Source organism: Macrotis lagotis, chromosome 5, assembly GCF_037893015.1.
Source record: "Macrotis lagotis isolate mMagLag1 chromosome 5, bilby.v1.9.chrom.fasta, whole genome shotgun sequence".
NCBI classification, from domain to species: domain Eukaryota; kingdom Metazoa; phylum Chordata; class Mammalia; order Peramelemorphia; family Peramelidae; genus Macrotis; species Macrotis lagotis.
This window is the reverse complement of record NC_133662.1, coordinates 120,551,907-120,670,537: the sequence shown is the minus strand read 5'-3', so window position 1 is coordinate 120,670,537 and position 118,631 is coordinate 120,551,907. Positions and strand designations below refer to the sequence as shown.

The window sequence follows — 118,631 nt, the reverse complement described above, 5'->3', positions numbered from 1 at the left end:
AAACAAATGATAGCTCCAAGAGCAATTGAAATCCATTCAGATAGCTAGGGGTTATTAAAGGAGATATTATTATAGAATTTATGTTTCAAGCAATACATTATACTTAGATATTTTATAAATATAAGATTTTCTGTTGTGAATTGCCAGTTGTCCTACTTTTTGTGACTCTATTTGGAATTTTCTTAGCAAAAATATATTGGAGTGATTTGCCATTTCCTTCTCCAGTTCATTTTACAGATGAGAAAACTGAGGCAAAAAGAGTTAAGTAACTTGCCTTGGGACACACAGCTAATAGACTGAATATAAACTCAGGTCTTCCTGACTTTCAAGCCCAATGCTCCATCTGCTACACCACCTGGCTAATCCTATTAGAAACATAGAGAGGTTGAATAAAGATTGTGACTGAACTTGTGATTCTATTGATATAAGGAACTTCATGATGAGGAAATATCATCTATCAGTGCAGAATGGTACCTTACCTTATCTGACATTATAACGTAATAGATTTTCTAAGAGTATGGAGAGTCTAAGTAACTTCTTTAAGGCCATGCTGCTAGTAGGTCACAGGAAGGACAGGAGGGACTCAGGGTTTCCTAGTTGAGGTCAGATCTCTATTCACCAGGCTCTACTACTTTTTTTTTTTGTTTTGTTTTGTTTTGCAAGGCAATGGGGGGTGGGTTAAGTGATTTGCCTAACGTTACATAGCTAGGTAATTATTAAGTGTCTGCTGACTCCATGGCTGGTGCTCTATCTACTGAGCCATCTAGCTGCCCCCTCTACTACTTTTTAAAGATATTTAATATATGCTTTTAAACACCTTTAATATTGGATATGATGTTTATCCTTAAAGTTGGTAAATTTTTCTCTTCAATAACTCTCCATCCTTACCTCCAACTAACCACAATAAAATTGTTCAATATTAACTAAAGAGAACAGATACTTTAGGATTATAAGCCTAGAGATAGAAGGAACTTTAATCATCCAGTCCAGCTCACATCTTAAAGATAAGGAAACTGAATCCTAAAGATGTTAAGTAACTTAAGTCTTAAAAACTGTGTGGAAGAGACAGGATTCAATCTCAGGTCCTGTGACTCCTGGCAATTAGATAGTGGAGTGGATAGAGTACCCAATCTGATGTCAAGAAGACTTTCAATTTGGCCTCACATACTTATTAGCTGTTTATCTCTGGGCGATTCACTTTAGCCTGTTGCCTCAGTTTCCTCATTTGTGAAATGATCTGGAGAAGGGAATGGCAAACCACTCTAGTATCTTTGCTAAGAAAACACCAAATGGGGTCAGGAAGAGGTAAACATGACTGAACAACTACAGCCTGTGACTCCAAGTTTAGTGATCTTTCGACTGGATCACCAGTTTCTCATTTATAATCTCAAAGATAAATTTTCATTTTTTTAATATTTTATCTGTGTCTCATTTTGTAGGAAGAAAATTACTTTGTCTTTTACCTCCATCAGGCAAGAAGCTAGTATTTTATCACAAGGAAATGCAGCAAGGATCTCTTTGGGGGATCTATATTGAGGTTATAGAAAGTCTGGTATTGATCTGTTGAAACAAACTGACTCGTACAAACAAAACAGCAAATGTTATATGACTCGTAGAAGATACCAGAGCCTTCCCAGAGATAGAATAGGATATACATAAGGCTTTCCACATTTACATGATTTATATTTTAAAGTAAGATGGAAGATCTAGAGATAACTGTGACCAACTTCCAAATTGGGATCACTAGAATTATATTCAATAATCAGGAAGAAAAACCTTAAAAGAGATTCTTGTTGAAGTTAAAAGCAAACTCAGGAAAACTTTTGTCCACTGATGACCAACACAACAACTAGAAGGGCAGCAATAATTGATCTGCGATTTTTGATGAATGATCAAGAAGAAAATGTATAGTTCCCTTGTATTTATGCTCTCCTATCAACTTCTGGGATTCTTTTCTTCTTTCCTTGAGCATCAAAGTTGAAAAACAGATTCAGATTTTAGTGGAGAATTAATTTACTAAAAATTCACTTTATTTAAAGGGACCTAATGACTTTTTCTCTTTCCTTCTTTTCTGCTACTGTTTGTTTAAGAGAAGCTAAAAGAAATCTAAACAAACCAAATTGTGTCCTGTTTTGCTATATAGTCTTGTTGTAGTATTTTGTAAACTTGAGTCTCTTAATAAATAAATTCTTTCCCATTGGCTATGAGCATTTTATTACTTGAGATCCGAATGAGTCTGGAGAGACCCTATTGAGCAGAACCCTAAAACTTGAACTCATGAATACTGAGATTTTCCCTAGAAGAATAAGCTATGGCTCTATGGAAGGCCAGAGCTCAGATCCCTTGAACAGCCCCCAAGGCCTAATTCCGCCTAAAGGAAGGAAAGAAAGGAGAGTACAGATATTGTACTTGAAAGGAAAAGAGGACAGGGATTCATAGTTTCATATATAATCCCTCCCCTCATTGTATAATAATGCTCATTTTATCAGATTTTTTCCTTAGTTCAGAATAAAAGTAACTAAAATAAAAAATAAAGGGGTCTAAAAAATAGAGCCAACAAAAAGCACCCAAGTTAATTGGATATTTCCTCCCCCTTCCCCAAAATCCAATATTGTATTTAACTATTGTCAATCATGTCCTTTTCTGGTGGGGTTGAGGCAATAGGGTTAAGTTACTTGTTCAAAGTCACACAGCTAGTGAGTATCAAGTATTTGAGGCTAAATTTGGACTCAGGTCCTCCTGACTCCAGAGATGATACTCTATCCCTTGTACCAAGAAGTGGCTCCCAAATCAATTCTTTTAAAGAGTTATTTAACTTTAAAATAGCTCTGATGGACCATCTAATTTATAACAAAAAATAAGTGCTGTTGCTTGCTTAGAATGATCAAAAAAGTTTTTGAGTTATCTACCAGGATATATTTGATGTACCATGAATTTCAAATTACAAATTTTGGTAAAGCAAGCTAGATTATGAAGGCACAGAAACATCATTTTGAAACCATCAGACCAGAATCAAATTTCTAAAACCCTCGACCCCTCCCCCAAAGACAAACTCTCTAATGAGGGGTGCAACTCCCAAGTCACCACCTCTTTTCATGGACCCTGATGGGACATTTAAGGAGATTCTGAGGAAGCTCTGGCTCTTTCCTTTTCCACTTCTGCATTCATCTTGCTGCTGAACTGCTGGTTAATTAGCAAACCACTGGCCTTTTAATCTTTCTTAACTTTTCTATCACTTCTTTTTATAGAATCAACTTCTTAATAAATCTCTATTTTCTTTTTTACACCTGCATTCCTGGGTCAAATAGTGATTCTTCACAGGAAAACACCGAACCACTGCAACAATTGCATTATTAGAATAGCATCCTTGGTCAGTCCTTCATATCTCATTTTTGAATTGATTGTAAAATATTTTAAAAGTCTCAAATAGGGCAGCTAGGTGGCACAGTGGATAGGTCCTGGAGTCAGGAGTATCTGAGTTCAAATTTGACCTCAGACACTTAATAATTACCTAGCTGTGTGGCCTTGGGCAAGCCACTTAACCAAAAACCTAAAACAAAAAGTCCCAAATACCAAAGAGTTTAAAAGAACTAGAGGAGAGACAAAGTATAATCACCAATAAAGTCCAGCGCCAGCTATGAAATCAAAGTCTGCCCCAGTTCTTTAATTTGCTACACCTTCAAAGGGATTAGTGATCCCTGTAGCTTGACCTGAAATCTCTCTCTCTCTGTGTGAGAGCACGGAAACTTCCTGAGGGAAAGGAGAGCACAGGTTATAATTAAACAGCATTCTTACAAGGCAAACAGGCCTTTTTATTTGTAGCATTAAATTCTTAATAACATAGGCAATTTTTAATTGAGTATTTGTGGTTGCAGAATATTCTAGGAATAGTTCTGTTATTCTCCCATATGAATGTTTTTAGTCATCTGATCTGCTTATGAGCAAAATGACTAAATTTTATCTCATGAGGCTATAAAAGAAAGGTTATCTATAAAAGTCAAGTTTATCTCTCCAGTCTCTTCAGCTTTATATTTGTAGTGAATTTTGTTTACTATGAGATCATGGAAATTAAGGAAGGTATGGGAAACATGAAGCTAAAGATAAAATATAATAAACACAATTGGTGAGCTCAGTACTTTTGATATGTGATTGCATAATCAATAAAATATTATAGGGCTGAGTTAGCTTTTGTTTTGCTTTGGAGTCATTTTTTGTTTTTTACTTTTTTTTGTACAATCCACATATTGGAACATATTCCTATTATACAATATTTTGAATAATGTCAATTTGATGATCCTTCTGGGTAGCCATAGAAAGGAAAATGTTTTAAATAATTTTCATTTGTCACGAAGAATCTTAATAGAGTCACTATTTCTAAAATCTTAACCATTCTTTTTTTTCCCTTTTTCTAGAACTCCATTTTGTGTGTACTTCCAAGATGCAGACTTTGTTTATGTCTTGCTAATGCATTCTGAAGAGTTATTTCTCAGAAGAAAGTTGTTTCATATATTCCTATTCAGGACCGGAAATATAAGGAAAGAATGCACCCCAGGGTTTCCTCAGAAAGAATACCTGACACCAATCTGAAGCACACTGTTCCCTCCACCCCCCTTTTATATCTCCTTTGGTGAGGAGAGTATCTCTCTCTCTCTCTCTCTCTCTCTCTCTCTCTCTTTTAGTTTTTGCAAGGCAATGAGGTTAAGTGGCTTGCCCAAGGCCACACAGCTAGGTAATTATTAAATGTCTGAGGCCAGATTTGAACTCAGGTAGTCCTGACTCCAGGGCCCGTGCTCTATCCACTGCACCACCTATTCGCCCTGAGAGTAGATATATTTTGATAGTGTATTTGGGACTCTAGATCAGGTATAAGGGGGGAAGAAAGGCAAAATGTTAATGATTCTTATTCCTTCTTACCTTCTGCTCTCCACTCAATCTCAATCTCTATTTGCATAACCATATGCAACTAGAACATGCTTCTTTTCACTCATAATTTTCAGATTAACTGATGCAAAACCAACTTAACAATAGGTTTATGTCAGATATGCTTTCCTCAACAGTAATGTCCATATATAATAAAAAAAGGTTATTAATAGGTTATTTTTATTTTTTTATTTTTTAATTTTGTTTTATTTTTGCATTTAAGTGAAGCCAAGAGACAAAAATAATATAACAGAAAGAGCAGTAATTTGAGAATTATAACACTAGATACTTATCCTTGCTGTTGTCATTAGCTTGCAGTATAACTTTTGGACATTCATGCCACTTTCTGGATCCTAATTTTCTTAATTATGATGTGATGATGTTGGACTTGGATGTTATCTCATATTCTGTGACTTTTCATTGACATTTGATAGCTCTAACTTGGTAATATAATTAATTGTTCTCTAGGCTCAGCACATCTGCTCTATCCTAGGCCAGTTTATTCCCTTTGGGAGAGTTAACCACACCTGTAACACCACGGGAACTGTAGTAGGGAACATGGAAGTTAGAATCACATGAATGATAGGGGAAATAGCACTGTATCTAAGGAATTCTTAAAAAACCAAGTAACCCAACATCACCATTTAAGGCCCCCAAAGAAGTGTCTACACATACAAAGTAAAATGAAAAATTAAGGCATATAATTCAAGGAAATGGGTATCATTCTCTCCCCCAAATCAATTCTGTCATGACAAGCACATGACAACAGCACTGATTTGGAATCAAATTCTGGGTATGCTATATTATACCTATATGACTTTTGTCAATTCACTTAACTTCTGTGAACCTCAGTTTCCTCATCATAAAATGAGAGGATGGAATAAGTGATTTTCTGTAATCCTAAATCAACAAAACATCAAAGCATAAGAATTAAATCATAGCTGATTTTCTTTAGAATACTTGGTTTCATGTATATTTGATTTGTTTCTTATATATCTTAGATATCAGACTTTTATCAGAAAATCTGATTTTTCCCAACTAACTAGATTCCTTTTAATTTTAGTTGTATTCATTTTTTGTGTATAAACTTTTTAATTTTATGCAATCAAAATTGTCCATTTCGTCTTCTGTGATGCTATTACTTAGATTGTTATGAATTTATCCCCTAGCTATTTCTATACTTGAGGGTATTTCCTTTCTTGCTAATTTGTGCAATTTCTTCCTTCTAATATGTCTATGGTGTTCTTTTTTATACCTGTCACACCAGTCAATCAACAGACATTAAGTGTTTAAGAACTGGGAATGCAAAGTAAGGCAGAAGCATGGTTTCTACCTTCAAGGAATTCATACTCTAATAGGAAAGTAATGCCAAAAAAATTGTGCATACAACTACTCACCCTTTTTTTGATATTCTTTCCTCCTCCCTTTGCTTTCTTTTTTCAAAATCATTAAAATATTACAAAGAATTCCTAAACCCCTCTGTCTTATTGAACTTCTATGATCTCTGATGGTCTTAAGATTCTGATGGGACTCATATCATCTTCCTTCTTGATTGCAATCTAAATAGTACATCTTTATAATATTCTCTCTGATCGTCTTTTTATGTTTCTCTTGACTCCTGTGTTTATATTTCAGAGTTTCTATTAAATTTTCAGTTTCATCAGGATTGTGGAAAATCCCTTATTGGAGGTCCATCTCCTCACTGTAAGATTACACTCAGTTTTGCTGAGTAAGTTATTTTTGATTTTAGATCCCTCCCCACCTTTTGGATTATTGTTCTTCTTGTTCTTTATTTCTTTGTAGTGGTAGTTATTAAATCTTGTATGTTCTCCATTGTATTTCCTTGATAATTGCCCCATGAGGCTCCCAACATGTTTGCCTCCAAATTAGATTAAAAACTAATTGGGAAATACGAATTGTATATTCTTATGGTAACCAAAATCTTTTCATTGAGCTACTCAGATGCTGTTTTCTTATTTTTTTTATCTGAAATACATGAGAATGTACTTTCTATTTCCTTAGGAAAGCATAGCTGCTAAAAATGAATTAAATTAAAGCCTATTTTTTCCCTTCCTTTTTGGCTTGCAATATTCTTATGACTAAATAATATTGTTCTTATAGCCAAAATCTATATGAGGTTGCAGAATTAAATGATTATACCATGCATATTAAGTTTGCCTTAATTCTAGTTTCATTTAATTATATAAAACTCTGCTTATTATAAATATAAATATTTTCTAACAAAATATTAACTTTTCTTATTCATTTTTAAAAATTTATTTTTATTAAAGATATTATTTTTTATTTTTGTTTTTATTAACATTTATTTTTATATTTATATATTAATATTTATTTATATATTTATTTATATATATTTATTTATATTTTATTTATATTTTATTTTTATTAAAGATATTTTTATATTTATTTGAGGATCTTCCCCCCAATCTTCCTCCCCCCCCCCAGAAAGCACTCTGTCAGTCTTTACTTTGTTTCCATGTTGTACCTTGATCCAAATTGGGTGTGATGAGAGAGAAATCATATCCTTAAAGAGAAGAGAAGTCTAAGAGGTAACAAGATCAGACAATAAGCTATCTGTTTTTTTCCTAACTTAAAGGGAATAGTCCTTGCACTTTGTTCAAACTCCACAGCTCCTTATCTGGATACAGATGGTACTCTCCTTTGCAGACAGCCCAAAATTGTTCCTGATTGTTGCGCTGATGGAATGAGCAAGTCCTTCAAGGTTGAACTTCACTCCCATGTTGCTGTTAGGGTGTACAGTGTTTTTCTGGTTCTGCTCGTCTCACTTAGCATCAGTTCATGCAAATCCCTCCAAGTTTCCCTGAAATCCCATCCCTCCTGGTTTCTAATAGAACGATAGTGTTCCATGACATACATATACCACAGTTTGCTAAGCCATTCCCCAATTGAAGGACATTTACTGGATTTCCAATTCTTTGACACCACAAACAGGGCTGCTATAAATATTTTTGTACAAGTAATGTTTTTACCCTTTTTCATCATCTCTTCAGGGTATAGACCCAGTAGTGGTATTGCTGGGTCAAAGGGTATGCACATTTTTGTTGCCCTTTGAGCATAGTTCCAAATAGCTCTCCATAAGGGTTGGATGAGTTCACAGCTCCACCAACAGTGTAATAGTGTCCCAGATTTCCCACATCCCTTCCAACAATGATCATTATCCTTCCTGGTCATATTGGCCAATCTGAGAGGTGTGAGGTGGTACCTCAGAGAAGCTTTAATTTGCATTTCTCTAATAATGATTTAGAGCATTTTTTCATATGGCTATGGATTACTTTGATCTCCTCATCTGTAAATTGCCTTTGCATATCCTTTGACCATTTGTCAATTGGGGAATGGCTTTTTGTTTTAAAAATATGACTCAATTCTCTGTATATTTTAGAAATGAGTCCTTTGTCAGAATCATTAGTTGTAAAGATTGTTTCCCAATTTACTACATTTCTTTTGATCTTGGTTACATTGGTTTTATCTGTGCAAAAGCTTTTTTAATTTAATGTAATCAAAATCATCTAATTGATTTTTGGTGATGTTCTCCATCTCTTCCTTAGTCATAAACTGTTCCCCTTTCCTTAGATCTGACAGGTAGACTAGTCCTTGATCTTCTAATTTGCTTATAGTATTGTTTTTTTATGTCTATGTCCTGTAACCATTTGGATCTTATCTTGGTAAAGGGTGTGAGGTGTTGGTCTAATCTAAGTTTCTTCCATACTAACTTCCAATTATCCCAGCAATTTTTATCAAAGAGGGAGTTTTTATCCCAATGGCTGGACTCTTTGGGTTTATCAAACAGCAGATTACTATAATCATCTCCTGCTTTTACACCTAGTCTATTCCACTGGTCCACCACTCCATTTCTTAGCCAATACTAAACAGTTTTGATGACTGATGCTTTATAATATAATTTTAGATCGGGTAGGGCTAAGCCACCTTCTTTTGCACTTTTTTTCATTAAGCTCCTGGCAATTCTTGACTTTTTATTTCTCCATATGAATTTACTTACAATTTTTTCTAACTCGTTAAAGTAATTTTTTGGAATTTTGATTGGTAGGGCGCTAAACAGATAGTTTAGTTTTGGTAGAATTGTCATTTTTATTATATTAGCTCTACCTATCCATGAGCAGTTGATATTTGCCCAGCTATTTAAATCTGATTTAATTTGTGTGAGAAGTGTTTTATAATTGTTTTTGAAAAGATTCTGAGTCTATCTTGGCAAATAGACTCCCAAATATATTGTCTGAGGTTACTTTGAATGGGATTTCTCTTTCTAGCTCTTCCTGCTGTTTCTTGCTAGACATATATAGAAAAGTTGAGGATTTATGAGGGTTTATTTTATAACCTGCAACTTTGCTAAAATTGCTAATTGTTTCCAGTAGTTTTTTAGATGATTTCTTGGGATTCTCTAGGTAGACCATCATGTCATCTGCAAAGAGTGAGAGTTTTGTCTCTTCCTTCCCAATTCTAATTCCTTCAATTTCTTTTTCTTCTCTAATTGCTGATGCTAACATTTCTAATACGATATTGAATAGTAGTGGTGATAATGGGCACCCTTGTTTCACCCCTGATCTTATTGGGAATGCTTCTAGCCTCTCCCCATTGAATAGAATGCTTGTTGATGGTTTCAGATAGATACTGTTAATTATTTTAAGGAACAGTCCATTTATTCCTACACTCTCTAGTGTTTTTAATAGGAATGGATGCTGTATTTTGTCAAAAGCTTTTTCATCATCTATTGATATGATCATATGATTTCTGATAGGTTTGTTGTTGATATAATTGAGTATACTAACAGTTTTCCTAATATTGAACCAACCCTGCATTCCTGGAATAAATCCTACTTGATCATAATGTATTATCCTAGTGATGACTTGTTGTAATCGTTTTGCTAAGATTTTATTTAGGATTTTTGCATCTATATTCATCTGGGAAATAAGTCTATAATTTTCTTTCTCTATTTTAATTCTTTCTGGTTTAGGTAACAGTACCATATTGGTTTCATAGAAAGAGTTAGGCAGAGTTCCATCTTTCCCTATTTTTCCAAAGAGTTTATATAGGATTGGAACCAATTGTTCCTTAAATGTTTGGTAGAATTCACCTGTGAATCCATCAGGCCCTGGAGATTTTTTTTTAGGGAGTTCAATAATGGCTTGTTGAATTTCTTTTTCTGAGATAGGGTTGTTTAGGTATTTAATCTCTTCTTCATTTAACCTGGGCAACTTATATTTTTTAAATATTCATCCATTTCACTTAGATTATCAAATTTATTGGCATAGAGTTAGGCACAATAATTTTGAATTATTACTTTTATTTCCTCCTCATTGGTGGTGAGTTCACCTTTTTCATTTATGATACTAGCAATTTGGTTTTCTTTCTTTTTTTAATCAAATTGACCAGAGGTTTATCAATTTTATTGGTTTTTTCATAATACCAACTTTTGGTTTTATTTATTAATTCAATAGTTTTTTTGCTTTCAATTTTATTAATTTCTCCTCATATTCATTTTTAATATTATTTTTATAAACAGAAAATAAATGTTAAAATTGTGAACCAGTACTTTGTTCTCTTTCAAGTGAAAAGGGCATTCCAAATTTTAATTTTCATGAAAGAAAAGAAACAAATGTACCATCTCTTCAGAACCACATGATAGTAGGGTAAGGGAATGCAACTTGATGGTGTTCTGTCAATAGAAGTTCAGAGCAATTCTAGGCTTGCTGGTTGCCAGGAAAGAAATGGGAAATATTGGGTAGAGTCTCTTTAACATGTAGATCATCATTAATGCAAATATTTTCTGTATTTATTTACTGAAATCACCCACTTTTAAATTCTCTTTGTGAAAAAAATTATAAGAAGAAACTAAATTGTTAAATATTTATACCTACTTTGAATGATAATTCTCTAATCTTAACTGGTTCCTCACGGAAGAAGAGCAATCCTTTTTCGCATACCTAATAAATAAATTCTTTAGCCCACTTTCTTTGCAAACTGTTCCAAACTTTCTCTCCTCCTCTCTCATACTTCCCCACAGCCTCAGCTGAGGACTTCAACTCATGATTTTCCTGTGGGGAAAAACCCATTTATCATGAGCTCCTTTTTCTCTCCTCTGTATTTCAAAATTCAATGAAATTATCTGTCATTTATTCCAGTCTCTGATGAAAAGATGAAAAACTTCTCATCATCAAAGGCAATTCCTATACATATATACTTGATCTCATTCTCTCCCATCTACTCTAGCAGATTGCCCATGAAACCATTACTCTCTAATTTTTAATCTTTTCCTGTCTATTGATTCTTCAATAATATCTTCAAATATACCCATGTCTCTTCCATTCTTTTTTTTAAGGTTTTTTTTGCATGGCAATGGGGTTAAACCCTTCCATTCTTTTAAAAACAACCACTAGACCTGACCATTCCTCCAAACGATCTTCCTGTATTTCTTCTTTTTAAAAACCAAATTCTTAGAAAAGAATGACTATACTGCTTGCCTTCATTCTCTCCTCATTCCCTTCTCAACCCTTTGAAATCTCATTCCCAATCTCACACCAAAGATCTCTTTAATGCCAAATGAGTATCTTTTCTCAATCCTCATTTTCCTTGAAATTTTTGTAGCATTTGATAATGCTCACCATCTCTTCCTCTTGCACACTCTCGCATTTCAGAGTGTTCTGAAATCTACTTTTGCTTGATTGTCTTCTTACTTGATTTCCTACTCTTATTCAATTATTTTGGTTCATCATTCATATCATAGGCCTAAGGCTCTAACCTTAACTCTCTTCTCTCTCTCTCTCTCTCTCTCTCTCTCTCTCTCTCTCTCTCTCTCTCTCTCTCTCTCTCCCATCACTTAATATACTCCTTAGTTTCTACAGTTTTAATTACCATCTCTATTACTCCTAAAGCTATGTATCCAACCCTACTCTCTCTCATGAGTTCTTTTTTCATATCTCTAATTGCTTATTGGATGTTTCAAGCTGGATATGCTGTAGTCATCTTAAACTGAATATATCCCAAACAGAACTCATAATTTCCCCCTTCTTCTGAACTTCTCTCTTGCAATTGAGGTGGCATACTGGAGAGAGCACTGATCTTGAATTCAGGAGGACAAGACTTTGAATCCAGCCTCACATACTCAACTCTTACTAGCTGTGTGACCTTGGTCAAGTCACTTAACTCTGACTGCCTCACATCCAGGACCATATCCAGTCATCCTGATTTATATCTGGTCACTGGACCCAGATAGCTCTGGAGGCAAAAGTGAGGCTGGTGACTTAGCATAGCAGCCCCTCACTCAAATCCAATTCACAAGCTTGTAATTGCTTCACTTCCTTGATGTCATGATCTTCTAAAGGAAGTACAAACATTAAGAGGGGACTGTGATCGTTAGTCACCCAAGTTTCATCTGCCTTATATTCAATTCCTTACACTTGTATCACATGATCAGTTATCAAATCTTATCATTACCACTTCTACCACATCTCTCACATTCATCCCATTCACTCTCTCTCTTCACACAGCTACCATCCTAGTTCAGAGCTCCATCATCTTTCACCTTAATTATTGCAATGGCCTCCTAATAGTTCTCTCTGTGTCATCTTTCTCTCCCCACCATGCCTCATCCATCCTCACAGGTGTCAAGATGATTTTCCTAAGGTGTAGATCTAACTGTGACTCTCTGTTCAATAAACTGAGTCCCCCCCCCCATATCAAATGCAGACTCCCCTTCATAACTTAGCCTTAACCTATGTTTCCAGTTGTGTTAAAAATGACTCCCTTTTGCATACTCTGAAATCCAATCATACTGGCCTTCTTGCTATTCCTCACACATGACACTTCTTTAAGCTCTGTATCTTTCAAGTGTTTGTCCCCTATGTCTATAATGGACTCTTTCCTCACCTTTGTCTCCTACAATCCCTTCTTTCTGTCAAAACTGAGTTCACAAGAACTTTTAAAATAAAGGGCATTCCAAATTTTGAATTTTTTTTTAGATTTTTCAAGGCAATGGGGTTAAGTGGCTTGCCCAAGGCTACACAGCTAGGTAATTATTAAGTGTCTGAGGCTAGATTTGAACTCAGGTACTCCTGACTCCAGGGCTGGTGCCCTATCCACTGCACCATCTAGCTGTCCCTTATTTTATTTTTTCAATTATATGCAAAGGCAGTTTTCAACATTCATCTTTTTTAAACTTTTGAGTTCATATTTTTCTACCTTCTTTACTTCCTTCCTCCTTCCCTGTGATAGTGAGCAATTTGATATAGATTATATTGTGCAATTATGTTGTAAAAGAAGAAGAATCAGAAAGGGGAAAAACATGTTAAAAAGAAAAAAAATCATAAAACAAGTTTAAAAAAGTGAAAATAGTATGTTTTGGTCTGCATTCATACTCCGATGCTTTTTCTTTTATGTGGATGGCATTTTCCATCACAAGACTTTTAGAATTCTCCTTGATTGTTGAAGAGGAGCTACAGCCATAATAGTTGATCATCACACAATTTTGCTGTTAATGTGTACAATGTTCTGTCTTGGTTCATTTCACTCAACATCAAACTTCTAGGAAAAAGAAGTCAAGAAAATATGTTTAATCAGCCAACTACTGAATTAGTTATTCTGAAAATTATTCTGAGGAGTTTTTTCTCTCTGCTTACTTGAGTTCCCAAATTTAATTCTCAAGGAGGATGTGAAAATAGCAGCGAAGACAAATACTAAGGAATGTTGTTTTTGTCCTTTCTTCGGGAAGAAGACTACAACATCAGGGAGGTGATAACATGACAAGTACACGAATTGGATTTGAATGAGGGGGTGCTGTGCTGAGTCACCAGCCTCACTTTCTCTTCCAATCATTTGAATCTAGTGGCCAGATATGAATCAGGATGACTGGAGATGGCCCTAGGTAGGAGGCAATCAGGGTTAAATGACTTGCCCAAGGTCACACAACTATTAAGTGTCAAGCGCCTGAATTTGAACTCCCATCATTTTGACTTCAAGGCCAGAACTCTATTTACTGAGCCATCTAGCTGTCCACTTAGGAATAGGAATCTCCTTCTATCATGTTAATCCAAAGTGTGTGTGTGTGTGTGTGTGTGTGTGTGTGTGTGTGTGTGCGCATATATATATATATATATATATATATATATATATATATATATACATATATGTACACTGAAGTACCCTTCAATTCCCCTAATTGTTGTTAAGTGTTGTTTGCTTCCTGTGGAAGTTAGGTAATGGACAGATATGTCCCTATGCCAAGCATTTGATGTGGCAGCCAAAAATCTTTTGTAGCAAAATATATAGTATTATTGATACTGAAATGATTATAATTAGACTTCATAATTAAAGCTCCATTAAGTACAAAGAAGGAAAATGTCTGTCCTTCATTATACATATTTTATCTAATTGGATGCAAAATAAGAGAAAGAAAATTTTGTGGGTCAACATATAGAAAACTTCTTTAAAATGAGAGATGCTCCAAGGAAGAATAGGTTACTTTTTAAAGCATTCTTCTCCTCAATAACTTTTTGAACTGTTTTATCCATTTGACCTAAGCTGGTTTTTTAGCATGCTATTTTCTTCAGCATTTTTTTTTGTATTTCCTTGACTAAGCTACTGACTTCATTTTCATGTTTTTCCTGCATATCTCTCCTTTCTTTTCCCAGTTTTTCTTCTAACTCCTTTATTTGATTTTCAAAGTCCTTTTTGAGCTCTGTCATAGCCTGAGCCCAATTTCTGTTTTTTTTGGAGTCTTTAGATGCAGGAGCTTGTGCTTCCTCATCTTCAGACTGAGTATTTTGATCCTCCTTGGGCTCATATGCAAAATATTTCTCATTGATGTTCCTCTTATTTCTCTGCTTGCTCATTTTCCCAGCCTGAGCCTGGTTTTGGGGTGCTTCCTGAGCTTTTGGGGGACACTCCCACAAGGGTCTCCATGTGAGAGGGTCTGTCCTCCCTCCTGGTCTGTGAATGACCATATACACCCCCCTCTGCCACGGGGCTGAGGTGGAGGGGGCCCTGCTGTTCTATTGGGGGGCCTAGACTGTGATCAGGATCTGAATGTGGTCAGAGCCCCAGAGTCCTCTTCCAGGGGCAGAGCTAGGCAGTCTCTCTCTTCACTCCCCTTCTTAGCTTCAATGGGCTCATGCCCTGGGGGCTCCTGCTTACCTGCTCCGCCTGCTTCTGTTCCTGGATCTGAGCTGCCTAAAGACCACCTTGCTTGCTGTGTGCCCTGAGGGCTGGGCTTCATGTGCCCACTCTGGCAGAGGTCACCCGCTGTTCCCCCACTTTGTGCTGGTGCTTCCCAGGGTGTAGCTCAGGAGACTCCCCCCGCTACTGTGAGCCACGGCTCCCAGCGCCCTGGGGCTGCCTCCAGGAGGCTGAAGTTCTTTCGCTCTGGTGGGCCACCCCTTTGGTGGGCTGCCCCTCTAACCCCAGGGAGCAGAGCCCTTCTGCTCTTTTCCAGGTTACCTTGAGTAGGAGAACTATTTCATTGGGTCTCTCTGTGGGTTCTGTCTCTTGAAAGTTTAGTTAGAATCCTTAGCTTATAAGTTTTATGAGAGAGCATCTAAGAGCTCTCTTGTCACCATCTGGAAAAAGAGATAAGAAAGCTCTCTGAGGAGAACAAATCCTTCAGACAAAGAATGGAACTCAGGGAGATTGATGAATTTATGAGAAACCAGGATTCATTACTTCAAAAAACCAAAAAAATGCAAAATTAGAAGAAAATGTGAAAACATCTCATTGAAAAAACAACTGATATGGAAAATAGACTTAGGAAAGATAATTTAAAAATTATTGGAATACCTGAAAGTCATGATCAGGAAAAGAGCCTTGACATCATTTTTAAAGAATTACTATAGGAAAATTGCCCTGATATTCTAGAAGCAGAGGGCAAAATAGAAATGGAGAGAATCCACCGATCCCCCCGAGAAAGAGATCCCAAAAAAAACAACCCCTAGGAATATTTTCTAGGTTCCTAGTTCCAGAACTCCCAAGTCAAAGAGAAAATATTACAAGCAGCCAAAAGGACACAGTTCAAATATCATGTAGCTGCAGTCGGGATCACCACACGGGACTTAGCAGCAACTACACCGGAAGTTTGTAGGGCTTGGAATATAATATACCGGAAGGCAAAGGAGCTTAGAATGCAACCAAGAATCAACTACCCAGCAAGGCTGAATGTCCTCTTCCAGGGAAAAAGATGGACTTTTAATGAACCAGGGGAATTTCAAATGTTCCTGTTGGAATGGCCAGAGCTGAACAGAAGGTTTGATCTTCAGATACAGGACTCAGATGAAGCATAGAGAGTGGAGGAGAAGGGGAAAATATGTGGGACTCAATGATGATGAACTACATGTATTCCCATATAGAAAAATGATACTGATAATACTCATATGAACCTTCTCATTTAATAGAGCAGGTAGAAGGAGCTTTTATAGTTGAAGCACAGGAGAAAGCTGAATTCAAAGATAAAATATGGTGTAAAAATGGAGTCAATAGAAAAAAAGAGAAATGTAATGGGAGAAAGAAAAAGGAGAGGGGGAATAGGTCAAGATATCTCATATAATAAGTTTTTTCTTTATTACAATGAGCTATTGCAATGATATGGAAGGGGGGAAGGCAAGGGGGAATGAGGGAATCTTCGCTCTCATCAGAGGTGGCTAGGAAAAGAAACAGCATATATACTCAATGGGGTATAGGCATCTGGAGTAAGATGGAGGGGGGGGGACAGGGGGAAGAGGTGGGGATGTGAATGAAGGAGAGGAAGGACCATGGGGGGAGAGTGGTCAGATATAACACATTTTCCTTTTTACTTCTTGCAAGGATTAGATGGCCTGTCCAGGACCATAGGGCCAGGTGGATATTGGGCCTAAGGGGTGGTAGGGCGGCTCGGGGCCTCTTGGCCCCAGAACCAGGGATCTGTCTGCTGCACCACTTAGATACCCTACAGCAGAGTCATAGTGAAAGGAGAGAGAAAATATAGTTCATGGTAGTGGGGAAATACGAAAGGAGGGAGTTGCGATCAGCAATAGCAACAGTGGAAAAATATGGAAGTAACTTTTGCCATGGACTTATCATAAAGAATGTGATCCACCCACGACAGAGTTCTTGGTGTTGGAACAAAGACTGAAGCACATTTTTTATTATTATTATTTGGGGGAGGGGGTGCAGAGCAAATGAGACTGGGTGGCCTGCCTGGAGCTGCATATTAGGGTGATCTTTAGGTGTCTGAGACCCGGGTGCTCCTGGCTCAAGGGCCAATGCTCTGTCCACCACCCAGCCACCCCTACTATTATTACTATTTTATTTTATTTTGGGTCTTTTTTTAAAATTTTTTTGGTTTTTGCAGGGCAGTGGGGTTGGAGTGGCTTGCATGTCACACGGCTGGGTGATTGTTGGGTGTATGGAGCCAGATATGGCTCCTGGGCTGGGGCTCTGTCCATTGTGCCACCTGGCTGTACCTACAATTATTACTATTATTTTTTTTTAATTTTAACTTTTTTCTCTCCCCTTTATCGCTCAAGCGAGTCTATATTTTGTTGGGGGAGGGGGTATTTTGTTTACTCTTAAACAAGAATATTTTATTAATGTATAAAAAATTATTTGTACAAAAAGAGAATAAATAAATATTAAAAAAATAGGTTACTTAATGAGATGGTAGTTAGAGCTCTATAATTAGAGGTATCCATGCAGAATCTGGATAAGTGTTGTAAAGAGAATTTGTCCATTGTTCAAAGAATCAGACTAGATGGCTTTCAAGACTCATTCCAAGTCTAATTTCCCAGTCTTTCTCAAAAGATATTTTGTCAATCTTTTCAAGTGAAACAATGCAATAAAAATCTCAAGGAAAATGTTTTGTTCTGTTTTTTAGCATAGTTCAATTTATTCCTTGTTCATAAAAAACATCAATGACTGCCATAGTATCTGCCTGGGTCCTCTGGACAGACACACCAAGGTGAATCTTCACAAAATAATCGATGAATAAGAACAGTCTCCTTCCACAGGTCTTGGGTTAGTTTGTGTATGTTTTAGAGATAGCATAAATGGTAGCTTTAGCAAAATATACGAGCATAGCTCCTTGTAGAAGTAGAACAGTAATAAGTCCCAGCAAAGTAATTGAGATGATGCTGGTACCTCTAGGGGTGGGGACCAGCCACACCAGAACCAATCCAATGTGACTTTGTAGGGCACTCTCTGAGGTTTGCCATTCTTGTTCCCTCAGTAGCCACATCTCACAGGAATGATGGAAAATTGGCCAGGATGATAGCACAATGAATAACTGTGGCCACTTCCTTGGGACACTTGATACCTAGACCAACACGGCCATTGTAGTTGCCTATGACCATAAAAGCCTTGAATTTGATATGTCCAGCTCTAATTTATTTCTAAATAGTCATGATCTTCAGAACCTTTTCTTTCAATGAAGATCCTAGGAAGAAATCTAGCACTTCAGATTGCTTGATAGGAACTGAGAAAAGACAGATCTCTTCCAAAGACTTGATCTTCATGTCCTTGACTGGGTAGCCCAACTTAGAGACAGGAACCCACTCCTTTTTTTCCCTTTTCTCTCTTGGGTCTGCGACCACGTCCACTGCCTCAACCATGACCCTGGCCTTCACCTTGATCCCCACTATCAAAGTCACTACAGAAGCCAACTTGACCCCTCATTCCCAGGCCTCTGGGGTCCTCTTGTTCTTCCGGCAGTACCAGAGTCATCCACTATTTGTTGTTCACTGGAAGGAGAAGCAGGAATTTTTATTTTTGACTTTCAAGTTGATATTTCCCATTTTTGCTGAAGAACAGTGAAGAAAACTTTATATTCCTTGCATAAGAAATTGAGAGACACTTTTTCAAAGTTATTGCAACTACATTTTCATGAAAGCAATTTGAGAAAGTTACATCTCAAGTGTTAAAGATTTATAGTTTCACAAGTGCTGGGCATTGCTTCCATGGCACTGTGAAGAGCACTGGCTTTAGAGTCAGAGAGCTGGATTCATTCTAGTGATCATTACCTGTGTGCTCTTGGGCAAGATATTTTACTTCATGAGTCTTAATTTTCTCATCTATAAGATGAAGGGGTAGAAATAATTGGAACCTCGGAGATTCCTGGCAGCTCTAAATCTATGAACCCATGACCTGCTGACCTAAAGCATGTGACACATATATGCTTTAATGTAGCAATTTAATCAATTACTGTGACCAAAATACCTCATTATTTGGGGGTAAGTCTCACTAAATTTAGCTAGCTTTTTTTTTTCAGAAGACATACACAAGGCTACTGCTAGATTTTCCAGTTGGGCAGTACCTGCCAAAGTTTGTGATCTTATGGCATAGCTTTTAAGTACCCAGGGTTACCTCTCTGCCTTTGGAGTCAGACTTTATTAGAGAATTGGAGGGTTATGACATCGTAAATTACCTGGATCAGTCTATAAAGAGTGTGCCCCTGCTTTAAAGGAGTTTGATGTGGAAAAAGCTTCCAGAAGCGACTGAAAATGTTTCCTGGTGTTAGGGTGTGAATAGCTATTAGGCATATTTTTGATGATGTAATACTTTGAACTTGTTTCATTCATTGATTTTGCTGTTACTCATTTAGGAGATTCTTTGCAGTAGCATTTTCCCCTGAATGTCAACTCTAAGTGTATGGTTGGTTGGTTGGTTGGTTGGTTGTTGCTTGCTTGTTGATTTTTGGTATACCATGCCACCTACTAACCACATTAAATAAATGCTTTATCTTCTCTAAATTTCAATTTCTATTTGATATCTTGAGGGACAGAAAAGACAAGACATATAAAACAATCATGCATGAAAAAAATGTGTAATTTAACCCATTGCTACCCACAACTGATCAAAATTTTCACCAATATTATCACCTGAAATAGCTGACTAAGATTAACTGTAGAAGATGCCACATCATATTTTACACTTTTCAGTACCACTGGCCAATTGTCAAATATAGAGACTAGGGAGAAGAGGAGATCAAGCAAATTTATCATTGATATAGTTGATATAGTCAAGTATGTCAAGTAAGACATAGTCAGGCACTAATGTCAGAATACAATAGGAGGGGCAGCTCATTGGTGAAGTGGATAGAGCACTGGCCCTGGAGTCAGTAAGGACTCTGACCTCAGACACTTAATAATTGCCTAGCTGTGTGACCTTGGGCAAGTCACTCCTAACTCTATTGTCTTAAATAAAATAAAATTTAAATGAAAGAAAAAAGAAGACAATAGGACAAGCCAAAAAAACATCAGATACCAGAAGTTACAGATGATAAGACTAGGCAAAGGAGAAGTCAGGCAAAGGCACATCCTCTTTAGTTGTTGTGGGAAGCAGGAAGCAAGTGAGAAAATCAGAGCAAAAGTTTTATGGAGTGAGGGAGCTTGGTAAACTCTTCCTTGAATAAGATATCCTAACATACAGGTGCCACACTAATCAAACTTAACAATAATGATGGATGATGAAATGTATCCTTTCTCTGGAGAAGCAGTATGACTCAGTTTCCTGTATGAGTTTTTCTTAGTCTAAATAGGGTTGACTGTTCTGGTTCTTGAGGGATGGTTCAAGTACAATTAATTCAATGTATAGGAATAGGAATGATATAATTTCCTCTCTTTGTATAGAACTTTACAGTTTACAAAATACTTTCCTCACAATGACCCTGTGTTGTGGGCAGATTAAACATTATTATTCCCATTTACAGACAAAGGAACAGAAATTCATGGATCTGAAATGACCTGTCACTGGTTGGTTAAGTAAACTAAGTAAGCATCCAAGCCAGGTCTTGAAAATAGGTCTTCAGAATCCAAGCCCAGATTTCTTTCCATGGATTCAGCTGTGGAATAAAGTTTGGAAAAACAGGAAGAGAAAACAACTATGGGGACAGGTAATGGGCTTGGGCATCAAGGGGGTATGAAAGAGGGAAGATAGGACAAGAAATTAAAGAAATAGTAGTTAGTGCCTTCTTTAAGATTTTCTTCCATCAGGGGCAACTAGGTGGTGCAGTGGATAAAGCACCAGCCCTGAGTCAGGAGTACCTGGGTTCAAATCTGGTCTCAGACACTTAACAATTATCTAGCTGTGTGGCCTTGGGCAAGTCACTTTACCCCATTGCCTTGCAAAAACATAAAAAAAAATTCTCTTCCATCTACTCTATATATATCTTGTATATATATACACCCCCCCACATAGGTGTACATGTCTTCCATTATTAGTATGAAAGTTCCTTGAAGATAGAGTTTTTTTCTTTTCTTTTTATTCCTAGCATTTATCACAGTGTCTGGCACAAAGTAAGATAAGAAGGAAATGAAAAATTAGAATATATATAGAAAATGGTGGTAGAAGGGGCTTGAATATGAACGAAAAGTTTAAGTATACAGTATTGAGTAAGAAATTAGAGAATATAGGAGATAGTGGTGAAGAAAGTTTGAATGAAAGAAATGTTTTAAAAAGGATATTGAAGGTGAGGATGATCTGTGAGGAAGTTTGGAAAGAGTAGTGATTTTTTGTGTAATAATCACTTAAATCAAGTTTGACAGCGCCACTTGGGATAGACTTATATGAGTAATCTCACATAAGGGGGAAAGCAATGAAGAGGTTGAATTACTTTTATCATCATCAATTCTTTATTAGCCCAGCATCATGGAAGATGCTTTAGTCAGGATGTCAGTTCAATAGCTTCTGATTTTCCTTCCTCAAAATTCACATCTAATCTCTCCCCAAGGAAATTGTAACGACCTTGCTGATTATCGGTAATGCACACAAGACTAGGTCTTGAAATGTCCTTCCAGTCCTGGCAAGAAGGAATCCGAATTTGTCTGACATCTTCACTTCCAGGAACAAAACCAAATAATTCCTTGATGCGTTGCGTGATGAGGATCCTGGAGTGCTGTTCAGCAGCCTGTTCAAACAGTTGCCTTTCATTTCGGGTGTGAGTTGTCCAGTAGTAATGCTGCAGGGAGGTGAGTGGGGAACAGCATCTTGTGAGACAGTAGGAAAGGAAGGCCACTAGAGTTGCCACTGCAATTAAAGTCCAGCCCAACATCTGCAAACCATTTAAAAGAAGATAAGGAAGTTAATGAAATGTTGATCAGTATGGAATAAAATTGATCATATATCTCAGATTGAAAATTCTACAAGTTTGGGAAATGGCAAAATCAGTTTCAAAAATGGAGGCTAATATCAATAAAGCTTCATGAATTTCATTATGTTATATGGGGCATTAGTCTAATGAGAAGTTGAAGGCTCTAGGCATTTCACTTTGGTCTTTGGTTAATGAAGTTTAGCTACAGGTAATCTGGAACAGGTTCAAATTATTAGACATGAAATGAGAGATGTAACTACCAATTATTATTACTTAAAATATTGTGTGATAGTTTCTTGGCTTTTTACTTTTAGGATATTGGTATCAGTATGATACCATGAACCTATTGGTACTTAATCAATATTTGATTATGGTAGTGTTCCTGACACATAATTGTCTCCAATAATACACTGACCAATAAGAATTAGGGCAACAACTGTTAGTGACTCTTATCTTTTATTTATGTACTTATTAATTTTTGACTAGTACAAGAAACCTTTTTAAATAAAATATTAGGTTACTGAATGACTTTTGTTGAGAACAGTAGCCTTGTTCTGTTCCTGGAGTAATATACTGAATCCTTTTTGCAAACAAATTAATTCACTAGGATATTTTATGACATGTATAAAACATACTTCAAAAGGACCATGAAGTGATTTTAATGCGGACGAAGTCTGTGATGTTTTCATTAATATGTATGAGGATAAAGGGGAAATAAGGTTATTTTCTTATTATCTTGCTTTTGCAGGCTTTTAAAAAAGTGATTGCTATTATTATTATATGGGGTAAGGAGACAAATTGCTTAAAAGTAATGAAGGTCTACTTTTCACCCAGAGAGTGATTCAGTGGGTGAAAATTGGCAAATTTTTTAACAACTGCTTATAGATCTATATATAACTGACTTGCTAAGGCATTTCAATAACACTGGGGGGGGGGGGATATTTTATCATTACACACTCCAAGGGCCCTGTGAAAGACAGGTGTTAAGATCACCTCAGCCCTTCAAAATGGGACTGAAAGAAGAATGGAGACCTTTCTCTCCAACTCTGCTGGGGTTCTTAGGATACCTAAAATACTTAGGGGGAGAAATCATCTCCATATGGGATTTCAAGTATTGAAGAGGTACCCACATTGACACCCTCAGTGGTTTTTTCCAGGCTCACTATATCTTTTACAATGAAGTATTGATTATGTTGTGTATAAATGGATTTGAGTTAATTATCATCTTGGTAATTTTGATAATTTCATTTTGTTAATTTTTGATTCTAGTATATTCTACTTTTCTTTGACCTCTGTGATTTTAATCCACATTTATTTTTAATTTTAAAGTTTTAAGTGATTATTTCTTTATAATCTTCCAGACTGACTCACATATCAAGACATAACATTGAAAGTAATAGTTATTTATTTTAAATTCTAGATATTAGTGAGACCCATCTAAACAAAATCTAGCCCGATTTGAGTAGGTGACATTCTATTCTCTCAGTAATTAGAGTCTTATAGAAGGTTGGCATTGGATTTTTATTGGATTTTTCTCTTTAAAACATCTCCATGTAATTCTAATTTTGGTCAAGATCAGTCTAGAATTATAATTTCTTAATAATTGCCATCTACTAGACTTCAGAAAAGCCTGGAAAGACTTGCATGAACTGATGCTGAGTGAAGTGAGCAGATCAGAATATTGTACACATTAACAACAACATGGTAGGTTGATCAGTTATGACGAACTTGCTCTTCTTAGCAGAATAATAATCAAGAGACCATTCTAAAGAACTTATGATGGAAATTATCATCCATACCAGAGAAGGAACTATGGTGTCTGAATGCAGACCAAAGCATACTATTTTTAATTTTTAAAAATTTGTTTTATATAGTTTTTCCTTTTTGTTCTGATTCTTCTTTTACAACATGATTAATATGGAAATGTGTTTAACATAGTAATCCATTTATGACATATTAGATTACTCTCTGTCCAGGGGTGGGTAGAGGGAAAGGAGGGAAGGAGAAAAACATGAAACTCAAAACCTTACCCAAAAAATAATTGTTGAAAACTAACTTTACATGTAGTTGGAAAAATAAATAAATTTATTTTGAAAAATTGCCATCTCATATGAAACTGAATTTTTTTTTGGCAAATTTCAATAATTTTCAAAGCTATCTAGACTTTTATGGGAAAATAAGAGTAGAGAAGAAGGAGCATGGAGGAATCAGTGAAGAATCAATTATTTTGAGTAACCTCTTTAAAATATTTTGAATGAATTGCTAAATTATGTGACATTGTGCCTTTTTGATATTTACCATCTCTCCTTTAATTCTAATGTTTAACAATTATAAGTCCATCTTAGAATCATAATTCATAGATTACTTAGAGATATTTAGAGATAGAAGGAAGCTCAGACATCATTAAGTCCAAATCTCCTCACTTTGTAGATGTGGAGATACTAAGGTACAGAGAACTTAAGTGACTTACCCAGGATCACACAGTTCATCATTTCCAAGGTGGGATTTAGTTATCAGGTTTCAAAACTCCAAGCCAAGCATACTATCTATTATGCTACAGTTCTTCTTCTTCTTCAGGACAAACTCTGACTAAACTAAATATTTTATTTTATTCTTTTATTTTTTCAATTGACATTTTATTTTATTTTTCCAATTACATTTTAGGAAAGTTTTTCAACATTCATCCATATGCATATACATATTTTTAAGTTACATAATTTCCTTTCACCTTCCCTTCCCATCCCCTTCCCCTCAGTGGCAAACAGTCAGGTGAATATTGTACATACACATTTGTGTTTAGTATGTTTACAGTATTTTTGGTATAAGGAATTAGGATTAAGGGGAAAGAAAGAAAACCATAATATAGGAAATAAATATGTAAGAGAAATTTTTAAAAAATGAATATACTGAATATTTTAAAATTAAAGCTTTTTTTTTCCTTTGGGAAAGGGTAGAATTACCTTATATGGCACTAGATTGTATTCTGCATTAAAGATCATATTAAAAAAGAAAAGAGAAATCTTCCTGGGGTTTCCTATGACATGGTTGGTTTGACAGGAAAAATGGACACAAAACTCACCTGTGACTGATATCTAAGTTGAAGAGCCACTTCATTTCTCACCACAAGCATGTCAGGAGTTATTTGTTCGAAGCATGGAAATTCAGCCAGGATCTCTTGGCGTTCAGGGACACTGAAATTGTTAAACATATCATATTGTTCCACTGAGGCAAATTCACTTGCAGCACACTCATAGTGGGTACCTGTCAGCAGAGTTACTGCCAGCCATGTCAGTGGAGCTACCAGAGCCCTTCCTGTGATGCTAAAAAACTGGAGGCATGCAAGCTTGCGCTGTAGGGAATTCACAGAGCGCAGATGTGGAGAAGAGCTGCAACAGGTTTCCTTGTTTATCATCCATGTTTGACTTCTCAGAGCATAGCCAATAATCAGGAGGACCACAGCTGGAATAATGAGAAAAGCCGTGCCATAATAGAAGTTGTTTCCAGGCTGACAGGGGCAGCTAAATGCGAAAGAAGAGAAAAGTTGTTGTCCACATATTGTTAGAGCTGCAATCAAGGTATTGATACAGGTTCCACTCTTTTGAAGAGAACACAGAATGTTGTTGATGCTTGTATCCATCATTCTTCTTACAGCAGTGATCTTTTAGTCCTTACTATTTGTTTCACTCCATCATCTGTAAGCATTTTTATAGGACCCTACTGGTTTAACTGGTTGTGTTGTTACTCAGCATCTTTTCCTCTTTAAAGGACTGTAACATCTTCTCCTATGTACTCTATGAATACTAAGCTAGTAAAACATCTTAATTAAGAGGAGAAAGAAAAACAGGGAGGTGCCAGGAAGGAGCTTCAGGGTATCTTCTCATTGAAAAGTGACGAAGTTTTACTTATAGGGAAATAATCAGCTCTACAAACATTTTTTAGGTACCTAGTCTATATAAAGTCCTACTCTAGACACTTGGGAAGGTACAAAGATGAATGACAGAAAGACCTCAAATTGTTTACAACTTCACATTAATCCACCATTTTTCTTTGTTCATAAATGAAAGCTCAAATGATGGGAAGCTTCAGGAAAGGTAATAGAAGCAAAAAAAGGAGATTGTTATTTATGTGGTCCTGGAATACCCGAATACCCTGCACAATTCAGGTTTTATCATTCAAAAAAAAAAACTCCATGGAATCAAGCTCCCTAAGATAATAAAATGTAGGAGTGGAGATATTTGCCAGATCCAATTATTTACTAGACCTATAGGGTACCTCCTAAAGCTTATCATTAGGGACTGACCCTGTGATTTCATTCATAAAGGAAGCTCCCTGACATGAAAGCTACTATTGGAGATTGGCACCTTCTTTGCAACTTGCAACCATTTTTGTAGCATGATTCACTATAGGCAATGTGGTGAAATCTATACACTCTTTTTAAGAATAACTTTATCCATAGATCTCCACCTAACCCCTTAGGTCTAAGAATCTAAGAGAGTTGTTTAAAGCACTGGGGAATATAATGATTTACCTAGGGTCACATAGAGTCAGAAACAGGACCTGGACCCATGCCTTTATGGTTCCAAGGCTAGTTAGCTATCCTCTATATTCCAATGCATCCTTAAAGTTTGCAGCAGATAAATTTAGGGGAAAACTCCCCACAAAATGAAGTACTACCCTTCCCCCTCCCCCCACCCCCAGCCTTGACATCAAGTAGATTAGAATGGTCCAGTTGACTAAATAATTAATTAATGGAACTCATTGACTCCATTCTCCCACAGCCCTCAATCCCAGACCATGAATACGTTGGGTTTTTGAATTCCTACTGATAACTAAAAACCCAATTCAAATGTCATGGCCCCCACCAAGACAACCATAATAATTTTTCTCATATCTTTGTAAAAACCCCTATTTTCATAAAATACTATTTTATACTTCTGTGATGTACTGTTCTATTTTGTTTAGCATAGTTATTTGTACATATACTATGGAGATCAAATGCTGCTTGAAGGAAAGGACTGTGTCTTATTTATATTTTATCTACTGATTTTCTGAAGAGACTAGTGAGTTAATTAATGATTGTTGAAAGGAGGAAGGAAACAAGCTTTTATTAAGCACTTATTATGTGCCAAGCATTGGACTGAGTGCTTTACAAATATTTCATTTGATTCTCATAACAACTTTGGGAGGTGGGTGCTAGTATATTCATTTTATAGTTGAGGAAACTGAGGGAGGCAGAAGTGATGTGAATTGCCCAGGGTCATATATAGTCTGAGGCTGGATTCAAAATAAGATTTCTTTACTTCAGATTCAGCACTATCCACTGCTCCAAATAACCACTGAATTGAATTGGTAGAATAGGGAAACATTGTCAAAGTGCAAAAGTTGCATTCTTAGGAGATTAGGGACCAGAAGCAAATCACATTATGTGATTTTTCCATATAGTTTTCTAAAGGTGAAATTAGGTTTACATAAACAGTGAGAGAAATGATTATTAAAAAACCAATTATTAGGGACATACAGAGTTATTTCTTTTTTGAGGAAATCTTTGTCCGGCCCTAAACTAGACCATTTTATCTAGGTGGAGTTGTAGCCCCACCCAATTAGAGAACCTTAAAAAAGAATTTAATTTAAGGTGAATTCTGGCCCATAGTATTCTACCCCAGCTTGGATGACCTGGATACTCTGTCTAGATTTCTCTATTCTGGTGGTGGTCTGGAAGTAAAGTCACATTCAAAGCCACATTCCTTCAGCCCCTCATTTGAATAAGTCCATCTTTTATTATAATATTAATTCCTTACATTGTTAACTAGTCAGAGTTGATTGCTGTCTGCAGGGAATGCCCACTTTTCCAAGGGCACATAAACAACAAGAAGTAGTCATGATTTTTTTTTTGTTTACTGAGTAACAAATGAATCCCCAATTTTTTGACTATTTGCTAGTGATAGTTAATAAAAATCAATTGCAATTTACCCCAAAACTCTATCTCTTGGAAATTTTCACTTGCCACAAGGGAGGTCTTTGAAGGGAACAGCAACTATGGCTCCAAGGGATGCTTATTGGCATGGAAAAAAATTTGACTCTATAGTCAGAGCCTAGTAAAAACTGATTCATACTATCTGTGTGATCTTGAGTAAGTCACTAAACTTCTTTATACTTGTTTCCTTATCTGTAAATGAGAAGATTGGATTAAATGACCTCTGACATCCCTTCCAATTCTAACTTATGATACATAGTCACAAGGGGGTTCTATCCTCTGAGGGAATGGAGAGGGAAGAAAGAAGGGGATAGAATATGAAGAGGCAGTACTAAATCTTTCTCTTGATTTTGAGACACATTTCCAGCTACCTATTTGACTTCTAAAACTGGATGTCTCATAGACATCTTAAACTCAACATGTCCAAATCCATGTCTTTTGGATTTAAAGCAAAAATAACAAGTGTTAAGCTATTCCTTCTTCTCTTTTCCTTTATAAGAGACTTGGGGAGGTAAATGTAGTTGGGAGTTCCAAGCTCAGACTGTAGCATACATGAGAAAGATATGCTAGCAAATGAGACTGTGGATCAGATTGGGATTCTAAAGTTAATTTTTTCTGGGGGAAGATGTTTTTCCCAAACTCACAGTAATCATATTCATTCTTCTCCTCAGGTAACTGTTTATTGTTAAAGAGTAAGGAAAAGAAAGAAGGAATAAAGAGAAGAGACAGAGAGAAGACATCTGTGGCACTATGACACTAAAGTTGATGCCTTCATCTTGCATGAGATTATGGCCCTGAAAGTTTAGAGTACCCAAAGAGTCATCTTCACCTGCCTGAAAAATGTATGGCATGAGACTCTTGGCCCCTCTCTTCTCTCTGTACTGTTTTGCTTGGTGATCTCATCATCTCCCATGGATATAACTGTCATCTCCATGCAGATGATTTGTCTAGCACTAATCTTTCTCTTGATTTTGAGACACATATTTCCAGCTACCTATTTGACTTCTAGACCTGGATGTCTCATAGACATCTTAAACTCAACATGTCCAAAGCCAACTTAATCATCTTTTCTCCCAAATGCTCCTTACTTTTTATAACTATTGGGTACCGCCATACTCCCAGTCATCCAGGCTTGAAACCTACGGATTATCTTTGACTCTTCACTCTCATCTTCTATATCCATTTTATTGGCAAACTCTTTTAATTTTACCTTTATAGCATCTCTAGAATATATCCTCCTATTCTCTGACACTGCCATCACTGTAATACAGGTCTTCATTATCTCAGGCCTGGACCATTGCAATGGTCTTTTGGTTGGTTTCGAGTTCCTTCTCATTTCAGTTTATTCTCTACTTATTTGTCAAATCTTCTTAAAGTGCAGGTCCAGGACTATATTTAAACACCAAGACTCCCCTTGATCTCTAATATAAAATTATTAAATAAATCTTTTATTAAAAAAAAATCTGTTTGGCCTTTAAAGTCCTTAATAATCTGTCCTCTTTCTATCTTTCGAGAGTTCTTATACTTGATTCTCCTTCACATATTCTTTATTTAGGAATACTAGCTCACCTGTGGTTTCTCATGCAAGACATCTTGTGTCTCCCAAATCTGAAGCTTTTTCACTGACTTTCCCACACCTGGATCTCTCTTACTTCTCATCATCTCCTTCAAGCTTCTCAGCTAACTGCCGATTTTCTGAAAGAACCTTTTGCAGTCCTCTTCAATTTCTGAGATTATCTCCAATTTATGTGCTCGTTTGTCTGTGTGTGTGTGTGTGTGTGTGTGTGTGTGTGTATTATTTGTAAATAATAGCTTTTCCTGCTGTCTCACCAGTAGACATTGAACTCCTTTAGAGCAGGGACTTCATTTCTTTGTTTTAGTCTAGAATAGTTTCTGGCACATGGTAGATGCTTGCTTGTTTGAATATTTTTAAAATGCTATTGTTAGCTCAATTTATCCCAGGCTCTAGGCATGTAAAGACAAACTAACAAACAAGTAGTTGTTGCACTCAAGGAGCTTAATATATTGTATTGTCTTGAACACATTTCAATGACTATTAAGAGATTCTCTATTGACTTGGAGAAGTTTATATCAGTAACATCTAAATACCAAAAAAGTTCAATAAAAAATTAAAATAAACATCATAAACTAACAGATTATTGGAAGAGGTATTATTATGAAGGAAAAAATTTGTCATGCACAAGACAACATAAAGATGAAATTGGAATATACTGGGATAATTTTTCCTGTTAAGGCAGTGAGGTGGTAAAGTAGATAGAATACTAAGCCTGGCGTTAGGATGACTTGAGTTTAAATCCAGTCTCAAACAATATTAACTATGTGTCCCTGGGCAAATCACTAAACACTGCTTGCTTTCATCATCTGTAATTGAGCTGGAGAAGGGAATGGCACACCATTCAAGTGTTTTTTGCCAAGAAAACACCAAAAAGGGTATACAAAGAATCAGATGGGACTGGAAATGATTGATAAAACTCACCTTTCCACTTAAAGCTATCTTAAGGCAATGGACAAAGGTTCAGAAACCTCTGAGACATAGATGTTTTCAACAGTCTGCAAAAATATCTATTTCCCCAAAAATGTTCTGGAGGATTTTTCTTAAACTTTCAATGGACCTGGAAGTCTTGTCACAATTGAAGGAATAATAAACTCTGATGGATCTATTAAGATACTGAGAAGTAGAATTATCCTGGAATTACAAAAATTCTCAAATCAAGATGAAATACTGAAAAATAACTTTGCCATCCTACACATCATGTTAGATTAACAAATTTATCCAAGTCATTGACATAAAAATGCTTCAATGGTCTGGGGATTTATCTAATTAAATCGTCATTGAAAATCTGTGGACAGGGGCAGCTAGGTGGAGCAGTGGATAGAGCACCGGCCCTGGAGTCAGGAGGACTTGAGTTCAAATTTGGCCTCAGACATTTAATAAGTACCTAACTCTGTGACCTTGGACAAGTCACTTAACCCCACTGCCTTGTAAACCCCCCCCAAAAAAAGAAAATTTGTGGAATATAAGACCTGTATAAAAATCAAAAGTACCCTTGATATCCAATGTTCTAAGTATATTTTCGAATCAAAAAATATATCTTAAAATATTATTAGCTCAATGTCAAATCATTTAAAAATAAACAATTGCTGCCACAAGATATGTTGGAGAATATAAGTTGTTTAGAGATATAAAAAGGTATGAAGTTCACTGTATGTCAATAAATTTGATTATTTTATTTTACTTAATTCACTCAATAGTATACATTCTGTCACATTTCAACACTACTTTCTCTTTTGCTTTCAGGTTCCTGAAAATTTTACCAAACTGCCTAGTTTCCTTAGTATGGAAGTTGAGAGATGGGGGGAATTGGAGAGAGGTATAATAAGTGATCAAAGCAATAGGGTTGAGATCTTGCCAAACATACATGCACACTTAGTAAATAACTTCTCTATGACTTCTTAATCTTCCTATTTTTACACCCACACACAATCAATGAGTTCGGGTATCCCAAGTAATAGCACTTATCAAAAGAGAACTGGCATTTCTGGGTATACAAAGATGACTCTGCCCACCTATCATTTTGAGCCCTCTGCACTTTGTCATGCATGGCAACTACCTGGCCAAACTTAACCTCTGTGTATCTGTTTGATATAGTCATGGTTATATTTCTAAAATTAATAGAAAATAGGCAAGGGATGACAGAGATAACCCACATGAATCTTAGGCAAACATGAAACTGGATCTATATAGCTAAATTCAATGTCACATTCTTACCATACAGCATCACTTTTCTCCCCAGTTTCCTGATTATTTTTGCTATTGTCAAGGACCTCGTACAGAATGCAGAATTATTTCTAAACTGGGTGCAGGCTATGATATTAACTCATCTTGATTTCTGTTTTTTTATTTGCCTCCCAAGAATTATTGCTGCCTTTACGTTTTCCCTGGAGAGGTTCCTAACACTCACTCAAATTTATCTCACTGGGTCAGCAAATCTTCTGACACTATAGAAAGTGATGGTTATACATTAATTACTCTAAAATTCCATATGTTGCTGTCCTTTGACTTTTAAGTCTCATCTATAATGAAATCTCTGGTAATGGACCTTTGAAGTGGTCACTAATTTCTTACTTTAAAGTTAGATATTTGCCAAATTGAATAGGGCTAATGGACTTAAGCAATGAAATGTCTGGAGTTACTTTTAAACTGAGCTTTAGATTTCTATTTCTGGAAAAGCTTTGATCACACACACCTTAGAGATGTTGAGATAACAGGGTTTATTGTTAGAACTTTAAATGTTTGTAATGCTGCACAAAGAGTCTTTGATATCTGAGTATTTGGGGAAATATTAGAAGAAAGTCAAGAGTTTTTTGCCTCTCCATCAGTATCTTTATAGATGATTAAACTCCGGAGCATCCATTTGCCTATCAGACTGATAACTCAATGCCACTGAAGATCTACTAATAACATCAGGGACAATTTAATTTTTTTTCTCTTCTATGGGGGTCAGCCCAGTCATCACAGTCATCATCCAGGGAAGCAACTCCAGTAGAGTAAGTTAAAGCCATCTCCTCCAACTACCATCCAATTGCCACATGCAAAACAGGAAGCCAATCTAGTTGAAGCAGTAAGAGAAAGGAGGCTGAAGGTACCAAGCAATCTCTGCCCCCCCACAAGCATTCTTTCTCTCGAACTCTGATAGAAACAGCTTAGGATTCTAAACCCAGAAGTCTTGGGAAATCTCTTTTCTTTTTACACCTGCATTCCTGGGTCAAATAGTGATTCTTCACAGGAAAACACCGAACCACTGCAACAATTGCATTATTAGAATAGCATCCTTGGTCAGTCCTTCATATCTCATTTTTGAATTGATTGTAAAATATTTTGAAAGTCTCAAATAGGGCAGCTAGGTGGCACAGTGGATAGAGCACCAGCCCTAGAGTCAGGAGGACCTGAGTTCAAATCTGACCTCAGACACTTAATAATTGCCTAGCTGTGTGACCTTGGGCAAGACACAGCACCATTGCTTAAAAAAATAGCAGCATGTCCAAACTCCCAAATTTGCTTTCAATCCATCTGCTACAAGAGAGAAATTATTGTGCAGAGGAAGTCCTCCTTTCTTCTCACCATTATTAATGACTGCTAACCAAATGCTACCAAGAGGAATAAGAACTTCAGTAGGGGCAATGCTCCCCAGACCACCAAATTTGCTTTTAGTCTAACCATCATAGCTTTTATCTAGGAAAGAATATTCTAGGTAAAGGTTCCAGGTATACTAATTATCAAAAATCTGACACTCAAAGGGTGTGTAAACCAATCTAGCTGAAGTAACAAGGCAGCACAAGAGTGAGAGCAAGGCAAACAAGTGAACCACCACCACCATCTTGACCACCATTTCTCCTCAGATACTGATGGAGATAGCCCAGGTCTCTGAGTTTTAGGAATAGCAAAGCTTTCAGTCTAGTTCTCTCTGCCATCATTCTGGGAAGTAAATCCTATAGAGAAATAGTCTGGCTACTGCTCCTTGTAGCAGCTATGGCTGTAGTTGTTGAAGATGCTGGAAAAAAATCCTTGGCACTATTGAATCATTCATCATCTAAAAGTGATAATCATTTTATTAGTGAAAATGCCTTAAAGACAAGGTATTACCATCTACTTTACCTCTGTACCTTAAAGACAATGGGGCTTTTCCATTTGACTTGTAACCAAAAATCTTACATATTTGTTGTCTTCTCCTCCTTTAGAATTTGAACTGTTGGAGGTCAGGAACTCCCTTACTATTCTCATTGTGTCCCCACAGCACTTTGCATTTAGAAAAATGGTGATTAAATGCTAATTTTCAATGAAGGAATTAATTTATTCCTTCATAATGTGAAAAGCTCATATAAAAAATTTCCTTTTTTGAACGCACATTGAAGTCTTGGTGGATAAAGAACCAGCCCTGGAGTTGGGAGGACCTGAGTTCCAATCCAGCCTTAGATACTTACTAGCTGTGTGACCTGGACAAGATATTTATTCCTAACTACTTCCATCCCTAAATGAAAGCACATTGTATTTGTGAGCAGGGTAATTCATTATTTCTCATTCAACATCTTTCACAAGTCTGTATCTTTACTTATCAAACTCTTAAGGGCAGACCTTCTCTGTTATCTACCCTTTGGGTATTACTGGTAGTTTGGTTAGCATTGGTAAACAACTCATTCTTCCCTCTACCTGGGATAAGTATAGGAGAAGGTGAGAATCAGGAAGTTAAGAGAAAAAGATGTAAAATAATCTTATGTTATTAAAAACTTCATTTTTTTCAGTTTTAAAATCAAGACTTGGAACCTATAAATTGATGAGAGTGTCTATCTAATTTATAGAACGATCAATGCAAGGAGTTTATAAAGCCAACACTGAGATTTCTCTTAGACTGTGAAAATTTATTTGTTATTAAAAAAAAATCTTGGCATGAGAACAAAATACCACTCACATATTCCCTTAGGCAAAAGAATTCTCAGTATCTCTGAGCTGAGTTGTGCACTTGGTTCTAACTTCACACAGAGATATTCAGCTATTAAGTCTGTAGATCCATCCTTGTGGGTGGAGCAGTTATTTGATCTACATCAAGTTATTGGGGCTAGAAGGCAATTCTCCAGTCCACAAAATTTCACCTTCACAATTGAACACAGAGCAACAAGAGTCTGGAGAGTTTGAGAGCAGCCTGTTTTGAATGCTGAGTGAGGGAAGACTGAAAAGCCTTTGACGTTGTAGGCAAAAGGAAAGAAATTGATCATCCTAATCTTCAATCATACCATGTCTCGTCCAGGAAACCGAAGACCAGAATACCATAAAATAGTAAGATTTTTCTAAACATAAAATATGTTTAACAATGCATCTTTCCAACAATAGAACTCCATTTCAGTTTGCAGAGGTTATTATAATTTTTTTAAAAAATGTTCCTCGGAGTAGTAGTAATTGAAATTGTTCATCTTTCAACAGATAGTTTAGTGAAACCTGTATGTATAACACCTCTGGGGATATTTATAATTATGGTGAAACATTAAAAGTATTCCAAGAGAGTGATAGATCTCATAAAACATTTTGAGGATGTATCTTTTTTGTCTAATTAGAATCATCCTAGGAAGGACATGAAATCAACACTAAGACAAGTTTATTTACTTGTAAATATAATTATAATATGATTAATGAGTTGTTTGATAATGCTATATGAATTAGATAATAAATATGTATAGATAATAAATAGATAAATATATGTACATATATATATTCAGCTGTGCTAAATTCAGTTGGAGCTGGCATAAGAAAATGAGGCATTGAAGTCCATGTGTTAAGATTATTTCTTAATGTGCTTAAACTTAGCTATAATTTTTATGGTTCAGATACTGGTGGAATTTCCGGAAAATTGTTCTAAATTCAGTCACTTAAAAGAAAATCTTGGACTTTTTTTAGTGGGCTGTGATGGTAGTGGTGGTGGTAGTAGCAGAAGTATTACTTCATATTTCTTACTCTGGTACAGTAATTTTAGGCATAGAGAAACCAGAGATATGAAAATTCATTTTAGCTAATAATTCCCAAATTTACACTGCCAGGAACTGCTGGCCATTGAATCAGATGATAGCACTTGAATCAATTTTAACAGGTAGACCTTGATGATATCTATTAATTGAATGTAACTTAAAATAACTTTATTTTCTAAGATGTCTAAACCAGCTGAGAACCATCAATAATGATGATAAAATATTTTCTTTCATTTGTGAAGATAACTAGCATTTAGGCACCTATGTGGTTTACATACTGCTTCACAAATATTATTTGATTTTATCCTCACAACAGTCCTGAGAGGTAGGTCCTAATATTATCCCCATAAGAGACAGACAGTGGTTAAGTGATTTGCTCTAGGTCACACAACTAATGACTGAAGTTGGACCTAAATTCAGATTTTCCTGAATTTAGGTCCAACTCTCTTACCCACTATACCACATAACTACTGAAGATGAAGTTACTATTCATTGCGGCATGTGTTTTGATGTGTTTTCAAAAGAGTATAATTGAATTTTGTTTCTGATCAATCCACATTTCTCTCTTCTGGTCTTTGTTATGTACATCAGTGTTTGGTCATTTGTCAAAAAAGTCTATAACTCAGGGTGTGCTTTATGATCAAGGGATAAAATGAAAACCAACTAAATTTAGTTTAAACCTGCAATTTTGGCATCATTACTATAATTTTCTAATCAACTAATAATTTAAAACTGTTCATAAAATATGATTACATTCCCACATAAGACTGATCTAATTTATTGCAATTGTTCCTCATGGCTGATTTTTTTCCTTTTCAATTGCATTTAAAACAAAATTAGAATTACACAGTGCTGGAATCAGTCATTCATTCTCTATATGAAACATCTGCTAAATGGAAGCACTTTATCCCTGAACTCTGTCCATCACAAGTTAACATTCCAAGAATCGCTGCAATATTTTCTGCAATATTTTTTATAAGGAACTTCCTTTCTCCAATTCATTATTTCTTAAATACCTTTGAATATATATATATATATATATATATATGTGTGTGTGTGTGTGTGTGTGTGTGTGTGTGTGTGTGTATACACATACATATGGTGCTCAAGTCATGTGTGGGCTGCTTAGACAGAAGATATTCCTAGATGAATTATGGCTAAGTGAGAAAGGGTCACTTTATATAGTGATGCTACAGAGAATAGCCTAGAAGAAACCAGTATAACAGCAGTAGAATATGGAATCTGCCTATACTAAGGAATAAAAATATTCCTAAAGCTGGTACCTAAAAGAGGAAAAATTGGATTGAGGTGTAGTTAACTCACTTATTTAGTTCCATAAGCAGTCTCTTGCTTTGTTAGAAGTCTAAATTTATGTTTTTGCTTTTTTTTTAAAGGAATGGATATCTAAAAGGTTAAACTATTTATGTATGTATATATAGATGTAGAATGTGTATACATATATAACTTATATAAATATGTATATTCATATAATACTTATATAAACTATGTTCAGATTTTATGAATATATGTATATATATATATAATTATCCACAGGGTAAAACCCAAACTCTAATTATCAGTTAGAATTTGAGAAATTGCTTTAACTTGATATAAATGATAAATTAGCACAAAGCTAAAGTGAAGGCATGTAGTTACAAATTGAATGTTTGTTCATTCTTTTTTCTTACATATTGTCACACATTTTTTCCTTGGCTATTAGCAGCAACATAAAACTATGCAGTACTTGGTCATTTTTTACTTCCTTCACTTTTGCTTCTTTTTATGTTGTAGGATTGGCATTTACCAGCAATTTCATCCTCTGCTTCAGCATATTCCATGGTAGGCAGAATATTTTGTTTCCAGTTTCAAAGCATTTCTTGTCTTTTATGATGCAGGCCCCAGTGGCCAGAACCCACTCCCTGCTATTGACTTGGCAGAGGTCCAGGCTGTCCCATTTGTTTCAGTTGGAACTTTTTTGATTGTTACATCTTGATTTTGGCTTCTCTGCATTTTAAATATTTTAAGTATATTCATTGTACTGAATTGCCTCAATAGTGAGAAAGCAGAGTGTAGTGGCTAAAGAGCTGACTTGAAATCTGGGAAAGCTTGGGTTCATAGTCCTATCTCTGACATATACTGCCTGTTTGACCCTGGGTGAGTCGTTTAATCCCTAAAAGAAATGAGTAGCTCTTTAACACTGCTAGTTTCAGAGAAAGAGTAGATTTTCATTAGGAGAAGGAGGTTCCCTCACTTGGGAATTTTTGTTCAATCATATCTCTGTGTCATAAGGAAAAATAGCAATTCACATTTATTTAATGTTAGATGATTTACAAAGTACTATTCCTCACAACTAGGTAGGTAGTATAATTATTGGTAGTAGTATTCCTATTTTATAAATGAAGAAACTGAGACTCAGAGAGATTAGCTGGCTTATTCAGTGGCTAATCCAGATGACTTCAAATCAAGAGGTTTTTTCCCTATTAAATAAAGCCAACTACAGAATCAAAGCAGAGAAATGACTTTTGATAGTGGATTAAGTTTCCATTCTAAGCATATTTCTAGTAATAATAGCTCATATTTGGACAATACTTTGAGGTTTGCAGAATTCTTCCATCACAACAATTTTGTGAGGTCATTTTGTCAATACATTCAAAAATTTGCTTTTTTACCATAATGGGAATTCCTTCATCAATACTCATAGCAATTATTAGAATTTGTCTTAGGTTTTCCAAGGTTCAGAGAAATTAAGTGACTTGTCTGTAGACATGTTAACTATTTAGTGTCAGAGATGGAATTTGAAACCAGGTCTTCTTGACTGAAGAATTCTGACACCTGGGACAAATTCATTAGAAATGAGGGGGTTAGAACTATTACTGTGTATGTGAGGAAGTCAATTAGAAACAGAAGTTGTAGGAGATGAGAAAGTTGAGAGACTAGAAGATAATGGTATTTGAAAGCAAGTAGGAATTAGGGCAAAGAAAATAGTGAGTCAGTTACTGAACTTCAGAGGTGAGAATGAATTTGAGGTTCATAAATGACTGTAATGAGAATCTGAACAAAATGAAGTAAATGATGAAGTAAAGCAAAAGATATAAATTGTTGAATGATGGCAGCAAAGGAAAACTCTGAATGTAGTCATGAAAAGCAAGGAACATTCCAATTCCTTCTCCTGTTTGTTAAGGGTATGGGAGAAGCATGACTACCTCTGGAGAGATAACCAAATGATATGGCATCCTGAGGAGAAAGCTGAATTTTGATGAACAGTGGAAAATGGAAGACATCTAGGATGAATGGGAATTGATTCCAGAAGACATAGTGGAAAAGGAGGGAGAAAGAGGATTGGGTCTAAGAAGGTCAGTGTTGAATTTATGATAGGGAAGGAAGCAGTCAGCTTTGGGTTCTTGAATTAATCCTATACTAATATGGCATGAGTTCCTGGTCAGTCAACTCCTTAGGGATAGTCAGCTCTTATGGGAGAAGGACATGATGGTATAAGAAAGCCAGAAATTGCACAAGGTGAGAAATCCAACCTTCCAGATATCAGCTCCTGGGACAAAAGCCCTGACTACCTATGCTAGGTCTAGTTCTGCCTAGTTCCAAGTCTAGTACTCTATCTACTGTATCACATTACTCTGTGAATTAAATACTGAAATTCTTCCCATCTGAACTTCAAAATTTATATGACTTGTTCATAGCTAGGATCCCAGAATTAGAGATCTAGAACTGGAAAGGACATCCGAGATCCTTTAATCCAACCCTTTCATTTCACCAATAAGGAAACTGACTCCCAAAGATGTCATAAGATTTGCCCAAGGTTACCTGGCTTGTAATTGTAATTGAGGACAAGTGTATACAATGCCTGGTGTCAGCCCACATAAATGCTGAAGGGGGGCAGCTTTTGAAAATACTTGATAATATGTGATGGAGAATTTTGAAAACTATTTTTATGGGATCACATCTTTACTTTTGTAATGGAAATCTATGGTAAGATGTGTTTTGATTTACCTCTCCTACCCTGCTAAAAATTAGTTTTTTATTCTCTTAGGAAGGCTTGTTTTCCTATGTGTTCCCTCAATGATTACTCTTGGGGGGAGGGAAGGCAAATCAAAGCACATTTTACCATTGATTTCCAGGTTTTTGATAAGCATAGGGAACTGATGTGAGAAGTATTTCCACTAATCAGATCATAACCCATCTGTGACATAGTAGGGAGTTATCTGAGTTTCAGAGAAATGAAGTGACTTGTCCAGGTTACATGCTGACAAATGTCAGAAATTTGAATCCAAGTCTGCTTAACTCAGACTAATTCTCTGTGAGTTGCACCACATTGCTTCTGAAAATTAAACACTTTTGCACTAGTCAGTAGGCAGCAGGACAAATTTTAAAATATTTTGTTCTTAGTTTTTCACTATACCATGAATACTATTTCTTTTTCTGACAGAATAGAGATCTCTTTGTACTCACCTATGGAGCTCTGGTGGCCCAGTTGTGCAAAGACTATGAAAAGGATGAAGATGTGAATAACTACCTAGATAAAATGTAAGTAGAGGGCTCTCCTGCATTTATATTAATTATCAGTTTCTCTTGCCTTTTTAAAAAGATCAGATTTCCTGGTTCTTTTCTAAGACTTTCACCTTCTTAAAGTAGAAAAAGCAAGATTCCCCAAACCATCATTTATGTCATTAATGGGAGTCATTAATGGGAAGTAATTAATGGGAGATATCTGTTTACAGATTTTTTAAAAAACCCCACAAAGCACTTTCCTCCCCATTGATTATCATTGAGTTCTAGTTAAAATATGGTAGAACTGTTAAGGTTATAATAGAGATATATAGATTCACTCCCTCAAAACAAAGTTTTCTGTATATTTTCAGTTTTTTCTTATTTAAGAACCTGCTTTAATTATCCCAGATTGATTTTGTTCAACATAGTTTCTTGGATTGTGTCCTTAACTAGGCATGTAGAAGAAACAAAAAGTACAGTTAACAAGATTTGGGAAGGGAAGAGTAGGAAAGACCTATAATTGCATCAATTTATTGAGCTTCTAGCATGGAAACTCCCCCCATTGCAGTTTTGCAGTACAGTAATAGAGAATTGACTGGGAAGCTGAAAGTTAAACAAATTTGCCCATGATCACATAGTAGTAATATATAAGATGTAGGGTTTTTCCTGACTACAAAGCTGGTCCTCTGTTTTGGTGTTGAGATGTTAAGGGTTGAAAAATGGACATAATAAAAAATATACATTTTACTTATCTAGCTTTGTAATTAATAATTACATTATTTTTGCATTCTTTTATGGAATTAAAGGTATATATGAAATTGGTATTAGTAATAATGAAGGTTAGCATTGACAATTTGCAAAGAACATTACTTGTGATCTCATTAATTTAACAGAAATAACATTCTGAAGGATGAATACAAGTCAGTAGCGGAGTGAATAATACTGAATTTAGGTCTATTTTAAGTTTTTTTTCCTGATGAAGCCATACAATCATGCTTCAATGCCATAAAAAAGCTCTTGATATGCAGGATCTATCATGTGCTTTCTCAAACATAAACTTAACAATATCCTCAATGACCAGACTTTTGGGCTTTTTATATGCACTCATCTTTCCTTCATCTCATCCACAGGGGTTATGGTATAGGAATACGACTAGTGGAAGACTTTTTGGCTCGTTCTTGTGTGAAAAAATGCCATAGTTACTCAGAAATTGCTGACCTAATTGCTCAGGTAAATATTCTTCAGTTCTATCGCATCCATGTTCATAGTATTTAGATTGCATTTGGTAGCTTTGAAAAATCATATAAACTTTATTTGGAAGGGACCTTAGAAGTCATCTAGTCCAACTGGTACTTATTTACTGTGGGTACTCATTAATACTGAGATTAGCTCTATTTCAAAGCTTCCTGATGAATCCCTGCAATTATGCTTGAATGTCATAAAAATGTTCTTGATAGGGCAGCTAGGTTGTGCAGTAGATAGAGCACTCACTGGCCTTGGAGTCAGGATATGGGAGTTTGAATCTGGCCTCAAACACTTGCCACTTACTAGTTGTGTGACCTTGGGTAAATCACTTAACCCTGATTGCCTCCCATAGAGGGCCATCTCTGGAGGAGAAAGTGAGGTTGGTGACTTAGCACGGCATCCCCTCAGTCAAATCCAATTCACATACTTGTCATGGCATCACCTCCATGCTGTCAAGGTCTTCTTTGAAAATGAAGACAAACATTATTATTATTATTATTATTATTATTATTATTATTATTATTATTATTATATATCACATACTTTAAATAAACTTAATCCAGGAAAGGAGAAGCTAGGTGGTGCAATGGATAGAGCACTGGGCTTGGAATCAGGAAGGTATTCATGAGTTCAAATACATCCTCTTTAAACATGATTCTCCTATATAACATCCCCCACAAGTAGTCATTCTACTTTCATGTGAAAATTTCTATTAATGAATAATGACTCCTTTTTAGAAGCTGTCTTGTGAAAAATGAACTTATTGTAATTGTGTGCACTTAGAAAAATCTGTACTAATATGAAAGATTTCCTTATCTGAATTCCTTTTAAATCCAGCTCCTGATATAATCCTTCAAGTAGGGAATGTTTTTAAACAAGCCAAGAAATGATGGTTGCCCAAGAAGCCATGATACTGCATATCTTGGTTCTTGGCTATTGATCAGATAAATCAATTCATGTTGCAGATATAACACCTTTGCAACCCTATCTCATTATTATCTTGGTCTAAGATATTAGGGTCATATATATTTTGTATATGGTTGGAAAAAATAGAAGTTAACTGCATTCCTTTTCCTTAATATTTCTGTGCCTTAGTTAAAAAAAAACTAAGCAAATTGTTTCAGAAACAATAACTTAAACATTTATATATATTACAAAATAACAGAATATTCCAAGTCAGTGTCATTTTAATCTAGTAAAACATATATATAACTGATATTTATACAATATTTTAAAATTTGCAAAATGCTTTACATTTTATCAGTCTCACAATAACCCTCTGAGGAATGTTCTATGACTATTATTATCCCTATTTTACAGATAAGAAAAATGAATTTCAGATTAAGTAACTTTCACATTGTCACATAATTATCATCAAAAGCAAAATTTAAACCCAGGTGTTTTTGATTATAGTATTGAATGAATGCTTTATTCCAGAACTCTATGGTAGCACTGTAACCCTTGAATAAGATTCCCTCCCACCCAAGAGAAATTTAATATAATATAAGGAACCAGAAATTGCTGTGGCAATCATTTCCAAATTAACTGCCTGTATACTTTCAGTCTCTAGGTTTGCTAGAGAAATGATCAAAATCAAAACAGCCTTCAAAGAAAGGATATAAGTGAGAAGACCTTACAGCTGAGGTAATTCCAACCTAACCTCTTTAAACCAAGTGTTGATGAGAAAAAAAAAGAGAAATGCATAAAAGAATCAATTTTGATAGATTCCTGTCATTTTCTAAGGAGATCTAATCAATGTAAGTTAGTTGTTGCAACAGGGAGTCCAGAAACTGCCTCAGTAAACAAACATTTGATTTATACCTAGCAGGGAGGTATAGGTTGTCAGAGGAGTTTGTACTCTCACTGAGGATGTCCAATATAGAATTCAAGAGGAAAAGGAATTTCCTATAGATGAAGAGATATTCTGGTTGCTTTTGTTTGTGGATCACATTGGGCTTATTTTGACATGAAGAGAGACTATAATGATCCAAAAGAGTTCAACATATAAAATACAAAATAAAACAAAAAAGATGAAGAATGATTCTTGTCCAGACCATGATATTTTAGTTTATGAGACAACCCATAGTCCATCAGTATTTCTACTTTGAATAGATATTGAGAATGCATAACAAATAAGGAATCCAGTGGGCTGGATTGCATTAGGAAATTATGCAATGCTTTTAATGACCCCAAGCAAAGGTTGATCCTTTTAACAATAGTATTCTTCTTTTGCTACTATATAAACATTAGTCATAGAATACTACAATTTGTGAGGAAATATCTTTGCAGGTCACTCTAAGGGCAAATGGGTTGGCCATGGTTAGACTATGAGAGATTTACAAAAATGAATTGCCTCAGAAAAGTGATGTAAAGGATTTCAGAGAAATAAGTTAGGTGAGCAGATCAGGTGGTGAGAGTGAAGAATAACTGATGGATTTACTATATGCTACACTAGTGTGGTTTGATATTAAAACTAAAGGAAAGCCTCTGAAATGTTAGGTAGACCACCTATGGAGAATCTGTAGGAGGATATGTATAAGACTTACTCAGGATGAGAAGGTAAGGTTTGGAATCTCCATTCCTTGAGAAAGTACCCACATCAATGAAGAGAGCACAAATCCATAAAAATACAAGAGCATAGTGATCATAGCTCAGCAATTTTCAATGTAAATTGGATCCAGTAAATATGTTGGCTTTCAGATAGCATTATTGATAATATCCAGGATATCATTCTGGATCCAATTTGAATATCTAACCAGGATACCATTCTGGTTCATTCCATTTTCAAGTAGTACTCAGTGTGTTTGATTTATCACATAGACACTCACTGTTAATAGCAATAGCCACAAGTCACAGACACTTTCAGCTTAATGGCCGATCACTCAGTGATTGGCAAAAATTAACTTCAAATAATCCTGTTCATTGTCTTATTTATTGAGGCAGGTAATACTGATAGCTGGCATAGCATTAAATTAAAAATAATGCTACCAAAGGAAAAACTTGCAGGTCTTTGTGCCAGTGGAATCTTAAATTACAATGTATAGGTTCTTGGAATTTAGAACTAAAGGGGATTTTAGAGATCCTCTAGTACATTCCTTTCATTGTTTAAAGATCCAAGAAAGGGAAGTTACTTCTGAATTAAGTAGCAGAATGATTTTAATTTTTGCTCTTTTTTTAAGGTTTTTTTTTTCAGGCAAATGGGGTTAAGTGGCTTGCCCAAGGCCACAGAGCTAGGTAATTATTAAGTGTCTGAGACTGGATTTGAACCCAGGTACTCCTGACTCCAAGGCCAATGCTTTATCCACTACTCCACCTAGCCACCCCAATTTTTGCTATTTTAAACCTGAAAGACACTAATTGAACAATTCTGTATAAAAAAGAACAAAAAGAGGACTGCATATATGAAGCCATGAATCCCTTATTAAAAAGAACTTGCTTTTTAAAAAACATATTTCAAAGTTGTCTTGATTGACTAAACTTATTTCTATTCTTTTCTGTGTCCTTTTTTCAAATGATTTAATGATCTTTTTTCTTCTTTTGACATTCTAACAATCTCCCATGTACCAAAGTTGAAATTAAAAGGCAAAAACTAAGCATAAAATATTATGTGCATATATTTCCACAATATATGCAATGTATATATGTACCTTACTGCAGTCATACAACCTTGAAATTTAAAATTCCTTATGCAATCTAAAACTCTGGGGTCACAGTGAAATAGCTTTTCCTAGTAGCTTACTACACGAAGGTGGATTTTATTTTATTTTATTTTTTTTAGGCAACCAGCCTAAACAAGAAAAAGATAATGGTGGATTTAGAAATCCTTTACACGAAGAAATAATTTATAGAAAGTGATGAGAGATATTCTTTTTTCCACTGAGTGCAAGAGAAGTGTACTTCAATTTTCCTGATTGCATCCAATATGAAGGTTGCATATAAATTATACAACAATAGTTGCTAATTTGATGTATCCTGTTTCAACTAAATTTAACAACTTCTTATTAGACACCTACTATGTGGGTACATAGTAGTAGTATCTAGCTTCAAAGAGCATATATGTAACTGAGTGGAGGTGAGAATGTGGGGAATGGTACATAAAGGCACTTAAATTCTTATTTATTAATTGACTAATAGATAAACATTAATACTAGATGGATGCAAAGTAATTTTAGAGTGTGGAGGAAAATACTTTTGATTTTAGGAGAAGGGAATCAGGAAATTCTCTTGTAGGAGGTGATACTGGGTGAGAGCTAAGAATTCTAAAATAACACTTAGTATCTTCCTAGTATAGGGGACAGACTATATAGAGTCAGAATACAAATATGTTTTATGTCTATATTCATTAAGTATATTAGTCTGAAGCTTTACTTCTCCTCGTTTGGGAAACAGAGTGTTATTTTGTTTCCTGTGTTTATAAGTTCTTGGAAGTTTTCTTGTATTATTTCTTTTTCCTTTTTTTTGGCAAGACAATGGGATTAAGTGACATGTCCAAGGTCACACAGCTAGTAAGCATCAAATGTTTGAGGTCATTTTTGAAATCAGGTCCTCCTGACTCCAGGACTGGTGCTATGTCCTCTGGACCACATAGCTGCCCTTTTTGTATTATTTCTTGCATAATAATATTGACTATTTATATTGAATTGCTATGTTCTTCTGGGAGTCCTATGGTCTTTATGCTGTTTCTTTGCATCCTATCTTTGATATTTTATTTTTGCACTTATAAAGGAAATGCTTTCTTTCAGTATGATTGTTTTTTGTTTCTTTTTTTCCAGATGGCTCTTTGCTTCTGTATCTTTGTATTTCCAATTATCTATTCTCTCTTTCACATCTTTGTATATACTTAACACTGTGGATTCAAGCTCCTCCCCTCCCCTTCTATTCTGCTATCTCATTTCTGCTTATGCAGGTCTTAAATTTTGTTTTCATGATTTTTTCTTCCTTAAGTGATTAAAGAACATTGAGCTGCTGTTCCATGATTTTTTTTGGAATCCTGAGTGTCCTCATCTCTCTCTGCATCATTTGAGTAAATTTCTTTTGTCTCATAATATATATTTAGATATGCTCTGACTTATTTTAGATGTATTGCTGATCATCTTCCCTTGTTTTAATACCTTCCCTGTTGATTTATCTAATTGCATTTAAGATTTGTAACTGAATTTTCTTCCTCTGATATCTTTGACAAGTTCTTTTTTCCTTATTTCCCTATCAATTACTTTTTTTGTTCCTACTGCTCTGATAGTGGTTTTTCTAAGGGTTAGAACACAAAATTTTCCTTGTTGAGAAATTCACTTTTTACTGGCCCCAGGCCCTGTTCTAAGTGACTTCTGGAATGGGGTGGTGTTTGCGGGATGGGGGAACAGAATTGGCTCCAGTTAGATGCCAATCCATTTCCTTCAGACCTGGTATAGGCTTTTCCCCCTCCTCTCCTCCATCCTCTAGACGCATAGACACACACACACACACACACATACCCTGCCCTAGGTCTTTCAGTTCTTTAATTTTTCTGCATGAGTGCCACTGTACATCGAACCTTCCTGTACCTTCCTTCCTTCTACTTATCAACTTCTTTTTTCACTTAAAAAGGGGTTGGGCAGAGTTGTGGTCTACTGCTTAATACCACAGAGTATTCAGGTGATGGTAGAAGTAGAGTATGTTAAAGCTCTCCCTGTAGGCTGTAGCAATAGCAAAGAGATTGCTGAGTAGAATGTAGCTGAAACAAGTCCATGGTTTGGTTTGTACTATTCTGACAGAACCTAGTTTGTGGGAGAAGAGCTGTTGACTGAATTAGAGTTTAAGGATTAATTCATCCTAGGATTCTTGGTGACTTAGTCTGCAAACTCAATTCCAATTACTTAGTCTCTTCTGCCTAATTCTTATTTTGGGGAATTTCCTGAGTTTTGGAGAAAATATCTAGTCCTCTATCTTGCTTTTCATGCAACCCATAACAGAATTGCATTTGCACACTTCAGTGTACTGGTACATATATCCTCCATGGTCTGAAAGAGTTACTGCAATTTCCAAAAGTTCCTGAGTTCCAAATAATGCATAACTTTGATCCCATAGGAGTTGGATTCATTCAATGTGGAAGTAGAAATTATTTAATCTCTACTTTTTACATGTATCCAGATCTCAAAATTCTGATCTTTGGGAAGTTCTTCTCAATTGCTCATCTATAACCTTCCTGCTGTATCCATTCTTACTTCATAGTTACTAAAAAATAAAAAAATAAAAATAAAACAAATATGTAGAAACAACATGGAAAGGACTAACCTTAGAAATTCAAGTCTGACCCAGCTGTGTAGTCTTGAACAAATCATTTAATCTTTTTCAGACTTAAGATATATATATATATATATATATATATATATATATATATATTTATATACATGTACATGTTTTGTCCCCATGATAGACTGTAAGATCTTTGGGAATATAGACTGTTTAACTTTTGTGTTTGTATCCTCAGTGGTGAGTATTGTTCAAGGCACTTAATAAATGCTTGTTAAGTAATTTAATGACAGATCAGGAGTCTCTGTGTTCTCATAAGATCAGAGATTTAAAATTGGAAAAGACTTTGAAGGTCAGGATGTTTAACCTCACTACATTTTACAAGTGAAGAATTGATGACCTAGCCCAAGACCACAAAGTGTTGCAATCACAATTTGAACTCTGGTTCTCTGACTCCAATTTCAATGCACTTTCCACTGAGCTATACTGCCTCTGTAAAACAGGTATGATAACATCTACCCTACTTGCCCCATAGGGTGGTTATAATGAGAAAATGAAATAATGTTAAGACATGCTGTAAACTGTAAATCATTATATTAATGCAAATATAGCAATGGTTCTGAACTCATTATTCCAGATCAAGAATATAAATTTGAATATCTAATCTCTCCTTTTTATTGTTATTGTTGTTGTTTTTGTGGGGCAATGGAGAGAAGTGACTTGTCCATGTTCACACAGCTAACTACTATCAAGTTCACACAGCTAATTAGTATCAAGATTTGAACTCAGGTCCTCTTGACTCTTGAACTCCTATTCTTCTAGGAGTTCCTTCAAAGCAAAAATTTCCAACTCTTTGTAATCATTTTGCATTCTCATCCTCCAGCTGATGACACCTGATGCATAGATCCATCTTTTGGCACTGAAAAAAGGTTAGACTTTTTTACACACCCAATGACTAATACTTTTTTCTTAACAGAATGTTTAGCATCAAACTGCTGTGCCCAGCAGTATCTCATTAATCTTCATACTTCCCCTATGAAGTGGGCAGCTGCTTGTTTTACAGAAGGGTAAATCAAAGCCAGAGGAAGTTTTTTGGTGTCTAGAGTTGTATGCTATTAACAGAGTCATCAGCAACATCAAGAATAGAGTGACCACTGGACCCATGCTGCATCAGGTCATGCTGATATCAATTGTACTGCATAGAGTCACTAATTAGCTAAAATCTCCCCTTTTTCAGGAAGTCTTTCTTGATTCCCCTTAATTCTAACACCTTTCCTCTTGATTATCTTCTCCATTTTATCCGGTATTTAGTTTGTTGTACAACACTTGTTTGCATGTTCTCTCCCCTATTAGTTTGTGAGTTCCTTCAGAGCATGGACTGTCTTTTACCTTTCTTTGTATTCCCAACACAGTGACTGGCATAGAGTTTACACATTGAAAGATAGTCTCCCAAAATATTAAGTAACTTCCACATCCTCTGTGTTCCTAATGTACAAGGAACTAATTGAATGAAAGACAATTACTCAATGAGGCAAGAGATTTAAAATAATAATAATAATAATATTAATAATTAATATAAGGTATTATTCAATAGAATGGCTTCATGAGGTAATTCATACAAGAAGCAACTGGAGTTAAAAGAGATTGGGAATCAGATTGTGAAATTGCTGTTTAGTAGGCAATTCACCTAATCTTTCTGAATTCCAATTTTCTGATCTACAAAATGGTGATCATCATATCCATACTACCTACTTCATGGGCTGCAGAGAGGGAAATGCTTTGTAATCTTTAAAGTACTACATATATGAAAACAATTATTAATATCACAGAATTAAAGTATTGGAAAGAATTTAAAGATTATCTGGTCCAATATAGGCTGAAAAAGACTTCATTTCACAGATAAGGATGCTGAGGCTTGATCAGGGATTTAAGTATCACTATCCTGTAGCCAGTAAGTACCCAAGTTGGAATCAAAACCCAGGTGCTTTTGAGTCTGTATGTGTGTGTGTGTGTGTGTGTGTGTGTGTGTGTGTGTGCGTGTGTGTGTGTGTGTATATATATATATATATATATATATATATATATATACATACAATTTAAACTTTTTTTTTTAAAGTTTTGAGTTCCTAATTCTATCCGTCCTCTCTTTCCCCCTCATCTCTTCCCTGGGATGGTAAGAAGTCAGATATAGGCTATGTGTCCAACCATGGAAAACATTTCCATTTTAGTAATTTTGTACAAGAAGACTTGAATAAAAAAAGAATGGAAGAAATAAAGAAAAAAGGAAGGGGAAAATAGCATATTTTTAAACGTATTCAGTCAATATGAGTTCTTTCTCTGGAGATGCATACTATGCTTTATCATTAGTACTTTAGGATTGTCTTGGATCTTTGTGTTGCTGAGAATAGTAAGCCATTAGCAAGTCTTCATTATACAATATTGCTGTTATTATGTACAACATCCTCCTGGTTCTGCTCACTTCATCTTGCTTCTGTTCAGGTAAGACTTTCCAGATTTTTCTGAAATCATTGTGCTTGTTATTTTTTTTTTTTTAGATTTTTCAAGGCAATGGGGTTAAGTAGCTTGCCCAAGGCCACATGGCTAGGTAATTATTAAGTTTCTGAGGCCGGATTTGAACTCAGATACTCCTGACTCCAAGGCCAGTGCTCTATCCACTGTGCCACCTAGCCATCCTGCTTGTCATTTTTTATAGTACAATAATATTCCTTTGCAATCATATACTACACCTTATTTAGTCATTTCCCCAATTGATGCATATCTCTTTGATTTCCAATTCTTAACTACCACCTTAGAAAAAAGCTGCTATAAATATTTTTGTACAAATAGGTTCTTTCCCCATTTTTGATGTTGTTGGAATATAGGCCTAGCAATGGTATTGCTGGATCAAATGATATAAATAATTTTAAAACTCTTTGGACATACTTCCAAATTGCTCTCCAGAATGGTTGCATCAGTCACAACCCCACCTACAATGCATTGATCCTAGTTTTCTCATATTCTCTCCAATTTTTATCATTTTCTTTCTTTTTGGTCATATTAGTCAATCTGATAGATGTGAGTTGGAACCTCAAAGTTCTTTTAATTTGCATTTCTCTAGTCAATAATGATTGTGATCATTTTTCATATGATTATAAATAAGGTGCTCCTGATTCTTAAATATAGACTCTGCATTAGATGTGAGTACAATCTGGAGATCATCTAGGTCAACCCTTTTATTTCACAAAGGAAGAAATGATGCCCATGGAAATTAAGTGATGATATCAGAACTTGGTCTAGAAAACTTAGTTGCTTCTGTGAGACAAATCTGGAAATTCTGGTAATGTTATTGTTTATTCCTTCTTTTTTCTTTCCTTTCCTTCCTCATTGTTCCAATTTTGTAGGTGAGACATTCAGGAAATAGGAGAACAGATTGCCCTACACTTTTACAAAGGAAAAACAGCAGAGAAAACAATCCTATGCCCCTTCCACAGTTTGTGCCTACTACATAACTTTCTTAATATATATGACAATTTTTTGTGATTATTATTATTTAAGGGTACAAATTCAAACATTTAGTAAGTCACACAAGCCTATAAAATATTCAATAACATTATAATTTTGAAACATTTTAATTACATACTCTTTCTTTTGAAAGTTTGTAGTGCTTTATATCTATTATTTCATCTGTCCTGAAAAATAGAATAGAGAAGAGAAGGGAAACTATTATTATCTCCCTTTTTTACAAACAGGGAAACTGAGACCCAGAGGAGCTAAGTGCTGTACTGAAGGTCAAGGAGTCAGTTAGTTTTAGAGCTTATATAAAATTTTCCCATTCTATCTCCTCAAAATTATGCTCTATTAGAGTCTCCAATACTTCTTTATAATTGTTCATCTCATTGATATGGGTTTTTTTCTTCAATAATATAGATGACAAGCAAACTATCCATGACTCTTTTCTTCATTGTAGGCAGAAAACTTAGGTTCAAATTCTGTCTCTTTCATTTTCTACTTATTACCTTGGGTAAGTCACTTAATCTCCCTGAGTCTCAGTTTCTTCATATGTAAAACGAGTAGGTTGGACTAGATGACCTCTAAGGTCCTTTCTAAATTTATATTTCTGACACAGTCATAAGGAGGCATGTTTTATGCCTTCTATTAGTTGCTGAATAGTTATCAACTTTCTAATAGTCTAAGCAAAATGAAATAATGGACCTGTGGGATCAGATGAAGGATCATTAAATTTGATTCTTCTGTTTTGTTGGACTCTATCTCTATACCGGAGACAAGTAGAGATGAGTCTTTTAAGTTTTACTGCAAAGATACAGAGTAGGCACTTAATAAATCCTTCTTGATGGACTTACAGACATGACCCTTTTCTTGGAAAGTTAAAGATTCTGAAAAATACAAAACAGACTGATGATTTCAAGAAAAAATATCACTGGCATATATATTTCTTTATGTTGATAGTTAAAGGTAATATCTTTAAATTCTTTCTAAAGTGTACAAGATTTAGATTTCCTTTAAAAGCTTCATTTTGGGTGATTTAATTTATACTGCATCCTATAAACATTTACATTCAATTATATCATCGATTTTTACATCACTCAACAGAAAATCATTGTCTGCATTATTTAATTAAGGTAAAATTTCAACTTCAAATTCATCATAAGATTTAGAAAGCTTCCTTTTTTCCCTTTACAAATAAAGACATCCATGATCAACAGGTGCTGTATGTTAGATTCCAGTACTATACAGTAAAAGTCTGAGAGTTAGGCATCATTTGACTTCTTGTGCAGGCATTTTTCTTAATCTTTCCATTAATCCACTGGGAGTAACAATAATATACAATGCTTGCAGAAAAAGACAATCAGTCTCTGTCACTTTTGTCTAAGTAGTCCACAATCAATATTGATCTCATTCAGAAAAAACAAAAAAACTCATCCTGTTTTTATGTACTAGTTTATGCAAAGAAAACTGTCATAAATAAACTGTCAGTTAAAAGACAAGCTGTGCAGAGTAAAATGTTATAGTTTTACCTTCAAAACCTAAACATGCCTTTATTCCAAATCCTATTTCACATCATATTCACCAAAATTCATTAGAAATGTAGGATCCTTGTGAATAGGGTTTATTTCATTCTTTGCCTTTTAATTCTTAACATACCAATGCTTTGCACACAGTAGATTAATAAATCCTATAGTTGATTGAAACTCATGTAATTAAATTTTGATATGATTAAACAATGTCTAATATTCTAAATCAGTGACAATCTCTGGATAAAGTAAAGCAAATTTACATTTAGAAATGTTTCAAGCCAGGAGTGGGAGCACATGTCTATAATCTCTGCTGCTGGAGAGACAGAGCCTGGTGGATTACATGAATTTGGGAATTTTGAGCTATAGTAATGATAAGCTGTTCAAATGTCTGTGCTATATTTGGCACCATTGTGGTTAGTTCCATATTGCCTAAGGTGACATGAACTGGATCAGGTCAGAAATGAAATAAGTTAAAGCTCCTGTTTGGGTGTGGCAGCTGCAAATCTAGCTTAGGTGAGATAGGAAGATCCAGGGAAGGAATAAAGTGATATAGGAAGGAAGGAAATAAAGAAGGAAGAAAGGATGAAAGGAAGGAGAATAAGAAGGAAGGAAAGTAGGAAGGAAGGAAGGAAGGAAAGAAAGAAAAAGTTTTAATTTTCTGAATTTGAAACTATTTTCTCTTTTCCTAAGTAGTCTGGTATCTTCCCCACTCTTGACAGCCTGTGTCTTCCATTGATATAGACACAAATCAAAGGAAATTCAACAAAGGCCCCTATAAATCCTTCAGTGATTTACAGGAAGATATGGAACATAGGGTAAGATAATACACTTACAAAATCTTGGAAGTCAGTCTCCGTGGATTCACTGGGTACCTCATTGCATAGAAGTCACTATTATAAATAAAGGCAAATCTATTTTTTTTGACTTTTTCTTGGTTTAGACCTAAAATTTCATCTGTGAGATGATCTTCTTGCATAAATACACTGCTCCTTCCCTTTAAACAGATCAAGAATGCCTCTATATCTTATTTTAGGAAATTGCCTTGGGTACACTGAGAAATTAAGTGACTGTTCTTAGTTATCCAACTGGAATGTGTCAAAGGCAGGGCATGAACCCAAGTTCTTTTGACTCCAAAACTTATCCACTATCCATGATACCAAACTGTTTTTGGTTTTAGGCTAAAATTTTTCACTTTACTGCTTTTACTATTTGAAGAGACTAGAGCGAATTTATACTTCAACGTGTTTTAAGGCAGGAGTGGTAGCACATACTTGTAGTTTGCTCTGTTGGGAGGCTGAGACTAGTGAATTACATGAGCTTGGGAATTCTGAATTTCAGTCATGATAAGTTGATCAGATAGCTGCACTATATTTGGTACCATTGTGTTTAGCCCTTGAGACACAGGGTTACCATATTGCCTAATGTTGGGTGAACTGGACTAGTTCAGAAATGGAGTAGATCAAAGCTCTTGTGTTCGTCAAGTGTGGATCCCCTAAATGACAACTGTAAATCTATTAAATTAATCTTTCAGATTAACTCATTGATTACTAATCCCTAAATTTCGGTGATAGTTGTCTGGATATTTGCCAAAAGAGGCAGTTTTGTTTTTTTTTATGTTTGTATTCTAGATATGATTCACTTAAAATCAGGTTTCTTTATGTAAGAGATGATATTGAGTGCAGGACCTGAAATCAGGAAGACCTGAGTTCAAATCCTGTCACAGATAATTCCTAGCTATGTGACTCTTGACAATTCATTTAACTTTGTCTTAGTTCCTTTATGGGTTAAATAATAGCACAGAATTGTTGTGAAAACCAAATGAGACTATATTTGTAAAATGCTTGGCAAAACTTAAGGAGCTATACAAATGCCAGTAGTGGACTACAAGATCAGAGTCTCACCAGTCCAGGTATCAAAAAGGCAAGTACAGAGAAGAGGGAAGTGCAAACATGGCTCTCTGGGTACTTTTACAGACCTTTCTGTAATGGAATGAGATAGGAGTAACACTATTCTTAGCATTATTTTGCCCCCTCAGTCCTATATTTAGTTACTTTAAGAGCATTACTTCTGAAGATAGGTACTGGAGAAGTCAGTCTATTAATTCATCTATAATTCACAGGATCACAGATTAGAGTTGGAAGAGATCTCATAGGTCTTCTAGTCCAACTTCTCCCCTTCCCTCCATCTTATACTTGAGATCACTAATATCCAGAGAATCTAAGATACATGTTTAAGGTTATACAAACAAGAGGCAGTAAAGTTGAGATCCTCTAAGTAATTTCACTTTATCATGTTGCCTTTAATTTTATTTAACTTATCTAAGGTGGCACCACTCACCTTAAAACAATTCTTTGTCATGTATTCTTTCTTCCTGCCATGATTCTAGATGAATGAATGAATGCAACTTCCCTCTCCATTCAGGAGGGCATCTTTTTTAGTCTAAAAGGAAGAAATAGGGGGCAGCTGGGGGTGTAGCGAATAGAGCACCAGCCCTGGAGTCAGGAGGACCTGAATTCAAATCCAATTTCAGACCCTTAAGAATTACCTTCCTGTGTGATCTTGGGCAAGGCACTTAACCCTATTGCCGTGTCAAAAAAACCCAACAACCTAAAAAAAAAAAGAAGAATTAGACTTAAAAGCATGTTTTTATATGGATCACTTTTCCTCCTGGTACAATAGAAAGAATGCTAACCTTGAAATCATAGTCTGAAATCAATGCCTGCTCTGCTGCTTACCACCTATGATCTATATAAGTCCCTCTATCTATGTACCTTGGTTTCCTTATTTCTTTAATATGAAGGATTTAAACAAGATGACCTCAAATGGTCCTTTTAGTTCCAGTACTATGATCTTTTTTTTAAGAGGATGATTTTACCTATAAAAACTGATCCTACAAAGATGAGTTCTTTTTTTTCTCTTCTGTACTTGTGATTTTGTTGGCATAAGGAACACCTTGCTGTTGAAGTAATAACTCTTGCTACTCATACTGCTTGGAAATTGTTCTGCAATTTATTATTTATAACCTTGCCTGGGATACTGAAATGTTAGGTAATTTGTCCTGATACAAATATAATTAAAATATTGCTTATACTCTCATGAAGATTACAGGGTAGAAAGGAAGTTAGACTATAGCATACATTTCATATACTTCATCTATATTGCAGGTATTAGAAATATACAATAACTCATGCAGAATAGAAAATAGCATCATAGGAATAAAGCACAAGGTCATAGGAAGGAGGCTAGGAAAGAAAATTCTGGGTTTTAAATCTGAATTGACTTATAAAGACATTGACAGGGATGGAGTTAGGAAAGAAAGCTGGTTTGAGGTCAGAGAAGGGAAAATGTTATTTTATTTTAGAGATCACAACTTATATCCCAACTTAAACCATCAGCTCAGGCTAGACTAGCACCTTTTTTATTCTCATTCCACTCTCTAAATCTCTACTTATGTTGTTACTCCTCAAATTTCCCTTCCTGTTCATTTATTCAAATCCTAATCAGCCTTCAGAGATGATCTCATCTTCTCAATGAACCATTTTCCACAGTGCACCCCACAATGACTTCTCCTTGCTCTGATGTGTTCAATCACTTTAACATTTATGATAACCTCTTACTTTTGGGGGGTTTATTTATTTTATATAATTACAATAATCTTCCTATGAGAGTAAACATAACACCCCTCCCCCCTCCAAGAAGTTGAAAAACCTCAAGAATAGTGAAAGAAAAAAATGAACTCAGTCTGTGTTCAGATTTTAATGGCTCTGTCTCTGGGGTAAGTTGCCTTCTTTCACTTAAGTCCACCAAAGAAGTTGCTTCAATATTTTTCCCACAGTTGATATTACTAGCTGTACCTCCACTCTATTCCTCCCCACTCTCATTTATTCTATTCTCTCTCTCTCTCTCTCTCTCTCTCTCTCTCTCTCTCTCTCTCTCTCTCTCTCCTTTCACCTTGTCCCTATTTAAAAGTGTGTTGTATTTGAGTATCCTCTCCCATGATCTTCCTTCTCTCTCTCTTTTTTTTTTTTTAGCTTTTTCAAGGCAATGGGGTTAAGTGGCTTGCCCAAGGCCACACAGCTAGGTAATTATTAAGTGTCTGAGGCCGGATTTGAACCCAGGTACTCTTGACTCCAAGGCTGGTGCTCTATTCACTGTGCCACCTAGCCACCCCTCTTCCTTCTCTTCTATCACCTACTACTCTCCACTTCCCTCACCCCATTCCCCCTTATCCCATCCCTTTCTTCTTATTTTTCTCTGGGTTAAGATAGATTTCTATACCCTATTAAATGTGTATGTTATTTCCTCTCTGTGCCATTTGTGATGAGAATGTAGGCTCACTAATTCCCCCTCAACTTCGCCCATTCCACTCCACTCAAAAAGCTTTTTCTTGACTCTTATGTGAAATATCTTAGCCCTTCCTCCTCTCCTTTCTCTTCCTCCCAGTACTTTCCTTTATCACCCATTGACTCCATCTTTTTTACTATATTATACCATTATATTCAGCTCCTTCCTGGGCCTTGTCTATATGTGCTCCTTCTAACTGCTCTGATAAATGAGAAAGTTCATATAATGAGTTATCAGTATCTTCTTCCCATGCAGGAATACAAACAGTTCAACATCATTAAGTCCTCATAATTAGTCCTTCTCATCCATCTCCTCTGTGTTTCACCTGAGTCCTGTACTTGGACATCAAACTTTCTGTTCAGCTCTGATTGTTTCAATAGAAAAGTCTGAAAGTCCCCTCTTTTATTGAAAATCCATCTTTTTCCCCTGAAAGAGGCTATTCAGTTTTTCTGGGTAGTTGATTCTTGACTGTAAACCAAGATTTTGCCTTCCAGAATATCATATTCCAAGCTCTATGAGCCCTTAATGTAGATGCTGCCAGATCCTGTGTAATCCTGACTATAGAGACACAGTATCTGAATTGTTTCTGGCGGCTTTTAGTATTTTCTCTTTGATTGGAAGTTTGGGGATTTGGTTATAATATCCCTGGAAGTTTTTCCTTTTGGGATCTCTTTCAGGAGGTGATCAGTGAATTCCCTCAATTTTTATTTTTACCCTCTGCTTCTAGGATCTCAGGGCAATTTTGCTGTATTATTTCTTGAAAAATGAAGTCTAGGCTTTTATCCTGGTTGTGAATTTCAGGTAGCCCAATAATTTTTAAATTATCTTTTCTGGTTCTATTTTTGAGGTTGGTTGTTTTTCCAATAAGCTATTTCACATTTTCTTTTAATTTGGGATTTTTTGGGGGGATGCAACACACTTTGGGGTTTTTTGCAAGGCAATGGGGTTAAGTGACTTGCCTAAGGCCGCACAGCTAGGTAATTATTAAATGTCTGCAATAAGACTTGAACTCAGGTACTCCTGACTCCAAGGCCAGTGCTCTATCCACTGTGCAACCTAGCTGCCCCTAATAGTTTTATTTTCTCCTGATTTCTCATAAAGTCATCAGCTTCCTTTAGTTCCATTCTGCATTTGAAGAAGTTATTTTGTTCAGAGAGCTTTTTTATCTCCTTTTCCAGCTGGCCAATCCTGCTTTTTAAGGCACTTTTCTCCTCATTTGCCTTTTTGTGTTGCTTTTTCCATTTGGCCTAAACTGGTTTTTAACATTATTTTCTTCAGTATTTTTTTTTTTTTGTATTTATTTCACCAAGCTACTGATTTGATTTTCATGATTTATCTGCCTCTCTTCCCAATTTTTCCTCTACCTCCCTTAATTGCTTTACAAAATCTTTTTTGAACTCATCTATAACCTAAGCCCATTTTCTATTTCTCTTAGAAGCTTTGACTATAGAAGCTTCGATTTTGTCATCATCTGAATCTTCCATGGAACCAAAGTACTTTTCTATGGTTAGATTCTTCTTTTTCTTTTGTTTGCTCATTTCCTCAGTCTATGATTGATTTACCTCACTTCCAAGGCTTTGGTGGGGGGGGGGGTTGGGACACCTGACTGTGACTTTAATTTCTAAGGTCTTATGAGAGGCTTTGACAGCTTTCTTGTCTGTGCTCTTGTATGTGGATGACCACAGGAGCTGCCCTCTACCCTGGAGCTGTGAGGAGAGTCCCTGCTTGACTATGATGGTATGGGAACCCAAACTGCATCCTGAATTTGGGTGTGGGCAAACAGCTGAGTCCTGCCCCAGGGAGAGTAGAGACCTCTGCAGTCTCCCCTGATCCCCTTACCATCTGTGAGCTGCGCTCCGGAGGTGTAGGCTGGTTTCCCAAATTCTCATTGTGAGTTCTCACTCTAGGGCTGCTCTGAGGCTGGCTCTAGCTCTTCACTCACTCTGGTGCAGCAGAGTTCTCTCACTACCCCTTCAAGTTGTTCCTGGTCATCCCAGGTCCAGGACTCAGGAATCCCCAGGGATCTAGGTACTCAGCCTGGCTGCATTGCGCTGTTGCAACTATGGCTGTGGACTAGGAAATTGTATCAGTCTCTCTGTGGCTTCTGCCCCTATAAATTTCAGCTAGAGTCATAATTTGATGGCTTTTGGAGTTTTTTTTTGGGGGGGGGATGAGTTTCCTGGAATTCCTGCCTTCACACCGCCTCTTACTTTTTCTTATACACACTTCTTTCTTTCTAAGTATACTGTAAACTTCAGTAAAATATGGATTGTATTTTTTCTTATTTTTGGAAACATCTGTAGGGTCACAGAATCACAAAAATGGAAGGGCCCCTAGAAATCATGTAATCCAAACTCTTTCATTTAAAATTTTTTTTTTTTAATTTTTGTGAGGCAATGGGTTTAAGTGAGTTTCCCAAGTTCACATAGTAAATAACAAATTTGAACTCAGGTTCTCCTGAGTCCAGTACCACTGCCTCACCTAGCTGTCCCTACCTCATTCATTTTTACAGATGAGGAATCAGGCTCAGAGAAATAAGGGATTTGGAAAAAAGTCACACAGAAAATGATAGAGATGGAATCCAAATCCAAGTTCAAAATCCTTTCTCCTATCCCTTAATCCAGAAGACAGAGGAGGTGAAGGAACTCTTTCAAATGTGCTAGCTATATATAATAAGTGCTCAGTTTCCTTGTTGAATGAATGGAAGATTTTTTAAAACAAATTTATTGAAATATAAATTCTCTTAAAATTATAAAAAATATATTGATGTAGATCATGGAGCTAGGACATTCATTACATAAGGTTATAAATATCTTTTAAATAGGATCCTAGAAAATTTAAAATATTTAAATCCCACAGACAAATTCTCTATTTTTTTTCCCAAAAGAGTATTTGTATCATCTGAAATATTGATGGACATTCATGTTTCTCTTCAAAGCTCTCTCTAATTGTATTTCATTCTTTATTATATCAAAAAGAAATTATTTACTTGGGAATCTGATTTTGACAATTTTTTTAAACCTGTCTAGCTTCTGATTAACCTTAAGGATGGCTGCTAATGTCCCTTTTAAAAAATGAGAATGTCATAACTATATCCAGGGCCTGCAGATAGCAAAAGTAATATCCAAGAAGAGTTAGACCTGGAGCTGGGACCCCAGCAGGGCAACATGAACAGCAGGTAGGAGAATTTATTCTGAGTTGCCTAGATATACACTGAAAATTTGAAGCCATGAATACTGAATTCTGGAATTTTTCCCTCCTTTTTTGCATATCTAGTGTTTAACACAGTGGTTGACACATCAGCACTTAATAAATGCTCATTGATTGACTAGATCTTTCTTGTAACAGTCCAATTCAATTAAAGAAAAATTCTGCTTGAGATTCTAGATACCTCATATTTAATCTATGATGGAAGTTGAGTGGTTTTTTCCTGTTATCCAGTCAGATCCTTTATCACAGCTCTCAGTACATAGCATTAAAGGCCAATTTTACCAAAAAAAGGTCATCTGAATAACTAGCTAATTAATAATGCTTAACATCCAATCCAATCAAGGGGAGCAGGAATGTTTCAAACAAATCCCATCCTCATTGCCATTAGAAAGTTCAGGAGTTTTTAGCTTCAGACAATTCCTGCCAGGTCCATCAGTTGTAAGGCAGAAGCTCTGGAAGTTTCTCTTTTTCTCCTGGTTGCTTTTCAGTTTCTTTATTCAGTGATACCAAAGGAGTGCTGTGGAGGTTTGGCGAGATTTATGCTTTTTCATTGTACCACCTTGGTGGCAGGATGCTGCTATGCTAAATGCATAGCCCAAGTTTGCTTAGCAGTTCCTCAAGTTCCTGTCCCACTTCTCTCCCTTGTCCATTCATAGCAAGTCTGCTTACCTTCACTTCCATGGCTGCATTTTCACACAATTGTCCCACTGTCTGTATGGTCTGCTGTCCACCTGCTTGTCCCATTTGATCTGCCCCCTAGCCTGGACATTTATAGGGGCATAGAACAATGATCAGAGACTTACATAAGTATCACAAACAGTAAATAACAATTATATAACAGTAACTACATCTGAACCCAAATAAGGACTGTACATCTAGATTGATTATATAACCATTACAAAATGAGTATCCAAATATGAACCTCACATTCACTCAAACTGGATCACTGTAATTAAGGAAAATTCATATTCCTATGTGGACCAAGTAGCTTGCCTTTCAAATGCTCATGGGGTTAAAAAGAAGTAAGCATTAGAATGGCTTATAACATGAATCTGTGAAGTGATTTCTCCCAGAATTCTTCAAAGCCTACATCTTGCCACTGGAATATTTTTTACATTGCTCAGCTTAATCCTAACAATGGGGGAATAAGTTGCTACTTCTTTTTTGAATTAATCAATAGCTTGTCTCCAGAGAAGCTTCTGCCAGTGTCTTCCCCTTTCATAACAATCTGATCCCAGTAATTTTCCTACATGTTTCTGAACCAAGAACTCTTCCTTAAGCATTGATATATCTCATAGTGCACCTCAGAACAGACTCTATACTACAAATCAACTTGTTCTTCTTATGGCATGGGCAAATATTTATGATTCATTCTATCTCTCTCCTCTTCAGTAAAAATACCAGGATCAGCCTTTGAAAAAGGGAAAGCAATTACTGACTGATTCTTGTGTCAACAATCCTCCCTGTCCCTGAACTAACACAAACCCATGTTCTGTTTCAGTTTTTCAGCCCCTTTTTTGTACTATAATTTTAAGTGTGAGGTATAGTTTTTTGCAAGCTGAATTTATTCTTTTGTGTAAATGCTCTCTACCCATCACACAACCATCGGCTAATATTTGATATAGTTTAAAAATATTTTCATTCACAGTGGAGAAAACTCAGAATCTGGACTGAATATCTTGTTCATTATAGGAAAAAAAATTTAAGGATGAACACTTAATTAATTATAGTTAATTTAGTAATTTATTACACATCACACATGTATATATGTATGCCTGACCTTTGCTAGAGCTTTCTGAATTCAATTCACAGTTATACTCATTATCATTGATCTTAAAGTGAAATCATTTTGGTCCTCCTTGAGAACAAAGTACAACAGCCAACTAACATCTTTCTCTTTTTTCTCCCCTTTCTCTGCATACATATCTATACATACACATATATGCTTTATATGCATAATACATACATATATATATGCACTTGAGTTTCATTGATCCATTTAATTTCATATATATTATATAAATACATATTGGTACATACTTTAATATAATTTAGTTGGATATATTCTATATTTTTATAATTTAATATATTTCAACAAATATTGATTGACAGTTTTTCTCCTCAATAGGGCTGTCTTATGTGTTAGTTTTGCCTCTTCAGCAAGATGATAAATTCTTCAAGAACTATGCTATATATTTCTTGTCTAGCCTCCATAGTACTTGACATGTAAACATTCTAAAAATACCAGGTTAAGTGAGGAAAAAAAAATTGGTGAATGTTTTCACAAAGTATATTTCTTATTCCATCCATCAGAGGGCAGTAGCCCACATTCATTGATATGGGACACACCCTTAAACCAGTTTACAACTTCTTGAGAAAAATTAGACAACAATCCACTTATTTGAATCACTCAAGAAGCATTTATTTAGTGCCTGCTATGTACCAAACACTATGTTAAACTCTGTAAGTAGATTTAAAAAATAGTCAAAACAATGAAATTGTCTTGAATAATATAGTATGCCATTTTAGTAAAAAATTGTCCATTCCCCTTGAATACTTATCCCTTTGTTCCCAAGATGTTAATTTCTTCATCTGTAAAACATTGGATTCTATGACCTCTACATTTCCTTCCCTTCTAATTCTATGATCCTAACCTTTACTCTGGGCCACCCCCACCATCTAAACATTGTTTGCTTACCTGCTCCTACTCAGATCTTCCTCTCTGAGGTTAATTTCCATTTACACAGCTATATCATAGCTATCTGCATGTTTTTTCCATCTTTAGCATGTGAACAGTTTTATAACAGGAGTTTTAATTTTGCCTTTCTACATCCCCAGCATTTAGCCAAAGTACTTAGCAAATAGAGCTTATTAAGAGCTTGATGAATGACTACAGAAGGAAATCATGGAACTTTGTTGACTACACATTGTAGCTTTGAATACTTTACCATTGTACAGTATCTTTTCATTCATCAATGTTTGTATGTCAGTATTATTTCTTACAACTTTCTCCTGATTCCTCAAGTCTGTGTGCCACCCTCCCAGCTTTAACACTCAGTAGAAAATCTCACCTCTTAATTTACTGAGATTAAAGTCTTTTACCATATTTAATTTCAATTCTCCACACTTAAACATTCTTTTTATTTCTTTACTCAATCTTTCCTCCTTTGCACCTTAATTTCCCAAGATGTGCTCTAGCTATTTTACTTTTCTCCATATGCTATTATTCCTTCTTTTCCACTGACATCAAGTCATTGTATCTGAAACTGAATTTGACATTGCCTGACCTAGACCTGCCCCACTTCCTTCTTTCTTTTTTGATATCCTCACCCCAAGGCTTGAAAACTCAATCAAGCATTTTCCAACACAAATAGAAATCAGTTGCCCAAAGTCAGTCCTCAGTTCTAAATCCACAATAACTCTACTGTCTACTATCCCTTCCTCTCTAGTTACTCAACCACTACTCTGGTTCAGATTCTCATCACCTCTCACTTAGATTATTTCAATAACTTCCTAACTGGTATGCCCAAATCCCTCCATCTAATCTCCTGATGCCTTGTTTCCTCATCTGTAAAATAAGAATATTAAACTCAGTGGCCTATAAGGTCCCTTATAACTTGAAATCCATGATTCTGTGATCCTTCAAAACACTACAAAAATAATTACCAAAGCTATTTCATCTGTATTGCTTTTTTTCCCACTCCCTTACTCAAAAACTTTATTTGGTTATATATTATACTTGGAATAAAATGGAAAGTCCTTAGTTTAGTCTGATAATTAAGGTTCCTCACATTCTGACTCCAGTTCATATTTTTCAGCTTTATTTCATGCTGCTTTCTTGTACCCTACATTTCAAGTAAACTGAAGTACTGACTGCTCCCCATTCTCATTCAATGCTTTAATTACCATTTTGAATTTATAAAGTTTATAAGCTATTCTCTTTATTACTATCTTTGCTGAAATTCTCCTCTTCCTTCAAGGCTCAGTCCAGATGCTGCCCTTTCCACGAAGACTGACCTCATTTTCCTACCTGAAAGTGATCAGTCTTTTCATAATTTTTTTCTCTAGAGTATTTTTTCCTCCTATCATATTTTACCAATTGTTGATAACTAGCAATTATATAGATTTGCAAAACTCTTAGCAAATATTGTCTCATATTGTTGCTGATTATTAAAGATTGGGAGGTAGAAGACAGAAGATTTAAGGCCACTGAAGAGGCAAAAGGAATTCAAGCTTTCTCTGGGATGTTAAAACTGTTCAGGATTTTATTATAGTAAATTATTACAAATATACAGGTTAAAATGCCTAGAAAAGCAGTAACCACTTTAAGAATAAGATAGGTGAAGTTAGAGAGAGAGAGAGAGAGAGAGAGAGAGAGAGAGAGAGAGAGAGAGAGAGAGAGAGAGAAACAGTTCTGGCCATGTGCCATGGGGAGTCATGGTGAATCACCAGGGCCGAGCATGGGAGCACATGGACTAGGAAGGAAAGAGAGAGATGTAGACATCCTGTAGGACTGGAAGATAGAATCAAGAAGAAAAGCCCAGAAAGGGTGGCACTTCCTGTTAAATACCCTTCTGTGGTAGGTTAGGCAAGGGATGGTGCTTAGGGAGTGGTCTTACACCTTGGGGCAGGCATCCTTCGATGGCAGGCTATGTACAGGGCCCTTCCTATCCCAGGTGAGCAACCTCTAAGTTCTTTTTTTTTTAAAGATTTTATTTATTTTGAGTTTTACAATTTTTCCCCCTAATCTTGCTTCCCTCCTCCCACCCCACAGAAGGCAATTTGCCAGTCTTACATTGTTTCCATGGTATACATTAATCCAAATTGAATGTGATGAGAGAGAAATCATATCCTTAAGGAAGAAATATAAAGTATAAGAGATAGCAAGATCAGACAATAAGATATCAGTTTTTTTCCTAAATTAAAGTTAATAGTCCTTAGTCTTTGTTTAAACTCCACAGTTGTTTCTCTGGATACAGATAACCCCAATTTGTCCCTGATTGTTGCACTGATGGAATGAGTGAGTCCATCAAGGTTAATCATTGCCCCCATGTTGCTGCTAGGGTGTACATTGTTTTTCTGGTTCTGCTCATCTCACTCAGCATCAGTTCATAGAAATCCCTCCAGGCTTCCCTGAATTCCCATCCCTCCTGGTTTCTAATAGAACAGTAGTGTTCCATGACATACATATACCACAGTTTGCTAAGCCATTTCCCAATTGACAAATGGTCAAAGGATATGCAAAGGCAATTTACAGATGAGGAAATCAAAGCAATCCATAGTCATATGGAAAAAAAAATTGCTCTAAATCATTACTTATTAGAGAAATGCAAATTAAAGCTTCTCTGAGATACCACCTCACACCTCTCAGACTGGCCAATATGACCAGAAAGGATAATGATCATTGTTGGAAGGTTTGTGGACAGTATTACATTGCTGGTGGAGCTGTGAACTCATCCAACCTTTCTGGAGAGCAATTTGGAATTACGCCCAAAGGGCAACAAAAATGTTCATACCCTTTGATCCAGCAATACCACTACTGGGTCTATTCCCTGAAGAGATTATGAAAACATCACTTGTGCAAAAATATTCATAGCAGCCCTATTTGTGGTGGCAAAGAATGGAAATCAAGTAATTGTCCTTCATTTGGGGAATGGCTTAACCTCTAAGTTCAACATGTCATTCATGAGTTGTACTGGTCCTTCCTGTCCCAAGGTTAAATGCAGGGGAAAATGGGGGACAAGATACAAACATCAGGACTGAGGCTACATCTCAGCATATTCTCAGTATCAGAAGACTGGGGGTTGGCAATGAAGAGACAGGATACAAATTTTAATTTACAATGAAACAATAGGAGTCAATTTACATCTCAAGAACAAAGAGTCTTCCACACCTTTTGTTTTGTTTTGTTTTTGCAAGGCAGTAGGGTTAAGTGGCTTGCCCAAGACCACACAGCTAGGTAATTGTTAAGTGTCTGAGACCAGATTTGAATCTAGGTACTCCTGACTCCAGGGCTGGTGCTCTATCCACTGAACCACCTAGCAGCCCCTCTTCCCCACCTTTAACAGGATTTTAACAGTATTAAGATTATAGCACTTGTTTCTGATTATAATTTTTCTACATTTATAATTCTCTATATCAATATTATCCTCAGAGGAAAGGTGAGACTTACTCTTTCTAGAAGCAAAGACATTATTTTTAAATGATATTTGATTTTATTTTTCCATTTGCATGTTATGAAAATTTTACCTCATTCATCCACTTATAAGTTGCACTTTTTCTATCACCCTCCCTTCCCACCCCTCTCCCCTTGGCAGTGAACTGTCTGTAAAAGTTTTACATGTACATTTTTGTTTAACATATTATATATTAGTGATTTTGTATTTGAGGAATTAGGGCCAAGGAAAAGAAAGAAAACCATGGGATGAGAAGGAAAAACTCAAGAGAAGCTTTTAAAATGTGAACATAATATCCATTTAGATTCTGTGGGTTTTTTTGGTTTGTTTTTCTTCGGGATGTGGATGTATTGTCCATAACAGGTCTACTGAGAGGAGCTGCATCCATCATAGCTGATCAACTCACAATTGTGTTGTTAATGTGTACAATGTTCTCTTGTTTCTGTTCCCCTTGCTCAGCATCAGGTCATGTAATTCTTTCCATGCTTCCAACCTTATAGAACAATAGTATTCCATAACAATCATATATCATAACTTAAGTCATTCCACAAATGATAGGTATTCCCTCAGTTACAAAAAAAGATTTGCTATAAATCTTTTTGAACATGTGAGACATCCTAATTTTTTTTAATGATATCTTTTGGATATAGGCCTGATATGGAACTGTTAGATCAAAGGGTATGATCAGTTTTATTGCTCTTTGGGCATAGTTCCAGATTGCTTTCCAGAATGGATTAGTTCACAACTCCACCAACAATGCATTAATGTATTTATTATTTTTATTTTTTTTTCTGTACCTGGAGCAAGAAAGAAGAAGTGGAAAAAACAAGTGGTTGTAGATGGCAAAATGTCCATGGTGAATAGCTAAATGAGATATGAAGACAAAACAGGTTCTGTAATCTGAGGTCAGGTAAATACTGTGGTTAGAATTGGTAGTTTGTAGTCAGTCACCAGTCAAGTGAACTAGGATTTAGTAAGCTGAAAATATAAATACAAGAGGAAAGAAAGATTCTCCCCTCTAAGAACTTGCATTCTAATGAGTGAAGCCAACATATAAAAGGAAGCTGAAATGCATTTGGAAAAGAAGGTACCCATGCTGGAGTATGAAAGAGAAAATACAGAAAGTTAGGAATGCAGCCTGGAGAGGAATGAAGACATGGATGACTTTGGCCACCCTTAAGATGGAGGTTCTAGGAGAAACCAGCTAATCAGAGGAAGAGACTGAAGTCTACTACCATCAAGAGAATCCCAAGGATAGAGTGAATTTCCTAGGTGAGAAGACTGCTGTGGGGTGATAGAAGAAATCTGGAGATCATCAGCAAAGGAACTAGCAAAAGAATGCATTCCAGACCTTAGTGACTTAACTTCCAAAGATTAGGGGATAGGTCCTGGAGGTCTAGTGATTTGGAGGTCTGGTATGGAGAGTGCTTGTCCAGGAAGAAAAAGTGGGGCATCAGTGGCAGTCAGATACAAGATGATTTGGATGTTTGCATGTGATATGAAGATTGTTCAAAACTCTTTATCCTTTACAACAAATGCTCATACTTAAACTAGATGATATCATCTGGAAAACCTGAGTTCAAATCCCTGTCACATATTTACTAGTTAGGTGACTTTGGAAATGGCACTTGTTGTTTTCATGCTCAATTTCTTCATCTGTAAAGTGGTGACAATAATAACTCTTATTTTCGAAGGATTGTTGTGAGAATTAAATGATATAACATGTAAATCATTTTGCAGTTTTATGTAGATTCTAGCTATTATTTAATGTTTTTATTGCAAATACAATGGCACCAAAATACTAGATGACTAAATTGATCATAAAATAATGTTTCACTGTTGACTTTGAGCTCACAGTAAATATACTCTTGTCAATTTCTTTATTTGAATTTTCTCTTTTTTTGCATTTAAAAAAGTCAATTTTTATTAATACTTTCAGTATTATATGGGGAATACAGAGAAAGTGGAAGTGTTTGTTTTATACTCCCCCAATTCCAGTTCCTTTTTTTAATGCTGTTTGGTATGCTGACCCTGTTCCTTCACTCAGTGTGTCATCAAAGTAAACAAGACCCAAGGCAAGAAATCACTTTTAATTTCTGTACTTTCTGTGTGTTCTTTTTTTTTCCTGTGGGTTCTTCTTGAAAACTCTGACATGTGGGCTCTATTATAACTGAAATGTATTCAATGTGTCCAGTCACTGAACAAGGAAGGAGGAGTATGGTTAGACTCCAGTCCCTAGAACCTAATTCTCATTTTCCAATCCATAGCTTCAGTTCCAAACTTCACTATGACATTTTCCTAGTTTTAACCCATAGTGAAATTTTAGTCACAACAGCATTCCTTAAATTCTGCCCATTGAAATAGGGGAAATCAGTAAGAGTTCAAGAAGTTCTAATTGTTTCTGGTCATTCTTTAAAACCCAGGTTCACAGAGTTTTAGCAGGTGGTGATATGTTTCACCTACCATCATCTCTTTTGGTCATAGGTAAGGGTTAGAAAGGGTGAGGGGGGGAAGGAGTGGAACTAGTTAACTTTATATTTGACAGCAGTACCCCATACTCTGACCTGAAGTCCTTTCCCTAGCATGTCTCTCCTCCCTAAACCCCATCTGGAAAGATGAATCATACTCTCAATGAGGTATGTGTTTTTGCTTTATACAAGGATAATGTAACATTTCTATATGAGCTTTGGAAAGAACTTGCAATATTCATTTATCTAGCTCCCTCTTTCTATCTGCTTGCCTCAGGTCTGCCTAATGCCAAGAAAGGGAATTGACAATTAATTATTCTCTGACTCCTCAGCCTCTGCTGATCAGTTCAATCTTTGCTCTTTTGACAATGGCCCCCATGCACAGCTTTGGGCTTTTTGACTTTCCCAACTTGTCCTGTTGACCTTCATTGTCTATTGGATATCTTACTACCTGCTAGGTCTGGGGGTATTGGATCTCTTCCACTACTAAGCAATGTTCCTCCCAGTCACAGTCACATACTGTTCCTTCCTCCCCTAGACCTCTTACTCTTTGGAGTCTTCACCCTTGGCTATAGAAAAGGGCACCAGGAACTTGGCTCAGATTCACAAAGTATTAAAGAGTAACTATTTTTCTTAGAATCCCTGCCTTGTCCCTGTAGCCACTCTCACTCCTCATCAACTACCCCAGTCAAATAGAAAATATATGGATGGCACATGAGTCTCCTGGTGAAGGAGTAGAAGAACACCCCTACAAAGGGAAAGAATAGAACATTCTAGACTTCAGCAATTCAATACTTGGTAGAATATGCTTGATACTTCCCTTAATATTATAATACATTTCACTCTCTTAGCTGGAAAAGGGACGAGTTTTTTCTTCTTAAAGTGCAAGGGTTGCTTGCCTGCCCTATTCCTGATATATTTGAGTCTCTCACATGTGGAAAATAAAACTAAACTGTTTATTTACAATGCAAAAGAAACACTAAAGGAGGTGGAAGATTAAATCAGCATCCCATCCAAGTTCCATTCTTCCAAGGTTGGATGTAGGCAAACTGATCCTTTGGAGAGAATGACATCAGAGTGGTATAGTCAATGACATCTCTATTCTGGACTCCTGCTTAGTCTTTAACCACCACTCCTTTTGCCTTTGGGTGGCCCTTGAACAAAACTCCAGGCCACACTTATTGGTTGCCCCATCATATCCACTGAGTCCCTCCATGGCAGTCATTGAATCTCCATATATATATATATATATATATATATATATATATATATATATATATATTATATATTTTATCCTGATGTCCAATTCAGGTTAAAGAGGATAGTCTCCATTTTCCCATACCCTGCAAATTATTATTTATATTTTCTTCAGGGACTATTCATAGACCCTAGTCACAAAGAAGTTCCAACCTTGAATAGAGCGCTATGATCTGGAGTTATCTTCATCCTCTACACCATCATAAGCCTCCTGCCTTTGGGGTCAAGACCCTTTCTCTGAGCCAAAACTGAGATCTTCGCATCTTGGCCTCCTCCTTCAGTTTGTGAATACTTTCATCCTCATTCTCATCTAGGGTGAAATCTTCCACTCCAGTCTCATGAGGGTTCAACTCATCTACTATCTTGCACAGTTCGCAGGCTTCTTGGAATGGTTTTGCCCTATTTTGGCAATTTTTTGGGAAACCCTTTAGGTTACCATTCCATTTAACTGTTACTTATTTGTTCTGCTTTCATTTATTGTGAGAATGCTAAAATAGATACTAGAAAAAGAATCTTTTCCTCTAACAAAATGCATATCTTCTAGCTGCCCATTGACCAAAGATGTCTCAATTAGACTTCTAATAGTTAAGTTAAAGTTTAAGCTGTAATTATTCTATGTCCTTTTTCTCTTTGTCTGCCATTTTCACTGCAGATGTAGAAGGGCCATGCAGAATTGAGGGTTATTTTGCATTTTTCTTTGGCCTTCATGGCCAAAGATTTCACATTATCATTTGCCAGTAATGAGCCTCTCTATAATTAGCATAGTTAGGCTGGTCCCAGGAAAACAGTCATAACATACTTTTAGGACCAGACCTAAAACCTTTCCAATTTAGTAGAACTTGTGTTTTACTTGTCCACTTCAAGAATCCTTGGTCAACTTCCCACCATTTCAAGGTATTTACATTGTAGCTCTGGACAACCTTGTTTCTAGAAAAACACTAAGACAATTCTTACCCTTTTGGCTGCTATATCATACTTGCTGACTCATAGTGAGCTTATGGTCCAATAAAAAGTCCTAGTTCTTTTCACATGAACCATTGTTTACACAAATCTCCCCCATTATCATAACAAGATTTCAGTAGTAATAGGATCTTTGGCTGGACATATCCAAATCTAATTAAATAATTGATGGTAAAATCATTTTGATAATTTGATCAGATTTTTTCCATTTATTTGAGTGAAAGCTTTATGAAGAATAGATAGGATTTGTTCCCATGGCATTAGAATCAATGAGAATGTTGAATTTGCTATCCCAAGGGCTTTACCAAATAGATAATCAAATTATTATGAAATTTCAAAACGTTGTAGATTTTTAAAAATTGCATTCCCACTGAAATTTTTCATGAAGTATGGCTCACCCATAGATAATGTGCTTTTATCATCCTATTCTTTTACCCATATGAACAAAATGCAAAAATTAGTGATGGTTTCTTTCTTTATGCTTATTTTATCTTCTTTCAAAGACTCTAGGGAGTAGAATTTAAGGTGATTAAACTGCTACATTAGAATATTTGGGCATAGAAATATTTGGTAAACAATTCAAACATTTATGAAACTATGCAAAGCATTGTCTAAAATACTGAGTGAAATACATGGGTCTAGTTCTTCAATTTAACAAATATTTATTAAAATGTTGTTATGGGCAATGTAATGTGCTTAATACTTCAGAGAGTAAGTGAAATGTGCATCTAAATAACTATGTGCACAAAAGCAACTTGGTGTGACAGAAAGAGCAATGGACTTGGAATTAGGGTTCTTGGTTTATTCCAAACCTATTTCTGACAATTTCTAGCTATGTGACCTTGAGCAAATCACTTAACTTCCCGGAACCTCAATTTCTTCATCTTTTTTTTTAATTTTTTTAATTTTTTGTTTTTTGCAAGGCAGTGGGGTTAAGTGACTTGCCTAAGGACACAGAACTAGGTAATTATTAAATGTCTGAGGCTGAATTTGAACTCAAGCCCTCCTGACTCCAGGACTGGTGCTCCACCTAGCTGCCCCAAATTTTTCATCTTTAAAACAGGAAACATAATACAGAAGTTGTCGTGAAGAAAAATCTTTGTAGAATGTTCAGTTCTATGTAGATATGATTTAGTATAAAAGAAATAGGAATAACATGTGATGGGAATCCCAAATAATGCTTGTACATTTAATAGAGAATTAATGAAGTAAGTAATACTTAAAGGACTTATAGTCATAACTTATCCACCAATGCATATGACAAATCTTTCCATATCTTAGTAAATGAGAGCCCAAGTTTGTTTCCTGGTGATAAGTTTTCTAGGGATGGATGAGCTACTCAGTTTAGCTAGATTAGTTGTAAGGTGATACATAAGTTCATCACTAAGCTCACTTCAGCACTGTCCAGCTGGGTTGAACCTTACAAACCTTGTGTTTTACTGGAATAGTCTTTAAGAAGTTAGAGAAACAAAGGGGCATTGAGGTGGCACAGTGGATAGAGCATGGACCCTGGAGTCAGGAAGACCTGATACAGCCTTAGAAACTTAATAATCGCCTAGCTGTGTGACCTTGGGCAAGTCACTTAAAAACCCCATTGCCTTAAATAAATACAAAAAAAAGAAATTAGAAAAACAGGGGCAGCTAGGTGGTGGCATGGATAAAGCATCAGCCTTGGTTCCTGAGGACCTGAGTTCAATTTGATCTCAGACACTTAATAGTTTCTTAGCTGTATGACCTTGGGCAAGTCACTTAATCTCATTGCCTTGCAAAAACCAAAAAAAAAAAGAGAAATTAGAGAAACTTCCATAACCCTACTGAGCTATCAAAACAGAGCTCTATAAGAGAAAATAAGCTTTCAGAAGATATTATCCAAGAGCTCACAGAATAATAAAACTTTGTTGGGTGAAATTTAATTCATTAAGAGAATGAGTAAAAGCAGTGGAAAGGATTATTTGGAATTGAAGAGTCTAGGTTCAAATATTGCAACTCCAACTTACTATTTATGTGATGTTGGGCAAATCACTTAACCACTACAGAACTCAATTTCTTCAAAGGTAAAATGAGATCCAAGTCATATAGTGTAGATTTTATGTTACCAGTTTCCAATTAAAAATGTAAGTCAGTTATTTCTTGAAGACTAACTTTGGATAATTTCATGGAAACAGATTTAGAAGTGGAAAGATTATTAGAAGTCAGGTAGTTCAACTTCTTCATTTTATTTTATTTTTTAAATTTATTTTTATTCTGAACCTAAGAAATGAAACAGGTATTTCCATAATATAGAAGAATAGTAAAAAAGAAGATGATTGTACTTGAAATAGCAATTTTATTAGATACAACTTGCTATTTCTGTTAAAAATATAATAAAGTTTTCATGCAAATGTTTTCCCTCCCCCAAACTCTACAAAAGGCTGCCATTAGATGCAAACAGGAGTGTGTGTGTGTGTGTGTGTGTGTGTGTGTGTGTGTGTGTGTGTGTGTGAAACCATTCCATACATACTTCTATTGATCATTGATCATTTTTCTCTGGATGCAGATGCTGTCTTTCTTTATATATCCTTTGTAATTAATTTGGGTATTTATAATAGCCAAAATGACTATTTTATATAGAGACCTTGAAATGTGATGTCACCCAAGTATGAAATAGTAGAACTTGTATTTAAACAGAGATCTTCTGACTCCAAATGAAATATTGTTTTACCTGTACCACATTTCTTCTCTTTCTCAAAATTTAAATTGATACAACATGCCCCCAGAATCCTTGATACAGTGTTAGGGAGAATATCTACAAATGGGATAAAGCTAAAAAAATTGTATTCAGCTGCCACTTTGTCAGATACAAAAGTTGCCTGAGTCCTAAAATTATGTGATATGCATATATGATTTTCTCCTAAAAAGGGAATTATAAAGTAGATTTTTACCTCTCTAAAGCAACATTCTACTATTATAATTCTAAAAGATTTCTAGAATGATGGTCTAAATTATCCTCCAGTTATACAGATTTAGCTTATTTAACTAAAATAAAATTTTAAAGTTATGTCTTTCTGTGTTTTAAAGGTTGCTACATAGCTTTGAGAAAATATAATGTTTTTCTCTAGTTACTCTGTTCTTATAAACTTTGGTAAAATTAAATTAGTGTTGAATGAGAGAACAGTAAAGAATTAAAAAAAGATGATCACAATCTATAGTGATGTAATGTGAGGGTATAAAAATCACTGTAAAAGAGAATATTTCACTAAATTCTATTTCTATATGAGAGCTGAATATCAGATCCATTTTAATGTTAAATAGCAAGCTTTTATTTATTTAAGGCAATGGGGTTAATTGACTTGTCCAAGGTCACACAGTTAGGCATTTATTAAGTGTCTGAGGCCTGATTTGAACTCAGATCCTCCTGACTCCAGGGCTAGTGCTCTATCCACTGTGCCAACTAGCTGTCCCTTGTTAAATAGCAATTTGAGGGAAAAGGAGGAAAGTGAAGAAAATTTAGAAGAAAGAACTACATTTTGGAAATGAAAATTTACTCCTAACTCCATAAGATATTTAGACTATCTCAAAATTGCAAGTGAAATATTTTTATCATCCATGGATATGCATGCCTGGATGACTTCATTAAAACATTGCTATCTTTTATATCTATATAGTATTTATTTTATGCAATAAGAGAACCTAAAAATAAGGAAAGGAGGAAGCAGTACACCATACTTACCTAACTTCTCATCCAACTCTGATAATATATGCAGGTTACCATGCCTATAGTTCCCTGCCTTTAAAAAGAAGGGGAGATATATTTTTCTCACTTTTTCTCTAGACTCAAACTTGATTATTATACTTATGATGCTTAGTTTTTTATTTTTATAATTTCCATTTATGCTGTTTCAATCATTGCGCATATCATTTTTTTCCTGGATCTATTTGTATCAATTCCTCATGTGCTTTCCCCCTACTTACTTCTTGCCTGGACTATTGTAACAACCTTCTGTTACACCCCTGCCTTAAGTCTTTTCCCACTCCATTCTGGCTTCCATTCTGTTTCCAAGTTTCTAAACATCTAAAGCATAGATTTGACCCAGTTATCCCCCTACTCAATGAATTTCAGGGATTTCTTTATGTTTGACTTTTAAAACTTCATAATCTTGTCTCTTTCTATCTGTCCAGTCTTTTTATGTTTTACTTCCCTCCACATCCTCTATGATCCATCTCCAATGACCTACTTGCAATATCTCAAACCCAACATTCCTCTACTGTCTCTGTTGCCTTTGCTGACCACTCCAAATATGGGGAAACTCTTTACTCTTCCACCTCTACCTTTTAGTTTCTCTGACTTCCTTCAAGACTCAGCTCCTATCTCACTTCCTGTAGGAAGGCTTTACCGATTCCCTTAGAATCCTGTGCCTTTCTATCTGAGCTTGCCTTCCATTTATTTTGGGTCTATCTTATATTAATTTAGTTATTTACATGCAGGTTCTCCAATTCGTATGTAAGTTCCTTGAGGTTATAACATCTTTTTTTTGATGGGGAGTATTTTATATTCAGCATTTAGCATAGTGTCTGACATGTAATAAAAGTTTAATAAATGCTTGCTGACTGACAATGGGAAGAGAGACAGACTGAATAGGTTATTTTGTGAGGTAGTATGATATAGTGGAAAGACTCAAAGACACCATAAACATTCTTCTTTCCTTATTAGTTGTGTGACTCTTAGCAAGTCATTTAATGTCTTGTAAAATGGGGACAACAATAATTGCACAACTTACCTCAAGAAGTTGTTTTGCAAAAAAAAATTTGTAAAACAAAGTACAATATAAATGTGAGATTTTTTTTTTTACTGTAGAGAGGTTTCCATAAAAAGTCAACCAAGTGTTGATAAATAAGCTATTTCTGGCAGCACTAGTTGTAGTAGTAAGGAACTGGAAATGAAATCAGCCATAACTGGGGAACAGATAAACAAATTGTACTACATGAAAATAATGGAATATTACCATGCTATAAGAGATTATGAATAAGATGAATATAGAGAAGCCAGAAAAGACAAATGAACTGGTAATTATAAATTTAGCATTTATATGCCACTTATTATATGTCAGGGATACTAACCTTTTTACAAGTATTATCTAATTTGAACCTCATGACAATCCTGGGAGGTAGGTCATTATCATCTCCATTTTACAATTAAGGAAATGGGTTAAATGTACTTACTTAAGATCATCCTACTCAGGAATACCTGAGGTCACATTGAACTTACTGATTAGGTCCAGCACATTATCCATGGCAACATCTAGATGACCCCAAAGCAGAGCCATGAAAACAAAATATACAATGACTATAACAATGTAAATGTAACAACAACAAAACAATAGAAACAAAGCTATCGAATTATAATGACTAGCCTTGGACCCAAAGAAGAGGTATGAAAAGTTATCTTTCTCCATTCTTTGCAGAAGTAGGGAGATTATGTGTGGAACCTGCATAGAAAGGTTGGGGATTTTTTTTTTAATTTTTTGATATGTTATGTGTAGTTTTTCTTAACTGTTTATCCCTTTCTAAATTAAAAAAAATTATCCCATTTTAAGTTTCAAGCTGTCTACCATCCTCCCCACTCCTATTCCTGTATTAGAGGAGACCATTTCACACACACACACACACATACACACACACACACACACACACACACACACACACACATATATACACAGACATACACACTCATTATTTTATATATACATACATACATATATAAAATATATGTATATATATATGTCATATAAACCATACTATGTATACTTCTATCAGTTCTTTTTCTGAAGGTGGATAGCATCTTCTTTCATAGGTCCTTTGTAAATAATGTGAATATTTATAATAATCAGAATAGCTTAGTCATTCCTTGTTATTCTTTGACTAAAATTGCTGTTACCATATCCAATGTTCTCCTGGTTCTACTCATTTCATTATTCATTATTTCATGCAAGTCTTTCCATGTTTCTCTAAAATCTACCCTTTCACCATTAATCAGCTTAGTAGTATTCCATCATGATCATATAAAATAACTTGTTTTAACCATTCCCCAATTGATGGGTCTCTCCTCAATTTCCAGGTTTTTTTTGCAACTGTAAAGAGAGCTCCTGTAAATATTTTAGAACACATAGGTTCTCTTCCTTTTTCCCTGATCACTTTGGGAAATAGAACTTATAGAGGTATTGCTGAATTAAAGAGTACACACAGTTTTATAGCTCTATCAGCATAATTCCATATTGCTCTCCAAAGTGATTGGAGTAGTTTATAATTCCACCAATTGTGTATTAATTTCCCAATTTTTCTACATCTCCAAAATCTGTAATTTTCCCTTCTAACCAGTCTAATAGGTATGAGATGATATCTCAATGACATTTTAATTTACATTCCTCTAATCAATGATAATTTAAAGTATTTTTATGTGACTGTATATAACTTTAATTTCTTCACCTCAAAACTGCCTGTTTATATCCTTTAACCATTTATCAATTGGGGAATAATTTATATTCTTATAAATTTGACAAAATTATCTAAATATGAGAGATATGAAATCTTTATCTGAGAACCTGTCTATAAAATTCTCCCCCCACCCAGTTTTCTATTTTTCCTTCTAACCATGTGTGTATATTGGCTTTATTTATATAAAACCTTTTAAATTTAATGTAATTAAAATGATCTATTTTGCATCTCTCTCTCCTTATTCATATCCCCTTTTACAAAACTAGTTTTTATAAGAGATGGCTTTCTGAGAGGGGGACAACTGAAGAATATATATTAAGAAATACAGGAGACAAGAATAAAAGATATCAAAAAATTTATTGTTAAGAAGTTAACAAAAGTCCTATGTAAACCAATACATACTTTTGTAGGCATAAAAACTGAAATCCACATATAATTTGTTGAATAATCCCTCAGATAAGGAATCATTCAAAGAATTGTGGTACATTAATGTCACAGAATATTATTGTATGATAATAAATTAATATGAAGAACCATTGCTATTTATAGTTGAGGTGGAATGATGAAAGGTGATGGAAATTCAATCGATTGAGAAGGAAGTTAGAATATTTGAAGGATATCAATATGTATGTTCAAGTCCCCAAGTATGAGACCAGGAGTTGGAGAAAAGAGAAAGATTGCATATTTGCCTTGAACTCATTGAAGAAGAGAGGGGAATATTCCAGAGCTTGAGAAATGAGAGCCAGCAGGATCTGGATTGGATGATAAATTTGGCTAGCATAAACCTCAAAGGACTGGCTGCTTAGTGAAGTTGGCAGAGACAGACTATAGAAATATCAGTGGGGAGTAAAATAATATTCCATCATGACTGATGAGTCAGAGGCAGGAGAAAAGGGATAGTCAGCTATGGATTATCAAAGGAAGCAGTCATCATGAGGAAGCTGAGTCTCATTGAGGGTTAGAAGCTGAAAGGAGTGAGAAAGAAAGAGCTTTAAGATAAGATATTATGGAATAGATATTCTAGAGGGCATAAGGGAAAAGACAGGCATATTTGGAGTGGGATATTGGTGGGATAGAGGTGAGAAGGGTAAGGAGTGAGAGATCATGCAAGTGGAAAATGAGTAGAATTTGAACATCAGGAGTTTAGGGTTCCAAATTACATGGATGGAATAAGGATGAAGGAATGGGAGCATATTAACTACTGAAGATTTATTCAAAGAATATCATTGGTGTAAGAGAGGTTCATTGAGGATGATATGTGATTAAACTATGTGAAGTTCTGTATTGAGATTCAACATTATTATAAGTGCTTGTGTGGGGAAGGTATAGTTCTTGTTTGTTTGAAGAGAACAGGATTTCTCTTTATCACTATTTTTCTTTTTCTTTTTTTTCTTGAACCCTAAGAATAGTCAGTGGAGAAATAGCCCTAGGGAAAGTGTGAAAGGAATTATAAAATGGCATAGACATTTCCTGTTTAAGCTAAAGTGCTTGAGGAGAGAAGGAAGAATTGCTCTCAACTGTATACAGTAATAGTGGCTAAGCTTAAGGAGTTTAGTTAATTGTATGATTCCTCAAGGAAAGCAGTATTGTGACCTGCAATACTTGGAAATAGAGGTAATCAATTTTCTCTGAGATTACATATTCCCACTGTTTTAGTTGTCATAAATAGAATATGCCCATTTTTCCCCATCTGTATAGCTACAACACACTTCCTATGAGGCAAATGGTTTGATGACTTTTCCTTAGAAGAAACAGAAAGTAGGGAAAACATGGTAGTTTTCACTTACATTCCTGAGATATACGCATTTTTCAATGATTCAGTCCACCCTTAAAGATTACAATTCTTCTATTTTTAACGAATTGTTTCCATGTGTTGTTTTGATCTCTTCTCATACACACAAAGAAAGGGCATCTGGTAATCATTCATCTGGTCATGAGCCTCTCTGAACTTAAACGATATGACACATAAGCAGCTTTCAACAAATCAGTATTTTTATACCATTATAATTTATCAGAGTAGGACTTCAGAGAATTTAGGAATATTACTTAAAATTCATTACTCAATAAATGTCTCAGTTCTAAAATACACTGTTCTATTTTGCCTCCACTGAATATCATTATTTTCACTTGGTTCCACTGATATAAAATTGTATTGATGACTTAGAATTGTACTGTCTCCAGCTGAAAATAAGTCCAGGTCAAACAAGGGGTTGTGGTAAAGAAAAACTATAGCCATCAAGGATTCAGCATTTCCTTCCCCATTCTTATGTCACTTGCCATTGAAAAAATTCTAAGCAGGGAATAACTATCTTCCTATGGAGAAACACAGTTGATCCTATTCCAAATAAAGGACAGAGATTAAAGAAAAAGCTTGAAATAAGCAAACTGACATGTGCTGACATCCAATGGAATCCTATATCTTGATTGTACAATTTCAACCAGAACAGGTACCCTGAAAGTTTTGACAGCACTCTAAACTCATTCAGAATTAGCACTATGATTAACAACTAGGAACTGGATTGCTTATCTGATCACTACTGCTTTTTTAAGCACTGCAGAAATTTTGTGAGCATTTAATTCAACACTTTTTTTTAGGCTTTTTGCAAGGCAAACGGGGTTAAGTGGCTTGCCCAAGGCCACACAGCTAGGTAATTATTAAATGTGTGAGACCGGATTTGAACCCAGGTACTCCTGACTCCAGGGCCGGTGCTTTATCCACTACGCCACCTAGCCGCCCCCAACACTTTTCTTTTTACAGATAAAACTGGATCCCAGAGAGTTTAAATGGTTTATTCTAGATTACACAGCTAATAACTAGTAAAGTAGGTCCTTGAACCCAGTTTCTTACTCTTTTTTTGTACAGTACCTGGCAGATGTATTTTCTTCCTAGTCATCTATCATTTTTAGTACTTTTAACAAGAGTACTCCTGACTCCAAGGCAGGTGCTTTATCCACTACACCACCTAGCCGCCCCAATCAAAGATCTTTTTATAAAAATATTTTATTCATTTGTTTTTCCAACTACATACAATGGTAGTTTTTACCAATCATTTTTATTTTGGCAAGGTATTGAGTTTTGCATTTTTTTTCTTCCCTTCCTCCCCTTCCCCCTCCTCTGACAGAAAGCAATCTGATTTGTGCTTTACATTTAAAACCATGCTAAACATTCACATTAATCATGTTATGAGAAAAGAATCAGATCCAAACAGAAGAAAGAAAAATTAGAGAGGAAAAAACATGACATAATACATAAGACAACTTCTAAAAATTGAAGATAATAAACTTTGGTATTCATTTAAACTCAACAGTTCCTTCTCTAGATATGGATAGTATTTTTCAACACAAGTCTTTTAAGATTGCTTTTGACTATTGTACTGCTAAAATGAACAAGATAGTTGATCTTCATCCCATGTTGTTGTTAGTGTGTATAATGATGTTATGGTTCTGTTCATTTCACTCAGCATCAATTCATGGAAATCTTTCTAGACTTTTCTGAAATCCCATCCCTCATGATTGCTTATAGAAAAATAATGTTCCATCACATACATATACTACAACTTGTTCAGTCATTCCCCAATTGATGGGCATCCCCTGAATTTCTAATTCTTTGCCACCTCAAAAAACTGATATGAGTATTTTTGTACATGTGGACATGTGGAATTTTTACTCTTTTTCATGATTTCTTCAGGATGCAGACTTAGAAGTGGTATTGCTGGATCAAGTGGTATGCACATTTTAATTGTCTTTTGGGTATAATTCTAGGAAAGTTGATTAGTTGGCAACTCCACCAACAATGTATTAGTGTCCCAGTTTTCCCACATCTCCTCCAAAATTGATCATTCTCCTTTCTAGTCCTACTGGCCAATTTGAAAGGTGTGAAGTTGTACCTCAGAGATGTTTTAATATGCATTTTTCTAATCAATAATAATTTAGAACATTTTTTTCATAAGACTATATATAGATAGCTTGGATTTCTTTGACTGAGAATTGCCTTTTCATATCCTTTGACCACTTATCCTGGGGAAATGACTTTTTTATAAATCTGACTCAGTTCTCTATATATTTTAAAAATGAATGCTTTTTCAGAAACACTATTTGCATAAATTGTTTCCCAACTTACTACATTTCTTTTGATCTTGGCTGCAGTGGTTTTGTTTGTGCAAAAACTTTTTAATTTAATGTAATCAAAATTATCCAGTTTTAATGTTCTCTATCACTTCTTTGTTCATAAACTGTTCCCCTTTCCATAGATCTGACAGGAAACTTTCCTTGTTATCCTAATTGTTTTAAAATATTACCTTTTATGTCTAAATTGTGTACCTATTTTGACCTTATCTTGGTATAGGGTATGAGATGTGGGTCTATGTCTAGTTTCTCCCATACTATCTTCCAGTTTTTCAAGCAACTTTTATTTTTCCCAAGAAACTAGAATTTTTGAGTTTATCAAATAGTAGATTAATAGTCATTCTTTGCACCTAATCTATTTCACTGATCTACCACACTATTTCTTAACCAGTACCAAGTAGTTTTGGTGACTGATACTTTATAATATAATTTTAGATCTGGTATGACTAGGTTGCCTTATTTTGCATTTTTTTTCATTAATTCCCTTGATAATATTTACCTTTTTTGTTCCTCCATATGAATTTAGTTACTATTTTTTCTAATCCACCAAAGTAATTTTTTTGGAAATTTGATTGGTATGGCACTAAATAAGTAATTTAATTTAAGTAGAATTGCCATTTTATTATATTAGGTCAGCCTACTCATGGGAAATTGACATTTGCCCAATTATTTAGAACTGATTTTATTTGTGTGAAAAGTGTTTTATAGTTTTTTTTTTTTAATAGTTTCTGAGTCTGCCTTGGCAGATAGACTCCCAAGTATTTTGTGTTGTCTGAAGTTATTTTAAATGGGATTTCTCTTTTTTTATTTCTTGCTACTGTATCTTGATAGTAATATATAGAAATAATGAAAAATATTATGTGGGTTTATTTTATGTCCTGTGACTTTGCTAAAGTTGTTAATTGTTTCCAGTAGTTTTTAAAATGATTTTCTAGAGTTCTGTAGGTATATTATCATATCATCTGCAAAAAGTGAGAGCTTTGTTTCTTCATTACCAATTTTACTTCTTTCAATTTCTTTTTTTCTCTTATCGCTATAGCTATCATTTCTAATACAATATTGAATAATAGTGGTGTTAAAGGGCATCCTTATTTCACTCCTGTTCTTATTGGAAATGCTTCTAGCTCACATCTAATGCCTGTTGATGTTTAGGAAGACATTGCTTAGAATTTTAAGAAATTTCCCATTTATTCCTTTGCTCTCTAGTATTTTTAATAGAAATAGGCGCTGCAGTTTGTCAAAAGCTTTTTTAGCATCTATTGAGATAACCATATAATTTCTGTTAGGTTTGTTGTCGATATGGTCAATTATGCTGATAATTTTCCCTAATATTGAACCAACACTATATTCCTGGTATAAATCCTGATTGATCATTGTGTATTGTCTTACTGATAACTTTCTATAATCTCTTTGCTAATATTTAAAAATTTTTGCATCCATATTCATTATGGAAATTGGTCTATAATTTTCTTTCTCTGTTTTGATTCTTCTTGGTTTAGGTATCAGCACCATATTGGTGTCATAGAAGGAATTTAACAGATCTCCTTCACCAGTTTTTTCAAATAGTTTATATAGAATTGGAACTTAATTTTTCCTTTAGTAGAATTTTCCTGTGAATCCATCTGGCCTTGGAAATTTTTTCCTTAGGGAGTTCATTGATGGCTTGTTCAATTCCTTTTTCTGAGATGGGGTTATTTAAGTATTTAATTTCCCTTTCTTTTAAACCTAGGCAGTTTATATTTTTGTAAATATTCATCTATTTCAATAGTTCCAAATTTAAATTTCCTCCTCAAAGGTGGTAAATTCATGTTTTTCATTTTTGATACTAGTAATTTGATTTTCTTCTTTATTTTTTAAAATCAAATTAACCAAAGTTTATCTATTTTATTATTTTTTTTTATAAAACCAACTCTTGGTTTTAATTATTGGTTCCATAGTTTTCTTGCTTTTGATTTTTATTAATTTTCCTTTAATTTTAAGAATTTCTGATTTGATATTTAATTGGGATTTTTAATTTGTTCTTTCTCTAACTTTTTAAATTGCATACTCAGTTCATTGATTTCGTTATTCATGAAAACATATATATATATATATATATATTTCCCTTAATAATTGCTTCAACCCATAAATTTTTATGTTTCTCATTATTGTCATTGTCTTGGATTAAATCATTAATTCTTTCTATTTGTTTTTTGATCCACTCATTCTTTAAAATTAGGCTATTTAGTTTCCAATTAGTTTTAGGGCTATCTCTCCATGGCCCTTTATTGCATGTGATTTTTATTGCATCATGATCTGAAAAGAATGCATACAATACTTCTGCTTTTCTATTTCCTGCGATAGTTATGATGTATGTCTGGACATTGACTCCAGAGTCAGGTTGAATGGAGATGTACACAGGGTTGTGATAGGACTGTACTGGTTTTTTTTTTTTTTTTTTAGGTTTTTGCAAGGCAAATGGGGTTAAGTGGCTTGCCCAAGGCCACACAGCTAAGTAATTATTAAGTGTCTGAAACCAGATTTGAACCCAGGTACTCCTGGCTCCAAGGCTGGTGCTTTATCCCCTATGCCACCTAGCCGCCCCCGACTCTACTGGTTTAAAGGTTGTGATACAACTCTACTGGTTTATTCTTAGATACTCAGACTTTTATAACAAAAACTTACCTCAGGAATGACAGGTTAAAAGAGACCCAGCTACACAATTTCCTGGGTAAATTTACAGTATTTATTCTTAGAAATCTGCAGACTTCCTTATCAGAAAAGTCTCCAAACACCCCAGACAGAAGGAGTGGGCAGCTGACAACTCCAGCACAATCTAGAGAAAGTTTTTTGTATTACTTAATGGATTCCAGGACACCCCAGAATGCCTCAGGTCAGAGTTCACTGGACAGCCAACAAATACTATTTAATGAGCAAGAATACATACATATCTCTGGTGGCAAAGGCACCAAAAATATATGTAAATCACTCTCAGGAGCTGGCCCTGAATACTTTTCTGTATTTGATTATGAAGCTTTTATACCCTAGTACATGGCCAATATTTGTGGAGGTGTCACATACCACAGGAAAAAAAGGTATATTCCTTTCTATCTCTATTCAATTTTCTCCAGAAGTCTATCATATCTAAGTTTTCTAACATTCTATTCAATTCCTTAACTTCTTTTTTGTGTATTTTACTGTTAATCTAATTCCAAAAGAGGGAGGTTGAGGTCCCCCTCCAATATAGTTTTATTCTCTATGTCTTCCTATAAATCATTTAGCTTCTCCTTTAAGAATGTGGATGCTCTATCATTTTGTTCATACAAGTTTAGTATTGAAATTAATTCACTGTTTATGGTACCTTTTAGGAGGATGTAATTTCCTTATCTCTTTTAATGGGATCTCTTTTTTTGCAATTGATTTGTCTGAGATAAGATTGCTATCCCTGCTTTTTTTCACTTCAACTGAAGCATAATATATAACGCTCCAGCTTTTTACCTTTACTCTGTGTGTATCACTTTGCTTCAAATGTGTTTGATCGTAGAATTCTGGTTTTTATTCACTCTGCTCATGTTATGGGAAAGTTCATCTCATTCACAATTCAGTTATAATTACTGACTCTTTATAACTCTCCCTCCATACCATCTCTCCTTCCATTTGTATTTTCCCCCTCCTTTTACCCTATCCTTCTTCTCCAGTTTTTTGCTTTTGAATACCACCTCCCTCAATGTGTTTTCCCTTCTACCACCCTCCCTTTTCTTTCCCTTTACCCTTTACCCCTTCTTCCTTCCCTCCCTTTCATTAGTCCCTGTTTCCCTCCCTCCCTCCCCCTGCCTTTTCCCCCTCCTAATATTTGAAAACTAAGATAAATTTCTAAACTCAACTGAGTATATGTGTTAATACCTCTTTGAGCCAAATCTGATTAGACTAAGATTCAGGTGATTTTCACCTCCTCCTTTCTTTCCTTCTATTTGCAATGGATCCTTTGTAGCTTTTTATGTGATGTAATTTACTTCCCTCTTCCTCCCATCTCTTTAAAATCCTCTCTTTTTTTAATATGCTTAAATTTTGAAAAACCATTCCATCAAAGTCATGGATATACTATAAATGTATATACTTTTTGCCCAAGTAAATTCCCTCTAACAGAGTTACAATTCTCAAGAGTATTGAGCATTTTCCTCCTAGGTAGGGATGTAGCCAGTTTAATCTTATTGGATAGAAGTTTTTTTCTTTCCCCTGTTTACCTTTTAATGTACCTCATGAATCTCCTGTTCAATTCTGGTCTTTTCATCAGAAAAGTTTAAAAGTAATCTATTTCATTAAATATCCATCTTTTCCCCCTGAAAAAGGCTTACTTTTGCTGGATAATTCTTAGTTGTAATTCAAGCTCCCTTGACTTCTGAAATATCATATTTCAGTCTCCTTGATCCTTTAATGCTGATGCAGCCAGATCTTATGTAATCCTGACTGTGGCTTCTTGGTATATGAATTGATTCTTTCTGGCTGTTTGCAGGATTTTCTCCTTGAGCTATTATTCTGGAATTTGGCAACAATATTCCTTGGTGTTTTCATTATAGGATCCCTTTTTAGGAAGTGATCAATGAATTCTTTCAACAGCTATTTTGCCCTCTACTTCCAGAATATCAGAGCAGTTATCCTTAACTATATCCTGAAGAAAGGAATCCAGGTTTTTTTTTTGGATCAAGATTGTCTCACCTGGATCTATTTTCCAGATCAGTTGTTTTTACCAATGGTATATTTTTCATTTTCTTTTACTTTTTCATTTTTTAAAATTTTGTTAACAGATTTTCGATGTCTCATGAAGTCATTAGCTTCCACTAATCCCAGTCTTTTTCAGGGAGATATTTTTCTCCATTTTAGCTTTTGCATCTCCTTTTACATTTTATCAATTCTATTTTTAAAGGAGTTGTTATCTTTTTCTATTTGCCCAATTATGTTTTTGAGGTAATATTTTCTTTTAGCATTTGTCCAATTATATTTTTAAAGGATTGTTTTCTTCACTCATTTTTTGTTTCAAGATGTTAATTTTCTCTTGTGTTTCTTTTTCTGCTTTTTCCATTTGATTTTTAAACTCCTTTCTGATATCTTCTAAGAAAGCTTTCTGGGCTGGAGGCCAATTCTTATTCTCCTCTGAAGCTTCACATATAGCATCCCTTCTGCCTTTTCTAAACTGGTATCCTTATTTCCAAGGAAACATTCAATAGACCCTCTTTTGTGCTGGTTTTTCTTCAATTTTGGAGGTTAGCTTTCTCTGGGGTCTTCTGTTAGGGGAGACCTTTGGTGTTAGGAACCCCAGAGGTCTTGCTTTATTGGAGTTAGGAATTCCAGGGGGTTACTCAGTGGACCAATCAGTAAGTAATACAAAAAACTTTCTCTAGATTGTGTTGGGGTTGTCAGTTGCCTACTCCTTCTGTTTGGAACTGGGTCTGGGCTGGCCCTATTGGGCCAGGCTAAAAGGGCTGGAAACAACAGAGGTTCTCTATGGATTATCAAAGCTGGGGAAGTCCACTGCCCACTCCTGGACCTTTAATATAGGTACAGACATCTGTTTCTGTGTTTGCACTGGGAAATGACCAGGCCCTCCAATAGGAACACTAGGACTTCAACTGGAAACCCAGGGATTTATGGTTCTGTTTATCCAGATTGAACAGTTGTCCTGGAACTCTCCCAGTTTGCATGCTAGAGTTCTCCCAGTTCTCCTACTTTGTACACTGCAAATGCTTCCACTCCCACAACTGTTGTTCTCAGATTGGTCCCCCCACCTCACCTTGCCACTTGGGTGCTGGGTCTTGGCTCTCTGCCCTGGGCATGTCCACATTCTTCCCATGTCAGACTTGCTGGAAGATGTTCTCTTTTATTCTTTTGTGGGTTCTGTTGATCAAAAATCTGATAAGAGGCTTGATTTTTGTCAGTTCTGATGGAAAGCCAGGAGAGCTTAAACAGTGCCTGGTTTCTCTTCACCATCCTGATCAGAAATTCACCAAAGATCTTAGTACTGTCAAATAGTTCAGCAGATATGGCTTTATCAATGAAAATGACATTAAGCAAGATAAACTAATATGGACCTTTTCAATGTACCCTAAAGACTAATAGACTTTTATATCAGATCTCCAAAAATCAACCAACAAATATTTTTTATTTGCCTACTATAGTGCCAAGCACTTTCCTAGTTGTTGATACAAGTACAAAAAATAAAAGAATACCTACTTGTAATGAGTATATATAGTCATCCTGTCCATTTCATGGGAATTAGGAATAAGGTACCTCCATGATCTGAAAATCAATATAAAAATTTTTGGTCTTCTCCTTTGTACCAGAGAAGTCTGAATTATTGTTGTATTAAAATATAAAATATTTTGATATTACACAAAGCTATGTATGTATTTTATGTATTTTTGATTTCTTAAACTTTTTCTGTGTCATCTGCTTATCTTCTCATGTACTGCAGCTTTCTCAAAACTCCTCCCAATATTCCTGTTTAATTTCCTGTGTTGATCCATCACACACACACACACACACACACACACACACACACACACATACTATATATAGTGGCTATCTCCAAGAGTTTGACCTTAATAAAGAATTAAACTAACATATGTTAACCTTCAGAGTTTGTCCTAATAAAGAACAGATGGAATTAGACTCACATGGTATTAGACTCCAGAGTTTGAGTTCAAGAAAGAACAAATGAAATTAAATTAACATAGGTGGTACTGACCTCTCTAAGCTTGCAGATTACTCATATATACATGGGATGCTACCATTCTGCAATCAGAAGCAGGATCTGATAAAGCTGCTTCTGTCCCTCAAGGAAGTGACCCTCAAGTCAGGATGTGTTTCATGATCCATTAGTTAGGGGCTGGGAAACTTGATATCAGACTTTCCATTAGGTTAGAAGGAATGCCTCCTCCCAGCTCAGGACTTTTGTCTCTTATCAGTTATGCTAAAGATTGCCATAAAGCATGGGAATCTTCCCCTACCAGGATTCCAGCACCATTCAGTGACTATTGGTACAATGGGGAGTTTCATATTTGTTATCAGAGAGAGAAAAACAGACAAAATTTCATTAACAGGAACCCACAATGGGGAAAGTTACAATGTGAAATGTAACTACTCTGAGAAATACAAGTACATATAAAATATCTATAAAACAAATTTAAATTAAACAAATATACGTACATACACATAGATACCCACATATATATCTATATACATATACACATAACACAAAGGTATATATCTATATATAGATAGATGCATGTGTGCTCAATATGCATCTTTTTTTAGGTTTGTTTTTTTTTTTTTTACAAGGCAATGGGGTTAAGTAGCTTGCCCAAGGTCACACAGCTAGGTAATTATTAAGTGTCTGAGGTCAGATTTGAACTCAGGTACTCCTGACTCTAAGACCAGTGCTTGATCCACTGTGCCACCTAGTCACCCTCTCAATAGGCATCTTAAAAGAAAAGAGGGATTCTGTGGAATAGAAGTAAGGAGGGAGTACATTCTAGGTATTAGGGACAGCAAGGGTAAAGATATGATTGAAAAATGACCAAACATGATCCTAAATCTTTTTTATTATTTACCACTTTTTGTGACTCTAGACCCTCTACTATCCATTTTTTTTTACCTTGTAAGATAGGGTAGAGGGAATTTATTATTGTTCAGTTGTGTATGACTTTTCATGACCTCATTTGGGAATTTTGCGACAAAGCTATTGGAGTGCTTTGCCATTTCCTTCTCCAATTCATTTGACAGATGAGGAAACAGGGTTATGTGATTTTCAAGGTCACCCACTAGTAAGTGTCTGAGAATAAATTTGAACATAGGAATATAATGTTTCCTGACCCCAGAACCTGTGATTTTTCCATTCAGTCACTAAATAACTTCTATGAGTTTTCTTCTGTGACATTATATGTCTAAAGAAACATTTTCTCTTACTTCAGTACAATCAAGAAACAGAATGTTACTACATCATCAATAGCTAAAAAGAGCGAGATAAAAGCTACTGATTTTTGAACTCACAGGAACTTTAGTAAAGAAAGTATCTGGAAGTCCTCAACACAGTTTTTTCAGCTCAGCCTGAATCCCTTTCTATGTTGCTTTTTTAAAAACGTGATCAAATCCGAAAAACACTCTACATTTGGTTTAGTTATTTTTGAACAATTCTTAGTCTTTAACTTTTACCATGGTGAAAAAACATTGGAAACTTTTTTTTTGCATAGTTTCCATCTGAATGTTTCTGGGATCCAGAAATCTGAAAAGAATTTGGAAAGTTACCATAAGACCATAATGAAAAACACAGAACTGTTCAGACAATAAACTTCTTAACCACTCAAGAGACCTTAACTAATTCAATAATAAAAGTGTAGATGTATGAATGTGTATACACATAGAACTACACAAATTTCTTTTCATTGATAAAAAATAATTAATATTTTCAATAAAAGAAAAAGAACATTGGAAATGGAGTGAGAAGAGATCAGAATTTAAAATGCTTTGAAAAATCTTATCTGTCAACTGGGAAAGAAGAAGAAGAAGAAAGAAGTGGAAAGAAGGAAGAAGAAGAAGGAGAAGAAGGAGAAGAAGGAGAAGGAGAAGGAGGAGGAGAAGGAGAAGGAGGAGAAGGAGGAGGAGAAGAAGGAGAAGGGGAAGGAAGAAGGAAGAAGGTGAAGGAGGAGAAGAAAGGAAGAAGGAGGAAGAGGAGAAAGAGAAGGAGAAAGAAAAGGAGGAGGAAATTAGGTGAAAGAAGAATCATTAACTAACTGCTAGCTAATAATGATTAATAATGATTCTAGGAGATAGATCCTATAATTATCTCTATTTTATAGCTAAGGACACTAACGCAAACAGAGGGTAAGTGACTCACATAGGATTACACAGCCAGGTGTTATCTGAGGCTGTATTTGAACTCAGGTCTTGATTCTAAATCTAGAGTTCTAACCATTACACTCTCATTTATTTAACTGTGTACTTGTATTCCCTGCCCCCAAAATGTAAACTCTTAGAAGACAAATGGAGTTTGTCTAGACAACCTTAGCAATTAACTTAGTACCTTGAATACAATAGACAAACATTAACCACCTTTGAATTTTCTCTTTAGTTTTGTACAGATCTTGGACTTAGAGCTTTCTAAGGTGTCTTCTAATTCATGTTCAATGATTCTATGAATTGTTAGTTGAGAGATCCTTGGAGGGAGATGGAAAATTGAGAAGCTGACAAAAACAGAAACTACCTATGTAAAGTATTAACAGTGGAAAATTATATCAACTACATTAGTATTTATGGGGTTTTTAAATATTTTGCTCTTTAGTAAATTCATGACATATAACTTAAGTTTATGTGTACTTTTTTGTCTCTCTTTTTTTTCAATCTTCTTGCCACATCTCCATGGAATTCTTTTTGCCTTCATGGTATCCCTTGAAACTCAAGGCCTTCACTATAGTACCCACTTGCCTACAGGGATGACCTCCTTGGATTACCCTTTATTCTCTGTACCTACTGCAGTCTCCTGGTTCTCCTTCCCTTACATCTCAGAATTTAACTGACCTTTGTCCCATTTTATTTTAGCCAAAGTCCTAAGGGTGCCTGAGGGGAATCATATATTAAACAAAGCTCCTGGAAGCTTCAGGTTTTAATCCAAAAGAATGCATCACTTATGATAAGCAGGTAGAGGAGGAATTTTTGAGGTTGGGATGTCTTTCTAGGGCTCTTACATCATACCACATTAGTAATCATTTTTGCAGTCACATATAGTAGGGCCAAATTGTCTCATCTATTGCACTATATCACACATACACATATGCTCATAATATATATTCAGGTATTCTATATTATTTTATTATGATTATATTATGCATATTTCTGTTTGTGATTTCCTTTGGTATAGATAATTCCTGTATCAAGATGGAGCAATAGCTGCTATGGAATTCAAAGCCTCAGACAGCTGCAAAAACACATATTGATTAGGCAGTCGATGTGTCTAGCCACATATCCTATTTTGGTTGTATATTTTTCATCCATTTTTATTTTTAGTGTAGATGACCATACCAGTCAATTTCCTGAATATTACTGGGGAGTCACTGAATGTACTAGGTAGGGCTCAGTGCAATTCATACCATCAACTGGGAATAAGATCATTTGGAGATCTCTACCATTTATTTGAGAGGAGATAATCTTTGTTTGGTCCTTCCTCAGGCCATTTCTTACAACATTAGTAAACTAGATCTATTTTACCTACATCTGTGAAGCCCTAGACATGAATTATATACTGATTCCCAAGAAAACCTAGATGAATACAAAATGAGCCAAGGAGATATGGGATTTAAGGTATCTAAATTTACTCCGTCTCCATGAACAAAATATGGGCCATTAGACAAGATTGTTTCTTGCTTTCCCTTACTTTTGTCATTTTTCTCAAGGCAAGAGTTTGTGGCTTTTGAACAGAGGAGTTAAAAAAGGAGAAATCTAAAAGAAATCCTCCAGACAAGGAGCTGAACAGTGAAAAAATTAGATATAATACTTATCTAAGAGATCTATGGGCCAACAAAGTCTAAGTGGAAAAAACAGACAGAAAATTGCTATCCTATGACTAATTGTTTGTTCATAGACATTCAGTGAAATGTTAGGCCTTGGAATTTTCAGAATGTCCAGATGGAGCCACTTTTCTCCCTCATGTAAATACATCAGAGAATACACATTTTTTGATTATGTAGTGGTACAGGGAAACAAAGCATAGTTTTTAAAAATATCCTTTTTTTTTTAAATTGACATTAGAAAGTGTTTGACATAAACATTTATGTGATGTGATGATCAAGGATCACTTTAAAATTACCTCTTTTTCCTCTATGAAGAAGACATAGAGGAGAAGAAATAGAATTGGTGATGATGATAATGATGGATTTTTGAAATAGATCTGAGATTTCCTAAGTGAGTGGAACTCCTATTAAAGAAACTTCCTCTATCAAAGTTGACTTGTTCTGCTATTGCTTTGCCCTAAGATCTTTTTTTTTTAGGTTTTTGCAAGGCAAATGGGGTTAAGTAGCTTGCCCAAGGCCACACAGCTAGGTAATTATTAAGTGTCTGAGACTGGATTTGAACCCAGGTACTCCTGACTCCAAGGCCAGTGCTTTATCCACTGTGCCACCTAGCTGCCCCTTTGCTCTAAGATCTTAACCCTGTATGGAACCTCTTCTATGATCACATAAACAGAGTAACCTAGTGCTTTATGACTTGAGACTACCTCTTTATCTACTGTATTTACACTACTTCTCAGTAATAATAGTAACATACCAATACTGCCACTAACAACTGATACTACCATAGTCAATTTGTAAATATACTCTTCTTTTGAACCAGTGAGGTGGGTAATATAGATTTTATTATTTCAATGTTGCATATTATATAATTTGTCCATGGTCATAAAGTTACTAGAGCAAGTGCCAAGTCAATCAATTAGCACATATTTATTCTATGCCAATGATTTATATGACTGGGACTCTGCTAGGGTCTAGGAACATGAAAAGACAAAAATAAAATAATCCCTGCTATCAGAGAACTTGCCTTCTCTTAGGAAGAAACATACACATATAAGGAAATAAAAATATATACAAAATAAATATAAAATAATTTTGGGAGAATGGAAAGCCCTAGCATCAAGGCCTCCTGGAAAAGGTAGCACTTGAGTTGAAATTTAAAGAAAAATAGAGATTCCAAGACATGGCAGTGAGGAAAGGGTACTTTCCAGACATGAAGGATAACCTCTATAGAGATGGGAGAAGAGATGTAGGACAAATAGGTCAGTTTGGTGTAAATTGGAGGCAGGAGTTTAACTCAGATATTTCAATTCCAAGTCCAGCTAATCTCTCTGTTGCTCTAATCATTATACCAGACTCTGAAAAGCTTTTTTGGTTAGTGAGACATTAAGATTCCTCAATATATAAGACATAGAGCATTTGTAACAATCCAAAGAGGATGGAAATGATGCTTTTCTGAATGCTAGACAATAGCCCGGCTGTCCATAAAGTCCAAAGCTGTTTCTGTGTCTTCATTAATGCTTCCCTGCCCATCTTCAACTACCCGGTGAAGGGTGCTATAATGTTGCTGAGTTCGGTTGAAGGAGTACAACTCTGAGGCAGCCTCCCAGGCCTCAAAGGTCGGCATGGGGAAAGCAGATGGCTTTTTGTTCTCAAAAAAACATTTCAGGTTCCTTTCACTCAGCTTGGTTGCATACTCCTGGAAAGTTTTTTCAAATTGCTCCTTCTCCTGGTCTGCATAGATCTTCCAGAACTTCATCTGAAGGTGGCTGATCTTAGATCGGCATCTGGCATAGCAGTTAGTGAGCAGAGAGAAGAAGGCAGCCATGGAAACCACACACCACCCTAGGATCTTGGAAAGAAAATGAACAGGGAATTTTCAGTTATTCAAATGGATATAATATCAGCATATCAGAAATTTGGAACTGGAAAGAAACTTAGAGGTCATCCTTTTCTAATTCCCATCACTTGGGTATCAATGACTAAATCGTGAAATTAAAGCTTTCAAGCTAGAAACAATCTCTGAAGTAATCTAGTACAACTGAAAGATTTCATATATGAGGAACTGAAGTCCAGAAAAAATTAAATGACTCATCACACAGGTACTGAGTAGCAAGGTCAATAATTTAACCAGGGTCCTACTGATTCTTTATACTGTACTGTGAATTGGCAACCTGAGAATAAATGAACTTCACACTCATAACCCAAAGCCAGAATACTCATTCAAATATTGGGTAACTAGGAGTTGACTCTACTTTAAGGATCAGCCATAATGGAGTTTTTGCTGAGATCAAGGTGAGGCAACATTCCCTCTATAGATAGTGTTCTATACCATGCATTTCACTGATACAAATTCAAGTCATTGTACACAGGTAAAGGTGTTGCTGAAAAAAGAATTTGTACCACCACCATCAAGCATTCCAATTTTGCTAATAAAAATATATACTGTTGCATGTACAAAATAGAAAAGACTTAAGACCTCCCCAGTAACTAATCATCAGTTAAAATGCCCATTGTATACTACCGTATAGCCATTTTGATTTGAGGTTTTTCTGTCAATGTAATAATATTTTCTTTAAAAGAAACTGTCATTTTTCACACAGAAAAAGGACTTTGATTCAGGGATTATTCACAGAAGGTTTTATGGAAATTAATGCCCTTACCTCAATCCTCACAACATGTAAAATCTGTAAACACTTTGTATTTAATTTCTATAGCAAGTATAGTGCTAGAAATGAAGAAATGGCATAGTAGGTAAAGTGCTTGGTGTGGAGTCAGGAGGAACTCATCTTCAAGAGTTTGAATCTGGCCTCAGACACTTAACCCTGTTTACCTCAGTTCCTCATCAAAGTGTGCTGGAGAAGGAAATGGGAAACCATTCCAGTATCTTTACCAAGAAAATTCCAAATGGAGTCACAAAGAGTCATCATCTTCATCTCAACAAAAACAAAAATTAGGATTGAGATGGGGATTATTTTCATATAATAAATTTTTTTTCATATAGTCAATATTTTCAAGTCAATATACTGCATTTAAGTTGCCTGACATTGCTCAAACTTCATCCCCCTCACTGCCTCCCGTTCATCCACTAAGCATAAAGCATACAATGGTTTTTCTTTGGTAGAGTCTGGCATGTGGTAACTTGACCTTTTTCAGTAAATCTGATTACATTTTATTTTAGTTTCTTGATTATCTTCTAGAATGCAGTCTTTTAGATCTCTGCATAGGACACACACACACATACACACACACGAAAGACAAATATAACTGTTTCTAGAATTGTTCATAATTGTTTCACTTTTTTATATTATTGTGAATAGTTATTTTAAGAGCATATCTGAAACTTTTCAGTCTAGATTTTAATGTGTTTAAAAAAACCTTTCTACTTAATGTATATAGTTCTCCTATCCATCTCCATCTTAGTATGATAGAGTGGTCTTCTGGTGATAATAATTTTGAATATGAATGATCAATTGTATTATTTTTCATCTTAAAACAAATCTTTGTTATTTGTCTTAATATTGCTAAGTTTGAACACTTCTTGATTGAACAAATGTTTGAAAGTAAAATACATTTATAATCATAGACTACTATAATATAATTTCCTGTTTCTTATCAGAATTAGAATTTTATATTCTAGAGCAGGAATTCTTACATTTTTTGTTAGTCCAGGGAAGCATCTGGATGCATTCTCAGGATAATATTTTTTTTTTAGGTTTTTGCAAGGCAAATGGGGTTAAGTGGCTTGCCCAAGGCCACACAGCTAGGTAATTATTAAGGGTCTGAGACCAGATTTGAACCCAGGTACAGGAGTACTGTAGTGCTTTATCTACTACGCCACCTAGCCACCCCTTCAGGATAATATTTTTAAATATATAAAACAAAATACGAAGATTAGTTTAAAAATGTGTAATTTTTTCCTATTCAGGTTCACAAGAGTCTCTGAAATTTATCCATGGATCCTAGGTTAAGAATTCATGTTTAGACCAACTCTCTGCCCCTCCTATAATTTTTTTGATTCCTAGTAGTATGTCCTAAGGAATAGGGGGCCAGCCTTGTAATCAAGAAGACCTGAGTTCAAGATTTACTTCTCATGTATACTAACAATATGTATACATTAGGGTAAGTGATATTTTTGTTGCACCAAAAGTAAGACTTTCTAGGACCATAAGTTTCAGGTGAGCGAAATATCTACATCAGGGGAAGACATTTCCAAGTAGAAATTATCCATAACAATGAGATAACATTTGTTCAACTCTGTCACACTTGAATGTTTTTCATGCTTAAGTCATGACATCACCTGAATGCCATTGGTCCTCTTTGAAAATGAAGAAGTAATAGCAACAATAACAACTAAATCCTACCATTTTGCACTGCCCCTCAAAAATGAACCTTAAGAGGAGGAGACAAGTACTGATGTATTTTCTAAGCAATAATCCCAAAATATTTTATTTCTCACATTACTATCACTTCAAAATTGTTTTTTTCCTTTTTATTTTTATTTTTTTCCTTTTAAAGATTTTATTTGTTTTGAGTTTTACAAATTTCCCCTTAATCTTGCTTCTCGCCCCCCACTCCCCACAGAAGGCAATTTGCCAGTCTTTACATTGTTTCCATGGTATGCATTGATCCAAATCGAATGTGATGAGAGAGAAATCATATCCTTAAGGAAGAAACATAGAGTATAAGAGATAGAAAGATTACATAATAAGATATCAGGTTTTTTCTCTAAATTAAAGGTAATAGTCCTTGGTCTTTGTTCAAACTCCACAATTCTTTCTCTGGATACACATGGTATTCTCCATTTCACATAGCTCAAAATTATCTCTTGTTGTTGCACTAATGGAATGAGCAAGTCTATCAAGGTTGATCATCACCCCCATGTTATTGTTAAGGTGTACAGTGTTTTTCGGGTTCTGCTCATCTCACTCAGCATCAGTTCATGAAAATCCCTCCAGGCTTCCCTGAAATCCAGTCCCTCTTGGTTTCTAATAGAACAATAGTGTTCCATGACATACATATACCACAGTTTGCTAAGCCATTCCCCAATTGAAGGACACTTATTTGATTTCCAATTCTTTGCCACCACAAACAGGGCTGCTATGAGCATTTTTGTACGAGTGATGTTTTTACCCTTTTTCATAATCTCTTCAGGGAATAGACCCAGTAGTGGTATTGCTGGATCAAAGTGTATGCACATTTTTGTTGCCCTTTGGGCGTAGTTCCAAAAGGTTGGATGAGTTCACAGCTCCACCAACAATGTATTATAGATTTCTGGCATCCCTTCCAACATCAATCATTGTCTTTTCTTGTCATATTGGCTGGTCTGAGAGATATGAGGTGGTACCTCAGAGATGCTTTACTTTGCATTTCTCTAATAAGTAATTATTTAGAGCAATTTTTCATATGACTATGGATAGCTTTGATTTCCTCATCTGTAAATTGCCTTTGTATATCCTTTGACCACTTGTCAATTTAACGTGTTATTGTATGTTTCTATTCTATGAAGAAATACATAATAATTATAGGTTCAAAATATAATATTCTCAGAACTAAGAACTTAGGGCAGCTAGATGGCATAGTAGATAAGAATACCAATCCTACAGTCAAGAAGATTCATTTCCCTAAGTTCAAAGCTGATATTAAATTTATGACCCTAGCTATGTGACCTTGAGTAAGTCGTTTCACTCCTTTGGCCTCAGTTTCCTCATCTGTAAAATGAGCTGGAGTAGAAAATGGCAAACCATTTCAATGTCTGCCAAGAAAATCCCAGATAGGAGTCACAAAGAGTCAGATACAACTGAAAAATAATTGAATAACAAAGGAACTAAGAAAATCTGGAAAAAGAAAAATATCTTTTTAGTACATCCTCTTTTGATATTGTTGACCTTTTAGCCAGGTTTCACAGGTAATGTGCATAATCTTGCTAAGGAAGTGAATATAATGTTGCTTTGTGTCCCCCACCTAAGTTCTCAAAGAGATCTCATAAAGTGATCTTGGGATCTTGGCAATTATTCCAGTGGAGCATAAGTTGGAAAGTATTCAAATAAAAATAATAGTTGAGATTTGAATAGTGCTTTATGTTTTGCTTTACTTCTATTATCTCATTTTAGCTTTACCACAACCCTATGGGATAGGTTTTATTATTATTCCCATTTTATAGATGAGAAACTGAGACTGAGAATAATTAAATGATTTGCCTAGGCAACTTGCAAACACCTGAGGTAGAATTTGCACCCAGGTCTTTCTGAATTGAATTTCACACTCTACTTCCTAAACAATTCTGCCTCTTTTTAGTTCTAGAAGTGGACTATAACTGATGTCAAATGAATGGAACTATGGAATTGTTCTCTAACCTGAAGGTGGCCAGAGTTGAACAGAGCAGGCTAGAGACAGGTGAGTTAGGAATCAAACAGAAGCTTTTTTTTATAGTGAGAGAAATGACTTGTAAATAAGGACACATTGGACGGGGGGAGGAGGGTTACTCAAGGCACTATAGGAGATTTCATTACTCATACCTTTGGCTACACAGTGGAGCTGTAACCCTGAAAATGAGGGGTAACAGCAGCAATGTGAAAATTTAGATTCATAGCAGAGCTTCAGGACTGGAACATGGGTACTGCAGGAGCTTATCCAAGTTCACAGACTACTTGATACTAGTCAAAGCAATACAATATAGGGAGTAAGCACAAAAGATCGTTGTTATACTAAGCTCATGGCACAGCTTGCTTACTGGGCCTTAGAACTGGTCAACAGAGTATCTCCTAATATATAGACATTGACTTTTGAAAACTAGAGTTCCTAGAGACTCATTAATAAAGAGTTTGTCATCAAATGGTGAATTTTTCTGCTAGTAGTTTATGAAGCAATTTATCCATAGTAATTTATGAAGACTTTATATACAAAAGGATGTAACAATCTGTTTGTCAACAGTACACACTCAGAAAACTATAAAAGTATTTGTAAGTACTTGTAGTACTAAGTACTTTGTCTATTTTAAGTGACCATTTAAGTAAAGTATTACAAAGAGAATTGAGATGAACTCAATTATCTATGACAATGACTGACTTGTACTTTTACATGGAGGAAAACTGATGTAGTTGCAGCTATGGCTTTCAATTCACCCTGATTACTTTGAAATATTTAATATCATTAGAAGCATTTTTTATTATAATTTTAACTTTAACTATCCAGAAAGTTTTTTCCAGCTAATTTATTATTTGGGTTTTTTTTAATGCGTATCTCAGGAATTTACTTTTACATCTACATTGCTAATAAACCTTTCTCACATCCTTAACCCAAATTTTATATCTATCAAATTCCTTATTTTAATCCATTTTCTGTCCCACCCCCTAACCCTATGGGGGGGGGCATGAAAGAACTAATTGTTAAATTTTGACCATGAATATTTATAACTTAGAAATTGAAAAATGCTACAACTCAAGGGCTTAATTGTCTATTCTTAGGAATCTGATGGAGAAAATGTTAAAAAATATATAGAATAAACTTAAAAATGCATGCTTCCTGCTTTTATTTTTTGGTGAGATGTTTGTTAAACATTTATCAGCACCCATGCCATGATCAACATCTAACCATTTCAGACCTTTGTTGGATCTAATGTATCTTTCAAGCCCATACCTATTGGTATTCACAGTTTGGCTGCTGATCCCTAACTCTAATCTGACATTTTACTTCAGAGGCCTTTCAGAATTTCAGCCGAACCCAAAGGGACTTTTTTTGGTTTTGTTTTGTTTTATGCAAGGTAATGGGGTTAAGTGGCTTGCCCAAGGCCACACAGCTAGGTAATTATTAAATGTCTGAGACTGGATTTGAACTCAGGTACTCCTGACTCCAGAGCCGTTGCTCTATCCACTGCACCACCTAGATGCCCCCCAAAGGGACTTTTGAAAGATCTTTATATTGATCTATAAAAAAACCAATTTCCTACTAAAACCATAATATTTCTACAGGAAAAAACACCAAACTACATCTCAAAATATTAGTTTCAACATTCTAACCATCACCACTGAATCAGCATTGCTAGCAAGGAACTGGTGGAAGAACTTTAGTTTTAATTTTCTATTCCCCTTGGTAGAGGTACTAAAAAGCAAGTATATTATAAATATGAAGAACCAATGAAGTAAAGGTGAATTTAAAATGGGTAATGTAATATAATAAATATAATATAAAAGGGATCATTCAGCTTTGATATTTGAAATGTATTTAGAATTTAATTATAACTGTTTCAAAAGAAAAACAAAAACAAAAAAAGTCCAAACTCCCCAATACCCCCATCAACAAATAATTAGAAGGGTTTTTCACTTGATTGACAATCCAGTGTTTTATGGCTGTGAGTCATGGGAGAACCGAAAATGGGGGAGTGGGGAGGAAAGTACTTTTTAGATATTTGAAAGGCTGTGTTGGAGACAGATGAGATTGGAGGCAGAGTACTATAGTAGAAAGAGTAAAGTGACTTGGGAGTTAGAAAATCTGATTTTCAGTTCCTCTTTTGACATGTGACTTTAGGCATGACATTTACCTCCCTGTTATTTCAGTCTCTTCATCTGTGAAATTGAGAGATTGAACAGATTATTTAGCTTTGCATCTGCTGCTTTGTCTGGTTCCAGCTCCACAGTAGAAGATATCCCTGCTAGACTAAACTCATCACTTCTATCATCATCATGCTGCTAACTAAAAATTTGATAGAAATTATCTCTCTTAGTGTTACTCTATTTGGAGAACTAGAGGATGGAGTATCAAAACAGGGAAGATACTGGACTCTTAGATCACCCCACTTTGCATCTGCTGCTATGCCTGGTTTCAACTCCAGGAAATGAGAAACCCCCTGCTTTTCTGCCTTCTTTTGTGTATTTTTTCCTTCCTTTAGCTCCTTCAGATAAGGGCATCTTTCTCATTATTAATTATATTGCTTACACACAAGAAACAATTAATTAATATTGATTGGATTAGATTCCAACTTCATAGTTTTTTTTTTTTTTAAGGAGGCAATAGGGGCTAAATGAATTGCCCAGGGTCACCCATCTAGTAGGTGTCTGAGATCTGATTTTTAAATCAAGTCTTACTGATATAAACTTATTCCATTTGTTCCCAGAGGGCAAAGCTCAGACAGTAGGTGGAAGTTTTCAAAGAGGATTTCACTTTGATTTCTGGATCAAATGTGCTGTCTCTGAAGGTGGTGGAGTTCACCTCCTGGGAGATTTTTAAGGAGAAAATGGATGACCACTAATTGCATATATTATAGTAGGGATTCTTTTTTCATTATAGATTAGATTAGATGGTCACCAAGGTCCCTTCCAACTCTCGAATTCCATAATCACAATGCAGTTGCAACATATAAAAAATAGTTATAAAGAAGAAGAGAACAAAATATCATCAAAGAAATGCGAAAAGGACCTGGCCATGTGGATAATAGCAAAGGGTAAAGGAGACATGGATGGATTATATTTTACACTATCAGAGAGAATATCTTAATGAATAAAATCATAGATCCATTTGTATATTTGAATCTACAGAAGGATGAATCTAGGAGAAGGTCACATGTAAATAAGGTAACAAAAACCAATATCTATTATATATATATCAGGCACTCTGAATTATATAAATTGTTGATTTTGCCTTACATCTCCAATTCACAGGCATCTTCAAATAGACATTGATATGTGAAGGGACGCTCTGTTACTTATTGGATATACTAGGGGTGGTAGTTTGTAAACAATATTGCCAGTTGAGAGTGGTTAATTTAAGGCCATAACCACAATGCCAAGCTTTTATAAGGATGTGTTTTTTGAAGTCAGTTTTCATGAATGATGATGAACAGGGCAAATCCAAGAGTTGCAAAGTTACCAACCTTCAGTTTATGTACCGTAAAAGCTAACAATAGTGCTGAAGTTTTTCTACTCTATTGGTAATTTTGGTACAGAAATGCAGAAATGCACAGTTGACTTCCTGTTTGCTGTCCACAAATGGGAAGTCTGGCTGCACCTGTCTGTGACTTGGTGCAGACTGCTCACATTTCCTTGTTGTTTATACACTTTCAATTACCTTCTTCAGCTTTCTCTACGTGAAGGGAGAAGCCAAAAATCATTCAGATAACATACTGTGCTTTGCTGGACCATTAGAAAACACTTCAAATTTCTTGTTTCTCAATGCTGCTATAATGGCATAAAAATTTAGGTGTGTTGTCAGTTCATCAACTCTCTAGAGATTATGATTTCCTTTCATTTGGAGGCTATTTAAATAACCCTTGTTTCCTGTATTAAAAACAACATATCAGCTTATTCAAGGGATGCTGAATAATGGCTCTATGGTTTTCTGTTATTGAAATTCACAATTTAGCGAAAAGAGCATTCAGAGTAAGAATCTGACCTGAAAGTTGGCCTTTCATTTGGCTCTATTTGATGATAATAACTTAACAGACTCCAGATAAGCTTTTTCTGGGAAGCTAGCTTTTTAAAATGAAATGTATAGTTAAAAGCCAGGAGGTTCCAGTTACAAGCTCTGCCATTAACACTAATTCCTGCCATGTTTCACAATTATGTATTATTAACACAATAAATCCAGAGAGGTTGCTCTAAAATACTTGGGCATTTAAGTTTTAATAGCTGAAACCTATACTGTTACGTTAGGAACACCCTGTACATAACAAGTAGAATGTCTTCTTTTCAGAAATCGGAAAGACATAATCCAAAAAACAAATTGTAATTGCCATTGGGCCATCTCCCCTCTAAAAATTTCACTTTTTTGTTTGCATTTCTACATAATTCCATGGTCCTATGACTCAAATGAGAGCATAAGAAAGATTAAGCATCAGTTTCAAGGAGAACAGACAGAATAAATAAATTCATTGAATCTAGAAACTGAGAAGAGAATTAAATTTTTAAACTTACCTGAGATTGGGCTTGAAGAGTTAGCTTCAGTTCTTGGGTGTCTGTAGAGGACATACTTGTTTTGCCACAAGCTACTTTGTGCAGCTCTTGCCAGCAGTCAGAGGACTTACCCTTGCAAATCATCTTCAGGAATTGTGGATTCTTGGTCCCACTCATGGCACATTCATAAAAAGTCCCATTGAGCAAAGCCACAGAAAGCCACATTATAGGGGCCACCAGGGCATTCAGAGTGATCTGACCAAAGACATAAAAGAAATGGCAGCTGTTCCCCTTAGGGAAGATTTTTCTGGGGTTCACACAACAGCCTGTGAAGAGTCTCCACATCCTGCTATTCAAAAAGTACCCAATGATCAGTAAGACCCAGGCTGGAGCAAGGAGAAAGACCAGTCCATAGGCAAAGTTTTCACTGCCACATGGACATCTGAAAGCAACAAGTGAAAAGAGCCGTTCACCTCCTAGTGTTAGCAAAGCCATAAAGCTGTAACCAATGACATTTTTCTGATTAGTGAGAAATCTTAAAATATTCTGAATCCCATCCATGTTTGAAATTCACAGAAGGAAGGGAGGAGTGTTGTTTGTCTGCTAAGCAGAAATTTGGTGTCCGGTTTTGCAGTAGAGTGGAGTCTGTCTTCATAAATAGCAGTCTCTTTTTCTTTCTCAGATTTGGTATGGCCGCAGATAAGGAAGCAATGTCATTCTCTAAGAATGAATATTTCTAAGTGAGCATGTTAGGCTATTGCCTCCTGCTGGTAAGAATATTGCCTTCTGAATATTTCACTGAAGTGAAAGCCAGCTGAAGTCCAGCCAAGACAAAAACTCACAGAAGATTAGAAATGGAAGGGCTCTAAGTGCAGGGGAATTGCAAGGAATGGTTTTGGAAAGAGAAATAGAGAAGTGTACACACAGGAATTTTCCAGCTGTGTAGGCACTGACACACATGCAGAAATCATTTTCAAAGACTATCACAAGTCAAAAACCAAGCCCAAAATGTCCAAATTCATTTTCCTTAATAGTTTATTCAAAGTTTTGAAGAGAAACCCACTCAAAATTCATTGACTTAGTTGAACCAAATCTCAGAATGTTGAGGTTTTTAAATCTAGATTTGTAAAAATCTTAAGAACATACTATGTGTTAAAGGAATGGGATGTGTATTGGAATTAAGAAAAAAAAGCGTTTAATAAGCAAATTCTGTGTGTTCAAAACCATTTTGATTTTAGTCTTTTTGCAAAATGTGCCTGACAGTACTCAAAATGAAGTCTTTCAAAACTCAATTTTAAAGAGGCAATTGCTGTTTGAGTTCTGAACAAAGCTCATGTACCTTTGAGATGTAAATTAATTGAGAACAAAAGGATCTGATTTCTCCCTTCACTATTCAATTTGAGGTTTAACTGGCTTTTCTTACACTGATACAAATCACAATTCCCTCATACTGTGTGCTCTTTATCCAGGTCTTTCTGTAACTTCTTCAGAAAAGATTCCTCTGATTTGCTGGAGGTCTTCCTCTAATCCTTTTAATGTTTTACAGGTGCTTATGTAGCATCTGAGCTCTCTATTTGTTGTCTCAAATTCTTATTATAATGAAGATCCATTCTACTTTCTCAGGGATATCTTTTTTATACCACTTTCCTCAAGCAAGTGATCACTGAAAATAAATTCTACATAAATTAACAAATGAAAATGGATAAAATCCCTCAATAAATGTCAGTAGATCATCACAAAGGAAGATTCTAAGGCCTATATTTCTTATAGCATACTATATAAAAGGAGCTTTGCTCTTGGAGAGCAAAGACCAGAGTTCAGATGCCCATCAATAGAATTTATTTATTTATATATTTTTAAATTTTTGTACAAGTGATTTTTTTATACATTACTAAAATATTCTTAAGAGTAAACATAATACCCCCTCCCCCCAAAAATATAGACCCTCATGAGCAATAAATCAAAGGAAAGAGAAAAAAATTTTTAAAAATGTGCTTCAGTCTGTGTTCCAACACTACCAGCTCTGTCACAGGTGGATCAGATTCTTATGATAAGTCCATCACAAAAACTACTTCCATATTTTTCCACTGTTGCCATTGCTGATAGCAACTCCCTCCATTCATACCTCCCCACTACCATATATACTATATTTTCTCTCTCCTTTCACTCTATCCCTCTTCTTAAATGTGCTGTATGGTAGCTGAGGGGTGCAGTAGACTGATCACTGGCCCTGGAACTAAGAGGCCCCAAACCCACATACCACCCCTTAGGCATAGCAACCACCTGGCTTGTGGTCCCAGAGAGGCCATCCAATCCCATCCCCTTGGAGAAGTGTCCCCATGGTCCGCCCTCTCCTCCATCATTCATATCCCCCCCTTCCCCTGTCCCCCTTCTCTCCTTTTTTATTCTAGATGTCTATACCTCATTGAGTATATATGCTGTTTCCTCTCCAAGCCACCTCTGATGAGAGAAAAGGTTCCCTCATTCCTCCTCGCCTTCCCCCTTCCATATCATTGCAATAGCTCATTGCAATAATAAAAAATTCTTATTATATGAAATATCTTAGCCTATTCTACCTTTCCTTTCTCTTACTCCCATTACATTTCCCTTTTAGCCATTGACTCCATTTTTACAATATATTGTATCTTCAAATTCAGCTCTCTCCTGTGCTTCATCTATAAAATCTCCTTCTACCTGCTCTATTAACTGAGAAGTTTCATATGAGTATTATCAGTATCCTTTTTCTATTCATGAATACATGAAGTTCATCATCAAGTCCTTTATATTTTACCCTTCTCCTCCACTCTCTATGCTTCACCTGAGTCAGGTATTTGAACATCAAACTTTCTGTTCAGCTCTGGTTGTTTCAACAGGAACAATTGAAATTTCCCTGGTTCATTGAAAGTCCATCTTTTCCCCCTGGAAGAGGATGTTTAGCTTTGTTGGGGAGTTGATTTTTAGTTGCATTCTGAGCTCTTTTGCCTTCTGGATTATTATATTCCAAGCCCTATGAGCCTTAATGTAGTTGCTGCTAAGTCCTGTGTGACCCTGACTGCAGCTCCATGATATGTGAATTATGTCTTTCTGGCTGCTTGTAATATTTTCTCTTTGACTTGGGAGTTCTGGAACTTGGCTATAATATTCCTAGGGGTTGTCTGTTTTTTGGATCTCTTTCTAGGGGAGATTGGCTGATTCTCTCAATTTCTGTTTTGCCCTCTGCTTCTAGGATATCTGGGCAATTTTCCTGTAGGAATTCTTTAAAAATGAGGTCAAGCACTGTTACACTGTTGGTGGAGCTGTGAACTCATCCAATCTTTTTGGAGAGAAATTTGGATCTATGCCCAAAGGGCAACAAAAATGTACATACCCTTTGATCCAGCAATACCAATACTGGGTCTATACCCTGAAGAGATGATGAAAAAGGGTAAAAACATCACTTGTACAAACATATTCATAGTAGCCCTGCTTGTGGTGGAAAAGAATTGGAAATCAAGAAAATGTCCTTCAATTGGGAAATGGCTTAGCAAACTATGGTCTATGTATGTCATGAAACACTATTGTTCTATTAGAAACCATGAGGGATGAGAATTCAAGTCAGCCTGGAGGGATTTGCATGAACTAATGCTGAGTGAGATGAGCAGAACCCAAAAAACACTGTATACCTTAACAACAACATGGGGGTGATGATCAACCTTGATGGACTTGCTCATTCCATCAGTGCAACAATCAGGGACAATTTGGGGCTGTCTTCAATGGAGAATACCATCTGTATCCAGAGAAAGAATTTTGGAGTTTGAACAAAGTTCAAGGTCTATTCCCTTTAATTTAGGAAAAAAATCTGATATCTTATTGTCTGATCTTGTTATCTCTTATACTTTATGTTTCTTCTTTAAGGATATGATTTCTCTCTCATCACACTCAATTTGGATCAATGTACAACATGGAAACAATGTAAAGACTGACAAATTGCTTTCTGTGGGGGTTGGGGGAGGGAAGTAAGATTGGGGGAAAAAATTGTAAAACTCAAAATAAATAAAATTTTTAATTAAAAAAAAGAGGTCAAGGCTCTTTTCCTGATCATGACTTTCAGCTATCACAACAATTTCAAAATTATCTTTCCTGAATCTGTTTTCCAGATCAGTTATTTTTTCAATGAGATGTTTCACATTTTCTTCTAATTTTTCAGTCTTTTGGTGTTGAAGTATTATGTCTTGACTTCTCATAAAGTCAACAGCTTCCTTTAGCTCCATTCTAGATTCTTGGATCTTCTTGACTAGGTTGCTGGCTTCTTTTTCATGTTTTTCCTACATCTCTCTCATTTCTTTTCCCAATTTTTCTTCTTTCTCCCTTACTTGATTTTCAAAATCTTTTCTGAGCTCTGTCATAGCCTGAGCCCAGTTTCCATTTTCCTTGGAGTCTTTAGATGCAGAAGCTTGTACTTCCTCATCTTCTGATGGAGTATTTTGATCCTCCTTGGGATTTTAGACAAAGCATTTGTCAATGGTCAGGTTCCTTTTTTCCCCCTGCTTACTCATTTCCCCAGCCTGTGCCTGGTTTTGGGATGCTTCCTGAACTTTTGAGTATTATTGGTACACCCTCCCCCCATAAGGATCTCAGTGTGTGAAGCTCTGTCTTCCTTCCTGGTCTGTGAATGACCACAAGCGCACCCCTCTGCCACATGGCTGAGGTGAGGGGGGGGGCTGATGTTCTATGGGGGTCCTAGACTGTGTTCAGGATCTGAATGTGGTCAGAGCCCCAGAGTCCTGTTTCAGGTACAGAGAACAGTCCTTGGAAGTCTCTCTCCACTCCCCTACCTTTAGTATTCAGAGCACTCAAGGCTCAGTTGCCTGGGGGCTCCTGCTTACCAGCTCTGCCTGCTTCCTTTTCCTGGATCTGGGCTCCCCACTGATCTTCTAAGTTGTGCTTAGTGCTCCCCGGGGTGTAGATCAGGAAATTGCCTGTGATTTGGGTTCCCAGGTGCCCTGGGACTGCCTCCTGGAGGCTGAAGTTCCTTCACTCTGGCAGGCTGCCCTTCTAACCCTGTGGAATGGAGCCTTTCCATTATTTTCCAGGTTACCTTGTTCTGGAGAATTGCCTCACTGAACCCCTCTGTGGTTCTGTCTCTTGAAAATTTAGTTAGAGTCATAATTTTATGACTTTTGAAATATTATGGTGAGAGCACCTAAGAGAGGCTCTTCTTCTGTTGACATTTTGGCTCCATTCCCCACTTCCCCAGCAATATAATTTCATAGGAAAAGAGCAAATCTTAAAAGACCATTGTTGGGGCGGCTAGGTGGCACAGTGGATAAAGCACCAGCCCTGGAGTCAGGAGTACCTGAGTTCAAATCTGGTCTCAGACACTTAATAATTACCTAGCTGTGTGGCCTTGGGCAAGCCACTTAACCCCATTTGCTTTGCAAAAAAATCTAAAAAAAATACCATTGTCATTATTTTAATCATTTTTCATGTCTTCTTAAGCCCTTTTGGGGGGGTTTCTTGGCAAAGATACTGGAATGGTTTGCCATTTCTTTCTTTCTTTTTTTTTTTTTGCAAGGCAGTGGGGTTAAGTACCATTTCTTTCTGTAGCTCATTTTAGAGACGAGGAAACTAAGGCAAACAGAAGCTAAGTGACTTACCCAGGGTCACAAATTAAGAAAGTATCTGAAGCTGGATTTGAGCTCAGGTCTTGCTCTATTCACTTAATCATCTAGTTGCCAGAGACCATGTAATTCAACTTAAATATTTTATAGGTGAGAAAACTAAGGCTGAGATCTGCCTGCCTCCAGTGATTTGTCTAAATCTAAGACTGAGATCTGTCAACCTTAAGTGTTTTGAATAAAATAACCCAGATATTAAATAGGAAAAAAACCTCAGTGTTTAAGACTAAATCCTTTGCCTTCAGTTCACTGAATTGCAAGACTGTTAATTTTGTTACTCTACAGAAATTCCTTGATCTCTCAGTGCTTCAGTTTCCTCACCTGTTTAAAAAAAGAAAAAAAAAAGAAGGAAAATGTGTACTATCTATATCTCAGGGTGTTTTGACAGTTCTCTGAAAACCTGTGATCGCTACAGAAATTTCTGTGTACAGGGCTGGCCCTAGACAACATTGACTAGGAGGCAGATTTATCTTCAATGTTCTTCTATTGTTCTTTATTCAAGCAGTTCCTCAGAACTAAGATCATTTATAGTCTCATTTGGAGGTTAGCTTCCCTGATTGCCTAGGCCCATAATCCTTCCAAATATAATCTTCAAATCTGCTCTCTATAGAAGAATTCTCCCTCTACTTACTCAAAACTTAACTATTCCAAGATTCATTTACAAGGTCTACTAAGGTGGTGATTGGGAGCCAGCAAATTAGTCCACACTAAGATGTCAATGACTGATAATGATTTGTGAGTTTGAATCTGAAGGGTAAAAGAATACAACAGGGATCTTGGAAACAGAAGGCTGAGGTTGAGTCAAAGTCATGACACTGTAGTCAAGTCTTTAAACTTCCTGACCTCAGTATCTTTTGCTACAAAATGAAAATAACATAGAATGGTATACCTAGCAAAGTCCTTGTGAGGAGCATGTCTTTTAAACCTTAAGAGGCTGTCCAATAGTAGTTTTATTAGGATCTAGGATTTTGTTAGGATTCTAGAGTTTGAGCTAGAAGAGATCTTGGGAACCATCTGGTGCAACTCATTCATTTTATAGATCAAGATATTGCTGCCTATTCTACTTACACTCAATACCAACATTGGCCATCTTCTTTCAGAGGAGGTCTTTTTAGGCATTTTTGTTTTAATTTAAAGCTATTTCATTTTTGGAAAGAATATTAAGAATTTGTCTTTTTCATATTTAGTTCTTTAAACTGTACATAATCAAGTTTTTATTTCCTTTCTCCTGTCCAGTTCATAGGCATCCATTAAAGATTCCCCTTGTATATTTTTATAAAGAAAGTTAAGATGATCAATAGGAAAGTATTTCCTGAGAGAGGAACACACTCCAAAACCTACAATTGTATTTGTAACAATGACTTTGTGCAGAGTTGAAAGACATAGTCCCAATTTCTGCTTCAAGGAGAAGTCTTTTAGAAAAGCATTTGCTTTGATATTTTTTCATATTATGATTGAGCTGTATATTTATTGATATATATATCTATTTATTTTTGTCATATTATGATTGAGCTACATATTTATATATATTTCACATGTTTATCATTTGTAAAATGTGGTTCCCATACTTTTAACATTCTATATATCTTTTTTTGGTGTGGTCTGGTTAAATATTTTTGTAGTTATTTCACTCTGAAATGCTGCTGAACAATTAAATAGAATTTCAAATTTTGTAAAAAATTAATCATTGAAAACATGACTTTTTTGGTTAATGACATTACTGACATCACTAGATACCTGAGAAGTAAAATCTAAGATATTTGTTCTAGTCAAAATGTCAACAACAATTGTAGTTCCTCCCTTTTCAGGTTGCTTTCAAGATGTACCTGGGAATAACACCTAGTGTGACACGTAATGAATCAAGTAGAAATGAATTTTCTCTAATTCTGGATAAGAATCCTTTGGTGGAATTTGTAGAAGAGCTTCCAGCAGGGCGATCTTCTCTTTGTTACTGTAATTTGTTGTGTGGAGTCATCAGAGGTGCCCTGGAAATGGTAAAGCACACCATTCATTTTTCCTGGCTAGACACAAATTGGTCTATCATACAGTAATTATCTATACATTACTAATGAAAAAGGGGTACAGAAAGTCATATAAGTGATCAAAAAGTATGGACAATTCCAAACTCATTTACTGTCATTCTTACATGCCCTTCCATATTGGAATATTCCTAGGTTATCCCTAAGTTAAATATTCTTGGGATTGGGGAGAGGTAACAGGAGGAAGCCCAGAAACTGATGAACAGAAGTTACTTGACCCTGATTTAGACTAGGAGGAGAGAAGGATGAATATTTCATGAATAATAGAGTAGAATAAACAGTAGGAGTTCATGATGTAGGTTAACTCCAAACTTTGTATGGCACTAAATGTCAATCCACAGGATCATAGAAATTAGAGTTGGAAGCGACCTTAAAGGTCATTTTATCCTGCTTCCTTATTTTATAGATAACACTGACATCCAAAGAAATTAAGTGAATTGCTCCAATTCTCACTGGTGATAAATGACAGACTTGAGAGGTGAACCCAGGGTCATTAATTCTGAATTTGAAGTTTCTCTTTCAATAATATATACTAGTGCTCACCTCAAAATTCATGACCTGCTGGCAGATTGGCAGTATGTGTTAACTTTATATGAGAAAGTACAGAAACACTGGCTCATTTGAATAGATATGACTGAATCTAGGAAGATATACATTTTAGTTGTATACATAAGAAGTATGAAAAAAGAAAAGAGTCACTTAAAACAAATATTGAATATCAAATATTTTTAATTTTAATCTTTACTTTTATATTCATAATTAGCCATTTCAATGCTCTCAAAGATTTAAAAAGTCTCTAAATTACTATATCATTTTACTTACGATAAAATGATTTATACCAAATCAAAATGTGCTTTATTACAGTTTTCGTTTCTTCACAAAAGTAACCTAATTATTTACTGATAAACCTATTTGTTCTAAATGACATTCTTTTTTTTGTAAGCTGGCAATCTTAGGAAGTGTAGAAATATAAAATTTTGTTAAAAATAAACCATATAAATAACTTTATAGTTGGATAACATAGAGATATATTTTCCTAATTCTTTTTTTTAAACTTATTTTTTTTTATTTAAGGCAATGGGGTCAAATGACTTGCTCAGTGTCACACAGCTAGGAAATTATTAAGTGTCTGAAGTCGGATTTAAACTCAGATCCTTCTGATTCCAGGGCCAGTACTCTATCCACTGTGCCACCTAGCTACCCTCTTTTCCTAATACTCACTCTAAGCCAGTTGCTATTATTCATCTTCAGAAAATAAGATGTAATTATTTCTGATTCCAGGAGATTTGGATTCAGATTGGGGTAGGTCTAGAGAGAAAGAGAAAGGGTTTTCTACTTTAGAGTGAAGAAACCCAAAGGTACCCACAGCTGCAGATCCAGTCTTCTACAGCTCCTCAGTTTTAGGGGATCATTTTTAGACAAAGCTGCTTCCAATTGAGCTGAACTAATATCTCTGATTTTTCCTCAGAACCATTTTTTTAAGTGCTGTAAACTAAGCACATAAGCAGCATTTTCACTTTCACTTTCCCATAAGGAAAGATATACTACTCCTTAAGAGAAATGAAAACTGAATGGGAGGGGGGGGGGATTTAAAAATAAAGAATCAATCCTGTATTTTCCTCTTCTAGATTCATTTGACTGCTGATGTTACATTCTTGCAAGACAGACTTAAAGGTGACAAAGTTACAGAAATTGGAATAACATTTCTGAAGAAGTTGGAGGAGAAAAAATATAGACGGAAAAAATGAAGAGCAACACACAAGTCACAGGAAATCAGTCTGGGGTGTGGTTCATAGCTGACTATATACATACATACATATATATATATATGTATATATATATATATATATATATATATATATATATATATATATATATATATATAGTCCTGCAAGCTTAAAAAATAAAACCATATTAACTTAGCCAGGAAAAAAAAGGAATTGTTTGGTATCAGACCTCACAACATTTTTTTTTCTGCTTGTAGGTTCACATTTTTATTTCAATCTGCAGAATCTTAGACCTTTTAAAACAAGTAGTTTATTATGTAATATAGTGAGCATGAATTCTACAATATTATACAATCCTACTGAGTAATTCCATACTTGCAGGCATGAAGTAAAGAATAAATAATTTACTCATCTCCTCTTATTGGGCACATGGAGAGAAAGAAATATTACTGGCTTTGTCATTTTTTGTATCCTAAGTGCATAGTACAGCATCTGGCATATAGTAAGTGCTGCTGTCTGATATTAGTCTCTGATTTGAATTGATTAAAATAGATCCTGGGAATTTGAGTGCCAAGAACAAAATAATGTCTACTCACAAGGTGCTTACACTCTAATAGAGAAGACAGTGAATACATACATACATACATACATACACACACACACACACACACACACACACACACACACAGACACATATATACAGCCCCCCCCCCCCCCCCCCCCGCAAAAGTAAGTTAAGTACTAAGTTTGGGAAGGAGAGCCTAGGTCTTGGGGAGATCAGGAAAGGCTTCCTGCAGAAAGTATTTGAGCTGTACCTTCAGGAGGAGGAGGACTCTATGAGGAAGAGCATTCCAGGTTATGTCAGTGTAAAGATAAGCAGATGAGAGTTGGGGCATCATGGGAAAGGAATGGACAATTAGTGCATCAGGTCCTCTGGAGTAACACTGCCAAAGTTGAAATACTTTCCAAGTGTTTTAGGGAACTGATAAAGGGATTTAAGACATTTTCCCTATTTGTTATTCATCATGACCCCATTTGGGGAACTGGAGTGCTTTCCTATTTCATTCTCCAGTTTATTTTACAGGTGAAGAAAGTTAGACAAAGAGTTAAGTGATTTGCCCAGGATTACACATTCAAACTCCTTCCAAGCCCTCTGCTTTGTCCCTTGAGCCTACTTGGCTACTTTATTTTTCCTTATAATTTACATAGGTCACCAACCCATTAAAGTGGTGCTTGCTTTGCAAACTTCAAAGGCATATTAATATGTCAATATTGATCCTCTTTAGAATGTGTTCATTTGGACAGTTGGATGGCACAACTAGAACACTAGTCCTGGAGTCAGGAGGACCTGAGTTCAAATCCAACATCAGACACTTGATACTTACTAGCTGTGTGACCTTGAGCAAGTCACCGAGCCCCATTGCTTCACAAAAACAATAAAAAAGAATATATTCATTCCAAGACTATTAATAAACGACATTCATCTATTTGGTGATTTTAGGTATTTTCACAGGATCATGGATTTAGAGAAGAAGATCTCAGGGGCCACTTAGTCCAACCCCTTATTTTTTAGATGAGAAAACTGAGTCCTAGGAAGAAGTTCACATTTTGTTGTTATTCCATTGTTTTCCAGTGATGTCTGACTCTACGTGACTACATTTGGGGTTTTCCTGGCAAAGACATTAGAGTGGTTTGCCATTTCCTTATTTAGTTCATTTTTTATATGAGGAAAATGAGGCAAACAGGGTTAAGTGTCCCAGAGTCACACAGCTCAGAAGTATGTGAGGTCAGATTTGAACTCAGAAAGAAGAGTGTTCTTGACTCCAAGCCCAGCACTCTATACACTGTACCACCTAGAAGTCCCAGAATTATGTTGGCAAAATAAATGTCAAATGTTGGACTTGGGATCTGTGCTTTGACTCCATTTCCAATGTACTTTCCGTTGCACTACATTGCTTCCATCATAAGAAACAATCTAGTGTAATCTTGGTTACAAATGATATATTTTAAACTAATATTCTTAAAATTCTAGAGAACTAAATTTCAATTTGTAAAAGGAAGAGGTTGGACTCTGGGTATGTTATTTGAGACCAACTGAGATATGATGTTTAGCTTCTGAGAATGCAAAGGGAAAAATAATCTGTGTTAATTTTTAAGGACATATGTCTTAACCAGAAAATTAAGAATTTTGAATCATTTATTTTGGGAGTACTTTCTTTCCTCAATATTTTCACACCAAATTTGATTAGATTTTGTAATACTGTTTTTACCTTTGAAAGCAGAGACCAGAAGAATGCATCTAAGATGTGAAATCTTCTTGAGAAAAATATTAAGGAATTCACAAAAGATAGATGAAAGCATGGGATACATTTTTAGAGATTGACATAGTTTTAGCTGACCTTGGGATAGTCTAGCTAGCAACATGGAGATGATTAAGATTGGCCAGAACTTATGAGGAGTTGGAAATTTAACTTATAGAGTTGGTCAAAAAGTATTTTTTGAAAAGTAGAGCAGGAATTTTATGAGGAAAAAGAGCATTATTTTAGGAAGGAAGAGTGGTGTTGCATAGTGGTGTGTGATATTAATAGCTAATATGTATAATACTTTACAGCTAAAAAGCAATTTGCATACATAACATCACTTGATTCTCAAAACAAATCTGTGTGGTGGATAGAATGCTGAATTTGGAAGCAGGAGAACTTGGGTTCAAATTCCACCCTATCACTTATTAGCTGTGTGACTCTAGACAATATTTCAGTTCCCTCATCTGTAAAATGAAAGAGTTGGACTTCTTGACCCCTTTCAACTCTAAATACCATAATCCTAGGTAAGTATAATCTCCATTTTACATAAGAGAGAGCTGAGGCTCACAGAGAGTAAGTGATTGGTTCATGGTCACAGAGCAAGCAGATAAGATACAATTTGACTTCAAGCATGCTAAGTCTCTTTCTCCAAGTCCAGTGTTTCTAGCCTAGAATACTGGCAGAGTGGTGATCCTCATGATGACCAAGGTATTAAAAGATCTTTAATTAAAAAGCATACACATAATCTGGAAAAAATAATCTGAGTATTATTTTGTCATAACTAGCTTCAAAAGGTGAAAACTTGAAGGATGGAATATAAAAACAAACTCATTTTTGAAAGGCAGGTCAGAGATGGGAAAGATCTAAATATCAAAGATTTATAGGAAAGGAAAGTGAGTTGGATGCTGTAGTCTTGGAACCTTGGGAGAAGCTGGAAGGACTGGTTGTCCTGAAAGAAAGAACTGACAAAAGATTGAAGACAGGAAATAAATAGAGAAGCACCCCTCCACCCAACTATGTTTAATTTGTCATTTTGTTCCCAGTTTGTCCTAGAAATAAGCATGTTATTTGAAGATAGGAAATATATGACACTTTGAGGTCATAGAGTCCTTCTAATTCTAGGATGACTGAACACTAGTTATTTGACATAGAGGATTGATTCTGATGCATCCATGATTTCTTGCAATAGGCCAAGAGACTGTGATAGAGAAATGAAGAAGAATAAAACAAAAGAATAAAAGGAGAAATAAAGTTTTCCTGGATCTAAGATGTGATTTGTTTTCATTCTTTCCTGAAAACAAAGAAAACAATTCTGGTTTTCTTTGCTGAAGCAGTTTTGCTAGAGAAACAGACCATTTCCTTAGAGGCTCAGTGCCTAACTTATTTTCTAGCATCAAGCTCATAAAGCAACATAAATCTTTTAGTTGAAAGATAGTAAATTATACCAGCTCTATATTCTATGACACATATATTCAAGGGATGTAATAGAGTTACTATAGCATCCCAAGGAATTTGAAATACAATCTAGTAGAATCAATCTTGGTTTAGAACTACATAATTACTCTCACATCATTTAGGACACCAGGAGGCTCCAAGGAATAATGGGCAAAGGGTTGGACTTGTATGAAGAAAACTTGGATTCAGATCTTCTCTTGCACATTTACTAACTGTGAGACCATAGGCAGGTCACTTACTACAGTTTCTATGAGTCTCAGTTCCTTTTTCTATAAAATGATGATAAGTATTATTCCTCTAGTACCTATCTCACATAGATTGTAGTGGGGTTCAGATGACATAATGAATGTAAAAGTGCTTTATAAACTTTGTCAAAGGAGACTTGGGACACTGTACCATATCTATGCAAACTCTCTAAGACAAACAAGTCAGAATCAAAGTGAAATGGACATAATGGAGCCAGATACAAGGGCCAAGGAAATAACTAACCAGTTATTCCTCAGCCAGAAATTATCCAGAAAAGCTACTTAAGATTATGAAGTACCAAGTCTCTGAAAAAACAGTCTTTGGATACTTTTTTTTAAGGTTTTTGCAAGGCAAATGGGGTTAAGTGGCTTGCCCAATGCCACACAGCTAGGTAATTATTAAGTGTCTGAGACCGTATTTGAACCCAGGTACTCCTCACTCCAAGGCTGGTGCACCACCTAGCCGCCCCTAGATACCTTTTCTTTTGAAAAAAATTATTTTTCCTAAATTACATGTTAAAACAATTTTTACAATTTTTTTGCAAGGCAATGGGGTTAAGTGACTTTCCCAAGATCCCACAGCTAGGTACTTACTAAATATCTGAGGCCAGATATGAACTCAGGTCTTCCTGACTCCAGGATTGATGCTCCATCCACTGCACCATTGCTGCCCCTAATTTTACAGGATTTAAAGTATTGAGTTCCAAATTCTATTCTTTCCACTCTTTCTCTTCCTATCCCCCTCTAGCCCTGAGAGGATAAGCAATCTGATATAGGTTCTACGTGTGTAATCATGGAAAACATTTTGTGAATACCTTTCTTGAAAAATATGGAAAGCATGGAAGTAGATTCTGAGTTTTTCCCATGGTAATACCACAATCCACTCATTCAATGAGACAGTTCTCATGCTGAGTTTCTTCTTCAGATTAGTCTTGTGTTCCTTAGGTATTAAACAAATCTATACTTGTCTGGTCTTAGAAATCTGATCACCTCTTTGATGCTCAATCCGCCTTTCACCAGTAGCTTCTATCTTATTGCAAATTTCTTCCCAGAAGGTGATGTGCCACATCACAATGGTTAAGTATTGAAACCCAGATTGTCACCTTCAATATTCCATTAACACAAGCAAGCTACAATTGGTCTCAATTGATACAGCACCTGAGAGATGTTTACTAGTTCTCCACCAGAGATACATTATGTACCGTTTTCCCCTGACATCCACAAATCCTTAGGGAACTTTAAGATCAGACTGATGTAAACCCAAATATGCTGTTCTTTTTCACTCAGCTGACAGTTGTCATGACCTCTGCACAAGAGTCAAGAGTTGCCTTTCAGGTCTTTCATAAGGTATAGAATACAACCGTTACTTGAGAGACAATTTAAATCCTCATTACTGCTATTACACAAGATGAAGTGAGTACATGTGCAAGAACCCAAGGAAGGCTCTTGATGGAACACAACTAATATTCATCTCTTCCCAACAACCATTCAAGACTCTTAGGGGGAATGCCAGTGTTGGATTTTAAGTCAGGAAGAACTTAGTTCAATTCTGTTTTCAGAAACTTATTTGCTGTGTGACTGTGGACAAGACAGTTGACCTCTTTTGGCCTTAGTTCCAACTTTAGATAAACCAACTGTGGGTTCACTTCTCAAGTACATCCAGCACTTTGATATTCACCTAGTCCAAGGTATAACAAAATAAACTTATATGTTTCCACTGTGCCCTCCTGATAGTATTCATACTGGTCTCATTCTTCTGTGCTTCTTTTAAGGTTTTGCTTAAGTATTTGACCTTTCACTGAAGAGCTTGAATTAATTTCTTTTAGTTTTGACTGATTGGATTTCCTTGTTATCCAAGGGACTCTCAAGACTTCTCCAGAACCACAATTCAAAACAGTTAATTCAGCATCACTCAGCTTTCCAATTAGTTAATTAATTAGTTTTCCAAAATCCAGCCATATATTGCTACTGGAAAATTCATAGCTTTGCCTATATGGACCTTTGATGACCAGATAATGTCTCTGCCATCCCAATCTGCCATTGCATCCCTTTCAAGGAACAAACATCTTTTAATTTCATGACAGAAGTAACCAACTAAATTGATCTTGGGCCCAAGAATTTAAATTTGACACTTATTCTATTTCTTTTCACTCACTTTGCTAGGATGTGATGGGACTAATTGTCATATTATTAGTTTGGTTTTTTTTTTTAGGTTTTTGCAAGGCAAATG

At 35.6% G+C, this 118,631-nt stretch overlaps 3 protein-coding genes across 4 annotated transcripts; 1 reads left to right on the top strand and 2 right to left on the bottom strand.

Moving 5' to 3' along the window:
* Positions 1-21,595: 21,595 nt before the first annotated feature.
* CALHM4 (calcium homeostasis modulator family member 4) lies at positions 21,596-25,661 on the bottom strand. The gene is made up of 2 exons (XM_074190238.1): positions 25,101-25,661; positions 21,596-21,982 (listed from the first exon to the last, which is right to left on the bottom strand). Exons 1-2 carry the CDS (start codon positions 25,659-25,661, stop codon positions 21,596-21,598), a joined length of 948 nt encoding a protein of 315 aa, XP_074046339.1.
* Positions 25,662-34,806: 9,145 nt separating this feature from the next.
* On the top strand, positions 34,807-112,464 carry TRAPPC3L (trafficking protein particle complex subunit 3L). Of its 2 annotated transcripts, XM_074190236.1 has the most exons (6): positions 34,807-34,848; positions 37,323-37,370; positions 39,973-40,070; positions 41,165-41,264; positions 110,441-110,626; positions 112,300-112,464. In XM_074190236.1, exons 1-6 carry the CDS (start codon positions 34,807-34,809, stop codon positions 112,417-112,419), a joined length of 594 nt encoding a protein of 197 aa, XP_074046337.1. In that variant the 3' UTR covers positions 112,420-112,464. The 2 variants fall into 2 exon arrangements, with proteins under 2 accessions (XP_074046337.1, XP_074046338.1); XM_074190237.1 differs by lacking the exon at positions 37,323-37,370.
* Positions 90,031-103,714, bottom strand: LOC141487848 (calcium homeostasis modulator protein 5-like). The gene is made up of 2 exons (XM_074187413.1): positions 102,997-103,714; positions 90,031-93,941 (listed from the first exon to the last, which is right to left on the bottom strand). The coding sequence occupies exons 1-2, from the start codon at positions 103,534-103,536 to the stop codon at positions 93,552-93,554; spliced, it is 930 nt and encodes a 309-aa protein (XP_074043514.1). The 5' UTR covers positions 103,537-103,714; the 3' UTR covers positions 90,031-93,551.
* Positions 112,465-118,631: the final 6,167 nt, after the last annotated feature.

Bases quoted from the DNA above. Each gene is read 5' to 3' on its own strand.
- CALHM4 (XM_074190238.1), bottom strand. From the start codon at position 25,661: ATGATGGATACAAGCATCAACAACATTCTGTGTTCTCTTCAAAAGAGT. The intron at 21,983-25,100 runs GTGAGTTTTGTG...AATGGTTTGCAG, and splicing joins AACTTAGATATCAGTCACAG to ATGTTGGGCTGGACTTTAAT.
- TRAPPC3L (XM_074190236.1), top strand. From the start codon at position 34,807: ATGTCTCGTCCAGGAAACCGAAGACCAGAATACCATAAAATA. The intron at 37,371-39,972 runs GTAGGCAGAATA...TTTTTCTGACAG, and splicing joins CTGCTTCAGCATATTCCATG to AATAGAGATCTCTTTGTACT. The intron at 40,071-41,164 runs GTAAGTAGAGGG...TCTCATCCACAG, and splicing joins AATAACTACCTAGATAAAAT to GGGTTATGGTATAGGAATAC.
- LOC141487848 (XM_074187413.1), bottom strand. From the start codon at position 103,536: ATGGATGGGATTCAGAATATTTTAAGATTTCTCACTAATCAGAAAAAT. The intron at 93,942-102,996 runs GTAAGTTTAAAA...TTTCTTTCCAAG, and splicing joins CTCTTCAAGCCCAATCTCAG to ATCCTAGGGTGGTGTGTGGT.